Source organism: Mobula birostris, chromosome 11, assembly GCF_030028105.1.
Source record: "Mobula birostris isolate sMobBir1 chromosome 11, sMobBir1.hap1, whole genome shotgun sequence".
In the NCBI taxonomy this organism is placed as follows: domain Eukaryota; kingdom Metazoa; phylum Chordata; class Chondrichthyes; order Myliobatiformes; family Myliobatidae; genus Mobula; species Mobula birostris.
In genome coordinates, this window is record NC_092380.1 from 114,694,637 (window position 1) to 114,830,048 (window position 135,412).

General features: G+C 46.0%; 2 protein-coding genes across 2 annotated transcripts in view; both read left to right on the forward strand.

The window, feature by feature from the left end:
- Positions 1-45,465, forward strand: part of mrvi1 (murine retrovirus integration site 1 homolog) — a 272,971-nt gene extending 227,506 nt beyond the window's left edge. Inside the window, exons 25-33 of the mRNA XM_072271388.1 lie at positions 1-28; positions 1,298-1,429; positions 2,534-2,687; positions 8,875-8,924; positions 10,658-10,759; positions 29,089-29,231; positions 31,808-31,927; positions 36,922-37,050; positions 42,603-45,465. The exon at positions 1-28 is cut by the window's left edge and continues 113 nt beyond it. Coding sequence (XP_072127489.1) covers positions 1-28; positions 1,298-1,429; positions 2,534-2,687; positions 8,875-8,924; positions 10,658-10,759; positions 29,089-29,231; positions 31,808-31,927; positions 36,922-37,050; positions 42,603-42,852 — 1,108 coding nt within the window. The 3' untranslated portion in view covers positions 42,853-45,465. The remainder of the gene's footprint in view (positions 29-1,297; positions 1,430-2,533; positions 2,688-8,874; positions 8,925-10,657; positions 10,760-29,088; positions 29,232-31,807; positions 31,928-36,921; positions 37,051-42,602) is intronic.
- Positions 45,466-76,081: 30,616 nt separating this feature from the next.
- lyve1a (lymphatic vessel endothelial hyaluronic receptor 1a) lies at positions 76,082-119,902 on the forward strand. The gene is made up of 6 exons (XM_072272910.1): positions 76,082-76,274; positions 100,257-100,425; positions 105,764-105,903; positions 112,834-113,103; positions 113,651-113,714; positions 116,474-119,902. Exons 1-6 carry the CDS (start codon positions 76,193-76,195, stop codon positions 116,568-116,570), a joined length of 822 nt encoding a protein of 273 aa, XP_072129011.1. The 5' UTR covers positions 76,082-76,192; the 3' UTR covers positions 116,571-119,902.
- The last annotated feature ends 15,510 nt before the right edge of the window (positions 119,903-135,412 follow it).

Genomic DNA, 135,412 nt, shown 5'->3' on the forward strand with positions numbered 1-135,412 from the left:
ACTTGAGAACTTCAAATCAGAGCTGAAGGTGAGGCTCTCTGTCAGACTCCCAGACTGGGGGTGGGGGGACAGGCAGGCAGTCAGGGGCCACACCGTTCTCCAAGGCCAGGGTAGCTGTGGTCACGTCACCACACAGCCCTTCTCTGGGCAGTCTGCCTCGCTGCCCTGCTGCAGTGAGTGGGAATGGGTGGCCCAACAGCTGGCAGAACTGCCATCTCACAGAGCCAGAGACCTCTGGAGCTCTGTGTGGAGTTTGCACGTTCTCCTTGTGACCACATGGACTTTACCCGGGAGCTTCGGCTTCCTTCCACATCCCAACAACGTGCAGGCTAAACTACAGCACAGAAACAGGCCCTTGGCCCCATCTAGTCCATGCCAGCCTATTATCCTGCCTGGTCCCGTTGACCTGTACCCAGACCATAGTCCTCAATACCCCTCCCATCCACGTACCTATCCAAATATCCCTTAAATGTTGAAATTGAATTTGCATCCACCAGTTCCCCAGCAGCTCATTCCACACTCTCACCACCCTCTCAGTGAAGAAATTCTCCCTCAGGTTCCCCTTAAATATTTTACCTTTCAACTTTAACCCTTAACCTGGAGGGGGAGGACGGGAGCCCATTAGCTAATTTAATTTAAACATAGAACGGTAGAACAAAATGCAGGCCGTTTGGCCCACAGTGTTCTGCTGACCTTTTAACCTACCCCAAGATCAACCTAACTCTCCCCTCCTACATAGCCCTCCATTTTCTATCATCCGTGTGCCTATCTAAGAGTCCCTTAAATGTCCTGAATGTGTCACTGCCCCCAGGCAATGAGCACTCTCTGTGTAACGTCCCGCTATACTTTCCTCCGATCACCTCAAAGTTATGCTCCCTTGTCCTGGGGAGAGAGGTCTCTGGCTTTTCACACGAGGGATCTATGGCACTGGTCATCTTGTACACCCCTATCAAGTCACTGCTCATCGTCCTTCACTCCCAAGAGAAAAGCCCTAGCTCGATCCACCTTTCCTCATAAGACACACTCTCCAATCCAGGCAGCATCCTGGCAAATCCCCTCTGCACCCTTCCTATAATGAGGTGACCAGAGCTGAACACAAGTGGGGTCTAACCAGAGTTTCTGAGCTGTAGCATTACCTCGTGGCTCTGGAACTCAATCCTGTGACTAACGAAGGCCAACGCACCGTACCTGGTGAAGGGAAGGTGAAGTGGTTGCAGGGTGGGATAGAGGGGGATGGTTAGAAGCCAGATCATGATGGGGCGCGGCACAGACAATGAATTCTCGCTCTCTCTTGCAGTCCTCGGCCTCGCTCTGGGCTAACTCCGAACAACGCGAAGCCCAGGAGAGGCTCTTGGAAACCGTGGCTGTCCTCCAGCGCCTGGCCATCAGGCTCTCAGGACGGGCTGAGATGGTGGGGGCAGTCCGGCAGGTGAGTAACTCCCAGGGCCAAGAATATCATCTTTCCGACCTATCACCTTCCAGCTTCTCACTTCATTATCCTCCCCACCCACTCACCTTTCCCCTCACCTATCACCTGCCAGCTTGTCCTCCTTCCCCTCCCCCAATCTTCTTATTCCAGCTCCTTCCCTCTTCCTTTCCAGTCCTGATGAAGGGTCAGCTGTTTATTCTCCTCCACAGATGCTGCCTGACCTGTTCACTTCCCCCAGAACTCTGTGTATGGTGCACAAAACGAAGTGTGACAGTTACAGAGAGAGTGCAGTTAAGGCAGACAGTAAGGTGCGAGGTGATTATGAAGTCAAGTCCATCTTATCGTATAGGGGGAGAATACTCTGTTAACAGTAGAACCCGTCCTTGAGCCTGGTGGGCCTTGCTTTCAGGTTTTTGTGTCTTCTGCTTGATGGGAGGAAGGAAGGAGAGAGAATGTCCCGGGTGGGAGGGGTCTTTGATTACACTGGCTGCTTTACTGATACAGTGAGAAATGTAGACAAAGTCCATGGAGGGGAGGCTGGGTTCTGTGAAGTTCTGAGCTGTGTCCACAGCTCTCTGCAGTTTCTTGCGATCACTGGCAGAATAGTTGCCATGCCAAGCCGCAATGCATCCCGATAGGATGTGTTCACAATGCACACCTTTGGACACAAGATGTTGTGCTGACCTCTTAACCTACTCCCAGATCAATCTAACCCTTCCCTCCCACAGATCAATCTAACCCTTCCCTCCCACAGATCAATCTAACCCTTCCTTCCCACAGATCAATCTAACCCTTCCCTCCCACAGATCAATCTAACCCTTCCCTCCCACAGATCAATCTAACTCTTCCCTCCCACAGATCAATCTAACCCTTCCCTCCCACAGATCAATCTAACCCTTCCCTCCCACAGATCAATCTAACTCTTCCCTCCCACAGATCAATCTAACCCTTCCCTCCCACAGATCAATCTAACCCTTCCCTCCCACAGATCAGTCTAACCCTTCCCTCCCACAGAGCCCTGCGTTTTTCTAACATCTGCATACCTGTGTAAGAGTGTCTGAACAGCCTGCTGTCTGTTTTCTGTGCATCCTCCGTGTGCTGTAGGAGAAGCGAATGTCCAAGGCCACCGAGGTGATGATGCAGTACGTGGAGAACTTGAAGCGCATGTATGAGAAGGACCATGCGGAGCTCACCGAGTTCAAAAAGCTGGCCAATCAGAACTCGAACCGGAATTACAGTCCGTACGGAGACAGCAGTGGTAGGGGATGCATGCTGTCTGGTGTCTGCCACTCGCGCGGTGGGCTGGGGAGGGAGACCCATGGATGACGTTGTGAAGGTGGCCAGTGCGGTCGGGGTGGCTGGGTTACCCACTCTCTGGCAATCTCCAATGGAGTGATGGACACACAGGTTGAGAGTACCCCCATGATGGTCATAAAACGACTGTGTACCCTACAGTGATCCTTGTGATGGGTGTACAGTCATCCCAGTGGTAAAAATCAGCCAAATATCAGTGTCGGTCCTGTCACTATCCCAATTTGCCCTGTTGTTCCTGAAGAAACACACACAGAAGGCTGCAGGAACTCAGCAGGTCAGGCAGCATCTAGGGAAAGAAATAAACAGTTGATGTTTCAGGCCGAGACCCTTCCTCAGATTCCTCCTTCCCTTTCTCCCATGGTCCACTCTCCTCTCCTATCAGAACCCTTCTTCTTCAGCCCTTTGCCTTTTCCACCTATCACCTCCCAGCTTCTTACTTCGTCTCCCCCTCCCCCTTATCACCTTCCAGCTTGACCTCCTCCCCAGTCCCCCACATTCCTGCTCTGGCTTCTCTCTCCTTCCTTTCCAGTTCTGAAGAAGGGTCTCAGTCCAAAACGTCGATTGTTTGTTCCTGTCCGGAGGCGCTTCCTGACCTGCTGGGTTCCTCCAGCATTTTGTGTGTGTTGCTCTGGATTTCCAGCATCTACAGAATCTCCTGTCAATCCTGATGCTCTCTGAATGTCTGTGCCAGGTTTATCTCTGCTGTTAACTTTATCATTGTCCTGAGTAATCCCAGTTTATCCGAAGTGTTAACCCTGTGTGAATCACAGTCTTATCACAGCGCTATTGCTCTCTCCTTAACTCTCTGCCCAGTTGTCTTCGATGGCCCTGCCCTGGTGTGTGAAAGAGACTCCGATCATCTACCCAGTCCGTTCCCTGCTGTACTTCCACTCTCTCACTGATCTTCCATCCACGGCTGTCCGCCAGCAGGGGGCAGGAGTGTCCCACCAGCCCTGACATCAGCTGTTTGGCATGTTATGTAGAAGTTGCACATGACATTGGCGAGGCCTAATTTGGAGTATTGTGTACAGTCTTGGTCACCCTACAGGAAAGATGTAAACAGGATTGAAAGAGTGCAGAAAAAATTACAAGGATGTTGCCAGGACTTGAAAACCTGAGGTATAGGGAAAATTTTAATATTTCCTAGAATTGTTCTCTTGAACGTAGAAAATTAAGGGGAGATTTGATAGAGGTATACAAAATTATGAGGGTATTGATAGGGTAATTGCAAGCAGACACTGACCCCTCTGTGACTCCAGCCCCAGAAATAAACCCTCTATAACCCTGGCCCCTGACTCCGGTCCCAGACACTGACTCTGACCTCTGCCCTGCACTAATTTGGGGTTTGTATCTTGGGGATTGTGATGTTTGACCTCACCCTGCAGGTGGACCCTGCCTAGAGAGTCAAACAGCCGGGCAACAGGCCCTTCAGCCCATCTCATCCATGCTGACCATAACTTCCATCTAAACTAGTTCCGTTTGACTGTGATTGGCCCGTATCCCTCTCAATGTTTCCTATCCATGTACCTGTCCAAGGGTCTTTTAAACGTTGTAATTTTTCCCAGCTCAACCAATTCATGATGATTGGGTGGTTGTTCACAGTTCAGGGGAGGGTAAAGCTAGAGGGCACAGCTTCAGAGTGTGGGTGGGCATGAGGAGCAGGTTGGTGATTATGTGGAATGAGCTGCCAGTGGATTTTATTATGTTACCATGCCATGCTGTGGTAGTAAGAGATGTGAAGATCAGAAGATGGTGAGGAGAGAATTGTTTGACAGCTTTGTCTGGCAGAGGCCAAAAGGGGGAGTGTGGTTTTCAATGTGAATGGATCAAGAGGTTGAGGAGGCACCTCATGGCCACACTGTGCTCAGAGAGAACAAAGTTCAAAGTCGATCTGTTATCGAAGTACATACTATATATGTCACCATATGCCACCCTGAGATCCATTTTCTTGCTGGCATTCACAATAGTTACAATGGAATTAATGAAAAACTACACACAACAAAGATAGACAAAGAACCAGAGTGCAAAAGACAACAAATTCTACAAATACAAAAAGAAAAACAATAAATAATAATTCATTCATAAGTATAAATTGTTAAGTTGTGCAAATAAAGATAAATAATACTGAGAACATATGTTGTACAATCCTTAAAGGTGAGTGTGGAGTCAGTTCCGAGTTGAGGTGAGTGAAGTTATCCACGCTGCTTCAGGAGACTGTTGGTTGAAGGGGAATAACTGTTCCTGAACCTGGAGGTGTGGGACCTAAGATGCACCTCCCTCCCCCTTTCTCGATCTCTCTGTTTCTGTCTCTGGGGACAGTCTATCTACTGATGCCTTTTATAAACACACTGATTCTCACAGCTACCTGGACTATACCTCTTCTCACCCTGTTACTTGTAAAGATGCCATCCCCTTCTCTCAACTCCTCCATCTCCGCCACATCTGCTCTCAGAATGAGATCTTTTACTCCAGAACTAAAGAGATGTCCCCCTTTTTCAAAGAAAGGGGCTCCCTTCCTCCACCATCAACGCTGCCCTCAACTGCATCTCTTCCATTTCACACACATCTACTCTTACCCCACCCTCCTGCCACCCCACCAGGGACAGGGTTCCCCTTGTCCTCACCTCCCACCACCTGCCTCCCACATTTGGCACATAATTCTCCATAACTTCTGCAATCTCCAGCAGGATCCCACCACCAAGCACAACCTTCCCTCCCCTCCCCCACTTTCTGCTTTCCGCAGGATTGCTTCCTATGCGATTTCCTTCTCCACTCCTCCCTCCCCACTAATTTCACTCCTGGTACTTATCCTTGTGAGCGGAACAAGTTCTGCACCCGCCCCTACACCCCCTCCCTCACTACTATTCAGGGCCCCAAACAGTCCTTCCAGGCGGGGTGACACTTCACCTATAAGGCTGTATCCAGTGCTCCGGGTGTGACCTCCTGTATATCAGTGAGACCTGGCATAGATGGGGAGACTGCTTTGCCAAGCACCTACTCCATCCGCCAGAAAAAGCCGCATCTCCCAGAAGCCACCCATTTCAATTCTACTTCCCATCCCCATTCCACTATGTTAATCCACGGCCTCCTCTACTGTCAAGATGAAGCCACACTCAGGTTGGAGGAACAACACCTTATATTCCACCTGGGTAGCCTCCGACCTGATGGCATGAACATAGATTTCCTGAACTTCTGGTAATTCCCTCCCCGACTACTGCCTTCACTGTTCCCCATTCCTGTTTCCCTCTCTCACCTTACCTCCTTAGATACAGGATTGGGAAGCTTTTAAAAACCTACAAAAGGCAACTAAAAGAATCATTAAGAGGGAAAGATGAAATATCGAAGCAAGCTAGCAAACAATATCAAGGAGGATAGAAAAAGCTTTTTCAAGTAAATAAAAAATAAAAGAGAGATGAGAGTGGATATAGGACCGCTAGAAAATGAGGCCAGAGAAATAATAACATGGAACAAGGAGATGACAGATGAACTAGATAAGTATTTTGTATCAGTCTTCACTGTGGAAGACACTAGCAGTGTGCCAGATATTGAAGGGTGTGAGGGGAGAGAAGTGAGTGCAGTTACTATTACAAGGGAGAAGGTGTTCAAAGAGCTGAAAAGGGTACATAGGTCACCTGGACCAGATGAACTGCACCCTCAGGTTCTGAAAGAGGTAACGGTAAAGGTTGTGGAGGTATTAGAAATGATCTTTCAAGAATCATTGGACTCTGGCAAGATTCCAGAGGAATAGAAAATTGCGATAGTCACTCCACTCTTTAAGAAAGGACGGAGGCAGCAGAGAGGAAATTATAGACCAGTTAGCCTGACCTCAGTGGTTGGGAAGATGTTGGAGTCAATTGTTAAGGATGAGGTTTTGGAGCACTTGCTGACACAGGACAAGATAGGACAAAGGCAGCATGGTTTCCTATTGGAAAGATCTTGTGTGAAAAACCTGTTGGAATTTTTTGAGAAGATTACAAGTAGGATAGATCAAGGGGATGCAGTGGATGTTGTATATTTGGACTTTCAGAAGGCTTTTGACAAGGTGCCACACATGAGACTGCTTACCTAGTTAAGAGCTCATGGGATATGGGAAAGTTACTAACATAGTTCGAGCATTGGCTGATTAGTAGGAGGCAGTAAGTAGGAATAAAAGGATTCTTTTCTGGTTGGCTGCCAGTGACTAGTGGTGTTCCGTAGGGGTCGGTGTTGGGGCCACTTCTTTTTATGCTGTATATAAACGATTTAGATGATGGAATAGATGACTTTGTTGCCAAGTTTGTAGGTGAAATGAAGATTGGTGGAGGGACAAGTAGTGTTGTGAAAACAGGAAGGCTGCAGAAGGACTTCAACAGATTAGGATAATGGACAAGAAAGTGGCAAATGAAATATAATGTTGGAAAATGCATAGCCATGCATTTTGGTAGTAGAAATAAATGTGCAGACTATTTTCAAAATGGGGAGAAAATTCAAAAATCTGAGATGCAGAGGGACTTGGGGGTCCTTGTGCAGAACACCCTAAGGTACGGGTCCCCAACCTTCTTTGCGCTGCGGACCGGTTTAATATTGACAATATTCTTACGGACCGGCCAACCGGTGGGGGGGGGGGGTGTTCAAGTAGAGTTAAACTCACCTCAACATGTCTTTTACAGTTAGGGTTGCCAACTTTCTCACTCCTAGATAAGGGACAAAAGTAGCAGTCAAATACGGGATACTTGGGTTTACCCTGAGAAAGACTACCATGACCATGAAGCCTTGCGCGGGCACCTCTGTACGTGACGTGTGCATGCGTGTACGTGCCGATTTTTTTTCCCACAAATCAGTTTTGGCTTCATCTTCCCGACTACACTGTACGTACATTATTTCTACTTTATATAGGCTGTGTATTTATCATATCATTCCTGCTTTTACTACATGTTAGCGTTATTTTAGGTTTTATGTGTTATTTGGTATGATTTGGTAGGTTATTTTTGGGTCTGGGAACACTCAAAAATTTTTCCCATATAAATTAATGGTAATTGCTTCTTCGCTTTACACCATTTCAGCATGAAAGGTTTCATAGGAACGCTTTACCTTAGCAGGGGAAATACGGGAGAAGGGCGGTCCCGTATGGGACAAACCAATTTAGCCCAATATACGGGACAGTTGGCAACCCTATGTTCAAGTCCAACAGTGCGTGACAGGGAATGAGGAAAGGTGCAGCTGACTCATATCGTTTCATCACGGCCTGGTAGCACATGCTTTGCGGCCCAGTGGTTGGGGACCGCTGCCCTAAAGGTTAACTTGCAGATTGAGTTGGTGGTGAGGAAGGCAAATGCAATGTTGGCATTCATTTCAAGAGGTCAAGAATATAAGAGCAGGGATGTGATGCTAAGGCTTTATAAGGCACTGGTGAGGCCTCACCTTGAGTGTTGTGAACAATTTTGGACTCCTCATCTAAGAAAAGATGTGCTGGCATTGGAGAGGAGGTTCACAAGGATGATACTGGGAATGAAAGGGTTATGCAAAGAGCGCTTGATAGCTCTGAGTCTGTACTCACTGGAGTTTAGAAGGATGAGGAAAGGATCTCATTGAAACCTTTTGAATGTTGAAAGGCCTAGACAGAGTGGATGTGGAAAGGATGCTTCCCATGGTGGGGGAGTCCAGGACGGGAAGGCACAGCCTCAGGATAGAGAGGTGTCCAGTTAAAACAGGGATGCAGAGACATTTCTTTAGCCAGAGGGTGGTGAATTTGTTACCACAGGCAGCTGTGGAGGCCAGGTCATTGGGTGTATTTAAGGCAGAGCTTGATATGTTCTTGATTGGCCACGGCTTCAAAGGTTATAGGGAGAAGGTTGGGGAGTGGGGCTGAGGAGGATAAAAAAGAAACAGCCATGATTGAATGGCAGAGCAAAGACTCGATGGGCCAAATGGCCTAATTCTCCTCCTATTTTGTGCATGTTGCTTTCAATTTCCACCATCTGCAGAATTTCTCCTGTTTATCATTGCTTTTAACTAACACCTTTTTTGCCTTTTATTTTCAAGTTTTTTAAATTTTTTATTTGTACTTTTAAACCATTGTAAAGCACTTTGCACCATGTTATTGTATGAAAAGTGCTCCGTAAATAAGTTATCATTATTATCTTTTCTTTCAGATGACGGTGTTCCTCGGACAGCTCGCTCCATGTCACTCACTCTTGGGAAGGTAAGGGCCAGCCACAGGAAACTAAATGATTTTCGAGCTCATCACTGTTTCACCAAACAATTAAACAGGCGGGCCCAACACTGCAGCCGCCAAACCATAAGACAGAAAAGCAGAATGAGTCCATTCAGCCCATCGGGTCTGCTCCACCATGCCATCATGGCTGGTTTATTGCCCATTCCCCAGCCTTCTTTCCGTAGCCTTTGTCACCCTTACTAACCAAGAACCTATCAACCTCTGCCTTACCGTGGGTACCACACTAACAGCGCAATGCTTTTGCAGTGCGCGGTGTCGGAGTTCAGAGTTCAACTCTAACGTAATCTGTACATCCTCCCCATGAAATACATGTGTTTCCTCCGGGTGCTCTGGTTTCCTCCCACAATCCAAAGACATACCGGTTAGTAGGTTAATTGGTCATTGTAAATTGTCCTGTTTCACACTGTATCTCAATTAATAAATAACAAATAAATAATTAAATAAATATACCAATGGCCTGGCCTCCATAGTCGTCCGTGGCAATGAAGGTAGATTCGCTACCCGCTGGCTACAGAAATTCATCTTTATCTCTGTTCTAAATGAACACCCCTCTATTTCGAAGCTGTGTCTCTGGACCTAGACTCCCCCTCTTTACGAAACATCCTCTCTATATCCACTCTATCCAGGTCTTTCAATATTTGATAGGTTTTAGCGAGATCCCCCATCATTCTTCTAAACCCCAAATGAGTACAGGCTCAGAGCCATCAAAAGCTCCTCATACATTAACCCTTTTATTCCTGGGATAATTCTCATAAACCTCCTCTGGACCCTCTCGAGTGCCAGCACATCGTTTCTAAGATGAGGGGCCCAAAACTGCTCACAATACTCCAAGTGAGGCCTCACCAGTGCTTTATAAAGTCTCAACATTACATCCTTGCTTTTATATTCTAGTCCTCTTGAAATGAATGCTAACATTGCACTTGTCTTCCAAATCCTGCACAAGTTTGAATTTTCAAACTTTGAGTTTTGAATTTTCTCCATGTTTAGAAATTAGTCTATGACTTTATTCCTTCTGGCAAGCTGCCTCTAGACCCATACGGTGTCTCAGTGGAATGAATCCTCCTAGCTTTGTGCACAGAGCTCAATATTATTATTAACTGTGTGATTGATACAGAGAGGATGTCATTGCTTGTGGGTTTTGTGGTTTCTCACTTTGCCAGATTTTCGCAGGGAAAGGTCTCCACCAGACACTGGGTGACTTGAATCTCAGTGATGTACGTTGAACCGCTGTGTTGGATTCTGATGGTTTTAATCCAAAGTTCTTTCGGAAGTCAGGAAAAAGACACTAAGCTTGCTGCTTCATGATTGTTTTAATAAGCGTTGATCGAACATAGGGACATTGAAACAGACAGTGAACAAAGGGAGATAGGAGCAAACTGGTCTAAGAATATGGTGTCCAGTGTTGAGCAGTTTTTAATACCCATAGATAAGGAAAATTCCGTAAACATGTGTAGAGGATAGTTAACTAATGATTCAAATAATGCAGAACATAGAAGCTTCCAGAGCTTTCCAGAATTATACTTTGCATTACCACTAGGGGGCAACACTAAGCCTGTTGTGACCACTAGGAATTAGTTACTTGTAATTACATTAAATATGTGAATAATGAATTGTTAAACTGTAAAGGAAATAACAATTAAACAGTCTAATCTAAACATTGAACAATGGGATCCAACAGTGGTGTTGTGTTTTGTCCGCAGAGCGTGCCACGCCGGAGAGTTAGTGTGGCGGTGCTTCCAAAGTTTGTCAACTTTCCGGGACAGCCGGGCGGCGCCTCCGCCGTTCCCGCCGTTGCTGCCGTGGTAGGACACCCACTTAACTGTAAAACTGATGTGAGAAAATTCATGTTAAGATGCAGAAAAATTCTGGGAGATATTTCTGTTCTGTAAAACAGAGATTCTGCAGATGCTGGAAATCCAGAGCAACACACACGCAAAATACTGGAGGAACTCAGCAGGTCAGGCAGCATCTGTGGAGAGGAATAAACTTGACTTTTTGGGCCAAGGTGCTTCGTAAGAACTGGAAGGAAAAGAGAAGAAGCCAGAATAAATAGGTGGGGGGAGGGAAAGAGGACAAGCTTGAAGGTCATGGGTCAAGCCAGGCTGGTGGGAGAGGTAAGGGGCGAGAAGAAAGGAGAGGAGGGTGGGCCGTGGGAGAAGGGGAAGGAGCAGGAGCCCAGGGGAAGGTGATAGGCAGGCAAGGGGAAGAGGTAAAAGGCCAGAGAGGGGAATTGAAGTGGGAAGAGGGTGGTAAAGAAGACGTAGGCAGGTACGTTGATAGGATAGGGGTCATATATAGGCAAATGGGGCTGGCCCTGTCTCACTAATTGGGCAACACAGGAACATTGAGCCAAAAGTCAAAGGGCCTGTTTTCATTTGTGTGCCTGTGACTCTCTGACTCTAATTAAAAATGACTCCACTGACCTGGAGGACTTGTGGCTCCCGGACAATATCCATGTACAGGTCTTGCCACTCAGGGACTTGGGCTAGATTATTACTCTGACTGTATGTTTACTGCTATGGTAATTATATGTGCTATATGTGTCTTGTGCTGTGTGTGATTGTTGTTCTGTGTTTTGCACCTTGGCCCCCGGAGTAACACTGTTTTGTTTGCCTGTATTCATGGGTAGGTTGAAGGACAATTAAATTTGAACTTGAGTGATTAAAGATTAAACACAAAAGATTCTGTAGAGACTGGAAATCCAGATCAAGGCACACAAAATGCTGGAGGAACTCAGCAGGTCAGGCAGTGTTATTCCATCAGACATTGGAGCAGAATTGGGCATTGGGCCCGTCAAGTCTGCTCCATTATTTTATCATGGCTGATCCATTTCCCTTTTAACCCAAATCTCCTGCCTTTTCCCCATAACTTTTCACACCTTGATTCAAGAACTTATCAACTTCTGCTTTAAGTACACCCAATGACCTGGTCACCCAATGAATTCCACAGATTCATCAGCCTCTGGCAAAAGAAATTCCTCCTCATCTCTGTTCTAAATGGACGTCCCCCTTTTCTGAGGTTGTGCCCTCTGGTCTGAGACTCTCCCACCATAGGAAACATCTCCATATCTACTCTATCAAGGCCTTTCAACGTTTGATCGGACTCAATGAGATCCCGCCCCCCCACCACCTCATTTTTCTAAATTCCAGTGGGTACAGGCCTAGAGGCATCAAATGCTCCTCATAGGATAACCCTTTCATTCCCGGATTCATTCTAATGATCCTCCTCTGAAATCTCCAACGTCAGCACATCCTTTTTTAGGTAAGAGGCACAAACCTGTTCACACTACTCGAAGTGAGGCCTCACCTGTGCTTTATAAAGTCACAACATTACATCATTGCTCTTATATTCTAGTCCTCTCAAAATGAATGCTAACATTGCATTTACCTTCCTCACCACAGACTCAACTTGCAAATTAAATTTTAGGGAACCCTGCATGAGGACCCCCAAATTCCTCTACACCTGGGATTTTTGAATTTTCTCCCAGTTTAGAAAATAGTCCTTCTACCTTTTATTTCTTCCACCAAAGTGCATGGCGGTACACTTCCCGACACTGTATTCCATCTGCCACTTCTTTGCCCATTCTCCTAATCTGTCTAAATGCTTCTGCAACTTCTCTGCCTCCTCAACTCTTTCTGCCCTTCCACCTCTCACAATATCATCTGCAAACCTGGCAACAAAGCCATCAATTCTGTCATCCAAATCATTGACATATAATGTGAAAAGAAGCGGTTCCAATCAGAAAAGGCTCCCTTTATTCCCACTCTTTGTCTCTTGCCAATCAGCCACTGCTTTATCTACGCTGGAACCTTTCCTGTAATACCATGGGCTGGTGGCTTGTTAAGCAGCCTCATGTGTGGCAGCTTGTCAAAGGCCTTCTGAAAATTCAAGTACACAACATCATCTGATTCTCCTTTGCCTATCCTGCCTGTGTTTTCCTTACAATATCAGTGAAACATACAGAATCTATGGAGCTGAATGATAAATAACTTCACTTGTCAGACCTACATCGAAACTTTGAGTGAAACATGTCATTTGCGTCAAACCAAATCAGGAAGGATTTTGCTGGGCGGCCTGCAAGTGTTGCTATGGTCCCAGCCCTGAGCTAGCATGCTGACAGCTTACTAACTGGAGCCAATACATCAGCGGACTGTGGGAGGAATCTGGATCACAGAGGGAAACCAACACAGTGATGGGGAGACTGCACAAACTGTGAGGGTCCGGACGCAGAGCGAGAGGTCTGATGCAGCAATGCGTTTGATGAGTCACGTGTGTGCCCTCTGCTCTGCTGCACGAGAAGCCTGTATTGCATTAGCATGCATTTCCCCACTCCCAGCACACCCACCAGCCCCATGATTCACTCAGCAAATTGCTTCCACTTCTAAAAAGCTGTAAAACCACAACTGCTGGAATTCTGAAACACGAACAGAAACTGCTGGAAATCCCCAACAGCTCAAGCAGTGTCTGTGGTGAGAAGAGGAGGAGAAGGAAAGAGACGGGGAAAGAAAGCAGGAAAAAGAATTGGAGGGAGAGAAGGAGAGAAGAGGCAAATGAGGACGAGAGAGGAGAAACAGGGAGAGGGGAGAGGAAAGAGGGAGGAGGAGAGAAGGAGTGAAGGGGCAGAGAGGGAGGGAGAGGGAGTGAGTGAAGGAGAAAGAGGAAGGGAGCAAGAGAGAGGAAGAAAGAAAGAGAGGGAGAGAGGAGGAGAGTGGGGGAATGAGAGAGAGAGAGAGAGAGAGAGAGAGAGAGGGAGTGAAGGAGGGACAGAGGGAAGGAGGAGTGTGAGTTAGCTTTTTGTTTTATTTAGAAGTACAGACTCTTCCAACCCGACGAGCCCGTGCTGCCCAATTACACCCATGTGACTCACTTATAATTAGCAGTTGCCAAGAAACAGCTCAGAACATGAACTGAGAAAACACTGTTGAAACAAAGTATTTAGAAACAGTTGGAGACAAGCATTTGATAAACTCTGCAGTGAAGGGTTGTTGCAGAAAATGAAACCGCAAAGGTTCAGGGTGAAAGGAGAGAGTTTTAAAAGGGGAACTGAGGGGTAAAGATTTTTACATGGAGAGAGAAACTCTCGACCAGAGGAGGTGGTGGAGTCAGATAGCCACTGTGTTTAACAGATGTTTAGACACTGCAGTGAGCAAGGGTGTAGATAGATATGGTGCTAATCTGGGCAAATGGGATTGGTGTCGATGGACAGGAAAGGCATGAGGGGCCAAAAGGCCAGCTTCTGTGCTGTATGACTCCATGACAGGTGGGAGGTGGCCTCGACACAGGTCACAAGTTCAAGTTCGTTCATTGTCATTTCAACCATACCCATGTATACAGCCAAACAAAACAACGTTCTCCTGGACCAGGGTGCACAACACATAGAAACATAGAAAATAGGTGCAGGAGTAGGCCATTCAGCCCTTCGAGCCTGCACCGCCATTCAGTATGATCATGGCTGATCATCCAACTCAGAACCCTGTACCTGCCTTCCCCCCATACCCCCTGATCCCTTTAGCCACAAGGGCCATATCTAACTCCCTCTTAAATATAGCCAATGAACTGGCCTCAACTGTTTCCTGTGGCAGAGAATTCCACAGATTCACCACTCTCTGTGTGAAGAAGTTTTTCCTAATCTCAGTCCTAAAAGGCTTCCCCTTTATTTTCAAACTGTGACCCCTTGTTCTGGACTTCCCCAACATCGGGAACAATCTTCCTGCATCTAGCTTGTCCAATCCCTTTAGGATTTTATACGCTTCAATAAGATCCCCCCTCAATCTTCTAAATTCCAACGAGTATAAGCCTAGTTCATCCAGTCTTTCATCATATGAAAGTCCTGCCATCCCAGGAATCAATCTGGTGAACCTACTTTGTACTCCCTCTATGGCAAGAATGTCTTTCCTCAGATTAGGGGACCAAAACTGCACACAATACTCCAGATGTGGCCTCGCCAAGGCCTTGTACAACTGCAGTAGTACCTCCCTGCTCCTGTACTCGAATCCTCTTGCTATGAATGCCAGCATACCATTCAACTTTTTCACCACCTGCTGTACCTCCATGCCCACTTTCAATGACTGGTGTATAATGACACCCAGGTCTCGTTGCACCTCCCCTTTTCCTAATCGGCCACCATTCATATAATAATCTGTTTTCCTGTTTTAGCCACCAAAGTGGATAACCTCACATCTATCCACATTAAATTGCATCTGCCATGTATTTGCCCACTCACCTAACCTATCCAAGTCACCCTGCATCCTCTTAGCATCCTCCTCACAGCTAACACTGCCGCCCAGCTTCGTGTCATCCGCAAACTTGGAGATGCTGCATTTAATTCCCTCATCCAAGTCATTAATATATATTGTAAACAACTGGGGTCCCAGCACTGAGCCTTGTGGTACCCCACTAGTCACTGCCTGCCATTCTGAAAAGGTCCCGTTTATTCCCACTCTTTGCTTCCTGTCTGCCAACCAATTCTCTATCCGCATCAATACCTTACCCCCAATACCGTGTGCTTTAAGTTTGCACACTAATCTCCTGTGTGGGACCTTGTCAAAAGCCTTTTGAAAATCCAAATATACCACATCCACTGGTTCTTCCCTATCCACTCTACTAGTTACACCCTCAAAAAATTCTTTGAGATTCGTCAGACATGACTTTCCTTTCACAAATCCATGCTGACTTTGTCCGATGATTTCACCGCTTTTCAAATGTGCCGTTATCTCGTCTTTGATAACTGACTCCAGCAGTTTCCCCACCACCGACGTTAGGCTAACTGGTCTATAATTCCCCGGTTTCTCTCTCCCTCCTTTTTTAAAAAGTGGGGTTACATTAGCCACCCTCCAATCCTCAGGAACTAGTCCAGAATCTAAAGAGTTTTGAAAAATTATCACTAATGCATCCACTATTTCTTGGGCTACTTTCTTAAGCACTCTGGGATGCAGACCATCTGGCCCTGGGGATTTATCCGCCTTTAATCCCTTCAATTTACCTAATACCACTTCCCTACTAACATGTATTTCCCTCAGTTCCTCCATCTCACTGGACCCTCTGTCCCCTACTATTTCTGGAAGATTATTTATGTCCTCCTTAGTGAAGACAGAACCAAAGTAGTTATTCAATTGGTCTGCCATGTCCTTGCTCCCCATAAACAATTCACCTGTTTCTGTCTGTAGGGGATCTACATTTGTCTTAACCAATCTTTTTCTTTTCACATATCTATAAAAGCTTTTACAGTCAGTTTTTATGTTCCCTGCCAGTTTTCTCTCATAATCTTTTTTCCCCTTCCTAATTAAGCCCTTTGTCCTCCTCTGCTGAACTCTGAATTTCTCCCAGTCCTCAGGTGTGCCGCTTTTTCTGGCTAATTTGTATGCTTCTTCTTTGGAATTGATACTATCCCTAATTTCCCTTGTCAGCCACGGGTGCACTTCCTTGGTTTATTCTTTTGCCAAACTGGGATGAACAATTGTTGTAGTTCATCCATGCGATCTTTAAATGCTTGCCATTGCATATCCACCGTCAACCCTTTAAGTATCATTTGCCAGTCTATCTTAGCTAATTCACGTCTCATACCTTCAAAGTTACCCTTCTTTAAGTTCAGAACCTTTGTTTCTGAATTAACTATGTCACTCTCCATCTTAATAAAGAATTCCACCATATTATGGTCACTCTTACCTAAGGAGCCTCTCATGACAAGATTGCTAATTAACCCTTCCTCATTGCTCAAAACTTAGTCTAGAATAGCCTGCTCTCTAGTTGGTTCCTCGACATGTTGGTTCAGAAAACCATCCCGCATACATTCCAAGAAATCCTCCTCCTCAGCACCCTTACCAATTTGGTTCACCCAATCTATATGTAGATTGAAGACACCCATTATAACTGCTGTTCCTTTATTGCACACATTTCTAATTTCCTGTTTAATACCATCCCCAACCTCACTACTACTGTTAGGTGGCCTGTACACAACTCCCACCAGCGTTTTCTGCCCCTTAGTGTTACGCAGCTCTACCCATATCGATTCCACATCCTCCCAGCTAATGTCCTTCCTTTCTATTGTGTTAATCTCCTCTCTAACCAGCAATGCCACCCCACCTCCTTTTCTTTCATGTCTATCCTTCCTGAATATTGAATATCCCTGAACGTTGAGCTCCCATCCCTGGTCACCCTGGAGCCATGTCTCTGTGATCCCAACTATATCATAATCATTAATAACAATCTGCACTTTTAATTCATCCACCTTGTTACGAATGCTCCTTGCATTGACACACAAAGTCTTCAGGCGCGCTTTTACAACACTCTTAGCCCTTATACAATTATGTTGAAAAGTGGCCCTTTTTGATTTTTGCCCTGGATTTGTCGGCCTGCCACTTTTACTTTTCACCTTACTACTTTTTGCTTCTACTCTCATTTTACACCCCTCTGTCTCTCTGCACTGGTTCCCATCCCCCTGTTGTGAACCAACCTCCTCTCTCCTAGTCTCTTTAATTTGATTCCCACCCCCCAACCATTCTAATTTAAAGTCACCTCAGTAGGCCTCGCAAATCTCCCCGCCAGGATATTGGTCCCCCTAGGATTCAAGTGTAACCCGTCCTTTTTGTACAGGTCACGCCTGCGCCAAAAGAGGTCCCAATGATCCAAAAACTTGAATCCGTGCCCCCTGCTCCAATCCCTCAGCCACACATTTATCCTCCACTTCATCGCATTCCTACTCTCACTATCGCGTGGCAAAAGCAGTAATCCCGAGATTACTACCTTTATGGTCCTTTTCCTCAACTCCCTTCCTAGCTCCCTATATTCTCCTTTCAGGACCTCTTCCCTTTTCCTACCTATGTCATTGGTACCTATATGTACCACGACCTCTGGCTCCTCACCCTCCCACTTCAGGATATCGTGGACACGATCAGAAATATCCTGGACCCTGGCACCAGGGAGGCAAACTACCATCCGGGTCTCTGGACTGCGTCCACAGAATCGCCTATCTGACCCCCTTACAATCGAGTCCCCTATTACAACTGCCCTCCTCTTCCCTTCCCTACCCTTCTGAGCTACAGGGCCGGACTCTGTGCTGGAGGCATGGCCACTGTCGCTTCCCCCAGGTAAGCTGTCCCCCACAACAGTACTCAAACAAGAGTACCTATTGTCAAGGGGCACAACCACAGGGGTACTCTCTATTACCTGACTCTTCCCCTTCCCCCTCCTAACCGTGACCCACTTGTCTGCCTCCCGTGAAACAAGTTGGAGTTATATGTACACAGTACATATAACTCACATATAACTGTACACATGTATACCACCAAACAAAGCAACGTTCCTGTGGACCAGGGTGCACAACACGGTATACTTAACTCACACACATAACATATAAAGTAATATTACCACAAATAATAAGGTGCATTTACGACACAAGTTGAAAAGTAAACAGTATAATGCTACTGATGCTTCATTCATGATGAGATCTGGGTGGTGGCCGGGAGTTCGGTAGTCTCATGTCCTGGGTGCCCACACAGAGGGGGAGAGAGGGGGAAACACCTTATTGTTTGTAACCATACATGAACATCCATGAATACAGCTGAACAAAACAGACTTACTCCGGGCCCAAGGTACAGAGCTCAGAGCCAACAGTCACATATAACATGTAACAGTGAATTGGACTAGCAGTATTCCACATTAACAATGTCCAGTTGGGTCTATCATCAACCTTCGCTCTAAGGTGGACATGCACATGTACACAACTTTTGCTACTGGCGTCCAAAGGAATTTAAACTGTGCACAACTCTCTATCTCATTGGCATGTTAAGTATATTTCATGATCGTACACAATCACATTTCCTTTTCCAGTTTCTGTTGCTGATGGTGTTGATAATGTGGAGTTGGTGACAATTTGTCTAGAGATTTAGGAACTGGCTTATTTATGCTTTTTTTAAGCAAGGGGCGTGAAGTGCAAGGAGACTGATAGTTCATTTAAAGTCAAATGTCTCAATGACTGATTCAGACAACTTTAATCATGTGAAAGGATTGAGGTTACTACATGCTGCCGTATGAGAAGTAAGACTCATTGCTGCGTATTATTTTATTCTTTTTAAACAATGAACAACGAACTGGACTTGGTAGTTTACTATCCTGAGAAAGGCTTCAGGTCTACTTCCACTTAAAAGCTCATGTTGTCGTCACTGGGCCAACAATTGTACAACACAAGATATTTGTGCACACTGGTCATTACAAATTAGAGGGAACACAATGCTTGTGATGAGATGAAAGTTGGGGTTTCTGAGAAGATGGGAGGGAGGAATGGGGATTGTGATCACATGAAACTTTGAGTTTGTGAGAGGACAGATGTGGACAGGAGGGAGGAATGGGGCTTGTAATGAGATGAAAGTTTGAGTTTGTGAGAAGACGGGTGAGGACAGGAGGGATGAACGGGGCTTGTGATGAGATGAAAGTTGGAGTTTGTGAGAGGACAGATGTGGACAGGAGGGAGGAATGGGGCTTGTAATGAGATGAAAGTTTGAGTTTGTGAGAGGACAGATGTGGACAGGAGGGAGGAATGGGGCTTGTAATGAGGTGAAAGTTTGAGTTTGTGAGAAGACGGGTGAGGACAGGAGAGAGGAACGGGGCTTGTGATGAGATGAAAGTTGGAGTTTGTGAGAGGACAGGTGTGGATGGGAAGAAGGAGCAGGGCTTGTGATGAAATGAAAGTTTGAGTTTGTGAGAGGATTGGTGTGGTTGTTCTGCCGAGCATTGTGGGGATTGTCAGAATGAGTGCTGAGACTTTTGCAGGCTGCCCCCAGGACACCCTTGGGTGTGTTGGTTGTTAATGCAAATGACACATTTCACTGTATGCTTCAACGTTGATGCCCTCCGTTGGTCAGGGTCGACAATGGGCGTTGCGTCCGAGCTGTCTATGTAACACACAAGCCGGGGCAGTACGACATGGAGAGCAAGCTGTTGTCCACACAGCAGGCTCCCTCTTCAAACAGCTGATGAACAACAGACACCGATACAGTTTGGAACCGGCGGCATCACAGGAGTCGTCAGTCAGCGCTGAAGACAATGTAGGATCGCCTCCGGAATTTTCCTCGGAATTTACCTCCGAAGCCTTCCCCATGAGTGGGTTTGGCCACAAGACAATGGAGGTTTGAGATCAAAGCTCTTCTTCTCTTAGATGAGCAGCCACCTGCAGCTGAAGAGACCCATCTACCTGAAGTTTCGATGTGTGCACAGTAAATAAACTTGAATCTTTGTAAGGGCCTACAACAGCTGCAGCCTATGGTTTGTCAGAAAGTATTAGCAAGGTTTGGGCAGTGTGACGGCGTTTATTCCCTTGGGGTCAACTCTCGACAGGAATGTAAAGAATGTGAAATTGATGGTCTGATCTGTCGACAGGAACTCTGTAACAAACAAGCAGGCCGTAGTAATCGCATTCCAGACCTGACGTCACCATGCTGATGTCAGCTCAGTCTCAGATGTCAGCTCTTATTTGTTTCTCCCTGATATTGCTGCCCCCCCCACCCTCTCCTTCCGGCCCTACGGGGCATTAAAGATTGGAAGACAAAGAAGGAGAAATAGGCCTTTCAGCCCATCGAATCTGCTCTGCCATTCCATCATTTGATTAGATTAGATTAGATTCAACTTTATTGTCATTGTACCGAGTACAGATACAAAGCCAATGAAACACAGTTAGCATTTGACCAGAAATGCAAAGAATAGTGTTATTTACAAAATAACTGTGAATAAAAAGTAAGTGCTACAGCACACAAATATAAAAGTACAGCGACAGTACAATACGGATGCAATATTGCTTAGCGCTGTGATGTGAGATTCAGCAGGGTCACAGCCTCAGGGAAGAAGCTCTTCCTGTGCCTGCTGGTGCAGGAGCGGAGGCTCCTGTAGCACCTACCGGATGGGAGGAGAGTAAAAAGTCCATGGTTAGGATGAGATGCATCCCTGATAATGCTTTTCGCCCTGCCCAGGCAGCATTTATGGTAGATGTTCTCAATGGTGGGCAATTGGATGCCGATAATCCGCTGGGCAGTTTTCACCACACGCTGGAGTGCTTTGCGGTATGATACGGGACAATTGCCATACCACACTGAGATGCAGTTGGTGAGTATGCTGTCAATGGTACAGCGGTAAAAGTCTGTCAGTATCCTGGGACGGAGGTGAGCTTTCTTGATGCTCCGCAGGAAATAAAGGCGCTGCTGCGCCTTTTTGATCAGGATGGAGGAGCTCAGGGACCAGGTGAGATCCTTAGAAATGTGGACACCAAGGAATTTGAAGCTTGATGCACGCTCCACTACAGCTCCATTGATGTAGATGGGGACATGAGTGTGGCTCCTAGCATGCCTGAAATCCACAATGATCTCCTTGGTTTTCTGGGTGTTAAGGGCCAGGTTGTTGTCAGCACACCACACGGCCAGGTGCTGGACCTTGTCCCTGTAGGCCGTCTCGTCATCCCCTCTGATCAGGCCAACCACCGTGGTGTCGTCTGCGAACTTGATTATGGAGTTAGAACCATGTACAGGAACGCAGTCATAGGTGAAAAGGGAGTACAGAAGAGGGCTCAGCACACAGCCTTGAGGCACGCCGGTATTCAGGGTGAGAATGGAGGAGGAGAGGTTGTCTAACTTAACTGATTGGGGTCTGTTAGTCAGAAAGTCCAAGGTCCAATTGCAGAGGGATGAGCTGATACCAAGCTGGCGAAGCTTGGCGATCAGCTTGGAGGGGATCACAGTATTGAATGCCGAACTAAAGTCAATGAACAGCATTCTGACATAAGAGTTGGGGCTGTCCAGGTGGGTCAGGGCAGAGTGAAGTGCCGTGGAGATGGTGTCCTCTGTTGACCTGTTGGTGCGATAGGCAAATTGATGGGGATCCAGGGTAGTGGGCCGACAGGATTTCAGATGTGATAGAACCAGTCTCTCAAAGCACTTTGCAATGATGGGGGTGAGTGCAACTGGACAAAAGTCATTCAGGCCTGTGGCGGTGGAATGCTTCAGCACTGGCACGATGGTGGTGATCTTGAAGCTTGTGGGGACAACTGCCTGGGCCAGGGACAGATTAAAAATGTCCGTGAAGACCCCGGCCAACTGCCCTGCACAGACTCTGAGCACACGGCCAGGTATTCCATCCAGACCAGCTGCCTTCCGTACATTCACCCTGCTCAGGGTGGCGCAAACGTCGGAGGTGGAAAGTGAGAGAGGCAGTTCACCAGGTGGGAGATCCACTTTGAGGGTGACCTCCTTGTTCTCTCGGTCAAAGCGAGCATAGAAGTAATTGAGCTCATCAGGGAGGGAAGCAGAGCTGGAAGGGGGCACAGTACTGGGTGGTTTGAAGTCTGTAATGACCTGTATGCCATGCCACATGCGTCGGGGGTCCGAGGAGTTGAAATGCTCCTCGATTCTCTGTTCGTATATGTGTTTAGCCTGAGAGATTCCCCTCCTCAGGTTGGCCCTGGCTGAGCTGTAAGCCTCCTGGTCTCCAGACCTGAAGGCTGAATCTCCGGCTTTGAGCAGGAGGCGAACTTCTCTGTTCATCCATGGTTTCTGACTGGGGAAAACGTTTATTTGTTTTTGTGATGTCACTTGTTGATGTGCTCAAGGACAGAGCTGGTATATAAGTCAATGTTAATCTGAGAGTCTGTGGTGGCATGGACAGCAAACGCACTCCAGTCTGTGTGCTGGAATTGGTGCTGAAGAGCAGAGTCAGCCCCCTCCAGCCAGATCTTAATAGTCTTCATTGTGGGTTTCACACGCTTAATGACCGGGCTCTGCTTGGGAAACAGAAACAATGAAAGATGGTCGGGCTGTCCCAGGTAGGGGAGGGTAGTGGCTTTGTAAGCATCAGTAAATCATGGCTGATTGACTATCACTCTTAATCCAGTTTTCTCCTGCCTTCTGACCATAACCTTTGATGCCCTGACTAATCAAGAACCTATCAACCTCAGCTTTTAATGTACCCAATGACTTTGCCTCCTCAGCTGCCTGTGGCAATGAATTCCATAGATTCACCACCCTCTGGTTGGAGAAATACCTCCTCAACTTTATTCTAAATGGACATCCCTCTGTTCTGAGGCTGTGCATTCTGGCCCTAGACTCTCCTACTGCAGGAAACATCCACTCTATCTAGGCCTTTCAGTATTTGGTAGGTTTCACTGAGGCTTTCCCTCATTCTTCTGAAATCCAGTGACTACAGCCCCAGAGTCTTCACGCTCCTTACACATTAACCCTTTCATTCCTGAGGTCATTCTCATGAACCCCCTTTGGACTATCTCCAATGCCAGTACATTCTTTCTTAGATAAGGGGCCCTAAACTGCTCACAATACTCCACGTGTGGTCTGACCAATGTCTTACTGTATAAAGCCTCAGCGTTACATCCTTGCTTTTAAGTTCTTGTTCTCTCAGCTCTTAATCTGCACAACTTCATGAAAAGTCTAAGCTGAGTTTTAGAGGATTTCAATACAGATGAGTGTGAGTTGATGCATTTTGGAAAGTTAAACCACTGTATAACTTTATACTATGACTGAGGGGGCAGAGGAACTGAGGAATACCACCACATAGTTTATTGAAAGCAGCATCGCTGGTAGAAGGGGTAGTTTAAAAAAGAGGCGTTTAGCACATTGACCTTCATCAACCAGGTGCTGAGTCTAGGATCTAGGACATTATGCTGCTGTTGTACTCGTCACTGATGTGGTTTCACTTGGAGTTTGCACAGTTGTTGTCACCCTGCTGTAGGAAGGATATGGTTAAACTGAAAAGAGCGTAGAGAAGGTTTATGAGGATGTTGCCAGGACTCAAGGGCCTGAGTTACAGGGAGAGGTTGGCCAGGCTAGGGTTAGGGTCTTTATTCCCTGGAACGTGGGAGAATGATGATCAAGAACTTCCAGTCAAGATGACACCTGCATACAACGCTCCTTTGGTCGACATCTCCTGGATAGATCATGGAACCATTTTTTCACTTCTTTCATGTCTTTTACATTTGTTTCTTGTCTTGAATGTGATTCTGAAACTGTTGGACCCCGTGTTTCGCTGTTTGGAGATTGTTTGGGGTGCTTTGCTGCTCTGCAGTCTCAGAAAGGATTCCGGAAGGTAGGGGCTGCATGAGCGAACCTCATGGTGAGAAGTCTGGAGGATGCGAGCCCTTATTTGACCTCATTTCGCTGACTTTAGCTTCCATTGTTTTGCCGATTAAAGCGACCAAGGCAATTGCAACATCAAGCTGAGGGCGGAACTTTGGAGATCGTTTGGGTGTTCCGGCACTGTGCTGTCTCTGAGAGGATTCCCAGAGGCTGAGGCACATGCGTGAACCTCATAGCAGACAGGCTGTAAGACTGATGTGTGGCTCCATATTTCGATGAAAGCGAGGAGGGAGATTGAAGCATCCAAGCAAATGCAGAGAGTGCGCACTGGCTGCCTATCTTTTGATTGGTTGCTCTGTACCGGAGAGGGGAGGCTCTGCTGCTGCAACTGGAGATTGTGCCCAGGTTTTTTCCGCATTCTGGATGTGTACTTGGACTATAAACTCTTTCTTCAGTCATACAGTTTTTATATTCTGTGCTTCTTCGCCTGATCTTCTCAGGTTTTTTTGTGTGGGAGGAGGGATTTGGGGGTCAGTGATCCTGATCCATTTTGTTTGTTTTTTGTGGGAAGGAGGGATTTGGGGGATGATGTGCCTATTCCATTTTTGTTCTGTTTTTGTGGAAGAGAGGGGAAAGATTTAGAGGGGACGTGAGGGGCAATGTTTTCTCACAGAGGGTGATGATTAGACGGAACGATCTGCCAGGGAAAGTGAGTGAGGCAGGTACACTGGTATCACTTAAGAAGCATTTGGATAGCTACATGGAGTGAAGGGGCTTGGAAGGGTATGGCCAAATACAGGACATTGGGACTAGATGGGTCAGACTGGACTGGTCGGGCTGAATAGCCTGTATCTGTGCTCTGTGACACGCACTGACCAGTAGTGTGTTTGAGAGCCAACAATCTGGACACAACGCAATCTGACCCCTCAGTAGGGCCTTAAAGCAGAACTATTCCATGGGGCAGACACGGCTTAAAGAAGGGAGAGAGTGTTGGCCTCCCACGTCCACATTTATCCCTCCACCAGTACAAATTGGACATTGAAATGGACATTGTGACATTATTTATCAGGCATATTCTGTGTGAAGAGATGAACTGTCAATGCTCCAAATCAAAATCCTTTCTGGTTCCCTCTCCACAGCTGCTGGCTGATTCTTGAGAGTCTGCAACATTTTAATTCTTTTTTTCTCCGTATTTGCAGTGTCTGCACTTGTTTTATCTTGCTATCACCTTATAGAGTGCGGGAGCTTGCTGTGCGCGGTTTGTAGAATTGTAGAACACTACAGCATAGAAACAGGCCCTTCAGCCATCTAGTCCGTGCTAAATTGTGTTGTGGGAGGGAACCAGAGGTCCCGGAGGAAATCCATGTGGTCATGGGGAACACATGCAAACTCCACACAGACAGTACCCGATGTAAAGATTGAACCGGGGTTGCCAGAACTGTGAAGCAACAGCTCTACTATCTCCACTATCTGAAAAAATGACCCTTAATGGATTTCCACTACCCTGCCAAAAAGCATCAAAAGGGTGGCAAAACCCATCCGTTTGACCTTTTGTTACTGAACACCACATTGACCAGAAGGTGAACATGAAATTATTTACAGCTGCCTGACCGCAGGGTATCTCTAAGCAATTTTCAGGCAAATAACTGTTTTAGATATAGAAAATATGCAGCCAACTTGTATGCATCAAGATCCCACAGCAGCTGTGATAACGGAGGTTAAAGTAGACACTTTGGTAATCATTTACCAAACTTCTCTACACTCTGGGCAGGTCCCGCCGGATTGGAAGACTGCAAATGTTACGCCACTTTTTAAAAAAGGATGTAGACGAAAGACAGGCAACTATAGGCCAGTTAGCTTAACATCTGTAGTCGAGAAAATACTTAAAGCTGTCATTAAGGAAGAAATAGCGAAACATTTAGAAAAGAGTGGTTCCATTAGAGAGACGCAACGTGGATTCAGAAAGGGCAGGTCCTGTTTGACAAACTTACTGGAGTTCTTTGAGGACATGAGTGCAGTGGATAGAGGGGAACAGGTGGATGTCATATACTTGGATTTCCAGAAGGCATTCGATAAGGTGCCGCACAAGAGACTTAATAAATAAGATACGGTTGCATGGAGTCGGAGGAAGTGTATTGGCATGGAGAGTGGATTGGCTAACCAATAGAAGGCAGAGAGTTGGTATAAATGGGTGTTTCTCCGGTTGGCAGTCAGTGGTGAGTGGGGTGCTGCAGGGGTCGGTGCTGGGCCCGCAGCTGTTTACCATTTACATTGATGATTTGGAAGAGGGGGCTGAGTGTAGCATAGCAAAATTTGCTGATGACACTAAACTGAGTGGAAAAGAAAATTGTACAGAGGATGTGGAGAGTCTGCAGAGGGATATAGATAGGTTAAATGAGTGGGCCAAGGTCTGGCAGATGGAATACAACATTGGTAAATGTGAGATCATCCACTTTGGAAGGAATAATAGAAAAGCAGATTATTATTTAAATGGTGAAAGTTTGCAGCATGCTGTTGTGCAGAGGGACTTGGGAGTGCTTGTTCATGAATCGCAAAAAGTTGGCTTGCAGGTACAACAGGTTATTAAGAAGGCAAACGGTATGTTGGCCTTCATTGCTAGAGGGATTGAGTTCAAGAGCAGGGAGATCATGTTGCAACTATACAGGGTATTGGTGAGGCCGCACCTGGAGTACTGTGTGCAGTTCTGGTCTCCACACTTGATGAAGGATATACTGGCTTTGGAGGCGGTGCAGAGGAGGTTCACAAGGTTGATTCCAGGGATGAAGGGGTTAACCTATGAGGAGAGATTGAGTTGCCTGGGAGTATACTCTCTGGAGTTCAGAAGAATGAGAGGGGATCTTATAGAAACACAACATTTTGAAAGGGATAGATAAGATAGAAGTAGGAAAGTTGTTTCCATTGGTAGGTGAGACTAGAACTGGGGGACATTGCCTCAAGATTCAGGGGAGAAGATTTAGGACGGAGATGAGGAGAAACTGTTTTTCCCAGACAGTGGTGAATCTGTGGAATTCTGTGCCCAAGGAAGCAGCTGAGGCTTCTTCACTAAATATATTTAAGATACAGTTAGATAGATTTTTAATAGTAAGGGAATTAAGGGTTATGGGGAAAAGGCAGGTAGATGAAGATGAGTTTACAGACAGATCAGCCATGATCTTATTGAATGGCGGGGCAGGCTCGATGGGCCGGATGGCCTACTCCTGCTTCTATTTCTTATGTTCTTATGTTCTAAAACATTAATCTACCTAGACCCATCGACCTGCACCCAGACCATAGCCTTCCACAGCCCTGTTATCCATGTACCTATCCAAACTTCTTTTAAATGTTGAAATCGAACCCGCATCCAACAGTTGGTGGGCAACTGATTCCACACTCTCACCACCCTCTGAGAGAAGAAGTCTCCCTCGTGTTCCCCTTAAATGTTCCACCTTTCACCTTTAACCCATGACTTCTAGTTGTAGTTCTAAACCGCAGTGGAAAAAGCATTTACCCTATCAATAGCTCTCACCCTATCTAACCCTAACCCAACCCCTACACCTATCTATATAATTTTGTATACCTCAATAAAATCTCCCACATTCTGCTAATTCCAGGGAATAAGGTCGAACCTTTTCAATTTTTCCCTAAAACTCAAGTCTTCAAGTCCAAACATCATCCTTGTAGATTTTCTCCGCACTCTTTCAATTTATTGATATAAGACCATAAGACAGAGGAGCAGAATTAGGCCATTTGCTCATCGAGTCTGCTCCGCCATTTCATCATGGCTGATCTATTCTTCCTCCCAGCCTCAATCTCCTGCCTTCTCCCCGTACCCCTTCATGTCCTGACTAATCGAGAATCCATCAACCTCTGCCTTAAACAGACATAAAGACTTGACCTGCACAGCTGCCTCTGGCAAGAAATTCCACAGATTCACCACTCCCTGGCTAAAGAAATTCCTCCTTATCTCTGTTCTAAAAGGACTTCACTCTGTTCTGAGGCTGTGTTCTCAGGTCTTAGACTTTCCCACCATAGGAGACATCAATTTCATCCAAATCATTGACATATAATGAAAAAAGAATTGGTCCCAATACAGACCCCTGTGGATCACCACTAGTCACTGGCAGCCAACTAGAAAAGGCTCCCTTGATTCCCACTCTTTGCCTCCTGCCAATCATTCACTGCTTTATCTATGCTAGAATTGTTTGTATAATACCATGGGTTCATTGCTTCATGTGTGGCACCTTGTCAAAGGCCTCCCGAAAATCCAAGTACATAACATCAACTGATTCTCCTTTGTCTATCTTGCTTGTTATTTCTTGAAAGAATTCCAACAGATTTTTCAGGCAAAGATTTTCCCTCGAGGAAACCATGCTGACTACAGCCTATTTTATCACGTGCCTCCAAGTACCCTGAGACCTCATCCTTAATAATCGACTCTAACTCCAACTGGACGATGGCTTCCTTTCTTCTGCCTCTCACTCGTATTGAAGAGTGGAGTGACATTTCCAGTTATCCAGTCTTCCAGAACCATTCTAGAATATAGTGATTCTTGAAAGATCTTTACTAATGCCCCCATGATCTATTCAGCCACCTCTTTCAAAACTCTGGGATGTACACCATCTGGTTCAGGAGACTTATCTACATTCAGACCTTTCAGTTTCCCAAGAACCTCCTCCCTGGTAATGGTAACTTCACACACTTTATGAGCCCTGACACCTGGAACCATTCAGTTAGTCCACTCATTCCTTATCTCCCATTTCTACCCCTCCAGCATCGTTTTCCAGCAGTCCAATATCCACTCACACCTCTCTTTTACACTTTATGTATCTGAAGAAACTTCTGGTATCTTTTTAATATTATTGGCTAGCTTACTTTTGTATTCCATCTTTACCTGCTTAATGACTTTCTTAGTTGCCTTCTGTTGGTATTTGAAAGCTTCCTCTAATATCTTTCCTGTAGGTAGGTGACCAAAAAGGCATATAATAATTGGGCCTCAGTAACCAGTTATACAACTAAGCCTCAATACTTATGTTGTTAATTAACCGTCTCCTCTTGTTCTGTTGTAGATGGAGTCCAACAATAACACTGAAGCCAACACTGCGAGCTCCACCAGCAACAGCAGCAGCTCGGAAACCATCACCAGCACTACCAGCGCGGTTCCCAGCAGCTCCAGCAGAACCAGCCCGATGCTGGCCCCCGTCATGGAAACGTGAGTCCGCTCCAGGCCTCCATTCCTGTCCCTCCCTGCTTGCCCTGTGATGAGTGGCTTTTGGAGCTGCTCGGAGAGGGTCAGATCTGTAACTGTCAATGATTTTGATGACAGAACTGATGGCTTTTTTGCAACTTTTACAGATGATACGGAGATAGGTGGAGGGGCAGGCAATCCTGGGCCCATGTTACAGGAAGGCTGTGACTGTGGAATATTGTGTACAGTCCTGGTCCCATGTTACAGGAAGGCTGTGATTGTGGAATATTGTGTACAGTCCTGGGCCCACGTTACAGGAAGGCTGTGATTGTGGAATATTGCGTTCAGTTCTGGTCTCATGTTACAGGAAGGCTGTGATTTCTGAGAAAGTTCCCAGGACTGGAGGCCTGGAATTATAAGGAAGGACTGGACACGTTGGGGCTGTTTTTGCTGGAGCAAGGGAGGCTAAGGGGAGACCTTGTAGAGCTTTTTCTAAAGTTTTGAGGGGCCTAATAGGGTATTTGGTCACATTCCTTTCCCCTGAGTAGGGGAGTTGAAAACTAGAAGGTGCAGGTTTAAGGTGAGAGGGGAATGATTTAAGGGGTCCTGAGGGTGGTGGGTATATGGAATGAGCTTGCAGAAGAAGTGGTTAAGGTGAAAACAATTACGATATTTAAAAAACACTTGGACAGGTATATGGATGAGAAATGTTTGGAAGGGTAGGGGGCACATGCAGGGAAATAGGACTCCCTCCCTTTCATTTCCAGTCCTTATGAAGGGTCTCTGCCTGAAATGTTGACTCTTTGTTCATTGCCATAGATGCTGCCTGACCTGCTGTGCTCCCCCAGCATTGTGTGTGTGTTGCTGTGGGTCATTTTGACATCTTGACTGGCATGAGCTGGGCTGAAGGACGTGTTTCCCTGCCGTATAAGTCAGTGACTCTATCTGGAACTTAATTCTGTTCCTGGGTAGGATTCTGTTTTCCCAGTAACATTGCCACCTCCGCCACCGTGCTCTCGGCCCACAGCCCACTCCCCACCTCCACTGTCCTCAGAAGGGTTTGATGATGAATGGCAGGATTCCAGAGGCCAGCTCCAGGAATCTCCAGGACACTTGGCAACACTTCTTCCTCCTCTCTGGTGGAGTCTTACGCCAGGGTCAGGGAACTCCAGAGGTTGTGATGACTGCTGGGGCTGGAGTCACAGACGGACTTTTCCGATGTGCCGGCATTGGAAAGTGTCCTGAGGACATTCACGAGAGTGATTCCAGGAATAAAAGAGTTAACGTATGAGGAGCATTTGATAGCTCTGGGCCAGTACTCGCCAAATGGGTGTATCTCATTGAAATCTATTGAAAGGCCTATATAGAGCAGATGTCGAGTGATTATTTCCTATAGTGAATGAGTCCAGGACCAGAGGGCACAGCCTCAGAATAGAGGGACATCCCTTTAGAACAGAATTGAGGAGGAATTTCTTTAGACAGAGTGTGGTGAATCTGCAGAATTCATCGCTACAGATGGCTGCAGAAGCCAAGTCATTGGGTATATTTAAAGCGGAGGCTGAAAGGTTCTTGATTAGTCAGGGGATCTAAAGTTATGGGGGAAAAGGCACCAGAATAGGATTTGAAGTGATAATAAATTAGCCTTGGTGGAATGGTAGAACAGACTTGATGGGCCAAATGGCCTAATTTTGCTCCTGTGCCTTATGGTCTTATGGTCCAGACCAGACTGGTAAAGGATAATCAGTCTCCCAATGAGAGAGGGGCACAGAAGGGATTCACAGGAATCTCCCTAGGAGTGGAATTATAAGGGAAGACTGGACAGGCTGGGATGGTTTTATGACATGTCTTATGAGAATAGGTTGAATGAACTCGGCCTTTTCTTCTTGGGACGACGGAGGATGAGAGGTGACCTGATAGAGGTGTATAAGATGATGAGAAGCATTGATCGTGTGGATAGTCAGAGGTTTTTTCCCAGGGCTGAAATGGCTGCCACAAGAGGGCACAGTTTTAAGGTGCTTGGAAGTAGGTACAGAGGAGATGTCAGGGGTAAGTTTTTTACGCAGAGAGTGGTGATTGCGTGGAATGGGCTGCCAGCAACGGTGGTGGAGGCAGATATGATAGGGTCTTTTAAGAGACTCCTTGATAGGTAAATGGAGCTCAGAAAAATAGAGGGCTATGGGTAACCCTAGGTAATTTCTCAAGTAAGTATATGTTTGGCACAGCTTTGTGGGCCAAAGGGCCTGTTTTTTGCTGTAGGGTTTCTATGTTTCTATGTTTCTTGCATTGAAATCTACAGAGCTCAGATATTAGTCACACCATGCTCAAACATCTGATTCTTGACTTTGTCTGAGGTTTTAACCACATCTATCTGCACAACTTCTCCACTAACTGTTCTGACTCTCTGCTTCCCATTCTCCGGAACTGTAGTTTAACTGTCCCCTCCCCCCGCAGTGTTAGCAAACCTTCCCACTACGATACTCGACTCTCTCCAGCTACTGCGTTTTGCACCTTGGCCCCGGGGTAACGCCATTTTGTTTGGCTGTATTCGTGTATGGTTGAATTATAATTAAACGTGAGTTTGTTTCCCGTGTGCACTGCAGGAAGCAGAATGATGATAAAGAGGTGGCACAGACAGCAGCAGGCACTCTGCGTCCACTCAGCCTTGACCTCACCAGCCTGGAGACCAAGGCTAAGATTGAGGAGGAAGCCTTCAACAAAGGGTAAGACTGCCCTGGCCAGCATCTGCTGTGTGTGCTTGCGCAGAGCGTGTGTGAGATAGTAATGCACTGACAGAATGCTGGCAGAACTCAGCATCTATCGAGGGGAATAAACAGTCGGTGTTTTGGGCTGAGACCCTTCATCAGCACTTGAAAGGAAGGGGAAGGAGAAAAGCTGGCAGGTGACAGGTGAAACCAGGTGAAGGGGAAGGTGGGTGGATGGGGGAGGGGAAGGAGTACAAACTGGCAGGTGACAGGTGAGACCAGGTGAGGGAGAAGGTGAATGGGCGGGGGAGGGGAAGGAGTACAAACTGGCAGGTGACAGGTGAGACCAGGTGAGGGGGGAGGTGGATGGGGGAAAGAGAAAAGCTGGCAGGTGACAGGTGAGACCAGGTGAGGGGGAATGTGGGTGGATGGGGGAGGGGAAGTACAAGCTGGCAGGTGACAGGTGAGACCAGGTGAGGGGGGAGGTGGGTGGGGGAAGGACAAAAGCTGGCAGGTGACAGGTGAGACCAGGTGAGGGGGAAGGTGGGTGGATGGGGGAGGGGAAGGAGTACGAGCTGGCAGGTGACAGGTGAGACCAGGTGAGGGGGAAGGTGGGTGGGGGAAGGAGAAAAGCTGGTAGGTGACAGGTGAGACCAGGTGAGGGGGAAGGTGGGTGGATGGGGGAGGGGAAGGAATACGAGCTGGCAGGTGACAGGTGAGACCAGGTGAGGGGGAAGGTGGGTGGGTGGGTGGGGAAGGGGAATGAAGTAAGAAGCTGGGAGGTGATGTGGAAGAGGTAAAGGGCTGGAGAAGGAATCTGGTGGGACAGGAGAGTGGACCATCAAAGAAAGGGAAGGAGGACAGGCACCAAAGGGAGATGATGGGCAGGTGAGGAAAAGAGAAGAGGTGGGAGAAGAGCCATAATGGGGGATGGAAAAAGAGATGGGGGGGGGAATTACTGGAAGTTTGAAAAATTGATGTTAATAAAAATCAGGGTGGATGGTTGAAAATTCAGAAATCAGAGGTGCAAAGGGACTTGGGAGTCCTCATGCAGGATTTCCTAAAGGTTAACTTGAAGGTTGAGTCTGTGGGGAGGAAGGCAAATGTGATGTTAGCATTCATTTCAAGAGGACTAGAATATAACAGCAAGGATGTGATACTGAGGTTTTATAAGGCATTGGTCGGACCGCACTCGGAGTATTGTGAGCAGTTTTCAGTCCCGTATCTAAGAAAGGATGTGCTGGCATTGGAGAGGGTCCAGAGGAGGTTCACGAGAATGATCCCAGGAACAAAAGGGTTAATGTATGAGGAGTGATTGATGTCTCTGGGTCTCTAGCAAATACTGAAAAGGTCTCGACTGAGTGACTGTGAAGAGAATGCTTCCTGTGGCGTGGGAGTCTCACACCAGAGGGCACAGTCTTGGAATAGAGGGATGTCCATTTAGAACAGAGATGAGAAGGTATTTCTACAGCCAGAGGATAGTGAATCTGTGGAATTCATTGCCATTAATAGCTGTAGAGACCAAGTCATTGGGTATATTTAAAACAGAGGTTTAAAGTATTCTTGGTTAGTCAGGTTGTTAAAGGTTACGGGGGGAAAGGCAGGAGAATGGCAGTGACAGAGATAATAAATCAGCCATGAAAGAAAGGTGGAGCAGATGCAATGGGTCAAGTGACCTAATTCTGCTCCTAATTCTATGGTCTGATGCCTTATAATAAAAAAACAATAAATATTAGTACAAACACATGAAACTCTGCAGACGCTGGAAATCCAGAGCAGCACACACAGACTCCTGGAGGAACTCAGCAGCTCAGGCAGCATCTATGGAAAAGAGTAAATAGTCGACGTATCGGGCCAAGACCCTTCATCAGGACATAGGACAGCTTATACACATAGATTGATTGTATGTCCATAAAGTGACACTAGACTGGACAGCAGGTGACTGACAGGAACTAATAAAGCAGTGGGTGGAGGTGTTGATCAGTCTTACTATAATTGGCCACTCTTCTTACGGTTATTGTGGCTTTGAGCCCTAACGTTCCCCTCCTGACCACTGAGCCAGTGTGAAGCTCCTTGCACCGATTCTGGTCCTAGCCCAGACAGGGTCAGTCCAGCAGAATAGCGGTTAGCTTAATCATTTTACAGTGCCTGCAATCACCGATTGGGGTTCAAATCCTGCCACCATCCGCAGGGAGAAGGTTGAGCTCGTACGTTCTCCCCGTGAGCACGTGGCTTTCCTCCTACGTTCCAACTATGTACGTGACCTGTGGCCCTTCTAGATTGGCATCAGACTGTGTGGTGAACGCAAACGACACAATTCACCGTATGTTTTGACATGTGTGTGACAAATGAAGATAATCTAATCATGTTATTACTTGTGTTCTACAGAACATGGTGGACACACTATGTTGGTAACAGGTTGTTTGGGGACACTTGTGGGCTGCCCCCAGCACAACCTCGGACTGCGTTGGCCATTGACAGAAACAACACATTTCACTGTACTAAATGCTCCGATGTTTCGATGTGATAAATAAACCCAATGACTCTAATCCAGCATGGTGTCATTAACTCTCCGGTGAAGCACAGAGGGTGTCCATAAGACCATAAGAAATAAGAGGAGAATTAGGCCACTTGGCCCATCGAGTCTGCTCCGCCATTTCATCATGGCTGATCCATTTTCCCAGCCTTCTCCCCGTATCCTTCATGCCCTGACTGAGATCATAAGATGTTATAAAAATGTGATAGTTATTGTTTTAAAAAGCAGGATCTTTTGGTGACCAAACATTATAATTCTATTTCCCATTCCTATTCCACCTTAATGGCCTTCTACTACCACAAGGAGTCCACTCTCAGGGTGGAGGAGCAACACCTCATATTCTGTCTTAGTAGCTTCCAACCTGAACACATGAACGTCGATTTCTCAAACTTCCATTAATTTCTCCCACTTCCCCTTCCCCCTTCTGCAATTCCCCACTCTGGCCCCCTTCTTACCTCCTCTCTCCTCCTGCCTATCACTTGCTGCTTCCCTTCCACTCATGGTACACTCTCCTCTCCTGTCAGAATCCTTCTTCAGCACTTCTCCCTTTCCACCTGTCACCTCCCAGCTTCTCACTTCATCCCCCTCCCCCACCCACCTGGTCTCACCCGTCACCTTGTAACGTCCCCCCCACCACCACCCAACTTCATATTCTGGCCTCTTCCCCCTTTCTTTCCAGTCCTGATGAAGGGTCTCAGCCCGAAACATCGACTGTTTATTCATCTCCATAGATGCTGCCTGGCCTGCTGAGTTTCTCCAGCATTGTGTGTGTTGCTCTGGATTTCCAGCATCTGCAGAATCTCTGGTGTTTATAGTTCTCGGTTCTCGGTCATTGGACGTTGTTGGTGAGGGTTTGGTGCCTCTTTAGTAAGACCATATGAGATAGGAGCAGAGGCCATTCAACCCATTGAGACTGTAATACAGAATCAGAGAGGAGCGAATGGGACTCCTTACTGCTCTATGTACAGTAGCTAGCCCCAATTCCCCACCATTTCCCCATCACCCCTCAGTACCTCCCCCACCCCCTTCATTGGATCATCACATCTGACACTGCATTTCTCCCAGCACCAGGACTTTACCCACCCATTCAGTAAAAGGATCTTTTGCCTCTCATTTGGATCTTTAGCCAATCACCTTCACTCTACAAAGGCTAGGTCTTGACCCCTCCACCAATGGGAGCAGTGTTCATTGTGGCTTGGTATGGCAACTGCTCAGCACGTATCCATAAGAAACCATAGGGTTGTGGACACAGCTCAGCTCATCACGGAAACCAGCCTCCCCTCCATATCATTGTGGGCTTGCTATGTTAGTGCTGGAATGTGAGCAACCCTAGTGTACTGGCCCAGCACAACGGTTGTGTTGGCTGTTGATGTGAACAACGCATTTCACTGTATGTTTTGATGTACATTGATAAATAAATGGATCTCCCTGGACTCTGTCTACACGTCTCACTGCCTCGGTGAAGCAGCCAACATAAGCAAAGACCCCACCCATCCTGGACGTTCTCTCTCCTCCCCACCTCCATCGGGCAGCAGATACAAAAACCTGAAAGCAAGTCCCACCAGGCTCAGGGACAGCTTCTAGTCCACTGTTCTAAGACTATCGCTAGTATGATAAAATGGACTCTTGATCTCACAACCTACCTGATCACGACTTCAGCACCTATTTGTCTGCCTGCACTGCACTCTCTCTGTAATTGTACACTTTATTCTGCATTCTGTATTGTTTTCCCTTGTTCTACCTCAATGCACTGTGTAATGATCTGATCTGCATGAAGAGTGTGCAAGGCAAGCTTTTCAGTGTGTCTCCATATACATAACAAACCAGTTCACCTTCTCCTTAAGTCCGTCACCCATACTGGGGCAGAGACCACAGACAGCAGCTTGCCAAAGTCGTCTATACAGGGCTAGTCTTCAGGCTTTCCCTGGTGTAGTCATCTTGGTGCATCATTCCTCTCCCAGGGAGGAAGATTTTGGAGCTCCTGTTGGTGTTTCTGTAGCTCTGGGTATTAATAGGATGAGTTGCAAGCCCCATTCCCAGCCCTGCTCCTTAAACAGTCGGGCTTGGGGAGTTCATACCCAACCCTACTCCTTTCACGGCCGGGTTTGGGACTGTCCATGGGGAGTTCATACTCATTCCTCCTCCTTTCACAGCCGGGTTTGGGACTGTCCATGGGGAGTTCATACCCAACCCTCCTCCTTTCACAGCCGGGTTTGGGACTGTCCATGGGGAGTTCATACCCGTTCCTTCTCCTTTCACAGCCAGGTTTGGGACTGTCCATGGGGAGTTCATACCCGTTCCTCCTCCTTTCACAGCCGGGTTTGGGACTGTCCATGGGGAGTTCATACCCAACCCTGCTTTTATGGCCTGGGTTTGGGACTGTCCATGGGGGAATTAGTCATACACCTGTGATGGATGAAATGCAGCACAACAACCCGTTGGCTAACACTCTTCCTAAAACGTTTCTGTCTCCCAGTTACCAGGAAGGTTTGAAAGCCCAACTCAGCCAGGATCAGAAGGAGCTTCGGCATGAAACTGGGAAAGCGGAAGGAGCCAGCGAGGGACCACCGGCAGAGACCAGCCTCACAGAGGGAAAGAAGGCCAGGTGGGTGCTCACCCTCTGAGGGTGGGAGTTACTTCACCAGCCGTGGGACTGTCTCACACCACAGTTCTGTCGAGAGACCGGTCAATTGAAGAAAATAAATAGAATTATGAGAGGGAAGGAGAAGAATTCACTGTAAACAAAAAAATTAATAATAATAAATAAATAAGCAATAACTATTGAGAACATGAGATGAAGAGTCCATAGGTTGTGGGAACAGTTTAGTGTTGGGGTGAGTGAAGTTGAGTGATGTGATCATCTCTGGTTCAAGAGCCTGATGGTTGAGGGGTAATAATTGTTCCTGAGCCTGGTGGTGTGAGTCCTTTTCGTAATCTCGTAATTTTAAACACTTAATGAGAATCGTCCATTATTCTCCTATGATCCAGGAAATAATGACCTAGCCTGGCCAACATCTGGCAACATCCTCGTAAACCTTCTCTGCATCCTTTCCAGTTTCGACCACAGAGGAGGACCACAAGACCTAGGCCGTTCAACCAGTTGAGTCTGTTCCCCCATTCCATCATGGCTGGTTTATTATCCCCTCTCAATGCAATTCTCCTGCCATCTCTCTGCAGCCTTGGCATCCTGACTAATCAAGAGCCGACCAACCTCTGTATTAGATATACTGAAAGACTTTACCTCCACAGCTGTCTATGGCAATGACTTCCACAGATTCACCACTCTCTGTCTAAAGAAATTCCTTCTCAACTCTGTTTTTAGTGGACGTCCCTCTATTCTGAGGCTGTGCCCCAGGTCTGAATATATCTGTTTAACCATGTCCTATAACAAGGCTTCTTTCAACATTATACGTCAACGATTTGGATGATGGAATTGTGGCTTTGTGGCCAAGCTTGCAGAAGATACAATGATTGTGGAGGGGCAGGTAGTGTTGAGGAAACAGGGACTTAGACAGGTTGGGAGAATAGGCAAAGAAGTGGCAGATGGAACACAGTATTGGGAATTGTATGGTCATGCACTTTGGTAGAATGGGGAGAAAATTCAAAATCTGAGGCACAAAGGGACCTGGGAGTCCTTGTGCGGAATTCCTTAAAGGTTAACTTGCAGGTTGAGTTGGTGGTGAGGAAGGCAAATGCAATGTTGGAATTCATTTCAAGAGGTCTAGAATATAAAAGTAAGGGTGTGATGCTGAGGCAGCACTTGGAGTATTGTGAGCAGCTTTGCACTCCTTATCTAAGAAAAGATGTGCAGGCATTGCAGAGGGCTCAGAGGAGGTCATGAAAATGATTCCAGAAGTGAAAGGGGTAACATTTGAGAAGCTCTGGGCCTGTATTCTCTGGAGTTTAGAAGAATGATTTTGAAATCTATCCAATATTGAAAGGCCTCGATGAAGTGGATGTTTCCTATAAGTTCAAGTTCAAGGTCAATTATCATTCAACATACATGAATACAGCCAAACGAAACCGTGTTACTCTGGGGCCAAGGGGCAAAACACACAACACACGGCACATTTAAGACAGCAGTTAAATACAGCCACACAAAAAAAAATAGTTGAGGAGTCTAGGATCAGAGCCTGAGAATAGAGGGGCATCCTTTTAGAACAGAAATGAGGAAGAATTTCTTTAGCCAGAGAGAGGTGAACCTGTTGACTTCATTGGCTGTGGAGGCCAAGTTATTGAAATATTTAAAGCAGTGGTTGATGGGTTCCTGGTTAGTCAGGATGTCAAACGTTATGAAAAGTAGGCATGAGAATGGTGTAGAAAGAGAAAATAAATTAGCCATAATCAAATGGCCTTATTCTGCTCCAAGATTGTTCACAGTACTCCAAACGCGGCCTCATCAATGGCAGGTACCCTACAGAACATAAAGAGTTATCGGGTGGTAGAGGACAGGCGGGGATGATAATTGAACAAATAGATGGTCTCACATTGATAAGATAAACGGGGGAAGAGGTTGGCTGGTGGTTATCTGAAGTGAGTATTGGAGTTTTGTGGGCAGCTTTGGGCCCCTTATCTAAGAAAAGATGTGCTGACATTGAAGAAGATCCAGAGGAGATTCACATGAATGATTCCAGGAAAGAGAGGGTTAACGTATGAGAAGTGCCTGTCCTCACTGGAGTTTAGAAGTATGGGGGGGGGGGAAGCAGAGGGGGGGGACGTGGAATCTAACCAAAGTCAAGTCAAGTCAAGTCAAATTTATTTATATAGAACATTTAAAAACAACCCAGGTTGACCAAAGTGCTGCACAGATCAGAGCAATCACAAATATAAGAAACACAGACATAACCAACAAGGCAAACAGCTTATAGGCACCAAAGAAACAGCACAAGGGCCTAGGCACAAGCCAAAAATCAGCCACATCAGGAGGATTCAAACACTAGTGAATAAAAGTAAGATTTGAGCCTGGATTTAAAAGAGTCGATGGAGGGGGCAGATCTGATAGGGAGGGAAATGCTGTTCCACAGTCTAGGGGCTACAACAGCAAAGGCACGGTCACCCCTGAGCTTAAGTTTAGATCATGGGACAGCCAGGAGCCCCAAGTCAGCCGACCTGAGGGACCTGGAAGTAGAATAAGGGGTTAGAAGGTCTGTGATATAGGAGGGAGCCAGCCCAGTTAGGGCTTTATAAACAAACAGGAGAATCTTAACATCAATTCTGAACCTTACCGGCAGCCAGTGGAGGGAGGCCAGGATAGGAGTAATATGGTCCCTCTTCCCGGCACCTGTCAGGAGCCTGGCTGCGGCGTTCCAGACCAGTTGCAGGCGGGACAGGGACGACTGACTAATTCCAGTATACGGGGAGTTGGAGTAGTCCAAGCGGGAGGATATAAGGGCGTGGATGACTTTCTCAAGATCTTTGAAAGAGAGAAACTGCTTGATTTTGGCAATACATAGTATAAAGCTGGAAAAAACTGGGTTTTACTACTGCATTAACTTGCTTGTCAAACTTAAAGGTGGAATCAAATATCACACCAAGGGACTTAACATTGGGTTTGACAAGGGTGGACAGGTTACCAAGACTGTTGGTAATCACTTTGATGGAGTCGGGGGGCCAAATAGGACAACTTCAGACTTGCCTTCGTTCAGCTGCAGGAAGTTTTGTGCCATCCAACACTTTATGTCCTCAAGGCAGTTCATGAGGCTGACTAGATTTAACTGGACATTTGGTTTTAGGGGGAGATAAAGCTGTGTGTCGTCAGCATAACTGTGGAAAGAAATGTTGTGTTTTTGAATGATTTGGCTGAGGGGAAGCATGTATATAGAGAAAAGAATGGGACCTAGGATGGAACCTTGTGGGACCCCACAGGAGAGACTAGCTGGGGGAGAAGAAGATTTGCCTATGTTAATGGAGAAGCTTCTACTTTTGAGGTAGGATGTGAACCAGTTCAAGGCAGTGCCATCAACACCAACCCGGTATTGGAGACAGTCTACTAAAATGGCGTGATCCACGGTATCGAACGCTGCGCTGAGGTCAAGAAGAATTAGAATAGCAGAGTCACCCGAGTTGATAGAGGGGAGCAGGTCATTGTACACTTTCAGCAGGGCAGACTCTGTGCTATGATAAGCCTTAAAACCTGACTGAAATCTTCCCAAGATGTTGTTTTGGTGTAAGTAGGGCAGCAATTGACTGAGAATAACCTTTTCGAGAACCTATGACAGGGATGGAAGTTTAGAAATAGGTCTGTAGTTACTAGGTAAGGTAGGGTCTAAGTTGGGTTTTTTCAGGAGGGGCTGGACCATGGCATGCTTGATGCAGGTTGGAACGGTCCCAGTGGCCAGGGAGCTGTAGATAATAGGGAGGTGCTGGGACCAGCTATGTCAAAGACATCCTTCAGGAGGGCAGTGGGGACAATGACAAGGGGGCAGGTTTCAGGTTTCATGGTGGAAACAATCTTTGTAAGGGAGGGAAGCGTGGTGGGTTGGAAGCAGTCCAGTTTAGATGAACAAACCAGTGAGACAGCTAGGTCACTGGTGGGGTGGCGGTGGGGGGAATGTTCATTCTAATGTCCTCAACTTTGCTAATGAAGAATTTTAAAAATTCTTCACATTTAGCAGGGGACACATCTAAGCTGATACTAGGGGCGGGACAAATGACAGAACTTATGGTACTGAATAAGACCTTGGGATTATGAGAGTTGTCAGAAATTAGGTCAGAAAAGTATTACTAAAACTAAAACCTGGTGAATATTGAAAGGCCTTGATAAGTGGATGCAGAGAGGATGTTGGATGTTTCCTTTCGTGGGGGAGTCTAGGACCAGAGGGCACAGCCTCAGAATAGAGGGACGTCCCTTTAGAACAGAGATGAGGAGGAATTTCTTAACCAGATGGTGGTGAATCTGTGGAATTAATTGCCACAGACGGTTGTCGAGACCAAGTCATTTGATATAGTTAGGGCAGAGATTGATAGGTTCTTGATTAGTAAGGGTGTCAAAGGTTACGGGGAGAAGGCAGGAGAATGGGGTTGAGAGGGATATTAAATCAGCCATGATGGAATGGCGGGACAGACTCAATGGCAAATGACCTGATTCAAATGGGATGAAACGGTAGAAATTGGAGGATTGCCGCATGCCAGGCTGAGACTCAGCAGGGCACAGGGGGCACGGGGTTGAGGTTTGCTGGCTGTGGAGGAAGAGACACCAGAACAGCAATCACATCCCACATCCTGCTGAGTAACAGCGTCACCGTCCCCAGCCACACACCGGGCCATCGAGCCCTGCTCCACCCAAACCGCACCTCTCAGATTTCTCCAGAGATGTCGAGGTGTGGGTGGTGTCTGGGTCCTTCAGACACACCCTGCCCCTACTGCTAGGTGAGGAGGCAGGGGTAGGGAACAGTGCGGAGAGAGGAGGTAGGGCACTGATTAAAGAGGGTGGAGTGGGGAATGTGATCAGAGGGACGTGATGTGTTAGGAGGGGAAAATTGGAGGGGGTTGATAGGAGAGGTGATGAGGTTGATTGGGATGCAATTAATAAAATTATCTTTCTTTATTTTCTTCCCTGCATCTGATTTTCTCCATACTCCCCTGTTCCTGTGATTCTCCTACCTGTTCTCACTCTGATTTTCATTTATCTCCCCTCTTTCCATCTCCCCATCTGACCATTTGTTTCTGCCCTGACTCTCTCCCTCTCTTTTCCTCACCCTCTCTCCCTTCCTATCCCCCTCCTTCCCCACTCTCTCTCTGTCTTTCCCCCTATTCCAATATCTCCCTCTCTCTCCACTCCTTTGCTTCCCTCGTCCCATCTGCCTCTCTCTCTCTCTCTGACCCTCTTGTCTACCCCTCCTTCGGCCTCTCTCTCTCTGTATGTCCAAACCTCGGCCTCCCCTCTCTGTGGATCCATTCCTCTGCCTCCACTGTCTACCCTCCCTTCTGCCCCTCCCTCTACATCTCCATCCCTGTACGTCCACCCCTCTGTCCCCGTCCACCCCTCCCTCTCTCTTTCCCTGTACGTTCGTACCCCTGCCTCCCTGTCCATCCCTCCCTCTGTACGTCCGTACCCCTGCCTCCCGGTCCACCCCCCCTCCCTCTGTACGTCCGTACCCCTGCCTCCCTGTCTCCCCCGTCCACCCCTCCCTCTGCCTCTCGTTCCCTTTCCCACAGTAAGTTGGAAGAGGTTACGGAGCTGATCGTCCGGCTGTGCCCGAAGCCAGCGAGGCACCGCAGCGTGATCTGGGTTGTGGCCACCTTTGTCCTCCTCCTGGCCGTTCTCAGCAGCATCTTCGCCTCTCTGCGCAGTCCATGTGACCAGGCCACGGGCTCGCCCAGCACGAAGGGCTCCTGCCTCTCCTCCGGGCACAGTTCCACCTGGCCTTTCTGGCGGCTGTGGCACAGGAACCGGGCGCAGGCATGAGGGAGGGGCAGGGCCCGCAGCGGAGGCTGCTTGCCGGATAATACTGCGGCAGAGTGGGTGTGGAGCGGTGTGAAATTGGGCGTGTGGAGGGGATTGCTGGCCAAGACTGTGAACCTCGTGCCGGCTGCAGTGGCAATGTAGAGCACCAAGAGACTTTGAACTCTGAGACAAGACACAGACATCGGAGCAGAATGAGGCCACTCAGCCCATCGAGACTTTCCCTCCATTCCATCATGGATGATTCATTATCCCTCTCAACCCTGGTCTCATGCCCTCTCCCTGTAACCTTTGATGCCCCGACTAACCAAGAACCAATTAACCTCCACTTTAAATATACCCAACGACTCAGCATCCAAAGCAGTCCATGGCAATGATTTCCACAGATTCACCACCCTCTGGCTAAAGAAATTCCTCCTCATCTCTTTTCTAAATGTATGTCCCTCTATTCTGAGGCTGTGCCCTTTGGTACAAGACACCCCACTATAGGAACATCCTCTCCATATCCAGTCTATCTGGGCCTTTCAACATTCAATAGCTTTCAATGAGATCCCTTTCATTCTTCAATTCCGGCATCCTCCTTAAGAAAGCTTGTACATTCCCCCAGGTGACCACTGACTTTCCTCCCCGTGACTGTGTGTGTTTCCCCCCCGTGACCGTGTGTGTTTCCTCCCCGTGACCGTGTGTGTTCCCTCCCTGTGACGGTGTGTGTTTCCTCCCCATGACCGTGTGCGTTTCCCCCCCCCGTGACCCTGTGTGTTTCCTCTCCGTGACCGTGTGTGTTTACAACCCGTGACCGTGTGTGTTTCCTCCCCGTGACGGTGTGTGTTTCCTCCCCGTGACCGTGTGTGTTTCCTCCCCGTGACAGTGTGTGTTTCCTCCCCGTGACCGTGTGTGTTCCCCCCCTGTGACCCTGTGTGTTTCCTCCCTGTGACCGTGTGTGTTTACAACCCGTGACCGTGTGTCTTTCCTCCCCGTGACCGTGTGTGTTTCCCCCCCCCTGACCCTGTGTGTTTCCTCCCCGTGACCGTGTGTGTTTACAACCCGTGACAGTGTGTGTTTCCTCCCCGTGACCGTGTGTGTTTCCCCCCCCGACCCTGTGTGTTTCCTCCCTGTGACCGTGTGTGTTTACAACCCGTGACCGTGTGTCTTTCCTCCCTGTGACCGTGTGTGTTTACAACCCGTGACCGTGTGTCTTTCCTCCCCGTGACCGTGTGTGTTTGCTCCCCGTGACTGTGTGTTCCCTCCCCGTGACTGTGTGTGTTTCCTCCCCGTGACCGTGTGTGTTTACACCCCGTGACTGGGTGTGTTTTCTCCCCGTGACCACGTGTGTTTCCTCCCCGTGACCGTGTGTGTTTCCTCCCAGTGACCGTGTGTGTTCCCTCCCCGTGACCCTGTGTGTTTCCTCCCCGTGACCATGTGTGTTTCCTCCCCGTGACCATGTGTGTTTCCTCCCCGTGACCGGGTGTGTTTCCTCCCCGTGACCATGTGTGTTTCCCCTCCCGTGACCCTGTGTGTTTCCTCCCCGTGACCCTGTGTGTTTCCTCCCCGTGACCGTGTGTGTTTCCGCTCCGTGACCGTGTGTGTTTCCTCCCCGTGACGGTGTGCGTTTCCTCCCCGTGACTGGGTGTGTTTCTGCTCCGTGACCATGTGTGTTTCCTCCCCGTGACGGTGTGCGTTTCCTCCCCGTGACCGTGTGCGTTTCCGCTCCGTGACCATGTGTGTTTCCTCCCCGTGACGGTGTGCGTTTCCTCCCCATGACTGGGTGTGTTTCCGCTCCGTGACCGTGTGTGTTTCCTCCCTGTGACGGTGTGCGTTTCCTCCCCGTGACTGGGTGTGTTTTCTCCCCGTGACCACGTGTGTTTCCTCCCCGTGACCGTGTGTGTTTCCTCCCAGTGACCGTGTGTGTTCCCTCCCCGTGACCCTGTGTGTTTCCTCCCCGTGACCATGTGTGTTTCCTCCCCGTGACCGGGTGTGTTTCCTCCCCGTGACCCTGTGTGTTTCCTCCCCGTGACTGCGTGTGTTCCCTCCCCGTGACCGTGTGCATTTCCTCCCCGTGACGGTGTGCGTTTCCTCCCCGTGACCGGGTGTGCTCCCCCCCCGTGACCGTGTGTGTTTCCTCCCTGTGATGGTGCGTGTTTCCCCTGGGTGCTCCAGTTCCCTCCCACAGCCCTAAGACGTGCAGGTTAGGTTCATTGGTCATTTTAATTGTCCTATGGTTAGGCAATTGTTAAGTTGGGAGGGTGCTGTCCAGTGCGGTTTGAAGGGTTGGAGGGGCCTATTCTGTACTGTACTGTTTCTCTAACTAAAGAAATAGATTCCCTCAGATGAAGTTAAACTCCATCCACCATCGCAGCCAGGATCTCCCGTAGGCCAGCCATTTTAGTTGCTCTCCCCATCCCACATCACGATGTCTGACCATGGCTTCCTGCACTGGCACGACGAGGACAGGTGCTGGTTCACAGTCAGGTTCGGTATCACTGGCCATGTCATGAAATGTGTTGTTTTGCACAGCAGTACTTTGCAATATATAGTAATAGAAATGAAAAGTCACAATAAGAAATATATCTACAGTACATAATTAAATTAAATAAGTAGTGAGAAAGATAGCAAACAATCAGTGAGGCAGTGTGCACGGGTTCATTGTCCATTCGAAATCTCAGGGTGCAGGGGAAGGAGCTGCTCCTGAAACAGTGAGTGTGTGTCTTCAGGCTCCTGTGCCTCCTCCCTGAGGGTAGGTATGAGAAGAGGGCATGTCTCAGTGATGGGGTCCGTAATGATGGACGCCGACTTTTGAGGCTTCATCTTTTGAAGGTGCCCTCGATGCTGGGGAGGCCGGTGCCCGTGATGGAGCTGGCTGAGTTTACAATCCGCTGCAGCTTTTTCCAGTCCTGTGCAGTGGTCTGTCCGCACCAGGCGCTGATGTAGCCTGTCAGAATGCTCTCCACGGTTCACCTGATATTCCATCTAGGTAGCCTCCTTCACATTCAGATTTATTCACCACACAGACAACAAAACAGACAGTGAAATGTGTCATTTGCATTAACAATCAACACAGCCCAAGGATGTGCTGGGGGCAGCCTGCAAGTGTTGCCACACATTCCAATGCCAACATAGCGTGCCCACAGTGCTTGGCAGAACGACTCAAACAACAACAACAACAGACCAAAACAATAACAGCAAAACAAGCCCCTTTCCTGCCCACACACCCACACACACACCACACACCACTCTCTCACACACACCACACACACACCCCACACACCACACACCACTCTCTCACACACACCACACACACACCCCACACACCACACACCACTCTCTCACACACACCCCACACACACCACACACACACACTCTCTCACTCACACACACCCCCACACACACCACACACACACACTCTCTCACTCACACACACCACACACACACCCCACACACACCACACACACACACTCTCACACACACCACACACACCACACACCACTCTCTCACACACACCACACACACACCCCACACACACCACACACACACACTCTCTCACACTCACACACACCACACACACACACACACCACACACACCACTCTCTCACTCACACACCACACTCTCACACACACACACTCACACACACACACACACCACACTCTCACACAAACACCACACACACCACACTCTCACACACACCACACTCTCACACACACACACACACACCACACACACCACTCTCTCACTCACACACACACACACCACTCTCTCACTCACACACCACACACACCACACTCTCACACACACACACTCACACACACACACACACACACACACACCACACACACCACACTCTCACACACACACACACCACACACACCACTCTCTCACTCACACACACACACACCACTCTCTCACTCACACACCACACACACACACACACACACCACTCTCTCACACATACACACACACACTCTCTCTCACAGACACACACACACACACTCACACAGAGGCCTCCAGCGCCAGGACCAGCCACCTCTGGGCCTCCAGTCCTTTGCCCCAGACTCTCAGTCTCCCAAACTCGCAGACCTCGGTTTTCCAATCTCAAGTCTCTGGCCCAGACTTGTGGACTCAAACTTTGGGTTTTTACCTCTAACAGCATCCATTTCTCTAACTTCTGGTAACCACTTTCCTATGTCTCCTGCCATCATCCTATCGCTTTCCCCCTCCCCTATTCCCTCCATCGGCCCATCTCTCTGCAGCTCCCCACCTCCTTCCCTTTCCTCTCCTAACAGATTCCATCTTCAGCTTTGTCATTTCCCAGCTTCTCACATCATTCCCACAATTCCCCTCCTTCACTTCCCTAATAATCCTCTCATCCTGATCCACTTATCACTTCCCAACTTTGTACACCTCTTGCACACTCCTTCCACTCACCTCACCTAGATCCACCTATCATCTCCCAGCTTAGAAAACACAGAAAAAACATAGAAAACCTATACAGGCCCTTTGGTCCACAGTGCTGTGCTGAACATGTCCCTACCTTAGAAATTATCTAGGGTTACCCATAGCCCTCTACTTTTCTAAGCTCCATGTACCTGTCCAGGAGTCTCTTAAAAGATCCTATCATATCCGCCTCCACCACCATCACTGGCAGCCCATTCCACGCACTCACCACTCTCTGCGTAAAAACTTATCCCTGACATCTCCTCTGTACCTACTTCCAAGCACCTTAAAACTGTGCCTTTTCGTGCTAGCCATTTCAGCCCTGGGAAAAAGCCTCTGACTATCCACACGATCAATGCCTCTCATCATCTTATACATACATGCTTCTTGCATCATTCTCCATCTCCCCCTCCTCAAGTGTCTAACAACCCCCTCACCTGGATCCACCTATCACCTCCCCGCCTTGTACATCACTTTCACTCTCTTTCCAAGCACCTGGATCCACTTATCATTTCCCCACTTCTCATATCATTCCCACTCTCCCCCTCCCTCACATTCTACCAGCCCCTCAACTGGATCCACCAGTCTCATGCCAACTTTTGCTCCCCATCCCCTTCCCCAGCTTTTTATACCAGTTTTCCCCCTTCTTTCCAGTCCTGATGAAGGATCTCGGCCCGAAACATCGACTGTTGATTAATTTCCACAGATACTGCCTGACCTGCTGAGTTCCTCCAGCATTTTGTGTGTGTTTCTTGGATTTCCAGCATCTGCAGATTTTCTCTTGTTTGTGATTGGATTTCTCCAACTTCAGGCAAATTTTCCCCTTGCCCTTCCATCTGCTACAATCCCCACTCTGGCCTCTTACCTCATCTCCTCATTTGCCCATCATCTGCCCCTGATGCCCCTCCTCCTTCCCTTTCTCCCATGGTCCACTCTCCCTCCTATCAGATTCCTTCTTCTCCAGCCCTTTGCCTTTTCCAACTTTCACCTCCCAGCTTCACTTCAGCCTCCCTCGCCTCCCTCCTGGCTTCACCTGTCACCTTCCAGCTTGTCCTGCTCCTACCCCCACCTTCTTATTGGGGCTTCTCTCTAACTTTCCAGTCCTGATGAAGGGTCTCAGCCTGAAATGCCGACTGTTCATTAATTTCCATAGATGCTGCCTGACGTGCTGAGTTCCTCCAGCATTTTATGTGTGTGTGTGTTGCTCTGGAATTCCAGCATCTGCGGGATCTTGTGTGTTTATCACCGGCTGTCAACTGCTTTGGGTAGTTCTGGGGCTGCGGAAGGTGCTACACAAACGCAGCTCTCTCCTTGCTGAACTGGTGAGAGGAAGAGAGCGACCGACGAGACAGTCACATCCAATGAAGACATGCTCTGAACGTCTCCCCGGTTGTTAGTTCGACTGTACAGAAGGAATTGGTATCCATAAGACACGAGAGCAGAATTAGGCCATTCGGCACATCAATGGAGAACTCTCTGATGGGATAGTTCTGTTTTCCACTGACTGCCGACAGCCAGCAGTGAGCTACAATAGTCTCACAGTAAATCGCAACATCACAACAGTTACAGAACTACATGAGAAATCGTCTCTCTCTCTCTCTCTCTCTCTCTCTCTCTCTCTCTCTCTCTCTCTCTCTCTCTCTCTCTCTCTCTCTCTCTCTCTCTCTCTCTCTCTCTCTCTCTCTCTCTCTCTCTCTCTCTCTCTCTCTCTCTCTCTCTCTCTCCCCCCCCCCCCCCCCCCCCCATTGCATGCAGTTAGTTAATTACACAGGCGAGATGCGATCTTTAAAGGCTGCTGCTGCCTGTAGCGTTCCTCCGACCGGTGTTTACAAACTGGAGGCAAGGGTACTGTACCTGGTCCCGGGAGACTGGAAGGTGGCTAGTGAAGGGACACAGGAACAAGACACGGCCAACGTGACTAATAAAGACGAGATTCCGCAGATGCTGGAAATCCAGAGCAACACAGACAGATAAAATGCGGGAGGAACTCAGCAGGACAGGTAGCACCTATAGAAATGAATAAATAGTTGACCTTTCAGGCCAAGACGCTTCTTCAGAACCGGCGAGGATGGGGGGCCATGCCAGGATAAGAAAGTGGGGGGAGGGGGGGGGGAAGGATTCTTCTCCCTCCCTTTCCAGTCCTGATGAAGGGTCTCAGCCTGAAACGTCGACTGTTTATTCATTTCGGTAGAAGCTGCCTGACCTGCTGAGTTCCTCCAGCATTTTGTTCGTGGTGATCTGCCGTCTCTCGTGTCTCTGTCTTTAATCCCTGTTGACGAACTAACCAGACGTGATTGTCCCGAGCAGCCTGATTGGGGCCCTGCAGAAACATTCGCCAAGTAAGGAACCGGTGGCTACTGAGCCTCTGACCATCTGGAGTCATGGTCATAAAGCAGACCCTCCCTGCTGGCCACTAAACTAGCTCCATTTCTCTGTATTTGACACGACTCTCTGAACATGCCCTGCCCATCCACCTGTCCAAGTGTCTTTTAAATGTTGGTTAATGTACCTGCCTCGACCACTTCCTCTGGCAGCTGGTTCCATACACTCACCACCCTCTGGGTGAAGAAATTGATTACGTTCTTATCCCCATTAAATCTTCCACCTCTCACCTTAGACCTATGCCCTCTAGTATTTAGTTCCCCTTCCCTGGAGTAAAAACTGTCTGTTCACTCTATTTATGCTCCTCAGGGTTTTATACACTTCTATAAACAGTATGTAGCCTGTCGGTTAACACATCGCTTTATGACACCAGAGATCGGGGTTCATTTCCTGCCGCTTGCTGTCTGTTAGCAAGTTTACATGTTCTCCCTGTGACCGCGTGGGTTTCCTCCGGGCGCTCCAGTTTCCTCCCACGGTCCAAAGAGGCACCGGTCTGGTTAGTTGGTCACGTGGGTTAGGTTAATTGGTCACGGGTGTAATTGGTCACACGGGTCAGGTTAATTGGTCACGGGGTCAGGTTAATTGGTCACGGGTGTAATTGTGCGGTACGGGCTCATTGAGCCGGAAGGGCCTGTTACCGTGCTGTAGCTCTGAATCAATTAAATTTCTTAGAGAAAGTAGGTCACAGCTCAGTCTCCTAGACTCCAAGCAATAAGACCTCACCTCTTTCCTCTAACAAGGCAGCCAAAATCAGACACACTACTCCAAGGGCAGCTTCATCAACATCTTGTACAACTGCAACGTAACATCCCAATTTCTATACTCAGTGCCCTGAATTACTAAGACACGCATCAAAAGCCTTCTTCACCACCCCACCTACCTGTGAGACCACTGTCAGGGAACCATGCGTCTGTAGTCCCAGGCCCCTCCATTCGACAGCCCTCTCCAGGCCTACTGTTCATTGTGAAAGTCCTACCTGGACTTGAGTCAACAAAGCACCACACCTCACACTTCTGTGAATTAAACTCCAGTTGCCATTCCTCAGCCAAATTATCCAGCTAACTAAGGTCCCCCTGTAATTTTTAATGATTACTTTTTGTTTTTTGTTATTTATTAGAGTTTTTCAAGGAACTCTAAAAATCTGTGGAAACTTCTGCATTTTGGGATCCATGCCGCAAAAATTTTTTTAAAAAGAGGGCAGTCATAAATATAGAGGAACAAGAGCACCTGACTAATCCCAAGTGACTAATCACACCTGACTAATTACATTTGACTAATCTACTGGTCTTCTTTGAGGTAGGATTGAACCACACATCTTGCAAAAGAATTGTAGGATTTCTGACACGTCATGGAAATTCATGTTGAGATCTCTGAGGACCTCAGAGTAGATACGACCCACCCATGAAGGTTGTGTAGCTAACTTCCAGGGTACTTTTGTTCAAAGTTCAAACGTTCCATATACATTTACTATCTAAGTATTTATACCATATACAACCTAGAGATTCATCTTGCAGGCAGCCGCAAAACAGAGAAACACAGTAGAATCCATGAAAAAAACACACACATCAAAGACCATCAAACACCCAATGTGTGAAAAAAGAACAAATCATGCAAAATAAAAGTTTAAAAAAATACACAGGAATTGAACCAGAGTCCCTAAAACTGAGTCTGCAGGGACAGAGTCAGTTCAATACTGAGGAAGTGTCGATGGTCGCAGGCCACACTGCAGAGTCAGTTCAGTGCTGAGGCGAGTAACGCCTCATGGAGCAGTGAGCTGAAAATCGGTTCATTCTTTGCCTTCAGCATCAGTGCCTTAATCTTTTTAATCTGGCTCAGTGCTAAAATCAGCTAAACATTGGCTCATTTACTGCACTCGGGCCCAGACCCACTGCTTCAATCCAGTCCAGAATTTCAACCTGGCCCCAGGTTTGCTCCAGCAATGTTCCCATGCAGAAAGCTGGTGACAAAGGTCAGCCATCGGAGTTGGGAGATTCACCAGGGTGCTGCTGGATTAGAGGGTGTGTGCTGTAATGAGAGACTGGATAAACTTGGGTTGTTTTCTCTGGAGCAGCGGAGGCTGAGAGGAGATCTGATAGAGGTTTATAAGATTATGAGAGGCATAGATAGAGTGGGCAGAATTTCCTCCACCATAGCTGCTGCCTTCACCTGCATCTTCTCCATTTCTGAGACATTTGCACACTCCATCTTCCCACCGCCTTAACACTGGTAGAGTTCCTCTTGCCCTCACCTACCACCCCATGAACCTCTGCATCCAACACATCATTCTCCCGTAATTTCCAACAGGATCCTACACCAAACGTTCCATGCACCCACCACTCTCTGTGTAAAACACTTACCATAACACCTTAAGCGACAGGAGCAGAATTAGGCCATTTGGCCCATCGAGTCTGCTCCAGCATTCCATCATGGCTGATTCTTTGTCCCCTCCTCAGACCCACTCTCCAGCCTTCTCACTTTTGATGCCGTGGCCAATCAAGAATTTATCAATCTCTGCCTTAAATAGACCCAACTACCTGGCCTCCACAGCTGCCTGTGGTAACAAATTTCACAAATTCACTCCTCCGCCATGGGAAACATCCTTGTGTGTGTGTGTGTGTGTGTGGCCTCCAGAAGGTTGGAATGAGAATATAAACAGGCAGATTTACATAAATTTGGTCTTTTTTTCAGCAGCTGGGGTGTGTTGAGTTTGATTGTTGTTGTCAGAACCCGACAGAAGTTTGAATGGGGGGAAGAAGGGGTGGGAGAGAGAGAGGGGGAGAGGGTGAAGGAATGAGAATTATCCAAATATCCTCCCAGCCCCAATCTCCTGCCTTCTGCCCATATCCCTTCACGCCCTGGCCAATCGAGAATCTATCAACCTCTGCCTTAAATATACATAAAGTCTTGGCCTCCACAGCTGCCTGTGGCAAAGAATTCCACAGATTCACCACCCTCTGGTGAAAGAAATTCCTCTTCATCTCCATTCTAAAAGGATGCCCCTCTGTTCTGAGGCTGTGTCCCCTGGTCTTAGACTCTCCCACCATAGGAAACATCCTCTCTACATCCACTCTATCTCCACTCTATCAAGGCCTTTCACCATTCGATAGGTTTCAATGAGGTCACCCTCATTCTTCAGAATTCCAGTGAATTCAGGTGCAGAGCCATCGACACTCTGCATATGACAAGCATTCAATCCTGGAATTATTTTTGTGAGCCTCCTTTGAACCCTCTCCAGTTTCAGCACATCCTTTCTAACATAAGAATCCCAAAACTGCTCACACCAGTGCTTTATAAATTTCAACATCCTTTCTAAGATAAGGGATAAGCTGTCACAATACTCCGAGTGAGGCCTCACCAGTGCTTTATAAAGTCTCAACATTACGTCCTTGCTTTTATATTCTCGTCCTCTTGAAATGAATGCTAACATTGCATTTGCCGTCCTCACCACAGACTCAACTTTCAAATTAACCTTCAGGGAATCCTGCACAAGGACTCCCAAGTCCCCTTACACCTCAATTTTTTGTATTTTCTTTCCATTTAGAAAATAGTCAACCCATTCATTTCTTCTACCAAAGTGCATGACCATACACTTCCCGACACTATATTCCATCTGACACTTATTTGCCCATTCTCCTAACCTGTCTAAGTCCTTCTGTAGTCTCTCTACTTCCTCAGAACTACCTGCCCCTTGACCTAGAGGAGGTGGTATGAAGGGTGCAATCATACCGATGGGATTGTACTACAGACCTTGCAGCAGCCACCAGGACACTGAGGGACAGGTGTGTAATCAGATTAAGGAAATGTGTAAAAATAATAGGGTTGTTGTCATGGGGGATTTTGACTTGAATATAAACTGGGATTTTCTTAGTGCAAGGCGTTTAGATGGGGAAGAATTTGTTAAGTGTATCCAGGAAGGTTTCTTAAATCAATATGTGGAAGATCTAATAAGAGGAGAGCGTATACTGGACCTGGTGGTGCATAATGAGCCTGTCTGGGTGACTGACCTTTCTGTGGGTTAGTGACCACAACTCCTTAACTTTCAGGATAGCGGTAAATGAGGATAGGTATGGTCCTTGCCGGAGAGTTTTAAATTGGAGTAGGGCAAATTACAAGGGAATTAGGTAGGTACCAAGAAGACTTAATTGGAAACACCTTTTATCTGGCAAGTCCACTTTAGACATGTGGAGGGGGTTTAGAGTACAGGAAAGGTATGTTCCTGTTAGAAGGAAGGACGGGGATGGAAAGATATGAGAACCTTGGATGTCCAAAGAGGTGATGAATTTGGTCAAGATGAAAAAGGAAAAGTATATAAAGCTTTAAAAGATAGAATAAAACAAAACACATGATGGGTATAAAGAAGATGAAAAGAACTAAAGAAGGGAATTAGGAAAGCCAGAAGGGACCATGAAAAGTATGGCAAGTATGATTAAAGTGAATCTCAAGGCATTCTATACATACATCAGAGCAAGAAGACAACTAGAGAGAGTGTGGGACCATTCAAGGATAAGGGGGGAACATTTGCTTGACACGGAGAATGTGAGTGAGGTACTTAATGAGGACTCTGCTTCAGTATTGACCAAGGAAAAGGACATGGAGGCTATGGAGATCAGTGAGTGTATAAATATGGAGGACAATCAGGAGGAAGTGTTGGGCCTCCTAATGAGTATTAAGGTGGGTAAGTCCCCAGGCCTGGTAGGATTTACCCCAGGTTATTGATGGAGGCAGGAGATGAGACTGCTGGAGCTTTGACCAGTATCTCTTTGTCCTCTCTAGCCACAAGCGAGGTTCCAGAGGATTGGTGAATGGCTAATGTTGTACCTCTATTTAAGAAGGGAACAAGGGAAAACCATGAGAACATAGACCAGCAGGTCTCTTGTCAATTGCTGGAGAAAATTCTTAGGGGTAGGATATATGAACATATGGAAATCCTTGGTCGAATTAGGGAAAGCCAGTATGGTTTTGTATGGGGCAGGTCGTTCTTATGAACTTGATTGTTCTTCTTTGACAAGGTGATGAGAGAGATTGGTGAGGGTAAGGCAGTGGATGTTGTCTACATGGACCAGTAAGGCTTTTGACTAAGTCCTCATGAGAGACTAACCCAGAAGATTAAGATGCATGAGATCAACAGTGAATTGGCTGTCTGGATTCAGAACTGGCTTGCACATAGAAGGCAGAGGGTAGTGGTTGAAGGGACTTGTTTGAGCTGAATGTCTGTAATTAGTCATGTTCCGCAGGCATCTGTGTTGGGAGCTCTGCTGTTTGCAATGTATATAAATGACCTGGATGAAAATGTAGATAGGTGTGTTAGTAAATTTAGATTTAAATTTAGATTACGAGGACACGCAGTCCTCTTTTGTTGTCATTTAGTAATACATGCATTAAGAAATGATACAGTGTTCCTCCAGAATGGTATCACAGAAACACAAGACAAACAAGACTGAAAAACTGACAAAAACCACATAATTATAACATATAGTTACAACAGTGCAAAGCAATACTGTAACTTGATGAGAACAGACCATGGGCACGGTAAAAAAAAGTCTCAAAGTCTCTCGAAGGTCCCATCATCTCACGCAGATGGAGAAGGAAGAAAAACTCTCCCTGCCATGAGCTTCCAGCGCTGCAAACTTGCCAATGCAGCACCCTGGAAGCACCCGACCACAGCCGACTCTTGAGTCCATCCGAAAACTTCAAGCCTCCGACCAGCCCTCTGACACTGAGCATCGAGCACCATCTCTGCCGAACGCTTCGACCCCGGCCCCGGCAACAGGCAATAGGCAAAGCTGAGGATTTGGGGCCTTCCCCTCCGGAGATTGCTGATCACACAGTAGCAGCGGCAGCGAAGCAGGCATTTCAGAAGTTTCTCCAGATGTTCCTCCGTGCAGATGATACCAAGATTGGTGGAGCTGTGGATAGTGTAGAAGACTGATAAAGAATACAGTGCAGTCTAGATCATTTGCAGATATGGGTTGAGAATTGGCAGATGGAGTTTAACGCAGATAACTGTGAGGTATTGCACCTCAGTAGGGCAAATGCAAAGAGACAGTACACTGTTAAGGGCATGGTCCTCAACAGTGATGCTGAGCAGAAAGATCTTGGGACCCAAGTTCACAGCTCGGTGAAAGTGGCCACACAGGTCGATAGGGTGGTTAAGAAGCTTATGGAATGCTTGTTTTTGTTAGTCAAGGCACTGAGTTCAAAAGTCAGAAGGTTACATTGCAACTTTATAAAACTCTAGTTAGGCCACGTCTGGAGTACACTTCTGTTCACCCCACCTTCAGAAGGATGTTGAGGCTTTGGAGAGGGTACAGAAGTGTTCACCAAGATGCTGCCTGGTTTAGAGGGTCTGTGCTATCATGAGTGACTGGATAAACTTGGGTTGTTTTCTCTGGAGCAGCAGAGGCTGAGGGGAGATCTGATAGAGGTTAATAAGATTATGAGAGGCATAGATAGAGTAAACAGACAGTATCTTTTCCCCAGGGTTGAAATGTCTAATACCAGAGGGCATGCATTGAAGGTGAGGGGGAGGGTGGGTTCAAGGGGGATGTGAGGGGTATGCTTTTTAACTCAGAGAGTGGTGGATCCCTGGAATGTGCTGCCTGGGGTGGTGGTGGAGGCAAGTACATTGGAGGTTTGAAGTGCTGTTTAGATAGGCGTGTGGATGTAATGAAGATGGAGGTGTACGTGCATTGTGTAGGTAGGAGAAATTAGTGTTTGGGTATTTTTGATTTGCTTTTCAGCTGGTTTGACAAAACATTATGGGGCAAGTGACCTGCTCCTGTGTGGTACTGTCTTTGTTCTATATTCTCTGTGTTCTAGAGTCAAGCATTAAAGGGGTTCACTCAATCCCTTCGGAAAACATCATACTCAACGAGAGATTGTGCTGCACCATGCTTCTGCAACATGCCAGAGGAACACACGCAAGGCCAGCCTCTTTACCTCAGACCACAACTGAAACTCAGAACAAAACCCAATGGGATGAGGTTGCCCACAGCAAGAACCAGATTTCCTGCACCTCCTCCAACCCAGTGAAACAGACAACAGGCATTCACACCATCGAACCAAACCTGACTGCATACCACTGCGATTGTCCCCCTTTGCAAAGGAGCTTCGGGATCAAGCTTACCAGCACTGACATACGCCACGAAATTTTAAACACAGAGATTCTGCAGATGCTGGAAATCCACAGTTACGCACACAAAATGCTGGAGGAACTCAGCAGGTCAGGCAGCATCTATGGAAGGGAACAAGCAGTCAACGTTTTGAGCCGAGAACCTTCAGCAATGATAATAAAACCTGATTCTGATCCTGCGGGGACACCTCTGCAAAAACACACCAAATGCTGGAGGAGCTCAGCAGGTCAGGCAGCGCCGATGGAGAGGAATAAACAGTCGGCATTTCACTTCTGGTGGAGGATCTCAGCCCAAAAAATTGACTCTTCGTTCTTCACCACAGATGCTGCCTGACCAGCTGAGTTCCTCCAGATTTGGTGTATGCTGTGAAGTTTGTTGCTTTATGGAAGCTGAACAGTTCAGAAGCTTATTCAATAAACGATGTTCAGAGGAATGTTGTTTCGTTGGGTTGTATATATGTATTGTGGGTGACCGTGGTCCAGAGGAAACAACAGGAATTCTGCAGATGCTGGAAATTCAAGCAAAGCACATCAAAGTTGCTGGTGAACGCAGCAGGCCACGTAGCATCTCTAGGAAGAGGTACAGTCAACGTTTCAGGCCGAGACCCTTCATCAGGACTAACTGATGAAGGGTCTTGGCCTGAAACGTCGACTGTACCTCTTCCTAGAGATGCTGTCTGGCCTGCTGCGTTCACCAGCAACTTTGAGGTGGTCCAGAGGAACCTTGTTTCATTGGGTTGTATATATGTATTGTGGGTGACTGTGGTCCAGAGGAACGTTGTTTCGTTGGGTTGTATATATGTATTGTGGGTGACCGTGGTCCAGAGGAACGTTGTTTCGTCGGGTTGTATGTATGTATTGTGGGTGACCGTGGTCCAGAGGAACGTTGTTTCGTTGGGTTGTATATATGTATTGTGGGTGACGGTGGTCCAGAGGAACGTTGTTTCGTCAGGTTGTATGTATGTATTGTGGGTGACGGTGGTCCAGAGAAACGTTGTTTCGTCGGGTTGTATGTATTTATTGTGAGTGACGGTGGTCCAGAGGAACGTTGTTTCGTCGGGTTGTATATCTGTACTGTGGGTGACCGTGGTCCGGAGGAACGTTGTTTCGTTGGGTTGTATATATGTATTGTGGGTGACGGTGGTCCAGAGGAACGTTGTTTCGTCGGGTTGTATGTATGTATTGTGGGTGACGGTGGTCCAGAGGAACGTTGTTTCGTTGGGTTGTATATATGTATTGTGGGTGACGGTGGTCAGAGGAACGTTGTTTCGTTGGGTTGTATATATGTATTGTGGGTGACCGTGGTCAGAGGAACGTTGTCTCGTTGGGTTGTATGTATGTATTGTGGGTGACGGTGGTCCAGAGGAACGTTGGGTTGTATATATGTATTGTGGGTGACGGTGGTCCGGAGGAACGTTGTTTCGTTGGGTTGTATATATGTATTGTGGGTGACCGTGGTCCAGAGGAACGTTGTCTCGTTGGGTTGTATGTATGTATTGTGGGTGACCGTGGTCCAGAGGAACGTTGTTTAGTTGGGTTGTATATATGTATCGTGGGTGACGGTGGTCCAGAGGAACGTTGATTTGTTGGGTTGTATATCTGTATTGTGGGTGACGGTGGTCAGAGGAACGTTGTTTCGTTGGGTTGTATGTATGTATTGTGGGTGACGGTGGTCCAGAGGAACGTTGGGTTGTATATATGTATTGTGGGTGACGGTGGTCCGGAGGAACGTTGTTTCGTTGCGTTGTATATATGTATTGTAGGTGACCGTGGTCCAGAGGAACGTTGTTTTGTTGGGTTGTATGTATGTATTGTGGGTGACGGTGGTCCAGAGGAACGTTGTTTCGTTGGGTTGTATATATGTATTGTGGGTGACCATGGTCAGAGGAACGTTGTCTCGTTAGGTTGTATGTATGTACTGTGGGTGACCGTGGTCCAGAGGAACATTGTTTCGTTGGGTTGTATATATGTATTGTGGGTGACGGTGGTCAGAGGAACGTTGTTTCGTTGGGTTGTATATATGTATTGTGGGTGACCGTGGTCAGAGGAACGTTGTCTCGTTGGGTTGTATGTATGTATTGTGGGTGACGGTGGTCAGAGGAACGTTGTTTTGTTGGGTTGTATATATGTATTGTGGGTGACGGTGGTCAGAGGAACGTTGTTTCGTTGGGTTGTATATATGTATTGTGGGTGACCGTGGTCAGAGGAACGTTGTCTCGTTGGGTTGTATGTATGTATTGTGGGTGACCGTGGTCCAGAGGAACGTTGTCTCGTTGGGTTGTATGTATGTATTGTGGGTGACCGTGGTCCAGAGGAACGTTGTTTAGTTGGGTTGTATATATGTACTGTGGGTGACGGTGGTCCAGAGGAACGTTGTTTCGTTGGGTTGTATGTACAATTAGATAACCATAAACTTGAACTTGAAGTTTATTAATAGTCAACATGTCTACCACTAGGTGAATCAGTGTTCCTCCAGATGCAATGCATAGAACTCAAACACAACACATAAAGTAATATTACCACAAATAAATGCTCTGGTGCTTCATACATGACGAGACCTGGGCGGTGGCTGGGAGTTCAGTTGTCTCTCGGCCTGGGGGGAGAAGCTGCTTCCTATCCTACCTTTCCTTTTCCTAATGCTGTGGTTCCTCCTGACTGAAGATAGGGGCTGAAGAGTCTGTGGGACAGCTGGGAGGGACTAGTGATAATGCTAAGGGCCCTTCTGTCATGGTGCTCTCTGGCAATGAGTCAAGCCATTCAGCAGACTCTCCACCGTGCAGAGATGAAAACAAGAGATTCCACGTAGCAATACAAAGAGAGCCTTGGTCGCGTGACCAAGCATCGCTGTGGGACAAATCATTCTCAGGGCACAGGGACTCGGTGATCAGCCGTAACAAGAGTCCGAATTAAATAATCATAGAATGCAGAAAATCTGTGCCCGTCACAATGAACTTGACCAGATTGACAGCGAGCATGAGGGTTTAATAATTCTCTTTGAAGGAACACAGGTACTCGAGAAGCCTTGAAGCCCAACGCTCTACACCAAGCTGTAGAGGCCTGTGGGGCTCATGACACCTGAGTACGCAGAACTTCTGATAAATTCTGATAAACTTCTGAGGAGACTGAGGACCTTTAACATCTGCCAGACAATGCTGAGGATGTTCTACGAGTCTGTGGTGGCCAGTGCGATCATGTTTGCTGTTGTGTGCTGGGGCAGCAGGCTGAGGGTAGCAGACACCAACAGAATCAACAAACTCATTCGTAAGGCCAGTGATGTTGTGGGGATGGAACTGGACTCTCTCACGGTGGTGTCTGAAAAGAGGATGCTGTCTAAGTTGCATGCCATCTTGGACAATGTCTCCCATCCACTACATAATGTACTGGGTGGGCACAGGAGTACATTCAGCCAGAGACTCATTCCACCGAGATGCAGCACAGAGCGTCATAGGAAGTCATTCCTGCCTGTGGCCATCAAACTTTACAACTCCTCCCTTGGAGGGTCAGACACCCTGAGCCGATAGGCTGGTCCTGGACTTATTTCCTGGCATAATTTACATATTACTATTTAACTATTTATGGTTTTATATTGCTATATTTATACTCTATTCTTGGTTGGGGCAACTGTAACGAAAACCAATTTCCCTCGGGATCAATAAAGTGTGACTATGACTGTATCTCTGATGGGTGGAAGAGGGACCCTCCCTGATGATCCTCTCAGCATCCTCACAATCGTCAGCAGGGACACAGTCCGATGCCTTGTAATTCCCATACCAGACATTGGTGTAGTTGGTCGGGATACTCTCGATGGTTCTCCTGCAAATATTGGTTAGAATGGCAGGAGGGTCGGGGGAGCCTCACTCACATCAAAATCCTCAGGAAGTGGAGACACTGCTGTGTTTTCTTGACTAAAGGGGTGGTGTTGAGGGACCAGGTGGAAGAGCAGAGAGGGGACGATTGCACAGAGGGTGAGGAAGTGAGCGGGATAGTGAAGGGGGCAGATGGAGAGGCGGGTGAAGGATGGAGCAGAGGGTCTTGAGAAACCTCACCAATTCTCTCCTTACTGCTTTGGGGTGCTGTCTCCCTTCTCAGGACATAGATTTCCTCAACATGACTCTGTGTGTGTGTGTGTGTGTGTGTGTGTCTCTATGTGTATGTATGTTTGTGTGTTTGCATGTGTGTGTAATTGTTTGTGTATGTGTGTGTACATTTGTGTATGCTTGTGTACATGTGTGTGTTTGTGTGTGTACGCATGCTTGTGTGTGTACGTGTGTGTACATGTTTGTATGTACGCATGTTTGCCTGTGTACGTGTGTGTGTTTGTGTGTGTATGTGCTTGTGTGTGTGTTTGTGTGTGTAGGTGTGTTTGCGGGTGTGTGTGTGTGTGTGTGTACCTGTTTTTGTGTGTACGCGTGTTTGCGTGTGTGTGGGTGTGTGTGTACATGTGTTTACATGTGTGTCTATATGTGTATTTGTATTTGGATGTGTGTCTATATGTGTGTGTACGTGTGTTTGCGTGTCTATGTGCATGTCTGTGTGTGTGTACATGTGTTTGCAGGCGTGTGTGTGTGTGTGTGTGCATATGTGTCTATGTGTGTGTATGTGTGTGTGTGTTTGCATGTGTGTGCATGTGTGTCTTTGCGTGTGTATGTGTGTGTACGTATGTTTGTGTGTGTACATGTGTTTGCCTGTGTGCGTGTGTGTGTGCTTGTGTGTGTAGGTATGTTTGTGTGTACATGTATGTATGTGTGTGTATGTGTGTTTGCGTGTGTGTGGGTGTGTGTGTACATGTGTCTATGTGTGTATGTGTGTGTATGTGTATTTGCAGGTGTGTGTCTATATGTGTGTACATGTGTGTATGTTTGTGTGTGTATGTGTGTTTTTGTGTCTGTGTGTGTATGCATGTATATGCGTGTTTGTGCGCATGTGTGTACGTGTTTGTGTGTATATGTGTACGTGTGTGTACGTGTATGTGTGTGTGTGTACGTGTATGTGTGTGTGTGTGTGTGTGTACGTGTATGTGTGTGTGTATGTGTGTGTGTGTATGTGTGTACGTGTATGTGTGTATGTGTGTGTATGTGTATTTGCAGGTGTGTGTCTATATGTGTGTACATGTGTGTATGTTTGTGTGTGTATGTGTGTTTTTGTGTCTGTGTGTGTATGCATGTATATGCGTGTTTGTGCGCATGTGTGTACGTGTTTGTGTGTATATGTGTACTTGTGTGTGTACGTGTATGTGTGTGTGTGTACGTGTATGTGTGTGTGTGTGTGTGTACGTGTATGTGTGTGTGTATGTGTGTGTGTGTATGTGTGTACGTGTATGTGTGTGTGTGTGTGTGTGTGTGTGTGTGTGTGTGTGTGTTCGTTCAGGTGGGGGAATGAATCCTGTCATAGATTTAAGGTTGTAATGCATAAATGTATGAAACATTGAGGAAGCCTTCAGCAGGCGATGACTCAAACAGTGGCGTCCATCGTTCAGGGCGCCCGTCACCCAGGATATGCGTTCGTCCCACTGTTACCATCAGGGAGGAGTTACAGGAGTGTGAAGACCCACACTCAGCGATTCAGAAACAATTTCTTCCCCTCCGCCATCACATTGCTAATGGACATTGAGTCCATGTACTGTATACTACCTCACTCATTTCTTCTTCTTTTTTCTCCTTTTTTGCACTACTTTGTTAATTTTATTATATATATATTTCTTATTTTAATTATAGTATTTTTAATGTATTGCAATGTACTGCTGCCACAAAACAACAAATTTCATGACATATGCCAGTGATATTAAACCTGATTGTAATGTGAATAGCTAACTGCCCAGTGTTCTGTTCCATTCCAGACAATGAAGCAACAGCTCCTGTACACAACACAACCCAGATAACATTGAGACATGAGCTGGTATACTTCAAAGTTCCATGTAAATTTATTATCAGAGTACATGGTTGTCACTATGTACAACCCTGAGTTTCATTTTCCTGTGGGCTTACTCAGTAAATCTTCAGAATAATAACTATAACAGCATCAATGAAAGATCAACCAGAGTGCAGAAGACAACAAACTGTAAATACAAATATAAATAAATAACTAGAACATGAGACAATGAGATAAAGAGTCCTTAAAGTAAGTCTATTGGTTGTGGAAACATTTCAGTGATGGGGCAAGTGAAGTTGAGTGAAGTTCTCTCCTCTGGTTCAAGACCCTGATGGTTGAGGGGTAAGAACTGTTCCTGAACCTGGTGGTGTGAGTCCTGAGGCTCCTGTACCACCTCCCTGATGGCAGCGGTGAGGAGAGAGCACGGCCTGGGTGGCGAGGGTCCTCGATGATGGATGCTACTTTCCTGCAACAGTGTCGCATGTAGATGGGCTGAATGGTGGCGAGAGTTTTCCCTGTGATGGACTGAGCCACACCTTTTTGTAGGATTTTCTGTTCAAGAGCATTGGTGTGTCCATACCAGGCTGTGATGCAGTCAGTTAATAGACTTTCCACCACGTATCTACAGAAGTTTGTCAAAGAATTAGATGTCAAACTTACCTACCTACTTAAGCCCATCCCGCTTACTAGGCCATGGGTTGCCAAATGTAGCCCAGCAGAGTCCTCCTGGGCCAGTATTTCATGTTGTCCCCAGTTGCGACCTATCTTCGTGGTGTATCCTCTCTCTGCCAGGGATGACATCTTTGGAGCTTCTGTTGGCGTGTCATGTAATTTGTCGTTTTGAGCCAGAAATACATTCAAGTATATAATCATAAAAAACTATAAATTACAATAAGAAATACATACAAACGTTAAGTAGGTAGTGCAAAAAGAGCAAAAAAATTAGTGAGGAAGTGTTCATGGGTTCATTGTCCATTCAGAAATCTGATGGTGGTGGGGAAGACACTGTCCTTGAAACGTTGAGTGTGGGTCTTCAAGCTCCTGTACCTCCTCCGTGACGGTAGCAATGATAAGAGGGCAGGTCCTGGGTGATGGGGTCCTTAATGATGGATGCCTCCTTCTATAAGAGTGAAATATTCCACAGTAAGAATCATAGACCACAGAACAGAACTTTTGGCCCAACGTACATTCGGACTGTGTTGCTCAGTGAGCTGGTCCCACCTGTCCACGTTTCGTCAACAGCTCTCAGAGTCTCTACAGGGCCAGATACAGTCAGAGAGTCGGGAAAGGTATCAATTGACAAGGATGTTACCAGGATTTGTGTTACTAGGAAAGGTTGAATAGATGAGGACTTGATTTCCTGGAGAGAGGAGAATGAGAGGAGATTTGATAGAAGTACACAAAATTACGAGGGGTATAGACATGGTAAATACAAGCAGGCTTTTTCCACTGAGGTTGGGTGAGACTACAACTGGAGGTCAAGGGTTAAGGGTGGAAGGTGGAATATTTAAGGAGAACCTGAGGGGAAATTTCTTCACTCAGAGGGTGGAACAAGCAGCCAGCTTAAGTGGCAGATGCAGGTTCATTTCAACGTTTAGAGAAGTTTGGATGGACTAGGCAGAAGGCCATGCTGGCACAGACTAGATGGGCCAAAAGGCCTGTTTGCGTGCCGTAGTGTTCCATGACTCTCTGACTGTATCTGGCCCTGTCCTTTGCTCTAATACATGTCAGGGGGAGCAGCTGTATGGGGAAAGAAGGAGAGAGAGAGAGAGTATTTTGCTGATGTATTTTACATCCTCAGGAAGTGTATGAATCATTTCTTGTGAAGAAGTCGCAGCTGTAATGTATAAAATGTGGGTGGACAGCCGTGCACAGCAAGCTCTCGCACTCTGTAAGGTGATAGCAAAGATAAAATGTGCAGATGCTGCTAGTATGGAATAAAAAATAATTAAAATGTTGCAGATTCAGCAGCTGCGGAGTGGAAACCAGAAAAGATTTTGATTTGAAGCATTGATAATGTGTATCTTCACATAGAATCTGTCTGATAAATGGTGTAATGATGTCTAGTTCATCTGCCTCATTTGTACCGGTCAATAAATATTGGCCCAGGAAGAACGGGATAAACACCCTCGTTCCAAAAGCCAAGCCCACCACGGAGATAGATCTAGTTCAAGGTCCCATTGAGAAGGAAACATCCTGTGTACTGGGGGTCAAAGTTCAAAGAAAATTTATTATCAAAGTACATCTACGTCACCATATATAACGCAGGGATTCATTTTCTTGCAGGCATATTCAGTAGACGCAATAAATACAATAAAATCAATGAAAGACTGCACCCAGGACGACAGACAACCAATGTGTTCCTGAACCTGGTGGTGGGGGTCCTGAGGCTCCTGTACCTCCTCCCTGATGGCAGCAGCGAGCAGACAGCCTGACCTGGATGGCGGGGGTCCCTGATGATGGATGCTGCCTCCCTACGGCAGTGCTTTGTGTAGGTGTGCTCAGTGGCAGGGATGGCTTTAGACTAGTGTTGTGTGTTCAGTCTGTCGGCTCTCAAACCCAAAACTGGTCAGTGCACTATACTTTATACTTCATTGTCGCCAAATAATTGATACTAGAACGTACAATCATCATAGCGATATTTGATTCTGCACTTCCCACTCCCTGGAGTACAAATACTAAATATTAAAAATATAAAAAATAGTAAAAATTAGTAAATATTAAACATTTAAATTATAAATCATAAATAGAAAATGGAAAGTAAGGTAGTGCAAAAAAACCGAGAGGCAGGTCCGGATATATCGCAGTGTATGGATAAAGGCCATTCAGCTTAACCAGTCCATGCTGACCACACCCACCCAGCAGTCTGGCCCATATCCCTCCAGGCCCCCCTCCTCCCCGAACCTGTCCAAGAGCTTCTTCACAAATACCATTGTACTTGCTCAACCACTTCCTCTGGCAGCTCGTTCCGTACGCTCGCCGCTCTCTGTGTGAAACGTTGTCCTTAAAGCCCCTTTAAAATTTTTCCCCTCTCACCTTAAACATATGCTCCATAGTGTTGGACTCCCCTTCCCCAGGAAAAACACTGTTGCCATCCACACTTCCTATGCCTTTTATAACTTAATTATTTCTGATACAGTACATCAACCCTAAATTCTTGGACATTCCAAGGAATAAAGACCGACCTCGCCCTGTAACTCAGGCCCCTGAGTCCTGGCCAAATCCTCGCCAACCTTCTCTGCACCTCTTTCCAGTCTAACCACTTCTTTCCTGCAACAGGGTGACCAAAGGCAAGTGTGTCCTCACCAACCACTTACATAATTTTATTTTATTTAGGATACAGCATGGAACAGGCCTTCCGGCCCTTCGAGGCGTGCCATCCAGCAACGCACTGATGTAACACTGCCCTAATCACAGTACACTTACAATGGCCAATTAACCTACTAACAGTGGGCCTTTACACCGTGGGAGGAAACCCACCCGCCCACAGGAAGGAATGCACAAATTTTATTAGAGGGCGCCAGATTTGAACTTTGACACCTCAAGCTGCAAAAGTGCCATGCTAACTGTTATGTCATCTTGCCAGAACATATTGTACCAACTCTACACCCAATGCCCTGATTCATGAAGGCCAATGTGCTAAGCATCTATTTTCACCAACCTGTCTACCTGTGACACTACTTTCAATGAACTCTGTCCTTGTACTCATTGGTTCCACTGCCCCATTACACACCCTGGTGCCCTACCATTTATAGTATATAGCTATGTGTCAGTGGTGAGGCCACACATGCCTTTGGCTACCCTGTTATATGGCCCTATTAAATCCCTCGCCTCTGATCTTAAGCCTATGTCACCTTGTTTTTAGCACCCATCCCTGGTAAAAAAGATGATGTGCTTTCACCCCATGATCTTACACACTTCTCTCACATCATCCCTCGATCTCCTACTTTCCATAGAATGATGTCCTAATCTTCCTCTACCCCACTGTTCTTTTTAACTCAGGATCCCAGGCCCAGGAAACTTCCTGGTAAATCTTTTCTGCACTCTTTCCAGCTTATTAACATCTTTCCTACAACAGGGTGACCAAATCTGCCGACAGAGCTGAAAGTGGGGCCTCACTGATGACTTCTACAACTGCAGCATTACTTCCCTAACCGGCTACACTGGACCTGACTGATGAAGGTCACTGTGCCGAACACCTCCTTCACTCCTCACTAATCTTCATCCTTCCACACAAATCTTCCTCCCGGCACTTATCTCTGCAGGCGGTCAAAGTGCTACACCTGCCCATTCACCTCCATTAGAGTCCAAACCGTCCATACAGGTGAAGCAACACGTTGCCTGTGAATCTGTTGGGGTTATCTATTGTATCCGGTGCTCCCAATGCGGCTGCCCCTACATTGGTGATACCTGACGTACATTGGGGGTCTGTTTCATTGAGCACCTCTGCTCCATCTGCAAGAAGTAGGAATTCCAAGTGGCTAACCATTTTAATTCCAATCACCATTCCCGATCCGACACCTTGGTCCTCAGGTTGGAAGATCAACACTTCATTTTCCGTCTGGGTAGCCTCCAACCTGATGACATGAACATCAATTTCTCCTTCCAGTAAATTTTTTCCTTCTTCCTTCACTCTTCTTCTTTTCCCCACTCTGACCTCTTATCTCTTCTCTTCGCATGCCTATCACCTCCCCCTGGTGCCCCACTTCCCTTTCTCCGATGATCCACTCTCCTCTCCTATCAGATTCCTTCTTCTCCAGCCCTTTACCTTTCCCACCTACCAGGCCTCATCGATCACCTTCCAGCTACCCTCCTTCCCTCCCCCCATCTTCTTATTCTGGCATCATCAGAGGATGAGGGGGGAGAGGGTTAGTGACTTTAAATACCGAGGTGTCATTATTCTGGAGGATGAGCGGGGAGAGAGGGGAGAGGGTTAGTGGCTTTAAATACCGAGGTGTCATTATTCTGGAGGATGAGCGGGGAGAGAGGGGAGAGGGTTAGTGACTTTAAATACCGAGGTGTCATTATTCTGGAGGATGAGCAGGGAGAGAGGGGAGAGGGTTAGTGGCTTTAAATACCGAGGTGTCATTACTCCGGAGGATGAGGGGAGATGGGGGAGGGTTAGTGACTTTAAATACTGAGGTGTTATTACTCCGGAGGATGAAGGGGGAGAGGGGGGAGAGGGTTAGCGACTTTAAATACCGAGGTGTTATTATTCTGGAGGATGAGAGGAGAGAGGGTTAGCGACTTTAAATACCGAGGTGTCATTATTCTGGAGGACGAGGGGGGAGAGGGGAGAGGGTTAGCGACTTTAAATACCGAGGTGTCATTAGTCCCGAGGGTCTCACTTGGGCCCGGTACCTAAGTGTAAGGATGAAGAAAGCACGCAGCGCCTCTCCTTGCTGAGGAGTTTGCGAAGGTTTAGCATGGCAACATTCAGGGGATTCTATAGTCAGGGGGACAGACTGGCGATTCTGTGGACACAGAAAAGAAACACGGATGGTAGTTTGCCTCCCAGGTGCCAAGATCTCAGATGTTTCTGAACGCATCCACAATATCCTGAAAAGGGAGGGTGAGCAGCCAGAAGTCATGGTACACATTGGTACCAACAACATAGGAAGAAAAAGGGACGAAGTCTTGAAAAAAGAATACAGGGAGTTAGGAAGGAAGCTAAGTAGCAGGACCTCACGGGTAGTAATCTCAGGATTGCTACCTGTGCCACGCGACAGTCAGGATAGGAATAGAATGAGCTGGCAGATAAATGCGTGGCTGAAGAATTGGATCAGAGGGCAGGGATTCACATTTCTGAACAATTGGGACGTCTTCTGGGGCAGGTGTGATCTGTACAAAAGGGATGGATTGTGTTTGAATCTGAGGTAAGTCAATGTCCTTCTGGGCAGATTTACAAGAGCTGCTGGGGGTGGTTTAAACTAATGTAGTGCCCCGCTTCATATTTTTACTGTTACGCTGTATGTATTTCACTTTGTGCTGTTCTGTGAGAGCCACTTGTTTTCAGCTTGTGTTTGGGTTATTGTTGAAGATAAGAGATGAGGAGATATGCCTGCCATCCAATTAGGATGGTCGAATTGAAGGGGAGGGTTCTCTGGTGAGGGACACTAAGGTTGGGCTTGGGGTTTTTTTTGTGTGGTTCAAAAGAGATGAAGAGAGAAGAGGTCGTAGGATTCAACCAGAGCAGGTCCATGATTCAACGAAGCCCGGGTTGAGATCGAAGGAGGATCGGTGACGGGGAAACCATGAGCACCAACTTGTGCACATTAGACTGTGTCATTAAAATGGGCCTCTTCTTTTTTTTTGTTCTTTTCTTTACTAACCCTTTAGTCAAATTAAGAATAATAAAGCTAAATCTTTTAATTGTATGCTTTGCCCTGTCTGTTATTTTGTGGCATTAGGGTAACGAATTACACAGCATCCACACAAACGGGGTTTTGCGGGGGTGGGGGGGCTCGCACCTCAATCTCACACGTTTGGCGGGGCCGGAGACTCTCTTCCCTAGACTTACGCGGACCAGGAAACCAGGGTGTTTCACTAATATGGCAGGGGCACGGGAACCAGGATGATAGAGCTGAGGATGAGCCAGCAGGTTTACAAGTAGATGATGGATGTAACATGAATATAAAGAAGGACGTCAATCATTGGGAACAAAAGGCAGGCAGAGCAAAGAGTTAAATTGTACCACAGAGGCAAAATTCAAAAGGGTGAAGAGTGCAGAACTGAAGATGCTGTATTTAAGTGTGCGGAGCATTCGGAATCAGGTGGACAATTAGGGATTGGTTGGTATGATGCCATGGACCTTACCGAGTTGTGGCTGAAAGAAGGCCATAGTTTGGAGCTTAATATCAAAGGGTATACTTTGTATCGAAGGCATAGGCAGTGGTGTGGCTCTGTTGGAAAGAGATGGAATTACGTCTTTAGAAAGAGGTGGCATAGAGCTGCTGGGAGTGGTTTAAACTAATGTAGTGGCCTGGTTCATATTTTTACTGTCATGCTGTATGCATTTCATTTGTGCTCAGAGAATGCCAGATTTTCATGGGCAGAAGAAACTGCAAGGGTTAAAAAAAAACATTTTTGGGAATCATATATAGGACTCCAAATAGTAGCCAAGGTGTGGGGTTGAGATTGCAAAGGGAGCTGGAAAAGGCATGTAATAAGGGTAATGACACAATTGTAATGGCGAACTTCAATATGCAAGAGGATTGGGAGAATCAGGTTGATGTCAGATCACAAGAGAGGGAATTTGGTGAATGACTATGAGATGGATTTTTAGTGCAACTTGTGCTTGAGGCTACTCGGGAAAAGGCCATCTTAGACTGGGTGTTGTGTAATAACCTTGGTCTTATTAGGGAACTTAATGTAAAGGAACCTTTAGGAGAGAGTGATCATAATATGATTGAATTGATACTGCAATTTGAGAGGGAGAAGCGTAAGTCAGATGTATCAGTATCACAATTGAGTAAAGGGAATTACAGAGGCATGAGAGAGGAGCTTGCCCAGGTGGATTGGAGGGGGATACTGGTCGGGATGACAGCAGAGCAGAGATGGCTGAAGTTTCTGGGAATAGTTCACAAGGTGCAGGATAGATGTGTCCTACAGGAGTATTTCTCAGGGGTAGGCAACTGCGACTGACAAGGGAAGTTATGAACAGCATTAAAGCCAAGGAAAGGGCACGTAAGGTAGCAAAAGTAAGTGAGAGGTTGGGTGATTGGGAAGCTTTTTAAATCAGAAGGCAACTAAAAAAACAATAGCATAGTGACCTATGGGGAAGAAGTAATCTCTCTGACACAGTGGTTCTGCAGGACTCTGCAGAGAATGGTGTGGACAGCCTAGCGCATCTGTAGATGTGAACTTCCCATGATTCAGGACATTTACAAAGACAGGTGTGAAAAAAGGGCCCATAGGATCATTAGGGACCCTAGTCACCCCAACCACAATCTATTCCAGCTGCTACCATCCGGGAAACGGTACCGCAGCATAAAAGCCAGGACCAACAAGCTCCAGGACAGCTTCTTCCACCAGGCCATCAGACTGATTAAATCACACTGACTTGAGTGCACCCTATATTACACTGACTGTCCTATTTATTATAAATTGCTATCATTACACATTGCACATTTAGATGGAGACATAATGTAAAGATTTTCACTCCTCATGTACATGAAGGATGTAAGAAATAAAGTCAATTCAATTCAATCCAAAAGTCATAAGAAGGGAAAAGATGAAATATGAGAGCAAATTAGCCAATAATATAAAGCAGGATACTAAAAGTTTTTTCAGTTATATAAAGAGTAAAAGGGAGGTGAGTTGATGTTGGACCACTGTAAAATGATGCTGGAGAGGTAGTGATGGGGACAAAGAAATGGCAGATGAACTGAAGTACTTTGCATCAGTCTTCACTGTGGAAGACACTAGCAGCATGCCAGAGGTCCGTGAGTGTCAGGGAGCAGGAGTGAGTGTGTGATGGGGTCCTGAATTACCCCTATAAACTGTGCTCGATTACCCCTATGAACTGTGCTTTTGGAAAGAGAGAGAGAGAGTTATTTAACACCGACATCTTGTTTTGAAAAGAGAGAGAAAGACGAAGTCTAACTTTTGGACTGTCACTTTAAGGCACAAGGAGGAACTGGGAGTAACTTTTGGATTTCTGCTGAGTTGGAGAGAGAGAGAGCACCGGGCAGCTCATAAGCCGCTATGGTGACCGAGGGCAGCGTTATTTGATGGACAATCGAGGTTATGGTTTCTCTGGAGGTTGTTTATACTTTCAACAAGGACGTGGCCTGCTAGTGCATTCTTACACAGACAGAGATGGGACGAGTTATTTGAATGACAGTTGGTACTCAGTATGGTGAGGTAAATAGGAGGTCAGATGATAGACCTCAGGCACATGTTTTTGGGCACTGAATGAACTTTGTTGTGACCACAGAAAAAGTGGGTTTTTGGAGGATCGATTGGGCGGATCGATCAGTGGCTCTTGCAATGTGGAAAGGGAATGACCGGCGGGGAGTTGTCCATGTGTCCACCCTTGCCTGGGTTGATGATTCCACCACAGAAAAACGGTCCCCTTTGTTGAAGTCACAGTCGGTGACTTTTAAAGGATTTTGGAGGGCAACGAGAAGATCGACGGTGTCAGCTCACCTGAAGACTCAAATCTCTTCCTTTCTCTCTCTCCATCACTACTCAACTCAATACCACAAACTGAACTGAACTGAACTTTACTCATCATCGTAAGACTTTATCTATTTACCCCTAGACTTGAAGAAGCTTGATTCTCATATATTTCCACACTTACCGATATACTTACTTACATATAATCATTGCTAATCTGTTTGATTTATCTGCATTTATATTACTGTATTGCATAGTTACTAATAAATAATATCAGTTAATAGCAATACTGGACTCCAAAGTGTTTTCCATCTCTGCTGGTTCTTTAACCCGTCACGGAGTACGTGGTAAGTGCCATTACTATTACAAAGGAAAAAGTACTAGGCAAATTGAAAAATCTTAAGGTGATAAATCACCCGGTCCAAACAGACTACATCCCAGAGTCCTGAGAGAGGTTGCTGAAGAGATAATAGATGCATTGGTTATGATTGTTGAAGAATTACTTGGTTCTGGTATGGTTTCGGAGGACTGGAAAATTGCAAATACCGCTCCATTAGTAGGCAGCCATCGATCCCAGGGGATCGTGGGTTTGCGCCTCTGGTGGGCTGTGTCCTCTCCAGAACGCAAGCCTGGGTGGGAAGATTTGAAGAACCAGCTGTTGCCCATGCAGTGGGTCCTCCCTCTCCACGTCACTGATGTAGTTCAAGGGAAGGGCAAGCGCTGATACAGCTTGGCACAGCTGTCAGGATAGCGTTACAGGGAAGATAGCAGAATAGCTGACAGGCGGGAGGCAGCGAGTGGGAATAAAAGGGGCCTTTTCTGGTTGTCTGCCAGTGACTCATGGTGCTCCTCAGGGGTCAGTATTGTGACCTCTACCTTTCGTACTGTTTGTCAGTGATTTAGATCATGGAATTGATGGCTTTGTGGTAAAATTTGCAAATGATACAAAGATAGTTGGAGGGGTAGGTAGTGCTGAGGAAACAAATTGGAAGAATGGGCAAAAAAGTGGCAGATGGAATACAGTGTTGGGAAATGTATGATAATGTACTTTGGCAAAAGGAACAATAGTGCGGACTATTACCTAAACGAAGAGAAAATTCAAACATCAGAGGTGGAGAGGGACTTAGGAGTCATTGCATAAGACTCCCAGAAGGTTAATTTACAGATTGAGTCTATGGTAAAGAAGGCAAATGCAATGTTGGTATTTATTTCAAGGGGAATAGAATATAAAAACAAGGAGGTAATGCTGAGGCTTTATAAGACACTAGTCAGACCGCACTCAGAGTATTGTCAACAGTTTTGGGCCCCATATCTCAGAAAGGATATGTTGTCATTGGAGAGAGTCCAGAGGAGGCCCATAAGGATAATTACAGGAATGACAGGGTTAGCATATGAGGAGTGTTTGGCAGCTTTGGGCCTGTACTCACTGGAATTTAGAAGAATGCGGGAGGATCTCATTGAAACCTACCAAATGTTGATAGGACCAGATAGGGTGGATTTGGAGAGGATGTTTCCTAAGGTGTGGGTATCCAGAACTAGAGGTCAAAGCCTCAAAATTGAGGGGCAACCCTTTAGAACAGAGGTAAGGAGGAATTTTTTTAGCCAGAGAGTAGTAAATCTGTGGAATGCTCCACTACAGACAGCTGTGGAAGCCAAGGCTGTGGATCTATTTAAAGCGAAAATTAATCATTTCCTGTTCAGTCCGGGCATCAAAGAATATGGTGAGAAGGCAGGTGCATGGGGTTGAGTGGGATCTGGGATCAGCCATGATGGAATGGTGGAGCAGACGATGGGCTGAATGACCTAATTCTGCTCCTATATCTTATGGTCTTATAGCATTTAAAACTTTGACAAACTTCTATTGATGTGTTGTCTATAGTCTGTTAACTGGTGCATCACAGCCTGGTACGGAAACACCAACGCCCTTGAACAGAAAATCCAACAAAAAGAAATGGATACAGCCGGTCCGTCACGGGTAAAGCCCTCCCCACCATGGAGCACATCTACACGGCGTGGTGTCGCGGGAAAGCAGTATCCATCATCAGGGACCCCCACCACCCAGCTCATGCTCTCTTCTCGCTGCTGCCATCAGGAAGAAGATTCAAGGTGCATCTATTATCAAAGAATGTATAAATTATACAACCTTGAGATTTGTTTGCTTACAGGCAGCTGCGAAGCAAGGAACTCGAAAGAGCACAATTTTTAAAAAAATTAAAAACCAACCCCCAGTGCCCACAGAGAAAGTGAAAAGCACATGGAAACAATAGGAGTGAGCAACGCCAGCAGAATCCCGAACCAAAATGAGTCCTTAGGTCTAAATTCCCGGAACAGCTCGGAATAGGCCAAAGCCTCGGTGTTCAGTTCATCATATTAGCGGGTCAGGCTCACAGACATGGAGCACAGCAGCTGGGGACAGTCACACAGTCTCAGTGTCACAGAGAGAGGGAGCCCCAGGCTATGTGGGCCAGCGTATAAATCGTCAAAACCTCGCACTAGTAGCCAGGCCCCACCGCCGCAAATCACCTTGGACCCGGATTTCATTCCCAAAGCTGTCTCGACCTCTCCAATTCGGCTTGGTGCCCAGAGCATTCCAACCTCACCTGACTCTCAACCCCCTGCCTTTCCAGTCTGTGTGGGCCGAGTTTAGAGTGTATTGTACAGACGTCAGAAATAGGGCCCTGCCGTAGTGAATCATTCTGGGCCTAGAATACACTGTCCAGTAGCTCATTTCAGATGGATTTCGCTGCTGAAGAAGCTGTTTTCTACCTCCCCAAATCGGCTTGGCACTTAGAGTGATCCACCCTCGCACTTGGATAAGTTGGAAGAGCATCGGAACTCCTCGGTCCTGTCTTCTCTCTCTGAATCTTTCACTCCAACCAACAGGGCTCCACCTCCAAGGACGTTGATTTTGCACTGCACCAGCACGGCACCTCTCTCAACTCGCTTTGCCCTCACTTGCCTCTTCATTGTTTGCAGTGATAGTTTACCACAATTTACTTCAAATATAATGTTTTCAGTCGAATTCCATCATGTTCGAACCACCAGTAAGCTGTCGTTCTGCCTTGGTAGTGCCATCTTAAACTGGCCAAATGTACAGGAGTCTCAGGTCCAACAGCAGCAGCTTCAGAAACAGTTCCTATTCTCCAACCATCACGCTCCTGAAGCAGTGGGAATAACATCACTCAACCCAACACTGAAATAATCTCTTAACTCTTCATCTCATGTTCTGGATATTTGTTGCTTATTTATTCATTCATTCATTTATCTATCTATCTGTTTGTTTATTTATTTACTTTCAGTTTTCTTATTGTATTTGAGTTTGTTGTCTTTTGCACGTTGGTTGTTTGTTCAAACAACACACACAATGTGCTGGAGGAACTCACCAGGTCAGGCAGCATCTGTGGAAAAGAGTAAACAGTCAACATTTCAGGCCGAGACCCTTCATCGGAACTGGAAAAAAGTGAGAAGTTAGAGCAATAAGGTGGGAGGAGGGGAGGGGAGGAAGACATACACGGTGGTCGGTGATGGGTGAAACTGGGAGAGGGGGAGAGGTGAAGTAAAGAGCTATAAAGTTGATTTCTGAAAGAGATACAGATCAGGAGAAGGGGGAATCTGATAGAAGAGAACAGAAGACCATGGAAGGAAGGGAAGGGGGAGGAACACTAGAGGGAGGTGATGGGCAGGTGAGGAGATAATGTAAGAGAGGAAATGGGAGTGGGAATGGTGAAGGGTGGACAATTACCAGAAGTTCGAGAAATCACCTGCCATCTTCTACTTCTTCCTCCCACCTTCTTGCTCTAACTCTTCATCTTTTTTTCCAGTCCTGATGAAGGGTCTCGGCCTGAAACGTCCACTGTTTACTCTTTTCCATAGATGCTGCCTGGCCTGCTGAGTTCCTCCAGCATTTAGTGTGTGTCACTCTGGATTTCCAGCATGTGCAGATTCGCTGGTTGTGGTTGTCAATCTGTCTTGTTGGGTGTGGTTGTTCATTGATTCTATTGTGTACTGTGAATGCCCTCAAGAAAATCAATCTCAGGGTTGTATATGGTGACATACATGTACCTTGATAATAATTTTACTTTGTAAAATACTTTGAAATTCGGCTCCTATCTGTTATGGTCTTTTCTTTTCTCCAAATAAATGCTAATCTTCCTGAGTGTGTGAGATTCTGAAGTGGAACACCTTATCACTAAACTTGCGCTATTGAAACTGCCTTGGATACTTGAGCTAGTGTGACTTCCTGTTTCCTCCCCCCCACCCGCCCCTGCCCCCGCCCACCACTCCATAGGGCGTGACGCCGAGGTTAAAGCGGTTGGGTTTACCCCGGCTCCATTTCATACAGTTACCCTCAGCCCTGAGCGCTGGTTCCCCACCGTGACCTCTCGCAGCAAGGTTTGCGTGGAGACTGCACGATGGCAGGGTGGGCACTGATCTCAGCCATTGCCCTCAGCCAGGCTTTGATAGTGCATCCTCAAACTCCTCTTAATGTTCAAGGTAAGTCAAGTGGTTCCAATGAAGCAGTTAAAGGTTTGAAGAGTTTATCACTCAAGAAGGAAACGCGGTGTTGTTGTTTGACCAGAGTAGATTTATTTTAATTCTTTTGAAAACAGATATTCATTGAAGTTATTCGGTCTGCTTCCAGCTGGAATATTTTGGTGTACATCTGTCAAATAAAGCTAATCTTTAGAATCAGAATCGTGTTTATTATCACCGACAAATGTTGTTCATTTGCTGTTTTGTGGCAGCAGAACAGAGCAAGAGGCAAAATATACTGTAAATTACAAAAAGAAATATTTCAAACATTTGTGCAAAAAGTAAACAAAATAGTTTGGAAATGTTCAGAAATCTGATGGCGGAGGGGAAGAAGCTGTTCCTGAAACGTTGAGTGTCTGTCTTCAGTCTCCTGTACCTCCTCTCTGAAGGTAGCAATGAGAAGAGGGCATGTTCTGGGTGATGGGTCCTTAATGACCTTAAAGCCATCTCCTTGTGAAGTCTCCTGGATTCTGGGGAGGCTGGTGCCCGTGATGGAGCTGGCTGAGTTTACAACTTTCTGCAGTGTTTTCCGATCCTGTGCAGTGGTTTCTCCACCCCAGGCGGTGATGCAACCAGTTAGAATGCTCTATAGAAATTTGCCAGTCTTTGGTGACACCTTTAACATTGAGTTTAAAAATTAAGCTATCAAAGTCAAAGTCAAGAATAATTAAAATTGCGGAAGGCGAAAGTCAGGGAACATGACCTCGAAGGGGGACTCCGAGGGAGTTGAGACAGTGTGATACACCCGGACTCGGCGCTGCTCCCACGCAGGGGTTGATGTGACTGCAGCTTAACGATTCTCTGCAGACGGCGGTTCTCGGTGAGGGAGAGAGAAAATGCACTGAAACCGTGCATCGCTTTCGGCAGCGAGCATGGCTGAGGGGAAGGAGGAGGCTGCATGAACAGATGTGCAGAATGCCACAGCAGAGAACGGCAGCGGGAAAGCACCTGCGCCCGTCAGCCCCCCTCCCCTGTTCAATGCCGACCGCGGCTGCTGTGGGTGCCAGGTCCGGCAGTGAGCCCTCCGGCTTTGACTCGGTTAATTCGCAGCTTGCAGGAGAATTGGGGAGAGGAGGGGAGGGGAAGGGTAGCAGAGTGGAACAGAGAGGAGAGGGGGCGTTAACGGTACGTCAGAGACGATATGTTGCGGGAGTGGCGAACAGCCGGGATCCCGCTGGGCCGAATAGACTACAGTAATTCCGTGCAGTTCTCAGTTTGAAAGGATCAGGAACGCTCATCCCTTTGCCTTGATGTCCCACAGCAACGCTGGTCCTGCAGCGTTTTTCGTGAAACGTTTTTCCAACTGCAGTATTTCTATTCTTTCTCGGCGTGTGAACAACGCCCGCAAGGCCGGCATTTACCACACTCACCAACTGCCCCTTGAGGAGGTGGGGGTGAGTCACGCCCAGCCCGGAGCCGCTGCATTTCGTTGCGGAAGGGGCTGTCACGGGGCTCTGGGGGAATTCCAGATTGGACCCAGTGACGGTGAAGAAACGGGGCCATATTTCCATATTAGGGTGGGGCGCGGTTACAACCATTTGTAACTACCTGGCAGAATGTCCATCTGCTCACAGCGGGAGTGACCCCCGGGCTGCGTGTGCAGACAGTCGGAGAGATCGTAGCGGTGAGCGTCACACTGTTAGCGCTAGAAAGGCGGCATCTATCACTGGGGAACCCCGTCACCCACGGCATTCCCTCTTCCCATCGCTTCCATCGGGGAGGAGGCACAGGAGCCAGGAGCCCACACTCAGCGATTCAGGAACAGATTCCTCCCCTCTGCCATCCGATTTCTGAATGGACACTGAACCCCGACAGAGTCCTGACCAAGGGTCTCGGCCTGAAACCTCTTCCTGGAGATGCTGCCTGGCCTGCTGCGTTCACCAGCATTTTGTGTGTGTTGCTTGAACCCCAACACTACCTCACTTTCTTTATGTTTGCTATCTTTTTGCACTATTTATTTAATGTATGTACTATATATTTTTCTCACTGTAATTTATAGTTTTTATTGTTATGTATCGCAATGTACTGCTGCCACAAAACAAATTTCACGACATAGGCCAGTAATTCTGAACACGAGTTCAATTCCCGCTGCCGCCTGCAAGGAGGTTCCATGTGACTGCGTGGATTTCCTGCCGGTGCCCCGGTGTCCTCACACCCTCCGGTGGGTAGGAGGGTGTAATTAAGCGCCGCCAGCTCGTTGGGCCCAAAGCCGGTACCGTGCTGTAAAGAAAAGACAGGAGCCCGGGAGGCTGAGGGAGGAACTGCAGAGCCTGGCGACCGGGCAGGTGGAGGGTGTGCCGGAGACTTCAGGAAGGAGGTTACCCGCGGTGCCGGACAGGGAGAGACGGGGAGGGGTGGAGGGGTCGGAGGCGGGGAGGGGGTGACAGAGGGGGGAGGGGGTGACAGAGGGGGGAGGGGCCGGAGGGGTGACAGAGAGGGGCCGGAGGGGTGGAGGGGGTGACAGAGAGGGGGAGGGGTCGGAGGCAGAGAGGGGCCGCAGGGGTGACAGAGGGGGGAGGGGCCGGAGGGGTGACAGAGAGGGGGAGGGGTCAGAGGCAGAGAGGGGCTGGAGGGGTGACAGAAGGGGGAGGGGTGGAGGGGGTGACAGAGGGGGGAGGGGTGACAGAGGGGGAGGGGTCGGGGTGGAGGTGAGATGTTGGAGTCAATGGACAGTGTGGGTGGGTGAGCTCTTGGTGGTGTGTGAAGGGACTGAACAGGGATGCTCTTCACACAGTGGTTGACCCTGTTTGCAATTCACTAAATACTTCACTTGTGAGTCTGTTGGGGTCATCTATTGCATCCGGTGCGGCCTCCTCCACATCGGTGAGACCCGACGCAGACTGGGGGATCACTTCGTCGAGCACCTCCACTCCGACCGCCACAACGGACAGGATCTCCCAGTAGCCACTCACTTCAACTCTGCTTCCCACTCCCATTCAGATATGTCCATACATGGCCTCCTGTACTGCCATGATGAGGCTAAACTCAGGTTGGAGGAGCAACACCTCATATACCATCTAGGTAGTCTCCAGGCCTTGGTATGAACATAGAATTCTCCAACTTCCGGTAATTCCCTCTCCCTCCAATCCTCTATTCCTATGTCACTCTGCCCCCTCCCCCAACTGCCTATCACCTCCCTCATGGTTCTGCCTCCTTCTACTACCCATTGTGTTTTCCCCTATTCCTTCTTCCCCTTTCCTGCCTATCACCTCCGTGCTTCCCCTCCCCCAGCCCTTTATCTTTCCCCTTACTGGTTTTTCACCTGGAACCTACCAGCCTTCTCCTTCCCACCCTCCCCCTACCTTCTTTATAGGGCCTCTGCCCCTTCCCTCTACAGTCCTGACGAAGGGTTCCGGCCTGAAACATCGACCCATCTTTTCCACGGATGCTGCCCGACCTGCTGAGTTCCTCCAGCCTGTTGTGACTGTTGCAATTCACTACCCAGCTGCCTTGGCAAATAGTTTGTTTATTTGTTTTGTTTGTCACCTCTCTGGAAACAAATTGTGAAATGCGTCCTTTTGTACCTTACTGAACATCACTGAACTGTTCCCACAACCTACGAGCTCACTTTCAAGGACTCCTCATCTCATGTTCTTGTTATTTATTGCTTATTTATTATTATTATTTTCTGTTTGCACAGTTCGTTGTCTTTTACACGCCGATTAAATGCTGGGTTGGTACAGATCTTCATTGGTTCTGTTGTGGTTACTATTCTGTGAAGTTGCTGAGTATGCCTGCAAGAAAATGAATCTCAGGGTTGTATAAGGTGACAGGTACTTTGATAATACATTTACTTTGAACTTTTACTGACTGGTGACCTGCAGGCCTGAGTCAAAGCCTCCACGGTAACCAAGAAAGCAGAATTCAGTTTGGAATTTGAAAACCAACTCCCCGTTACAAACTCCAAACTGCAGGATTGTCAGGGAAGCCTTGAGGTCACTAATCTCCCCGAGGAGAGATTTGTTGCTCTTGCCTCGATCAAAGTGTAGGTGCTTAGCTGCCCTCTAACCAGGCCCAGCGAGCAGCCCCATTTCTGGGTAAATAGGGGTGAGCAATAACTCTCACTTCCTGAGAGTGATGGAGTGAACTACATTCAGTTTGTACAGCCTCTCTCACCTCCTTAGAACATTGACACTTACTTCATCTTCTGTGGCTCTGTCATCTAGCAGTTCACTGTTCTGAGGAAAATATTGCTGTGGTTAGAGATGTCACCTGCTGATAAACTGGAGATCATAACCTCTACCAAAACCTCTGGTTTATTTATAAGTTTGTGTCAGACAGAAAGTTGGAGTCTGCTGCAAATTCGCTAATCCTGCCCTGACCTCACCCACGCTCTCCTGTCACCCAGCCACACTGTTCTCCCAAATATATACAGGTAATCTTTTTGCTTACAAAAAGTACAAAAGTTTATTCACACGAAATACGAACATCAAGTATTTATACAGTGAACAAATGCAAATATGATTACTGTCAATAAAACACAAACAACAGGAATTCTGCAGATGCTGGAAATTCAAGCAACATACATCAAAGTTGCTGGTGAACGCAGCAGGCCAGGCAGCATCTCTAGGAAGAGGTACAGTCGACGTTTCGGGCCGAGACCCTTCGTCAGGAACGTCTCGGCCCGAAACGTCGACTGTACCTGTTCCTACAGATGCTGCCTGGCCTGCTGCGTTCACCAGCAACTTTGATGTGTGTTACTGTCAATAAAACAGTCAGTTCCCCCGGTGGGGAGCCAACCACTCCCAGAAATCCCCCACTGTACCCATTGTGACCGCTTGCTCCCTCTCCAAGGCCACTCGGGTACAAAGCTATCCCCAGAAGAGGGGCGGGCAGTCGGCCCTTGTCAGCCTGCCTCCTGGACTTGTGAATGACCATCTCGGCCAGGCCCAGAAGAGGGGCGGGCAGTCGGCCCTTGTCAGCCTGCCTCCTGGACTTGTGAATGACCATCTCGGCCAGGCCCAGAAGAGGGGCGGGCAGTCGGCCCTTGTCAGCCTGCCTCCTGGACTTGTGAATGACCATCTCGGCCAGGCCCAGAAGAGGGGCGGGCAGTCGGCCCTTGTCAGCCTGCCTCCTGGACTTGTGAATGACCATCTCGGCCAGGCCCAGAAGAGGGGCGGGCAGTCGGCCCTTGTCAGCCTGCCTCCTGGACTTGTGAATGACCATCTCGGCCAGGCCCAGAAGAGGGGCGGGCAGTCGGCCCTTGTCAGCCTGCCTCCTGGACTTGTGAATGACCATCTCGGCCAGGCCCAGAAGAGGGGCGGGCAGTCGGCCCTTGTCAGCCTGCCTCCTGGACTTGTGAATGACCATCTCGGCCAGGCCCAGAAGAGGGGCGGGCAGTCGGCCCTTGTCAGCCTGCCTCCTGGACTTGTGAATGACCATCTCGGCCAGGCCCAGAAGAGGGGCGGGCAGTCGGCCCTTGTCAGCCTGCCTCCTGGACTTGTGAATGACCATCTCGGCCAGGCCCAGAAGAGGGGCGGGCAGTCGGCCCTTGTCAGCCTGCCTCCTGGACTTGTGAATGACCATCTCGGCCAGGCCCAGAAGAGGGGCGGGCAGTCGGCCCTTGTCAGCCTGCCTCCTGGACTTGTGAATGACCATCTCGGCCAGGCCCAGAAGAGGGGCGGGCAGTCGGCCCTTGTCAGCCTGCCTCCTGGACTTGTGAATGACCATCTCGGCCAGGCCCAGAAGAGGGGCGGGCAGTCGGCCCTTGTCAGCCTGCCTCCTGGACTTGTGAATGACCATCTCGGCCAGGCCCAGAAGAGGGGCGGGCAGTCGGCCCTTGTCAGCCTGCCTCCTGGACTTGTGAATGACCATCTCGGCCAGGCCCAGAAGAGGGGCGGGCAGTCGGCCCTTGTCAGCCTGCCTCCTGGACTTGTGAATGACCATCTCGGCCAGGCCCAGAAGAGGGGCGGGCAGTCGGCCCTTGTCAGCCTGCCTCCTGGACTTGTGAATGACCATCTCGGCCAGGCCCAGAAGAGGGGCGGGCAGTCGGCCCTTGTCAGCCTGCCTCCTGGACTTGTGAATGACCATCTCGGCCAGGCCCAGAAGAGGGGCGGGCAGTCGGCCCTTGTCAGCCTGCCTCCTGGACTTGTGAATGACCATCTCGGCCAGGCCCAGAAGAGGGGCGGGCAGTCGGCCCTTGTCAGCCTGCCTCCTGGACTTGTGAATGACCATCTCGGCCAGGCCCAGAAGCGAGCCCTCCAATAGATCCCCTAAATGACCCCCCCCCCCACTGTACTGGGTGCCCCTATGTGAGGAGTGCGGGGCTGAAGTGTAACCAGAACCTGAGCAGAAGCCCCTTCAGACACTCAGACAGGGGCTGCAGCCTCTCACACTTCGTATAATTGTGGTAGACTGACTCCCCTTGGGCACAGGATGGACAGCTGGACGGGGCGTCAGTGAACCAAATTAAAAGCCTTTACTCTCTATGTGGCCACACACCTGTCTCAGCAACAGCCTCCAGCCCCAACCACTAGCATCTTTAGTCATTTTCCAAGAGGGAGGTGAACACTGGTGCCAGAGTAGCGAAGTGGTGAGCGCCACCACCATTGCAGCTTGGAGCACTGGGGTTCAGAGTTCAATTCCGGCATCCTCTGTTAGTGAGTTTGTTCCCTCGTGCATGTGGGTTTGCTCCGGGTGCTCCGGTTTCCTCCGAAAGTCCAAAGACGTACCGGTTGGTGGGTTAATTGGTCATTGTAAATTGTCCTGTGATTAGGCTAGGGTTAAACAGGTGTGTCTGTAAGGACTAGAAGGCCCCGTCCCACACTGCATCTCTAACTAAATCCCGAGGCAGGGTCTGGACCTGGTATGTTGATGCTGCCTGACCTGACCTGCGGAGTATTTCGATCATAACTGTTCCTGAACCTACCATCAGTCACCATGCATAGATGCATTTTATCCCTTCAGATCGGTGATACGGTGTGGGGGGAGGTCAGGCCCTGCACCATCAGTCACCTTACTAGAAAATCCCCGGGTCCCTGTCAAAGCCCCAGTCACACTCACTGCCTTTTTGACATGCAACCAAACCTCTCTGGGTGCTATCTTCTACCCAATCGCTGGTCCTGGTTGAGGCAGGTACATTGACAACTTTGGACAGTTGGGCAGGCACATGGATTAGAAAGGTTTGGAAGGTTATGGGCAAATGGGAGTGATTCAGATGGGGCATCTTGATCAGCATGGACCAGCTAGGCCAGGCCTGATCCCCTGTCATCACTGTCTGTGATGAATGGAAGCAGAGTTAAGGAGAGTGGGAACTGGAGGAAGGTAGAAGGGGGATAGTTTTCAGTGCAGAGAGAGAGAGAAAAGAGAAGAATGTGACTGACTAGCTAAACAGCAGCATCAGGTTTGGCAAAAGGGAGAGGGAGGGGGCGAGGGTGAAGGTGAGGCAGCGGTGAGGAAGGTTGAGAAGTGAGGAAGAGGGAGAATGCTAGGGAGAGGGGAAGGTGAAGGAAAGGGGTGAGAGAGAGGAAGAGAGGGAGGTGTCATGTATTGAAATGGTAATATAGTTCATCACTTATCAGGTATGGTGATGATGTCATCAGTCTGCGACAGAGCAACACGTGATGTGAGGGATCATGGAAGCGAGAATGAGAAATAAAGTCGTCAGAGCACAGAGTGTCGAGTCGTGATATATGCACCATCTAATTAAGTACTAAGATAGGTTATAAATACACAACAGTGACAACGAGGATACGGAGTTTGAAAGTAAGTTTAACGTTAGTTGATGAGAAAGGAGAAATCTGGGATCCACCACTTCCAATGTTTTACGGAGCCAGCAACGCTCGGTCCGAGACGGACATAGCGGCCCAACTCATTTGAACTTCACATCGACTGATAGTGGGTGATGACACAGCAGATAATACAAAACAGAGACGGAGAGTACTACTCGTACACTTTACAGGACCTGATGTGCAGGACATATTCTCAACGTTACCAAACACAGAAAAGTCACAGATTACACAGCAGCGGTGGATGTGCTGAATGCTTACTCCATTGCCCAGGTTAACACTACGTTTGGCTGGCAGCATTTTCATCAGCTTGCCCAAAAACAAGGTGAGACGGTTCAGCAGTTCTCTCACACTCTGTGCTACAGATGTGGAAACTCAGATCACCTGGGCAGTGCCCAGCTCGTGGACAGATGCACAGAAAATGCACAAGAAAGGACCGCTTTGCAAAACTGTGCCGGACAAAAGGATTAGGGACACAAAAAGTGAACAATGTTGAGGACGAACAGAAGGAATTTGCATGTGTTGTTAGTGAGACTGAGTCATCTGAAATAATTACTTTTTGTGTAGGTGGTGTGAATCTGTACAACTTAAAGGAGGCTGTTGAGAAAAACATTGAACAGCTAATAAAATGGATATTATTGAGAAAGTTGAAGGCCCAACTCCTTGGGTTAACCCAGTATTAATTTTACAAGAACCCGACAAGGACTTCAGAATGTGCCTAGACCTGAGAGGGGCAAATGAAGCAACTTCAACTGTAGATGAGATGCTACAGGGTATGAATGGAGCCATGGTGTTTGGCAAACTAGATGTGAAATGGGGCTATCACCAGCTAGAACTAACTTGGGGGGTGGGGAGGGATAGACACAACACTCTGTTCCCCCAGTGTGCCATAGGCCAGCCTATCTGGTGGTTTCCTGACTCTTTGAACCTCTTTATTTCATCTTCTGCTCCTCCAGCTTCAACTACCCCTTGTGACCCTTCCTGTCTACCAGGGGGTGTCTTCCCCTGTCCATCACCGTGTCTGCCAGTGGCTCAGGTTCCCCTACTCCGTGACTGAACTTAACTTCTTTCAGTTTAAGTAGGTGCTGCCAAACATCTTCAACCTCTGCTGGTGCTAACCGGCAAGACCTCTCTCGGAAAGGGGTGTCCTCAGTCACTCTAATAGTATGGCAAGTACTCCTGGAGTAACCAACATCGGATTCATCAGTAGAAAACACATCTTCATGTCCCAACATCTTCTCAGTTAATGTTCTTTTCCATTCTGTCAAATTCTGGGGTTCCTGTCACTTCAGCTACTCCTCCAGGATGAAACATAACAAGTTTAGACAGGGTGTAGTTTAGCCAGTTCCCCGTTTCTGCTCGTCATCCTGCTTAGGAGGAACTCGTAGCTTCTCAGAAGCAGCTCTGAACACAGGGTGGATGGACAAGGTTTTCAGAAAATTTTGTCCATTTCTCTTCTTGCATGCTCCCATGAGCCTTCTCACAATGGCAGTGTTTGTTCCCACAAGAATGGAAGCTCCACCCTTTGTAACCGGATCCGGGTAGACCAACACTGGTGTGTCAATAGTCTCAGTCACTCCAGCATCTGCTTCTGAAAACTCCAGCTTCAGCAACAAGTAACCATTGTATGGGTACTCTTCAGTACTGAGCCCCTGAATCTCAAAAGCACTGAGTGGCATCAATGGTAAATGCGTCAAATACCGATTGTAAAAGGATCTATAAAGCAAAGTAACTTGAGAACCTGTGTCACATACGGCTGTAGCATAAACACCTTCAATCCGTTCGGATACGACAGAGCTTGGTCCCACTAAACCTAAAGGAATAGTGTTTTGTACTTCAGTTCTTCCCTTGGTACACTGATAGGAATGTATACTCTGAAATGCCAGCCCATTCCTTTACTGGGTCCCTCTGTAGTTTTTACCCCTTTTCTTCTCTATTTGATTAACTGCTGTTTTACTTTCCAAAGATTTTCCTGTCCTTCATACTCCCGCTTGAAATGTCCATCTTCTCCACAGTTGTAACAGAAAATACCGGTCACTTCTCTGGTCAAGGGACCCCGCTCGGTAGCAGCCCTTGCCTTGGTATGGCCTACCAGTGGGGCCAGCTTCCTGTCAGCCTTGTCACGCTTGGTGGCAGCACCAGCCAATATCTCTGAGATACCTTGGCCCTCAGATCTTTCGCGACATCCTGCAAAACCCCTTTTGTGTGGCGTCAGGGGTTGCTTTAGTAACAGAGGCTGCTACCGAGGACTTTGCCCTGCTCCCCCACCGCGTTTTCCACCCCTCTAACTTCTCTGAGTAACTCGGTAAAAGATGGAGGAGGGGGCATCCTGTGGGTCATTCGAATATGTAGAGCAATCACGTCATGTGACAGCCTGCCCTTCACAGCTTGCTCCATCCTCAAACAATTCCTCTCAGACTGTTGAATGCCCCTTTTGTGGTACAAACGGAGCAGCAGCTTCTCCAGACTGAAAATGTAGGCAGACAACTTCTCTCCTTCCTCCTGAAATGTGTGCCTAAACCTCATCCTACGATCGGCTGCACTTCCAGCGGTGTTAAAGGCATCTTCCAGAGCTTTCAGATAATTAGCTGACGTGGCTAATGGATTTTCTGCCTTGAGGGACCTCACTATATCAGCCACCGGGCCCCTTAAGCTCTCTACCAGTCTCAGATTTTTCACATTATAATTCATCCAGTAACTGAGACCTCCACTCAGCCCAAGCCTCATATTCTTCATCCCGTCGGGTCTGGGCTTGACCCCAGAGAACACTCCCAGCCTACAATAACTTTGGCTCCCCGCAGATATAACTCTGCATTTGTCAACCAGTGATGTTATCGCCAAAATGAACTCAGAATTTAAGTCACCAGCTGAAGGACCTTTCATATCAGACAACTCCTTCCCCTCACTTTGCAGAAAAGAGAGCAACTTGATTTTAAAGTCTCCACCCTCAGCTACGGGAAACTTGTCTCCCAATTCTTCACCCTTTGCTACACTCCTCACTTCTATAAAAGTCTGGACAGCCCATGTCCCTGCCTCCCCAGGCACCCCATGGACATATTCCGAGGAGTACGTCAGGTTCGTAGGTGTGAGGCTTCACCTCAAGTCCTGACAAATAGTCATAGTCATACTTTATTGATCCCGGGGGAAATTGGCTTTCGTTACAGTTGCACCATAAATAATTAAATAGTCATAAAACCATAAATAATTAGATAGTAATATGTAAATTATGCCAGGAAATAAGTCCAGGACCAGCCTATTGGCTCAGGGTGTCTGACCCTCCAAGGGAGGAGTTGTAAAGTTTGATGGCCACAGGCAGGAATGACTTCCTATGATGCTCTGTGCTGCATCCCGGTGGAATGAGTCTCTGGCTGAATGTACTCCTGTGCCCACCCAGTACATTATGTAGTGGATGGGAGACATTGTCTAAGATGGCATGCAACTTAGACAGCATCCTCTTTTCAGACACCACCGTGAGAGAGTCCAGTTCCATCCCTACAACATCACTGGCCTAACGAATGAGTTTGTTGATTCTGTTGGTGTCTGCTACCCTCAGCCTGCTGCCCCAGCACACAACAGCAAACATGATAGCACTGGCCGCCACAGACTCGTAGAACATCCTCAGCATCGTCCGGCAGATGTTAAAGGACCTCAGACGGCTCTGACCCTTCTTGTAGACAGCCTCAGTGTTCTTTGACCAGTCCAGTTTATTGTCAATTCGTATCCCCAGGTATTTGTAATCCTCCACCATGTCCACACTGACCCCCTGGATGGAAACAGGGGTCACCGGTACCTTAGCTCTCCTCAGGTCTACCACCAGCTCCTTAGTCTTTTTCACATTAAGCTGCAGATAATTCTGCTCACATCATGTGACAAAGTTTCCTACCGTAGCCCTGTACTCAGCCTCATCTCCCTCGCTGATGCATCCGACAATGGCAGAGTCATCCGAAAACTTGTGAAGATGACAAGACTCTGTGCAGTAGTTGAAGTCCGAGGTGTAAATGGTGAAGAGAAAGGGAGACAAGACAGTCCCCTGTGGAGCCCCAGTGCTGCTGATCACTCTGTTGGATGGGAGATGAGGGAGCCTGGGCCACGGATCCAAGCTGCAGGAAGTGCGTAAAGCCATCATGAATTGGCACTTTGAGAACTGTAGGCGTAAGCGCCCATTGCAAATGGGCCGTGTGTAGTGGGTCACCTTATCCTCAGAGGGCATGGACTGTGTTACCTAAAGCCTTGCACACACGAGCACTCACTCCAGCTCATGAAGGACACGTGGGAACAGTTGGTACAGAACAGCATCTCAGTCCAAGGTTTGGTGGCCTGGTATGGATAAAGCAGCTGAAAGATACTGGAAATCTTGTCACGGCTGTCCAACTGTATCTAGACCCGACCCTCCAGAACCACTAAAACTCTCACCATTACCGGACGGTCCTTGGCAGGAGGTAGCTGTGATTTGCTTGGACCCTTACCAACGACCATTCCATTCTAGTAGTAGTTGATTACAACAGCCAATTTTACAAATATGACATTCTGACTTCTACAACTGCAGAGAAGAGTTATTGACAGTTTACAGAACATTTCCAGCAGACATGGACTGCCTTATCTATCAAATCAGATAATGGACCCCAATTTAGATCTGAACAGATCAAGGACTGTTGTGAGGGTAATGAAATCAAACACCTGAAAACAATGCCAAAGTCGGCTCAGGCAAATAGTGAAGTGCATCACTGTTGAAAAGGATTAGTATTGCTCAGGCAGAAGGATTTGACTGGAAATGTGAACTGAGAAAGTCTGTGACTGTACAGATGTGTGGAACATGCCACTACAGGGAAAAGTCCTGCTAAAACTCCCTACCATCGCAAAATGAGGGGGAAGTTACCAGACTTCAAGGAAATACACACAGCAGAACTGGGAGTACGAGGTCGGGATGCAGAACTGAAAGGGCAGTACAAGCTGTGTGCAGACAATCCCAGAGGAGCACAGGAGTCTACTGTAAAAGTTGGGGACACTGTGCTTATCCAGCAAGAAAACGTGGACAAATTCACCACACTTTTCAACACAGCACCACACAGGGTGGTGAGGAAAACGGGAAATCAAATGGTACTTGAGTCTCCAAATGGAGTACCAATCTCCAAGGAACACCACACATGTAAATAAAAAGTTCAACGCAAGAAACTTCTGACAAACAGAAGGATACTCAAGGGTTTGACAATGAGGTACTGGAACAGAAGGACAATATGATGAACAGTTATGGACAAGCTCAGGTTCACAGTGAGCAAAAGCCATTGGCAGACATTGAAAGCAAAGAGAAACCAGTAGGGAGAGCTCAAAGGGTTGGAAAACAACCTCTGAATTTAACAATTTTTTATTGAAGAAGCTTTAAATTGTGCGTTTTGAAATAATGAAAACTGTTGTAAGTTGAAAATGAAGTTTTCAGTTCCAGAGTTATCATTATGTTAAAACAGAAAATGTGTTGGTTACAGACGTGCATATCAGAGAACATGTGTTGAATTGAAATGGTTAAATCTGATTTGAATGTGTTCTAAAACATCGAAGCTCATTTCTTAGGAAAGGAGAGATGTCACGTATTGAAATGGTAAGGTCAGTTCATGGAGTTTGACACTTGTGATGATGTCATCAGTCTGGGACAAAACAACACGCAATGTGAGGGAGCATGGAAGCAAGATACGCTTGGAGCTTGAAGTGTCCTGTCATGATAGATGCACAACAGGAGAGGGGGAGAGTGGGAATGAGGGAGAAGGTGAGAGTCTGGGGATGGAGTGAGGGAGGGTTGAAGGTGAGGGAGAGTATCCACTAATTGCACAACCTCAGAGTCAGCATAAATTCAACAGGCTGACGGCTTGCACGTACAATTCAGTAACTGGCAGTCTCTTCCAAAGAATCAGCAGAGCTCAGATGGGCTGAATGGCTACCTCCTGAAGCAGGATTTTGTACATGTTGGTGACTAGTTGGGCGGTTGAAAGAGAAAGGAATGTGGTAAATTCAAAGAGGAAGAACAGTGAGACTGAGTCACCGTCACCCTAAGTGGTTCAAACAGACCTCGAGGAGGGTATTACCCAAGGATGAGGCATATCGATTCTGTAGCAACCAAAGAAAAGAAAAGGGGAATTAACCCAGAGGCTGAGTGATATTTTTAGACAGCTTAATGATATCAGAATGGTAACCAAGGGAAATGATTGGTAAACTAGTGCTCATACAATGGACTGCACATGAACCCACAAGAGAAAAAACACACAAATTCACTTCCTCTCTCCCCATTGTTTCTTTAATCTCCAAGGATGTGTGAGATAACGGGTAAACACAAGAGATTTTGCAGACGCTGGAAATCCAGAGCAACACACACAAAATGCTGGAGGAACTCGGCAGGTCAGGCAGCGTCTATGGAAATAGATGATGTTTCAGCCCGAAAGGAAGCTCAACAGTCAAAGTAAATTTATTTTCAAAGTACATATATACCACCTCATATAACTTTCAGGTTCACTTTCTCGCAGACATTTACAGAAAAATAAAGAAATCCAATACGATATAATTTATGAGAAACTCTCCATGAATAAAGACTGACAAACAACCCAGGAGATCAGCAGTTTCTCAGATACTCAAAGTGTCTTCTCTGGCACCAACAAACAATCCATGGTCAAAGTCACTTGGAACACATTTGTTTCCCATTCTGATGCTTGGCCTGAACAGCACCTGACCCTCGACCACATCTGCATGCTTTTATGCATTGAGTTGTTGGTACATGATTGGTTGATTAAATATTTGCAGGTGTACCTAGTAAAGTGGTCGCTCGGTGTAAATTTGTCATCAAAGTTCGCATATGTTTCCAGATACAACCTTGAGATTTATTTTCTTGCAGACATTTACAGGAAAAATAAAGAAATACTGTAGAATTTATGAAAAATTATGCAGTTACAAAGAAAGCAAAGAGTGGTGGGGGAGGTAAAGATATGTTTGGTGGTAGGATCACGTTAAGGATGGAGGAAGTTGCAGAGAAGGATGTACTGGATACAAATGCCCGTGGGGTGGTAGCTGAGGACAAGGGAGACTCTATACCTGTTATTGCAGTGGGAACGTGGGGTGAGCGCAGATGTTTGGGAAATGAAGGAGATACAGCTGAGGGAAGCATCAATTTTGGAGGAAGGGAAGCCCTGTTCTTTGAAGAAGGAATACATCTCAGATGTTTTGGATGGGAAAGCCTCAGCCTGAGAGCAGATGTGGTGGAGATGGTGGAACTGAAAAAAGGGAATGGCATTTGTCCCCTTTGGTTCAAATGCTCTTGAACTCTTCAACAACTTTCAGTTCCCTGGCCCTGATTACTTCATTTTCACTGTGGACGTCAGTCCCAATACACTTCCATCCTCTACCAAGAAGACCTTAAAGCTCTCTACTTCTTTTTGACAACGGATCTATCCAGTTCCCCTCCAGCACCACCCTCCTCCATCTGGTACTCACAATAAACGATTTCTGTTCCTGCTCCTCCCACCTTATCCAAAGCCATGGGCACCCACCTGGACTATGCCTGATTTTTTGTCAGCAGTGTTGAACAGTCCATGCTCCAAGCCTTCACTGGTAGTGCTCCCCATTTCTTTCTGCGTTATATTGATGACTGCAGTGGTGCTGGTTCATGCACCCATGCAGAGCCCATCAATTTCATCAACTTTGCCTCCAACATCTACCCTGCCCTTAACTTCACCTGGTCCATTTCTGACACCTCCCTCCCCTTTCTCGATCTCTTGGTCTCCATCTCTGGGGACAAACTGTCTGATGACATCTTTTTGTAAGTCTACCAATTCCCACAGATGACTTCATCTTTTCTCACCCTGTCCCTTATAAAACTGCCATTCCCTTTTCTCAGTTCCTCTATCTCCTCTACATCTGCCCTCGGGATGAGCCCTTCCTTTCCAGGACAGTAGAAATTACTTCCTCCTTCAAATAATGTGGTTTCCCCTCCTCCACCATTGATGCTGCCCCCACCCGCATCACCCTGGACGTTCACCCTGTCACCAGTTTCCCTTGCCCTTACCTACTGACCCACGAGCATCCGTATTCAGAGCATCATTCCCTGTAACTTGCATCTTCAATGCGACCCCACCACCAAATACGCCTGCCTTCTCCCCCACTCCCACCCTCAGCTCTCCGCTTTCTGCAGAGATCACTCCCTCCATGAATCCCTTGTCCATTCTTCCTCCTGGCAAGTGTAAGAAGTGCTACAGCCCCTCCCTCTCCTCCACTCAGGGTCCCAAACAGTCCATCCAGATGAGGCAACACTTCACCTTATGCTCATTCGTGGTCACTAACCCTATCCAGTGCTCCTGGTGCAGCCTCATCTACATCGGGCTTTTGTCGAGCACCTTCGCTGCATTTACCACAACAGGTGGGATTTTCCAGTGGCAGCCCTCTTTAATTGCCATCCCCATTCCCATTCTGACATGCTGGCCCAGGGTCTCTTCCACAGCCACAATGAGGCAGCACTTGGTTAGGGAAGCAACGCTTCATATCCTGTCTGGAAAGCCTCCTGAGGACGTGAAAAATTATTTCTCTAACTTCCACTAATTTCTTCCTCTCCCATTCTCTCTTTTTCCATTTCCTATTCTGGCTGCCCTCTCACTTCTTCTCTTCTCCTTACCTGCCCACCACCTCCCTCCGGTGTCCTTCCTCCTTACCTTTCTTCCATGGTCTACTCTTCCCTCCTATCAGATTCCTTCTTCTCCAGCTCTTTACCAGTCGCCTCCCAGCTTCTTACATCATGCTCCCCACCCAACCTGGTCTCATTATCACCCCCCTGCTTGTATTCCTCACCCTCCCCCCATCTTCCCTTCCTTTCCAGTCTTGATGAAGGGTTCCGACCTGAAATATGCCAACTGTTTATTCAATTGGATAGATGCTGCCTGAATGGTTGATTTGATCTGGATTTCCAACATCTGCAGAATCTCTTGTGTGTATGATATTTTATTTTTACTTTTTAAAAAATGTATTATTATTTTTCCCTCTCCCCCCTTCCCCCAGTTGCGTAGGTATATGGATGCGGGGGTGTGGAGGTGTATGGGCTGGAGCAGATCGAGGGGGGTAAGCAGTTTAGCTGGTTTCAGCACGCATGAGAAGGGCAGAAGGACTGTGCTTCTTTATGACTCTGTAACTCTAAAATTAATCTCAGGGTTGTATGTGGTGACATGTATGTACTTTGATCATTTACATTGAACTTTCTTTTTTTTTCTTTTCAAATCTTTTTATTGTATATATAGGAAAAATAACATGAGTACATTGAAGTAACAATACTTACAATGCCTCAAAAAAAACCATCATCTTAAAGATTGGAAACAAAATTTTGTGATAACAGAAAAAAACCTACTGAGCAGAAAAGTGAGGGAAAAAAAAAGAGAACCCATTAGGTGTACAACCCCGGAGCCATGCGTCATACAAAAAGCTTCTAAAAATAAACATCAAACCACCAGCAAGGAAAAAAAAATATACTAAAAAAATTTACAATTAGATCATGGAAAAATTATATCAATTAACTCAAATGATAATAACGAGCAAATGAGCCCCATCTTTTCTCAAAATCAAATAAAGGTTCAAAGGTTCGACTTCTAATTTTCTCCAAACTAAGACATAGCATCACTTGAGAGAACCATTGTGACAAAGTGGGAGCTGATGTATCCTTCCACTTCGACATAATGGCCCTCCTAGCTATCAATGTAACAAATGCAATAACATGTTGGTCAGACACAGAGATACCATGAGTATTTTGAGGAACTATTCCACAAAGCACAGTTAATTTATTAGGTTGTAAATTAATTTTAAGTGCTTTAGAAATTGTTGAGAAAACCGACTTCCAGAACTGCTCCAATATAGAATAAGACCAAAACATATGTGTCAGTGTAGCTATCTCAGTTTTACATCTATCACAATGACTATCAGCATTAGGAAAGATTTTAGAAAGTCTCTCCTTTGTCAAATGATAACAATGTACAATTTTAAATTGAATCAATGAATGGCTAGAACAAATTGAAGAAGAGTTAACCGACTTCAATATCCGCATCCAATCCTGCATCATAGAAGTCAAATTAAGTTCCTTTTCCCAATCCTGTTTAATCTTAGACAAAGGACACTTATCCCATTGTAATAATAAATTATAAATTCTTCCAATAGAACCCTTAATCAAAGGATTCATACTCATAATAGTATCTAACAGGTCAGCCTCCAATATGTAAGGGAAATTACTTAAATAATTTTGTAAAAAATGTCTAGCTTGAAGGTATTGCAGAAAGTGTGAGTATGAAAGAGAATATTTATCAATTAATTGTTCAAAGAACATCAATCTATCTTCTTTAAATAAATCCAAAAAAGAATTAATACCTTTATTTTTCCAAAGTAGAAAAATTGGATCACTCAAAGAAGGCTTAAAAAAGTAATTTCGGTAAATTAAACTACAAAGTTTAAATTTTTTAAGATTAAAAAAATTGCGGAACTGGAGCCAAATTTGTAAAGAATACTTAATCACAGGATATAAGTTTAAATTAACAACTTTACCTAATTGCACAGGTAAAGGAGCCCCCAATAACAAGGTTAAATAAAACTGTTTTACAAATTTTAGTTCCAGGTCTACCCAAATTGGCCAATCACTCTTATCAACCCAGTATAACCAAAAAGGCATATATCGCAGATTAACAGCCTAATAATACATTCTTAGATTAGGCAAAGCGAGACCACCATCCTTTTTCAATTTTTGTAAATGACATTTACTAATTCTTGGTCTTTTATTATTCCAAATAAAAGATAAAATAATAGAATCAATCCGATCAAAAAACTTCCTAGTCAAAGAAACAGGAATATTCTGAAATAAATATAAAAATTTCGGTAGAATCGTCATTTTAACTATATGAATACGACCAACAAGTGAGAATGTAAGTGGACTCCATCTACTAAATAAATACTTCATAGAGTCTACTAAAGGAACAAAATTAGCTTTATAAAGATCCTTATATTTTTTAGTAATTACAATACCTAAATATCTAAAAGAGTCTGAAACTTTAAAGGGAGTATTATCATATATAGAAACAGAATCATTTAAAGGAAACAATTCACTTTTACTAAAATTAATTTTATATCCTGAGAAACCTCCGAATTCATTAAATAATTTTAACAGGGCAGGAATGGATTCGTCAGGGTTAGATATATAAACCAATGAATCATCAGCATAAAGAGAGACCTTATGCATGGTCTCATTCACAAGTATCCCATGGATATTTTTAGCCTCACGAAGAGCAATAGCAAGGGGTTCTAATATTAAATTAAACAACAAAGGACTTAATGGACAGCCTTGCCTTGTCCCCTGTGAAAGCTGAAAAAAAGGAGACCTACAATTGTTAGTAACAACAGTAGCAATAGGAGTTTTATATATCATTTTAATCCAATTATTAAAATAAACACCAAAGCCAAATTTCTCTAAAACATTGAAAAAATATTTCCATTCGACTCGGTCGAACGCTTTTTCAGCATCCAAAGATACAACACATTGTGGAGTTTTAAAAGAGGACAAATATATAATGTTAAATAGTCTCCCAACATTTGAAAAGGAATAGCAACCCTTTATAAAGCCTGTTTGATCTTTACAAATAATTTTACCCAAAATATTCTCCAACCGATTGGCCATTATCTTTGACAAAATCTTAGTGTCAACATTCAGTAATGAAATAGGTCTATATGAAGCACAGTCAGTGGGATCTTTATCTTTTTTAAGAATTGAAGAAATAGAGGCCTCAAAAAAAGTAGAGGGGGTAAGTCACCTTTCACAAAAGAGTCCTTAAACATTTCCAACATATACGGAGAAAGCAACTTTCCAAATTTTTTATAAAATTCTACGGGATAGCCATCAGGTCCTGGGGACTTACCAGATTGCATTGAAAAAATAGCTTTATGAATTTCGGCTTCAGTGATTTGAGCATCAAGAGTTTTTTGATCCTCAGCCAAGATTTTAGGAAAAACAATCTTTCGTAAAAAAGCATTCATTTTAGAGGAATCTAACGGACATTGAGATTTATACAGCTCAGCATAAAAGTCTTGAAAAATCTTATAAATTTCCTCATATTCCTGAGCCAAGGTACCATCTTTCCTAAGAATTTTCATGATTTGCCTTTTGGCTGCAGCCATTTTTAATTGAGGTGCGAACAGTTTATTATTTTTATCTCCAAACATATAAAATTGGCTCTTTAACTTAAGCAAATAACCTTCAATGGGATGAGTTAATAATAGGTTATATTGTGAGTGAAGTTCCAACCTTTGTTTAAATAAATCAGTATTGGGGGAAATTGCATAAATATTATCTAAATCTTTAATTTGTTTTGAAATTCTATTTAATTTTGCTTTAGTTTGTTTTTTAAGTTTAGCTGAATAAGAAATAATCTGACCGCGTAAAAATGCTTTAAATATATCCCATATAACTAATTTAGACATACCCCCTATATCATTAAAAAGGAAAAATTCTTTTATCTGGGTTTCAATGAAAGTGACAAAGTCAGAGTTTTGCAAAAATGTCTGAGACATGCGCCATGGTGGGTGGGCAAGAGTGACATCATCAAATTCAAAAGACGAACTCAGAGGCGCATGATCAGATATAGCAATAGCGTCATATTCACAGGTTTTAACACTAGGCAAGAAGCGGGGATCGATTATAATATAATTTAAAATTTTAAAATTATTAACAGATTCCAAACTGATATAATATTTGCTCAAGAGACACATATCAGGGTGGGAGATCAAAATAGATTTTTTAGATGGTGGAATGGTTTGCAATTCCACTCTACTTCTCAGAGTAAAACAAAAGGCGTGTCTATTTTCATTAAACCTAATATATTTATTCAAGAGGATATTGAATCAGATTCTAATGGTAGATTTTTAATTGTTAAAGGAACAATCTGTAATAGAAAAGTTGTTTTGGTTAATTTGTATGGTCCTAACTTAGATGATCCTTCTTTTTTAAAAAAGGTATTCACTTTACTGCCTGACTTCAATGAATATATGCTCATAATGGGTGGAGATTTTAATTGTTGTTTAAATCCTATGATTGATAAGAGCTCAACCGATCAGCAACTTCCAAATCAATCCGCGTCATTCATTAATTCTTTTTTGATTGATTTGTGGAGGTATCTTCATCCCGACAATAGAGAATATTCTTTCTTCTTACATTGAACTTCAAGAAAGTGCAAGGTACACGATGAGGTAGATTGGACGATCAAGAGTTCATCTTTAGATTCGGATTGTTTAATGTCATTTCCAGTACACAAGTGTAAAGGAGAACAAAATAATTGTAACTCTGGATACAATGCAGCACAAAGCACACTATATATATATATATATACACACACACATACATAGACTGATTGTCTGTCCATAAAGTGATGCTGGGCACAGGAGTGTCTGTACGTAAGGTGACTCTGACAGGAAATGATAAAGTAGCAGTGTTTGGGGGTGTGGAGGGTGGGTTAGTGGGTGGAGGTGTCAATCAGCCTTACTGCTTGGGGAGGTAACTGTTTTTGAGTCTGGTGGTCCTGGTGTGGATGCCAAGTGACCTCCTCCCTGATGGGAGTGGGACAAAGAGTCCACGAGCAGGGTGGGTGGGATCCTTCACGATGTCACTAGCCCTTTTCTGGCACCTTTCTGTATACAGTGCATATAAGAAGTATTCTCCCCCTTTGGAAGTTTTCATGTTTTATTGTTTTACAACATTGAATCACAATGGATTTAATTTAACTTTTTTGACACTGATCAACAGAAAAGTGAAAACAAATTTCTACTAATTGATCTAAATTTATTACAATTATTAAACACAACAACTGATTGCATAATTACTCGCACCCTTCGAGTCAGTATTTAGTAGATGTACCTTTGGCAGCAATTACAGCCTTGAGTTTGTGTGGATCGGTCTCTATCGGGTTTGCACATCTGGACACAGTAATTTTCCCCCATTCTTCTTTACAAAACTGCTCAAGCTCTGTCAGATTGCATGGGGATCATGAGTGAACAGTCCTTTTCAAGTTTAGTTACAAATTCTCAATTGGATTGTGGTCTGGACTCTGACTTGGCCACTCCAGGACACTAACTTTGTTGTTTTTAAGCCATTCCTCTGCAGCTTTGGCTTTTTGTTTGGGGTCATTGTCTTGCTGGAAAACAAATCTTCTCCCAAGTCGCAGTTCTCTTGCAGACTGCATCAGGTTTTCCTCTAGGATTTCCCTGTATGCTGCAGTATTCACTTTACCCTCTACCTGCACAAGCCTTCCAGGGCCTGCTATAGAGAAGCATCCCACAGTAGGGATGGTGTGTTTTTGATCATGTACAGGGTTTGGCTTATGCCAAACATAGCATTTAGTCTGATGGCCAGAAAGCTCAATTTTGGTTTCATCAGACCATAGAACCTCTACTAGCTGACTTCAGAGTCTCCCACATGCCTTCTGGCAAACTCGAACCAAGATTTCACGTGAGTTTTTTTTGACAGTGGCTTTCTCTTTGCCACTATCCCATAAAGCTGTGACTGGTGGAGCACCTGGGCAACAGTAGTTGTATGCCCAGTCTCTCCCATCTCAGTCATAGTCATAGTCATAGTCTTACTTTATTGATCACGGGGGAAATTGGTTTTGTTACAGTTGCACCATAAATAATAAATATTAATAAAGCCATAAATAGTTAAATAGTAATATGTAAATTATGCCAGGAAATAAGTCCAGGACCGGCCTATCGGCTCAGGGTGTCTGACCCTCCAAGGGAGGAGTTGTAAAGTTTGATGGCCACAGGCAGGAATGACTTCCTATGGCGCTCTGTGCTGCATCTCGGTGGAATGAGTCTCTGGCTGAATGTACTCCTGTGCCCACCCAGTACATTATGTAGTGGATGGGGAACATTGACCAAGATGGCATGCAACTTGGACAGCATCCTCTTTTCAGACACCACCGTCAGAGAGTCCAGTTCCATCCCCACAACATCACTGGCCTTACGAATGAGTTTGTTGATTCTGTTGGTGTCTGCTACCCTCAGCCTGCTGCCCCAGCACACAACAGCAAACATGATCGCACTGGCCACCACAGACCCGTAGAACATCCTCAGCATTGTCCGGCAGATGTTAAAGGACCTCAGTCTCCTCAGGAAATAGAGATGGCTGTGACCTTTCTTGTAGACAGCCTCAGTGTTCTCTGAAGCTTTAACTCCTCCAGAGATATCATAGGTCACTTGGTGGCCTCCCTCACTAGTCCGCTTCTTGCACGGTCACTCAGTTTTTGAGGACGGCCTGCTCTGGGCAGGTTTACACCTGTGCCATATTCTTTCCATTTTGTGTTCTCAAAGGGATATTCAGGTGACTTGGAAGTTTTCCTGTATCCATCTCCTGACATGCTTTTCAATAACATTTTCGTGGAGTTGCTTGGAGTGTCCTTTTGTCTTCATGGTGTAGTTTTTGCCAGGATACTGGCTCACCAGCAGTTGGACCTTCCGGAAACAGATGTATTTTTATGACAATCAATTGAAACACCTTAACTGCACACAGATGATCTCCATTTTACTAAATATGTGACTTCTAAAACCAATTGGCTGCACCAGTGATGATTTGGTGTGTCATTTTAAAGGCGAAGGGGGTGAATACTTATGCAATCAATTATTTGTGTTTTATATTTGTAATTAATTTAGATCACTTTGTAGAGATCAGTTTTCACTCTGACCCAAAAGATCAGTGTCAAAAAAGTCATATTAAATCCATTATGATTCAATGTTGTAAAACAATAAAACATGAGAACTTTCAAGGGGGGGTGAATACTTTTCATAGGCACTGTATATGTCCTCAGTGGTGGGTAGGAGGTGTTGGTGGTGCTTTGGGCAGTTCTGACTACCTGCTGTAGAGCCTTCTTGTCTGCCACAGAGTGGTCTGGTACCACACAGTGACGCAGTTTGTCGGGTTGCTCTGGACTGTACATCTGTAGAATGACCTGAGTATGAATGTGCATAGTCCAGCTCTCTTCAGTCTCCCAGAGAGCAGAGATGATGGTAAGATTTCCTGATCGTGTAGCATGCGTTCTGGGACTATAAGAGGTTACGCAAGACGTATGCTCCTAGGAGTTTGAAACTCCTGGGAGTGCACAACTCCCCAGTTTGGATTGGTACGTGTGTGTCTTGGGACAGATCCAGATTTACCTATGACACTCGTCTCCCGTTGCAGATCTTAGTTACAGTGACTGCCGAACCTCGGGTGTTTTCCACATCAGCCTGAGGAATGATTACAATCTGAACCTGCAACAAGCAAGGAGAGCTTGCCAACTCTTCGACACAGTGCTGGCGACAAAGGACCAGGTAGAACAAGCATATTTGCAGGGATTTGAAAAGTGCAGGTAAGTGCAGTCTCCTTGCACCGGAGAGTCTTGGGCAATGGGATGCAGGCTAACAGGCACATTGGATTCTCTGTGCACTGACATAACCTGGGCAATAAGACAATTCACAACATTTAAGTAATCTGTAGACTCCACCATGGATTGTGCCAAGCCTGGCTGAGGAAGGAGTGTTGGACACGGGACTAGCAATACCATCTTTTTAAAAACCCGGAGCTTTAGAAACGCCAACAGAAGCTCCAAAAACCTTATCCCTGGGAGAGGAAGGGGATCCACCTGGAGTGGCGTGGTAGTGTAGTGGTTAGCACAACCCTTTTCAGTGCCAGCGACAGGGGGTCAATTCCCACTGCTGCCTGTAAGGAGTTTGTACGTTCTCCCCAGTTCCTCCCCACAGTCCAAAGATGTACCAATTGGTAGGTTAGTTGGCCATTGTAAATTGTCCCATGATTAGGCTCGGATTAAATCGGGGGATTGCTGGGTGGCCCAGCTCAAAGGGCCTGTTCCACACTGTATCTCAATCAATCCTGAAAAAGCAGGGAATTTTGATTGGATAATCTGGGATAAACAGAAACATGAGAAACACTGTACTGTTTTCCATAGAAGCTGCCTTGCCTGCTGAGTTTCTCCAGTATTTTATCTGGGATAACAGACAGTCTCAGTAATGCTGTCAAGGAAAGCAGTGGACTCTCCTCCCCAGTCCTCCAAATTTCCCACCCTGATCTCTCACCCCTTAACTTCTCCTCAGCTATCCATCATCTTCCACTGGTGCCCCTCCTCCTTCTCTTTCTCTCATGGTCCACTCTCCTCCCCTATCAGATTCCCTCTTCGCCAGTAATGTCATCAGCCCTGTGGGCCTGTGTACCTGGATTTGCTAATTGACGTCTTATGAGTCATTAAGCCCTTAAACTTTCTGTTTAATCTTGTTGAGTTTATTTTGACTGGCACGGGATTCCAAGTGGGGTCTGACCAGGGTCCTATATAGCTGTAACATAAGGCCAATATACATATGCCTTCTTAACCACACAGCCAACCTGCACAGCAGTTTTGAGTATCCTATGGACTTGGACCCCAAGATCCCTCCCATCCTCTACACTGCCAAGAGTCTTACCATTAATACTATATTCTGCCATCATAATTGACCTGCCAAAATGAACCATCTCACACTTATCTGGGTTGAACTCCATCTGCCACTTCTCAGCCCAGTTTTGTATCCTATTGATGTCCCACTGTAACCTCTGACAGCCCTCCACACTATCCACAATACCCCCAACCTTTGTGTAATTAGCAAATTTACTAACCCATCTAGACCATTTATAAAAATCACGAAGAGAAGGGGTCCCAGAACAGATCCCTGAGGCACACCACTGGTGACCAACCTCCATGCAGAATATGACCCATCTACAACCACTCTTTGCCTTCTGTGGGCAAGCCAGTTCTGAATCCACAAAGCAATGTCCCCTTGGATCCCATGTGTCCCTACTTTCTCAATCCAATGCCTTGCTGAAATCCATATACACTACATACATAACACTTGACACCAACATCTTCTCAACCACTGAGGTCAGACAAACTGCCTCTTTCCCTTCTTGAAGAGTGGAGTGACATTTGTAATTTTCCAGTCTTCCAGAACCATTCCAGGATCTAGTGATTCTTGAAAGGTCATTTCTAACGCTTCCACAATCTCTTCAGCCACCTCTTTCAGAACTCTGCGGTGTACACCACCTGATCCAGGTGACTTAGCTACCTTCAGACCTTTCAGTTTCCCAAGTACATTCTCCCTAGTAGTGGCAACCGCTCACTTCATGCCCCCTGACACTCTCAAACTTCCAGCATAATGCTAGTGTCTTCCATAGTGATGACTCATGCAAAATACTTATTCAGTTTGTCTGCCATTTCCTTGTCCCCATTGCTACCTCTCCAGCATTCTGATATCTACTCTTGCCTCTCTTTTACACTTAATATTTCTGAAGAAACTTGTGGTATTGGCTAGCTTACTTTCGCATTCCATCTTTTCCTTCATTATGACATTTTTAGTTGCCTTCTGTTGTTTGTTAAAAGTTTCCCAGTCTTCCAACTTCCCACTAGGCTTTGCTCTATCATATGCCCTCTCTTTTGCTTTTATGTTGCCTTTGACTCGCCTTGTCAGCCATGGTTGCATTTATCCCGCCTTTAGAATACTGGTTCTTCTTTGGGATGTATATATCCTGTGCCTTCCAAATTGCTCCCAGCAACTCGAGCCATTGCTGCTAGCCACCATCCCTGCTAGTGTCCCCATCCAATCAATTTTGGCCAGCTTCTCTCTCATTTCTCTGTAATTCCCTTTACTCCACTGCAGTACTGATACATCTGACTTTAGCTTCTCCTCAGTTTTCAGGGTGAACTCTATCATATTCTGATCACTGGCTCTTAAGGGTTCCTTTACCTTAAACTGTCTATTCAGAAACAAAGGTTCTGAACTTAAAGAAGGGTAACCTTGAAGGTATGAGACGTGAATTAGCTAAGATAGACTGGCAAATGATACTTAAAGGGTTGACGGTGGATATGCAATGGCAAGCATTTAAAGATCGCATGGATGAACTACAACAATTGTCCATCCCAGTTTGGCAAAAGAATAAACCAGGGAAGGTAGTGCACCCGTGGCTGACAAGGGAAATTAGGGATAGTATCAATTCCAAAGAAGAAGCATACAAATTAGCCAGAAAAAGTGACTCACCTGAGGACTGGGAGAAATTCAGAGTTCAGCAGAGGAGGACAAAGGGCTTAATTAGGAAGGGGAAAAAAGATTATGAGAGAAAACTGGCAGGGAACATAAAAACTGACTGTAAAAGCTTTTATAGATATGTGAAAAGAAAAAGATTGGTTAAGACAAATGTAGGTCCCCTACAGACAGAAACAGGTGAATTGATTATGGGGAGCAAGGACATGGCAGACCAATTGAATAATTACTTTGGTTATGTCTTCACTAAGGAGGACATAAATAATCTTCCAGAAATAGTAGGGGACAGAGGGTCCAGTGAGATGGAGGAACTGAGCGAAATACATGTTAGTAGGGAAGTGGTGTTAGGTAAATTGAAGGGATTAAAGGCGGATAAATCCCCAGGGCCAGATGGTCTGCATCCCAGAGTGCTTAAGGAAGTAGCCCAAGAAATAGTGGATGCATTAGTGATAATTTTTCAAAACTCTTTAGATTCTAGACTAGTTCCTTAGGATTGGAGGGTGGCTAATGTAACCCCACTTTTTAAAAAAGGAGGGAGAGAGAAACCGGGGAATTATAGACTGGTTAGCCTAATGTCGGTGGTGGGGAAACTGCTAGAGTCAGTTATCAGGGATGTGATAACAGCACATTTGGAAAGCGGTGAAATCATCGGACAAAGCCAGCATGGATTTGTGAAAGGAAAATCATGTCTGACGAATCTCATAGAATTTTTTGAGGATGTAACTAGTAGAGTGGATAGGGAAGAACCAGTGGATGTGGTGTATTTGGATTTTCAAAAGCCTTTTGACAAGGCCCCACACAGGAGATTAGTGTGCAAACTTAAAGCACACAGTATTGGGAGTAAGGTATTGATGTGGATAGAGAATTGGTTGGCAGACAGGAAGCAAAGAATGGGAATAAACGGGACCTTTTCAGAATGGCAGGCAGTGACTAGTGGGGTACCGCAAGGCTCAGTGCTGGGACCCCAGTTGTTTACAATATATATTAATGACTTGGATGAGGGAATTAAATGCAGCATCTCCAAGTTTGCGGATGACACGAAGCTGGGCAACAGTGTTAGCTGTGAGGAGGATGCTAAGAGGATGCAGGGTGACTTGGATAGGTTGGGTGAGTGGGCAAATACATGGCAGATGCAATTTAATGTGGAAAAATGTGAAGTTATCCACTTTGGTGGCAAAAACAGGAAAACAGATTATTATCTGAATGGTGGCCGATTAGGAAAAGGGGAGGTGCAACGAGACCTGGGTGTCATTATACACCAGTCATTGAAAGTGGGCATGCAGGTATAGTAGGCGGTGAAAAAGGCGAATGGTATGCTGGCATTTATAGCAAGAGGATTCGAGTACAGGAGCAGGGAGATACTACTGCAGTTGTACAAGGCCTTGGTGAGACCACACCTGGAGTATTGTGTGCAGTTTTGGTCCCCTAATCTGAGGAAAGACATCCTTACCATAGAGGGAGTACAAAGAAGGTTCACCAGATTGATTCCTGGGATGGCAGGACTTTCATATGATGAAAGACTGGATGAACTAGGTTTATACTCATTGGAATTTAGAAGATTGAGGGGGGATCTGATTGAAACATATAAAATTCTAAAGGGATTGGACAGGCTAGATGCAGGAAGATTGTTCCCGATGTTGGGGAAGTCCAGAACGAGGGGCCACAGTTTGAGGATAGAGGGGAAGCCTTTTAGGCCCAAGATGAGGAAAAACTTCTTCACACAGAGAGTGGTGAATCTGTGGAATTCTCTGCCACAGGAAACAGTTGAGGTCAGTTCATTGGCTATATTTAAGAGGGAGTTAGATACGGCCCTTGTGGCTAAAGGGATCAGGGGGTATGGAGGGAAGGCAGGTACAGGGTTCTGAGTTGGATGATCAGTCATGATCATACTGAATGGCGGTGCAGGCTCAAAGGGCCGAATGGCCTACTCCTGCACCTATTTTCTATGTTTCTGTGTTTCTATTCAATTCCGTTTCATTGCACAATACCCAGTCCAGAATAGCTGATCCCCTAGTGGGCTTAACCACATCAATTTCTTGAGGACTTTCACGACAATTACAAATTAACAAAATGGAATCGGGGAAAGACTGCACCAACAAGACTGGTGAAACAGCGGTGTGCAAAAGGCAACTGTGCAAATACAAAAACAACAATAACTATTGAGAACAAGAGACAGAATGGCTGAAAGTGAACTCACTGGTGGTGGGAAGAGCTCAGATGTGGAGCGAGTGAAGTTGAGTAAAGCTAGTCGAGAGCTTGATAGACGACATCTCATCAACGTTCCTAAAGCTGGTGCCATGGCTCCCGAAGCTCCGACACCTCCTTCCTGATGGCAGCAGTGAGAACAGAGCCTGGCCTAGAGGGGCCGCTCTGCATGCCTCTGCCTTATTTTATTTGGCCTTTCTAATGAATCCCACGGTCACCCGGCCCACCCCAGGGAACTGGCCTCCCCGTGGCTGGTTGAGGATGCTGGTCAATTCCTCTGGAGTCCAGCCTCCGTGTGGACCTTCAGCCCATCGAGTCTGCTCCACCTTTCCACCATGGCCGATTTATTATCCCTCTCAACCCCATTCTCCCGCCTTCTCCCCGTGTCAACTGGGCACTAACCATTACATCTCTGTCTAGGTACGGCTGGGTGGAAGATGGATTTGTTGTTATTCCGAGAGTCACTCCAAGGGAACTGTGCGGACAGAATAGAACGGGCGTAGTGATATGGCCTCAAGACCAGACCTTCAAGTTCGATGCTTACTGCTTCCGAGAGAACGGTAACTGGAGCCAGCTGCACACTCAGAACGGGTTATGCTGGGGAGGTTCCCTGCTCGCATGGCGAGGCTCGGGCAGGGAGGGTGGCCGAGCCATACTTAACGCCACTTCACAGATGATACCATCCATTGGAGAGATCAGAATCACAATCAGGTTTAATATCATTGGCACATGTCATAAAATGTGTTGTTTTGCACAGCAGTACATTGCAAAACATAATTATAAAAACTGGAAATTACAATAAGAAACGTTTCCTGAATAGTGGGAAGTTCACATCTACAGATGTGCTGGGCTGTCCACACCACTCTCTGCAGAGTCCTGTGATTGAGGGAAGTACAGTTCCCATACCAGGCAGTGATGCAGCCAGTCAAGATGCTCTCAATTGTGCCCCTGTAGAAAGTTCTTAGAATTTGGGGGGCCCATACCAAACTTCCTCAACCGTCTGAGGTGAAAGAGATGCTGTTGTGCCTTTTTCACCACACAGCTGGTGTGTACAGACCGCGTGAGATCCTTGGTGATATGGATGCCAAGTAACTTAAAATTGGTGCTGAGTCCCAAGAGAGAGAATTTATAGAATGCCTACAAGATGGCTATTTTGAGTAGCTTGTGGTTGATCCCACGAGAGGAATGGCAAATCAGGTTTGAGTGTTGTTTAGTGAACGAGATTTGATTAGGAAGTTTATGATAAAGGAATCCCTTCAGAGAAAGTGATCACAATATGATTGAATTCATCCTGTAGCTTGAGAGGGAGAAGATAAAGTCAGATGTATCAGTATTATAGTGGAATAAAGGGAATTACAGAGGCATGAGAGGACAAAGTTGATTGGAAGGGGACGCTAGCAGGAATGATGGGAGAACAGCAATGGCTGGAGTTTCTGGTGCAGTCCAGAAGGTGCAGGATAAATACATTCCAAAGAAGTATTCTAAAGGGAGGATGGAGCAACTGTGACTGACAGGGGAATTCAAAGACAGCATAAAAGCAAAAGAGAGAGCATATAATGTAGCAAAAATTAATTGGAAGTAGAGGATTGGGAAGCTTTTAAAAACTAACAAGGCAACTAAAAAACGCCATAAGACAATAAGGAGAGAAGAGATGAAATATGAATGTAAACTATCCAATAATAGAGGATACCAAAAGTTTTTTCAGAAATATAAAGATTAAAAGAGAGGCAAAAACTGATATCAGACCACTGATAAATGATGTTGGAGAGGTAGTAATGGGGACAAGGAAACAGCACATGAACTGAATAAGTACTGTATTTTGCATCCATCTTCACTGTGGAAGACACTAGCAGTATGCTGGAAGTTGGAGAGTGTCAGGGGCTGAAGTGAGTAAAGTTGCTATGACTAGGGAGAAGGTACTTGGGAAGCTGAAAGTTCTGATGGTAGATAAGTCATTGGACCAGATGGACTGTACCCCAGGGTTCTGAAAGACCTAGTTGAAGAAATTGTGGAGTCATTAGTAATAATCTTTCAAAAAGGTATGGTTCCAGAGGCCCGGGAAATTGCAAATGTCACTCCACTCTTTAAGAAGGGAGGGAAGCAGAAGAAAGGAAAATATAGGCCAGTTAGCCAGACATCAGTGGTTGGAGAGATGTTGGAGTCTATTATTAAGGATGAGGTTTCGAGGTATTTGGAGGCACATGATATAATAGGCCAAAGTCAGCACAGTTTCCTTAAGGGGAAATCTTGCCTGACAAATCTGATAGAATTTTTTGAGGAAATAACAGACAGGATAGACAAAGGAGAGTCAATGAATGTTGATAACTTGGATTTTTAGAAGGCCTTTGACAAAGTGCTGCACAAGGCTGGTAAACAAGATAAGAGCCCATAGTATTACAGGAAAGATGCTAGCATGGATAGAAGATTGGCTGAACGGTAGGGGGCAAAGAGTTGGAATAAGTGGGTGTCTTTTCTGGTTGCCTGCTGGTTGGTGTGGGGACTGCTCCTTTTCACATTATATGTCAATGATTTGGATGATGGAATTGATGCTTTGTGGCCAAGTTTGCAGATGATACAAAGATAGGTGGAGGGGCAGATAGTGTTGAGGAAGCAGGGAGTCTGCAGAAGGAGTTAGACAGATTTGGAGAAGGGAAGAGGCAGATGGAATACAGTGTAGAGAGGTGTACGGTCATGCACTTTGGTCACAGGAATAAAGGCGTGGACTATTTTCTAAATCGATTATATGGTTATAAGAGTATGTCTTGCTTGCCTTTATTAATCAAGAAAGTTATGTTGCAGCTTATAAAATTCTAGTTGGACCTCATCTGGAGTATTGCATATGGTTCTAGTTGTACCAATATAGGAAGGATGTGGAGACTTTAGAGAAGGTGCAGAAGAGATTTACTGGGATGACGCCTGGATTAGAAAGCAAGTGCTTGAACAAGAGGCTGAACAAACTTGGGTTGTTTTCTCAGGAGCGGCGCAGGGTGAGTGGAGATCTGACAGAGGTTTTTAAGATTATGAGAGGCAGAGATAGAGTAGACAGACAGTATCTTTTCCCAGGGTTGAAATGTTTAATACCAGAGGGCATGCATTTAATACAAGGGGGAGAAAGTTCAAAGGAGATGTGAGGGGTAAGTTTTTTTACACAGAGTGGTGGGTGGCTGGCGGGGGTGGTGGTGGAGGCAGATACGATGGAGGTGTTTAAGAGCATCTTAGTTCTACAAAGAATAGAGGGATGTGGATGTGGACAGCGTGTAGACAGAAGGGATTAGTTTAGTTCAATATTGAATTACTAGTTTAATGAGGCTGGCACAGCTTGCTGGGCTGAAACATCTGTACCTGTGCTCTGTTGTTCAGTGAAAGAGTTTGTCAGACAGTGACAGGACAGAAAAGCTGGTGAGTGCTGTTTGTCATTGTTAAAACATAGAACAGGAACAGGCCATTTGGCCCCTAATGTTGTGCCAAACCAAATACATTGGTAAACTTTGTTATTTATAGTTTTTTAAAATAAATTTTGTTGTATTTCTTTATTTTTCTATAAATGCCTGGAAGGAAATGAATCTTAGGATAGTCAAAGTGAAGGATAATCCAAAGAGCTTTTACAGGTATATTAAGAGTAAAATGATTGTCAGGGATAAAATTGGTCCTCTTGAAGATCAGAGTGGTCGGCTATGTGCGGAACCAAAGGAAGTGGGGGAGATCTTAAATAGGTTTTTTGCGTCTGTATTTACTAAGGAAACTGGCATGAAGTCTATGGAATTAAGGGAAACAAGTAGTGAGATTATGGAAACTGTACAGATTGAAAAGGAGGAGGTGCTTGCTATCTTGAGGCAAATTAAAGTGGATAAATCCCCGGGACCTGACAGAGTGTTCCCTCGGACCTTGAAGGAGACTAGTGTTGAAATTGCAGGGGCCCTGGCTGAAATATTTAAAATGTCGCTGTCTACAGGTGAGGTGCCGGAGGATTGGAGAGTGGCTCATGTTGTTCCGTTGTTTAAAAAAGGATCGATAAGTAATCCGGGAAATTATAGGCCGGTAAATTTGACATCGGTAGTGGGTAAGTTATTGGAGGGAGTACTAAGAGACAGAATCTACAAGCATTTGGATAGACAGGGACTTATTAGGAAGAGTCAACATGGCTTTGTGCGTGGTAGGTCATGTTTGACCAATCTGTTGAAGTTTTTCGAGGAGGTTACCAGGAAAGTGGATGAAGGGAAGGCAGTGGATATTGTCTACATGGACTTCAGTAAGGCCTTTGACAAGGTCCCGCATGGGAGGTTAGTTAGGAAAATTCAGTCGCTAGGTATACATGGAGAGGTGGTAAATTGGATTGGACATTGGCTCGATGGAAGAAGCCAAAGAGTAGTAGTAGAGAATTGCTTCTCTGAGTGGAGGCCTGTGACTAGTGGTGTGCCACAGGGATCAGTGCTGGGTCCATTGTTATTTGTCATCTATATCAATGATCTGGATGATAATGTGGTAAATTGGGTCAGCAAATTTGCTGATGACACAAAGATTGGAGGTGTAGTGGACAGTGAAGAAGGTTTTCAGAGCCTGCAGAGGGACTTGGACCAGCTGGAAAAATGGGCTGAAAAATGGCAGTTGGAATTTAATACAGACAAGTGTGGAGTATTGCACATTGGAAGGACAAACCAAGGCAGAACATACAGGGTTAATGGTAAGGCACTGAGGAGTGCAGTAGAACAGAGGGATCTGGGAATACAGATACAAAATTCCCTAAAAGTGGTGTCACAGGTAGATAGGGTCGTAAAGAGAGCTTTTGGTACATTGGCCTTTATTACTCAAAGTATTGAGTATAAGAGCTGGAATGTTATGATGAGGTTGTATAAGGCATTGGTGAGGCCGAATCTGGAGTATTGTGTTCAGTTTTGGTCACCAAATTACAGGAAGGATATAAATAAGGTTGAAAGAGTGCAGAGAAGGTTTACAAGGATGTTGCCGGGACTTGAGAAACTCAGTTACAGAGAAAGGTTGAATAGGTTAGGACTTTATTCCCTGGAGCGTAGAAGAATGAGGGGAGATTTGATGGAGGTATATAAAATTATGATGGGTATAGATAGGGTGAATGCAAGCAGGCTTTTTCCACTGAGGCAAGGGGAGGAAAAAACCAGAGGACATGGGTTAAGGGTAGGGGGGGGGGAAGTTTAAAGGAAACATTAGCGGGGGCTTCTTCACACAGAGAGTGGTGGGAGTATGGAATGAGCTGCCAGACGAGGTGGTAAATGCGGGTTCTTTTTTAACATTTAAGAATAAATTGGACAGATACATGGATGGGAGGTGTATGGAGGGATATGGTCCGTGTGCAGGTCAGTGGGACTAGGCAGAAAATAGTTCGGCACAGCCAAGAAGGGCCAAAAGGCCTGTTTCTGTGCTGTAGTTTTTCTATGGTTTCTATATGGTGACATTTATGTTGTCATCTTTCTTTAAACCCATCACTTTTGCTGGAGCATAGGCTGCCGAATGCAGCTCATCAGACTCCTCTGTCCTGTGCCAGCCTTTCAAGTTGTCCCCAGGTGTAGCCCGTCTTCTCGGTGTCAAATCCAGGGACGATGTCTCTGGAGCTTCTGTTAGTGTTTCCGTAGCCCTGTTATTCGCGGGATGTTGTCACTAGCCACGTGCCCAGCAGTCAGCCAGGCATGGGACCGTTCATGGCAGAGACTGTCAGAACACGGTGGGGCGGAAAAGCTGGTGAGTGGTGGCAGGAAACTGAACACAGTTTTATCTGAATCAGCAACAAACAGGAAGCAAGCGAAGTGAGGCACGTTGAACAACAATAAGAGTGAAATGCAGAGTGATCAGGATGTTGTAAGAAGCAGGAAGGATCTGCTGTCAACAAACTCACTCAAAAATCCATCAGAAATTCTTTGTGACACCCATCCCAGTTCAGGAAAGATAAATCAGCTGAATTCATGGTTTATCTCAAACACTACGCTTCAAGAAATTGACACATCCCATTTCTACAGTGGTGCTAGAAAGTTTGTGAACCCCCATAGAATTTTCTCTATTTCTGCATAAATATGACTTAAAATGTGATCAGATATTCACATAAGTCCTAAAACTAGATAAAGAGAATCCACCTATTTAACCCTAACCTAATCACAGGACAATTTACAATGACCATTTAACCTGCTAATCAGTTTGTTTTGGACTGTGGGAGGAAACCCACATGCACATGGAAAGGAACGTGCAAACTTGCTTAGAGGATGCCAGATTTGAACTCCGAACTCCAATGCCCCGAGCTGTAACAGCATCTCAGAAACCCCTACGCTACCATGGTGCCCTTTAGAGGGTGTTCTACAAGGAGATGCTGGACAAACTAGTTGTCCTGAACAGTGGTCTCAGCCGGAACCGTCAACTGTTTAGTCCCTCCATAGATGGTTGTCTGACCTGCTGAGTTCCTCCAGCATTGTGTGTTTGGTTGTTCAAGCTTTCCAGCGTCTACAGAGTCTCTTGTATTTGTGAGTGTTTTGTCTGAGTGTCAGACCAGGGTGAAGTTTATTAAATTAGGAGAGTCACAGGGTGAGTAGACAGACAGTATATTTCCCAGGGTTGAAATATCTAATAACAGGGGGCAGGCATTTAATATGAGAGGGGTACTTCCAAAGGAAATGTGAGGGGCAAGTTGTTTTACAAAAAGAGTGGTGGGAGCCTGGATTGTGCTGCCTGAGGTGGTACCAGAGGGACATATGATAGAGGGGTTTAAGAGACTCGTAGTTCTACAAAGAATGGAGGGATATGCACATTGTGTAGGCAGAAGAGATTAGTTTAGTTGGCCATTTGAGTACTAATTTAATGGACTCAACTCAACATTATGGGCTGAAAGGTCTGTTCCTGTGCTGTACTGTTCTTATAGAGCAATACAGTCATGGAGCAGTGTAATACAGTCGTGCAGCAGTGTAATACAGTCGTGCAGCAGTGTAATACAGTCGTGCAGCAGTGTAATACAGTCATGGAGCATTACAGTCATGGAACAGTGTAATACAGTCATGGAGCAGTGCAATACAGTCATGGAGCAGTGCAATACAGTCATGGAGCGGTGTAATACAGTCGTGGACCGGTGTAATACAGTCGTGGAGCGGTGTAATACAGTCGTGGAGCGGTGTAATCAGTCGTGGAGCAGTGTAATCAGTCATGGAGCAGTGTAATACAGTCATGCAGCAGTGTAATACAGTCATGCAGCAGTGTAATACAGTCGTGGAGCAGTGTAATACAGTTGTGGAGCAGTGTAATACAGTCATGGAGCATTACAGTCATGGAGCAGTGTAATACAGCTGTGGAGCATTACAGCACAGAAGCAGGCTCTGCAGCCCATCTAAATAATGCCAAACTACTGTTCTTCCCAGTTCCATCGACCTGCACCCAAACCTTAGTCCTTCATACCTCTCCCATCCATGTACCTATCCAAACCTCTGAAACGTTGAAAATGTTCTATGTTGTATCTAAAGTCAATTTCGTCCGTCTCCCAGATTCCAAGAGAGTGAATGCCTGTGAGCCGTTAGAAATTCTGCCCACGGCCTCTGTGACAGTGTTGACATCGGTGGATACAGATACGAGGACAGTCCCTGCGTTCAGCTCTGAAACAATGACCCACTCGGACCCCAGGGTGGTCACCCTGACTCAGGACTCGAGGAGCACTATGCTCACCCTGACTCAAGTGTCGATGTCAACACGAGTTAATGAGATAACAGACCCAAAGAGGGACAGAACATTACTGGGCAATAGGATTATCTACTGCGGTAAGTGGTTAACAGTGAAAGTGGGGCTTCACGTGGTCCCCTTGTTAAATCAGGCCTGTTTGCATAAGCTTTACGGTCAGTCCTCATGGAACAGAGACCAATACATTCTCCCTTCCTCCAGTTCCTATTTTCAACTCCCCCCACCTCCCGGGTGCCATGCCATGACTTACCTCTACCTGCCATTGTCCCGCAGTGTGCCTCCGTGAACTCCCAGCTGCCTCCAGGTTTTGACTGAGACACAAGGCAGTAGTTGGGTGACTGTATTCCGGTGTGAAGATGAAGTGCAGCTCTCTCCTCACCCTTTCCTCCCTCATCTCCCTCACAGAGAAGCACGGCCTCTGCAGATCCTGAGCAATGACCGACAGCAGAGATTCAGCAGATGCTGGAAATCCAGAGCAACATGCACAAGGTGCTCAGCAGCTCAGGCAGCACCTATGGAAATGAATAAACAATTTGACTTTTCAGACCGAGATCCTTCTTCAGGTCTTGCGTAATCACCGGCTTTACTTTGCAACGCAATTGACCCCGTTTCCTTTCTTACCCGCAGTGCTGGTCGTGGTGCTCGTTCTCCTTCTGGCCCTCGTGATTATCCTGATTTGCTTCCTGAAAAAGTAAGAGCCTCCTTGGGTTGTGGCTGAATGGGGGGAGGTTACCAAAATGCATATCAGATCGGAAATGGAGCTTCCTATTGTGGAGATGTGTGAGAATGGGGGGGATCTCACTGAAACATACTGAATATTGAAAGGCCCAGATAGATGGGATGTAGAGAGGATGTTTCCTGCAATGGGGGTGTCTAGGACCAGAGGACACAGCCTCAGAATAGAGGGACATCCATTTAAAACAGAAATGAGGAGAAATCTCTTTAACCTGAGGGTGGTGAGACTGGGGAATTCATTGCCGCAGACGGCTGAGGAGGCCAAATCATTTGGTATATTTAAAATGGAGATCAATAGATTCTTGATTAGTCAGGGCGTCAAAGGTTATGGGGAGAAGACAGGAGAATGAGATTGAGAGGGATAATAAATCGGCCATGCTGGATTGGGGAAGCAGGCTTGATGGGCCAGACGGTGCAATTCTACTCCTAAATCTTATGATTCCGAAGACCATAATACATAGATTTGTGGGATAGCAGGTCAAGTGGACTCCAGTGTAGATAGGCAAGAGGAAAATTTGAACAGAGGATGAATATCAGAGTGAAAGACATGGTACAGCGGGATTGCTGGAAAGGCCAACTGTGACTGAGGCCCATCACTGACTACAGAGGGCACATGGTGCACTTGGTGAAACACTCATCCCCAGCAGTAATAGTGACTAGGTCTGAACCAGAGCTGCTACAAGGAGCTGTCTCATATCGAGGCAGCAGCAACAACCTGCACAGGTGTGCTGATGGTGGAGGCCACCATCTTTAATTGGATAATTGAGTTAATTAGCTTTTGGTTGGTCTAGGGAGAGGGGCTTAGCAGTTATAAGCTTCAGGTTACCAAGGCTTTGGAGTTAGTTTTCTTTTGTGTTTAGAGTCATAGAGCACTTCAGCACAGAAACAGGCCCTTCAGCCCATCTAGTCTGTGGTGAAGTATTATTCTGCCTAGTCCCATCAGCCACCATAGCTCTCCACGCCCCTCTCATCCACGTACCTATCCAAGTTTCTCTCAAGTGTTGACATTGATCCTGAATTCACCACTTGTGCCAGCAGCTCCTTCCACACACTCACCACCCTCTCAGTGAAGAGGTTCACGCTCCCGTTTCCCTTAACCTTTTCATCTTTCACCCTTAACCCATGTCCTCTAGTTGTAGTCCCACCCGACCTCAATGGGAAAAGCCCTGCTTGCATTTACCCTATTAATACCCCTCATAATTCTGTATCAAGTCTCCTCTCAATCTTCTATGTTCCAAGGAATAAAGTCCTAACCTGTTCAACCTCTCCCGATAACTCAGGCCCTCAAATCCCGGCAACATCCTTGTAAATTTTTTTCTGTACTCTTTCAATGTTATTTACATCTTTGCTGTAGATAGGGGACCAAAATTGCACACAATACTCCAGATTAGGCCTCACCAGCATCTTGTACAACTTCATCAATAACATCCCATTTATACCCATCGATACCAAAGGTCAAAGCCCAAAGGGTGATTGGAGGACTGGAAGCCGAAGCCCAATGCCGGAAGCCATTACTGAGTCTGAAGTCCAATGGAAACCCATTGTCCATGAGTCCTCTGGAGTCCGGCAGTCCTGCCCTAGGGTTGGAGGATTGTTTGTGTGGGTGGTTTGGAAGTAGAAAAGGGGGTTGTTTTGCTGTGTTGTTCTGACAAGCATTATGGGTGTACTATGTTGGTGCGTTGACACCCGCAGGCCACCCCGGCTCATCCCTGGGCTGTGTTGGTTGTCACCGTATGTTTCTATGTCCATAAAAATAGATCTGATAGAGGTTTATAACATTATGAGAGGCGTAGGTAGAGTAGACAGACAGTATCTGTTCACATGGTTGAAATGTAATACCGGAGGGCATGTATTTAAGGTGATGGTAGTAATTTCAAAGGAGGTGTGTGGGACAAGTTTTTAGACGGAGAGTGGTGGGTGCCTGGATTGCCCTGCCTGGGGTGGTGGTGGAGGCACAAACATTAGAGACCTTTAGGAAATGTTCAGGGAGGCACATGACTGTGAGGAAAGTGGAGGGATTTGGGCATTGTGTAGGTAGCAGGGATTAGTTTAGTTGGCCATTTGATTATCAATTTATAAGACCATAAGATATAGGAGCAAAAGTAGGCGATCCAACCCATTGAGTCTGCTCCGCCTTTCATTCATGGGCTGATCCAATTCATCCAGTCATCCCCACTCCCCTGCCTTCTCCCCATACCCTTTGATGCCCTGGCTAATCAAGAACCTATCTATCTCTGCCTTAAAAACACCCTGTGACTTGGCCTCCACAGCCACTCATGGCAACAAATTCCACAGATTTACCACCCTCTGACTAAAGTAATTTCTCCGCATCTCAGTTCTGAATGGACGTCCTTCAATCCAGAAGTTGTGCCCTCTTGTCCTAGACTCCCCTACCATGGGAAATAACTTTGCCATATCCAGTCTCTTCAGGCCAATTTAATTGGTTCGGTATAACATTGTGGGTTGATGAACTGTTCCTGTGCTCTACTGTTCTGAGTCTGAATTATTATTATCACTGAATCTGAATGATAATAATAATGACAGATTTTTCACTCTTGTCAGCCATGTAAGTCCCGGGTAGAGATTCTGGAATGCCGTCGCTCTCAGATATAGACGGATTCTTCATTGCTGTTTCTGTAACAAAATCTGAATTATTAGTGACCCAGTATATCAGGTGATTGTATCTGTTGTAACAGTTATGTTTGTAACCCTTAGACGCAGGAGCTACTCCTACTCGAGCACTAGGCAGCCAAAGGAGAACATTGAAACAGAAGTGTGGAGCCTGAATGTGAATGGCACCAGCTCGTCATGAGGTCCCACGGAGAAGGAAGCAAAGCCTGAGGTCACAGCTTCCAACTCAACCAAGGAGCCACCGCAGCCAGCCAACCAATGTCCAGGATCCAATTTGGGGTTAGAGTCAGCAGGCATGGTCTTACCTAGAACTATACTGAATGCCGACTGCTCGGACAGGGCGTTCTGGAGTCACACAAGCCTTCTCCTATCCTCCCTTACCACCTTACAGATTACTACTTCTTCTTCTGATAGCCATCGCCCCCACCCCACCGCAGTATTCTCTCCTGGCCCAGTCCTTCATGTTGTCTGCAGGTGTAGCCCATCTTCCAACGGCTAGACAGAGATCCTCCCTCTCCCAGGAATGATGTCTCTGGGGCTTCTGTTGGCATTTCTGCAGCTCTGGGTTTTTACGGGATGTGGCCGCTAGCCCTGTGGCCGAACCCTCCTCCTCACACAGCCGGGATCGGGACTGTCCTCGGTGCAGTTTACAGATCGCCTGAACCTTGTGAATTGTCTTATTGTCCAGGTTCTGTTAGTGCACACAGAATCCAATGTGTTCATTACTTAAGACCCCAATGAACTGTCAGTTAACAAACGGCACTGTCTGTTTCAAAGGTTTTGTGGACGGGGATGGTGTTGGGGGATAAAGATGCTTCATCAAACAGCACAATGTCTATTGCTTTAACCCGTCAGCAGAACATCAGAGGGTGGTGCTGGGTCACCATGCGCTGTGTGGGGTGATGTGTGTGTGTGTGTGTGTGTGTGTGAGACTATGTGTGAGTGTGACTGTGTTAGTCCATGTGTGTGTGATGTGTGTGACTGTGTGTATGTGTGTGTGTTTGTGTGTGTGTGATGTGTGAGTGTGTGTGACTGTGTGTGTGACTACGTGTGAGTGTGACTGTGTGTTAGTCCGTGTGTGTGTGTGTGTGTGTGTGTGAGACTATGTGTGAGTGTGACTGTGTTAGTCCATGTGTGTGTGATGTGTGTGACTGTGTGTATGTGTGTGTGTTTGTGTGTGTGTGATGTGTGAGTGTGTGTGACTGTGTGTGTGACTACGTGTGAGTGTGTGTGTGTGTGACTACGTGTGAGTGTGACTGTGTGTTAGTCCGTGTGTGTGTGTGTGTGGACAGGGGAATAGAAGGAGAGGGTTTGAGGGAAGTGAAGGGAAGAATGAGGGAGGCAGGAATCTGAATGAGAGTGAATCAGAAGAGGGGAGAGAGTGCGGAGTGCGTCAGAAAGTAAAAAAGACTGAGGAGGAAATAGGAGAGGGGAGAAATGTGGTAAGAAGGGAGGGAAGAGTGAATGACTGGGGAGGGAAAAGGAAGTGTGTGAAGGGAGTGAGGGTGTGAGCGGGACTGGAGGGTAAAAGTGGGAGGAGATGGTGGCTGCAGACAGTGAGAGTGAGGGGGCAGTAAGAAGGGGAGGGGAAGTAGGGCAAAGTGAACAGGGTAGGAAGGTGAGGGCTGGCTGAGGGAGGACGACCTCCTTCTCCATTGTACGTCCAATTCCTGTGTTCAAAAAGATTGCCTCTGCCTGGAACTTTATGCACAGTATTACAAGGGATGATACAGACCCATTCAGAGCATTTGGGCCATTAGAACAAAATGGGTCATAGAACAGGACAGGACAGCACAGGCAGGCGATGTGGCCTATAATATTGTGCCAAATATGATGCCAATTTATACGAGAGTAATACACACACAAAATGCTGGAGGAATGTTTTGACAGTTTTCATTTCAACCTGGCTTCACCTTCTAGCATGTCCTCTTTCCCCTCCCCCTCCTCCTCCTCCTCCTACCTTTCTATTTGGGCTTCTTCCCCCATCCTTTCCAGACCTGAAGAAGGGTCTTGACCCGAAACATCGACTGTTTATTTCTGTCCATAGATTCTGCCTGACCTGCTGAGTTCCTCTAGCATTTTGTGTGTGTTGCTCTGGATTTCCAGCATCTGCAGAATTTCTTGTGCCAATTCATACCAAATATCCTTTTTCTGTGTATCATCCCTATCTCTCCATTCCCTTCAGACGTGTGTCTGTCTAAAGGCCTCTTAAACTCCACCACATTCCTGCATCCACAACTACCCCCGATAACCCTTTCCAGGCATCGGCCCTGTCTGTATAAAAAAAACTTTCCCCTCACGACACCTTTAAGCATCCCTCCTCTGTCCTGAGAAGCATATTCTCTGCTGTTTGACGTTTCCACCCCGGGGAGCAGATCCTAACTGTCTAGCCTGTCTATATTTTGATCCCATTTGAGCCCTCTAAGCCTCACCAGTACGACCCTCTGTTTCATACCCCCTGTTGTGTGTGTGACTGGACTCCCATCTTCCCCCGTTCACCCCAGCCCCTCCCTGTGGGAGGAAATCCCACTGTCTCACTATTCTTTGGGTAAATCCTCTCAATTCCTCAATGGATTTCTTGGTGATGGCCTCTCATTCTGCTTTTCTGCAGAACTTGAAATGGTCTCGCCACATCCACGCTCTCGAAACCTCTCAAAATTTCAGGCACCTCGAGCAGGTTATAGTGTGGACTAATGCGCCCTAAGTCACTTACATCCATTTCCTGTCAAAACAGGGAATTCGCTCCTTCAGAGTGAACCAGATGGGCCTTTTTCTCCGTGCTGTATGACTCTTTGTTTATTCCGGTTTAAGCTTCTCAAGAAAGTTTGTGGCTAGTTTGTATTAGAGTTCTTGTTATGGATTTGGAATCTGAAATTGATTTTACGTGGGATCCAGATGTGTCATGGTCATATTGCAGTTAGTTTAATGCTGTTACAATTGGGGTAGCCACGTTTACAGTTCAATTCTGACATCCTCGATAAGAAAGTTTGTGGGTCCTTCCTGTGTACGTGTGGGTTTCCTCCCACAATCCAAAGACATGATAGTTAGTAGGTGAATTGGTCATTGTAAATTGTCCAGTGATTAGCCTAGGGTTAAATCGGGAGTTACTGATTGACTCAGAGGACTGGAGGGGCCTGTTCGGCTCTGTATCTCAAAAAATAAGCAAATCAAATGACACATTTTAATCTGCTGTAGAAGACCAAGATGATCTTAATAAATAAGATGCTCCTTAAGTCCATATATGACGAGAAAGATTGCAAAACTGTGTTCTCCTGAAACTAACCCTCAGTTTTTGTAAAATATGTACACGTCTTTGTTTCCTTTCCAAGGGTAATTGGTTTAATGTTCTGAATGCACTGTGTAACTTAGCAAGAGTTTAAAATGTAATGAAATGTACTTGTAATATTCAGTGTTGTTTGAGCAAGAGCCCTTATAAGGACAAAATTATCTTAAATGTCTCTTTACCAAACACTTATTTTCAGATCTAAGACTATATTAATAAAAACTAACTATAATCTATGCATTGACTTACAGTTATTTGGTAAATACTCGGTGTAGAACAACACACACAATGCTGGAGGAACTCAGTAGGTCAGGCAGCATCTATGGAAATCAATAGAAAGTTGATGTTTCAGGCCAAGACCCTTCATCAGGACTGGAGAAGAAGTGGGCAGAAGCCAGAATAAGCCCCTTCCCCTTTCCTCACCTGCTTATTCTGCCTTCTTACTCTTTCTTTTCCGGTTCTGATGGAAAGTCTTGGCCCAAAACATTGACAGTTTATTCCCCTCCGCAGATGCTGCCTGACTTGCTGAGTTTCTCCAGCAACTCGTGTGTGTTGCTCTGGATTTCCAGCATCTGCAGAATCTCTTGTGTTGGATTAGAACAAGTGGTTGTGTTTCATGTGATGAACTGCTTCCTCCACCCAATACATGGTTGTAAATGCTTCAATCAAAGTTAACATCAGAGTGTTCACTGTGGCTTTTACAAATAAGACAGCTGGGTTTCTTTTCTGTCTCTTGGCCAATTATTGTCAGATCTGCTCCTTTGTTGAATACATTGGGTTTTATGTGAAACTCTGCTCCACGAGGCGAGGGAAGAGATTGCTGAGCCTCTGGCTAGGATCTTTATGTCCTCGTTGTCCACGGGAATGGTACCGGAGGATTGGAGGGGGGGCAAATGTTGTCCCCTTGTCCAAAAAAGGTAGTAGGGATAGTCTGGGTAATTATAGACCAGTGAGCCTTACGTCTGTGGTGGGAAAGCTGTTGGAAAAGATTCTTAGAGATAGGATCTCTGGGCATTTAGAGAATCATGGTCCGATCAGGGACAGTCAGCATGGCTTTGTGAAGGGCGGATCGTGTCTAACAAGCCTGATAGAGTTCTTTGAGGTGACCAGGCATATAGATGAGGGTAGTGCAGTGGATGTGATCTATATGGATTTTAGTAAGGCATTTGACAAGGTTCCACATGGTGGGCTTATTCAGAAAGTCAGAAGGCATGGGATCCAGGGAAGTTTGGCCAGGTGGGTTCAGGATTGGCTTGCCTGCACAAGGCAGAGGGTCGTGGTGGAGGGAGTACATTCGGATTGGAGGGTTGTGACTAGCAGTGTCCCACAAGGATCTGTTCTGGGACCTCTACTTTTCGTGAATTTTATTAACGACCTGGATGTGGACATAATCCACATCATTTACTTTAGATTTAATCTTATAAGGACCATGGAATTTGGCTTGTAATGGGTTCGTTTGCACTGGGAAAAGAACCAACACCTTATCTTCAGGCTTAAATGACCTCATCCTAGCTTCCTTATCAAACCATGTCTTCATCTTCTCTTGAGCTAACTTTAAATTTTCCTTGGCAAAGCTACAAGCTTTGTACAATCTTTCTTTAAATTTCAAAACATAATCTAAAAAACTAGTGTGTACTTCTTTATCAATCCACTGTTCCTCAACAAAGCCAAAGGTCCTCGAACTCTATGTCCAAACACAAGTTCAAAAACCTAATAATTCCTGCACTGCCTCTCTTACTGCAAAAAGTAGTAAATGCATACCTTCATCCCAGTCCTTTTCATTTTCTACACAATATGTCCTAATCATAGTTTTTAGTGTAGAATGAAATCTCTCCAAGGCTCCTTGCGATTCTGGATGATAGGCTGATGAGATAATCTGTTTTGCTCCCAGTTTATAAACTATCTGCTGAAACAATCCCAACATAAAATTACTACTTTGATCCGATTGTATTTCCTTAGGCAACCCAAAATAAGTAAGGAATTTTATAAAATCCTTTGTCATAGTTTGGCTGTTATATTCCTAAGAGATACTGCCTCTGGAAACCTAGATGCTGTGCACAAAATAGTTAATAAATATTGATGTCCTGTTTTAGTTTTTGGCAAAGGACCCACGCAGGCTACAATGATTTTTGAAAACGGCTCACCAGATACAGGAATTGGTTGCAGTGGAGCCACTGGAGTAACCTGATTAGGTTTACTCACAATTTGACATGTATGACACGTCCTACAAAATGTCGCCACATCTTGTCTTAAACTAGGCCAATAAAAATGTTTAGAAACTTTGTTCATAGTTTTCTTTACACCTTGATGGCCATCCAAAGGAATACTATGAGCCATAGTCAAAATCTCATTCGGTAAATTTTAGGAACAACAACCTGATGATTAACTTCCCATTCCTCACTAGCAGGAATTCTAGGCGATCTCCACTTTCTCATTAATACCCCCTTTTCAAAATAATACCCTACTGGCACTTTTTCAATCTCACTATCTGGAAGGGCTTGTTTTTTTAATTTAACTATCTCAGGATCTCTACCCTGCTCTGCTATCATCTCCTTTCAAGATAAAGACAAACCTTCCTGGTCAGACTTACCACCAAAATCCTGATCAAATAAGGTAGGCAAGAAAGTTTCTGATACATCCTCAAAATTGGAATCTTGATTTGAACTGTCATGGGTGACAACCTCATCCTTTACATCAGTCTTTTTAGCCATAGCTCTTGTTACAACACAGGAAGAATCTGTGTTAGAATCCCTCTGTGGTTCCTGAGAATTTGAATTTATTGTCAAATGCACTTCATGAAAAACTTGTCCACCTGCTAAATCATTCCCTAACAAAAGAGAAACATCATTCACAGGTAAACTGGATTGTAGCCCTACTTTAACAACCCCTGTAACTAATCTTGATCTTAAATTTACTCTATGTAAATGTACTGGCATAAGGGCACTCCCTACTCCTCATACAATTTACCTCAGCAATGTCAGACTCATCACTAAACCTTAGCACACTGTCTAAAATTAGTGATTGTGAAGCTCCAGTATCTCTAAGTATTCTTATCGGTACTGCATTGGATCCATCTTTCAAGAATGCAAATCCTTCTGTTATAAAAGCCTTATATCCCTTCTTAACTTGGTCAGACTCTGACTCATCTTCATTAATATTTTCTAAACTGTGTAGCTTTACAGGTTTTTCAATATGCTGCACACAAGCATCTGGGACCACTTCTTTCTCTTTCCGTTTCAATCGGAAGCAATTAGCCACTACATGTCCAGGTTTCTTAAAATAATTACAAATAATACCAAAGTGTCTTTCCGTTACATGTCTCCCTTCATCCTTACTTTCCTCACTAACTTCAGGTTTAATTTCTGGTTTACCTTGACTCTCTGTGCTGTTTCCTTTTAAAAATTCTACCTGGAGAAAAATTATTCTTGTGAATTAAAACATACTCATCAGCCAATTTAGCGGTCTCCTGCAATGTAGCAGTGTCCCGTTCATTTAAGTATGTTCTCACTTCAACAGGAATGCTTCTTTTAAATTCCTCCTGCAAAATCAGCTCTTTCAATTTATTATACTCCCCATTCACATTTTTAGAGGAAACCCATCTCTCAAAACACACAGATTTCTCATAGGCAAATTCCACACAAGTTTTTTCCACCGATTTCTTCAAATTTCTAAATCTTTCTCTATAAGCTTCCGGAACCATCTCGTAGTGCCTTTAATATATGCTGTTTAACAATATCATAATCCAGTGCTTGATCAGCATTTAAAGCTGTATAAACTTGTTGTGCCTTGCCCTTAATTACACTTTGTAACATCACTAGCCATTGGTCCTTCTGCCACTTTAAACTCAGAGCAACTGTTTCGAAATGTTGGAAATATTTGTCCACATCAGCTTCTTTAAATGGAGGAGCCAAAATAACCTCATGACTAGCAAGAAACTGTTTCGTAGAACCAGAAGACTGACTCCCGAACTTTAATTTCAGCATCTCTAGCTCGAATTTCCTCTGGTTATCAGCTTCTCTTTCTGCAAATTCCCTTTTTTTATTAGCCTCTCCTTCGACCATTTCCACTTTAAATCTTTCAAACTTTAACTGTTCAAGATGCAACTGCATTTCCAGATGACTCTTTGGAAACTTCTCTAACACCTCAGCATCAAACAATTCTAAATGAATATAATGTTCAGCAATTTTTCTTTGTATGAAAGCCTTGGTGGAATTTTTCGTAATTCCTTTAGTATCCAACTTCCTAGCAATCCCCAATACCTCAGGTTTTCTTGCATTCTCTAAAGATCCCGAGTCAGGCATCTTCAAAAACCCGTCAATATCCATTGTTGCCAAATACAACACACACACCAATCAAACCAAAAAAAAAATTGGGTATTTCCCTTTTCCAAATCAAAGTGGCAATTACCAGCAGTTAAACTCAAAATCGGAACATTTCCTGGCCGAGCCCCCACTGTTTATGTTACGTAACCGGCAACAATAAATATCAATCGAGACAGGTTATATAAAAACAAGCAAACATTTATTAAACATGGATAAACCATAAGAAAAAAAACAAACGAAAACTTTAACCAGAAGTTAACAGATATGCAGCCGTTTTCCAACTCGCCACTCAGCTCTGGTTCTTAAGGCATTAAAGGCGAAAACAGTTCTTAAAGCGATACAGTCAGATGTAGTTCTTAAAGCGATAACTTCTAAAATCCAACAGATTTACACTTTCAATTGGGAGCGACTTCTCTGGAGAAGGATTTCTTCACAGATGCAACTTTACTGCTGGTTCTGTCCACAGGATTCACGATGCCGAAAAATAAACAGTTTAAATCGACTGACCTTAATTCCTTTAGAGAGAGAGCACCTTTTTGCATGAACTCCTTGCTCTTTTTGGCAAGAGTTATCTCGATGCAGGTAGCTACTCCTCCAACGAAGACTCAATAAGGTCGATCCTTTGTTAAACTGCCAAATGATGCCAACTTCCCTCGATCCTTCGATCCTGTACTTCAATAAATTCGTCACTCTCCCTTCTACTGTTTAAATTGGGTAAATCAACACATCTAGCAAAAATTTGCAGTCCAAATAATAATGGTATCTTGCAACAGAATGCACACTCCATTTTTAAAGTGAAACTGCGCCACAAAAACAAACACGTGACAGAAACGGAGATACAGCACGTTCTACCTGGAAATCTACAAACTCAAAAACCAACCGCATCACCTAGGTTGACCTTTATATAGTCACGGGGCACAAGTCATCACGTGACCTCACATCGGTGGGAGAATCACATCAGGTGACCTCCAAAAGACCATTACATCATTCTCACAAAAAAACACATCTCCTTGAGCATGTAACAGCTGTTAGTATTCATTTCGAGAGGACTAGAATATAAAAGCAAAGATGTAATGTTAAAGCTTTTTAAGGACTGGTGAGGCCTCACTTGGAGTATTATGAGCAGTTTTGGGCCCCTTATCTTAGAAAGGATGTGCTGAAATTGGAGAGGGTTCAAAGGAGGTTCACGAAAATGATTCCAAGATTGAATGGTTTGTCATATGAATGAGGGGTGACCTCATTGAAACCTATTGAATGGTGAAAGGCCTTGATAGAGTGGATGTGGAGAGGATGCTTCCTGTCAACACACACAAAATGCTGGAGGAACTCAGCAGACCAGGCAGCATCTATGGAAAAGAGTACAGCTGACATTTTGGGCCAAAATCCTTTGGCAGGACTAGAGAAAAAAAGCTGAGGAGTAGGTTTAAAAGGTGGGGGAGGGGAGGGAGAAACACCAGGCGATAGGTGAAACCTGGAGGGGGAGGGATGAGGTAAAGAGCTAGGAAATTGATTAGTGAAAGAGACAGAAGGCCATGGAAGAAAGAAAAGGATGGGGAAGCACCAGAGGGAGGTGATGGGCAGGCCAGGAGAGAAGGTGAGAGGGAAAAGGGGATGGGGAATGGGTGGGCATAACTGGAAGTGAGAAATCGATGTTCATGCCATCAGGTTGGAGGCTACCCAGACGGAATATAAGGTGTTGCTCCTCCAACCTGAGTGTGGCCTCATCACGACAGTGGAGGAGGCCATGGATGGACATATCATAATAGAAATGGGAAGTGGAATTAAAATGGGTGGCCACTGGGAGATCCTGCTTTTTCTGGTGGATGGAACATAGATGCTCGGCAGAGTGGTCCCACCGATATACAGGAGGCCACATTGAGAGCACCGGACACAGTATATGACGCCAAAAGACTCACAAGTGAAGTGTCCCCTCACCTGGAAGCACTGTTTGGGGCCCTGGGTGGTGGTGTGGAAAGAGGTGTAGGGGCAGATGTAGCACCTGTTTCCCATCCCCTTTCCCCTCTCTCACCATATCTCCTTGCCTGCCCATTGCCCCCTCTGGTGCTCCTCCCCTTTTTGTTCCTCCATGGCCTTCTATCTCGTTCACCGATCAACTTCCCAGCTCCATACTTCGCCCCTCCCTCTCCCGGTTTCACCTACCACCTGATGTTTCTCTCCTCTCCCCCACCTTTCAAATCTACTCTCAGCTTTTTTTCTCCAGTCCTGCTGAAGGGTCTCGGCCTGAAACATCAACTGTACTTTTTTGCATAGATGTTGCCTGGCCTGCTGAGTTCCTCCAGCGTTTTGTGTGTGTTGCTCGGATTTCCAGCATCTGCAGATTTTTTCTTGTTTGTGAGGATTTTTCCTGTGGTGGGAGAGTCTAAGACCAGAGGACACAGCCTCAGAATAGAGGGGCGTTCTTTTAGAAAGGAGATGAGGAGGAATTTCTTTAGCCAGAGAGTGATAAATCTGTGGAATTCTTTGCCGCAGGCAGCTGTGAAAGTCAAGTCTTTGTGTATATTTAAGGCAGAGGTTGATAGATTCTTGATTGGTCAAGACATGAAAGAATATGGGGAGAAGATAGGAGATTGGGGCTGAGAGGGAGGTGGATCAGACATGATGAAATAGTGCAGCAGACTTGATGGGCCAAATGGCCTAATTCTGCTCCTGTATCTTATGGTCTTGTCAATGTTTTGGGTTGAAACCCTGCATCTGTGTCTCATTAGAAATCTATTTCTTCTTACTAATAGAACCATTCTTTGGCTTCAGACTAAAATCCCTGTAGTGATATCATTTTATTTTCACTCACAGACATCTTTCGAGCATCTCCAAAGCTGAATACTCAAAACTGCGGTGAGCAAAACTATTCCGAATTGTCTTACTGCTTATTTCTCACCAGCTATCAGAGAGAAAAGTGACTGCCTTTTAAGCACAAACTCATGTAACTGACACTATTTAAAAACTATTCTCTCTAAGCCTGGTGTAGTGTCTAATGGCCATGCAAGTGTACGTGACTGTCGCTAGTTAGAAACTAGTCTCCTGTCCTATTGACGTGGCATAGTGTCCCAAATAAGCAAAGGGAATCTTGACTCTTTAACGCTTGTCCCGAGTCAAGAATCTTGACTCTCTAACGCTTGTAAGAGGCTGTCCTGATTAACCGATGGCACAGTTAATCAGAATCCACTGTATTTTATTCAGGTATTCTGTTGCCAAAACTAAAATTTATTCAAAGTGGTCACTATGAACTGGGATGTCCTAAACACTCATTTGTTGGTCTTCAGTAACTTGGTCTAGTGCATCCAGGGGTTGCTATGGCCAGAAACCTTGTCTGCAGAAGTCCTAAGACTAAGTTGCTGAAGACCTTCAATAAAAACCTTCCCTGGAAGACAAGCTGGATTTCCTGCAGCTGACTCAGCACAAGACAAGCTGATTTCCTTTCATCTACTAAACCAGCATGAAATGAGGAGCTACTGCGTACTTGTTCTTATGGAAACGTGGCTCCAGGACAACACCCATGCACCATTAATCTACAGGCGGTGACACTCAGGGACTTGTGATAATATTATTTTTTGTGACTGTATGTGCCATTTTAACTATGTGTGCTGTGTGCTGTATTTTTCACCTTGGGCCTGGAGGATCACTCTTTCATTTAGCTGTGTATATGTGTGTGGGTGAATGACAATTAATCTTGAACTTGAAAACAATCTTTGGTTTATTATTGTCACATGACCCGAGGATTCGCAGGTCATCCATTTCAAAACTTAAATACATGGACGTAGAACAAGGGCGAACATAACAGAATGCAGAATAAAGTGTAACAGCTACAGAGAAAGTGCAGCACAGGTAAACGGTAAGGTGTAAGGTCATAACCAGATAGATTGAGAGGTCAGAAGTCTACTTTACCATTCAAGGGAACCATTCAGCAGTCTTATAACAGCAGGATAGAAGCTGTCCTTGAGTCGAGTGGACATGCTTTTAGGCTTTTGTATGCTCAGTCTGGTGGGAGATGGGAGAAGAGAGAGTGTACTGAATTGATGAGGTCTTTCATTATGCTGGCTGCATTACAGAGGCAGTGAGAAGTGTAGAGAGAGTCCATGGAGGGGAGGCTCGTTTCCGTGATGAGCTGAGCTCTGTCCACACTCTTTGCAGTTGCCTGTGGTCAGACACAGAGCAGTTGCCGTACCAAGCTGTGGTAGAATGCTTTCTATGCTGCATCAATAAAAACCGCTGAGGATCAACAGGGGCGTGCCTCCTGAGGAGGTACAGGAATTAGATCAGATTAGACTGAGGACACGCAGTCCTCTTTTATTGTCATCTAGTAATGCATGCATTAAGAAATGATACAATATTTCTCCGGTGTGATATCACAGAAACACAGGACAGACCAAGACTGAAAAACTAACAAAAACCACATAATTATAACATACAGTTACAACAGTGCAACAATACCATAACTTGATGAAGAACAGTCCATGGCACAGTAAAAAAGTTCAAAGTCTCTTGAAAGTTCCACATCTCATGCAGACGGGAGAAGGAAGAAAACTCTCCCTGCCATGCCCGACCACAGTCCGACTCTGAGTCGTCCGAAAACTTCGAGCCTCCGATCAGCCGTCCGACACCGAGTACCGAGCATCATCTCTGCCGAACGCTTCGACCTCAGCCCTGACCACCAGCAGCAGGCAAAGCGTGGATTTTGCGTCCTTCCTTCCGGAGATTCTCGATCGCACAGTAGCAGCAGCAGCAAACCGGGTATTTCAGAAATTTCTCCAGATGTTCCTCTGCTTCTCACGTCTGTCTCCATCATATCAGAATTGTGCACGGCGTCCTATTTACAAATACCTATGTCATTTCACCGGAGAGCTGCGCGCGCTGCGTCGTGCTGCCATCTTCTCCTCCTGCCAATTTTGGCGGGAATTAGTGAGGTTTCTTGGCCATAGTGTCTACACAAGGCTTAGGCTGCTAAAATGTTACATCTGGTCAATCTTGCTGTATGCTTCCGAAACATGGAGTATAACACCAGAACTCCAAAGAAACTTAGAAGCACCAGAAATGTGGTTTCTTAGAAGAATGCTGAAAATATCATATAGAGATAGGGTAACTAATGAGACAGTACTCCAACGTGCCCATACAAAAAGATCTTTAATGAGAATATTAAATGAAAGGAACCGTAAATTCCTGGGCCACATCATCAGAAAGGGAGAAATAGAATGCCTTACATTACAAGGCTGTATGCCTGGGAAATGCAAAAGAGGAAGGCAAAGAAGAAAATATATGGACACTGTGAAAGAACTAACAGATCTAAATGTGCAAGATATCATTGATGCTGCGAGGGATCACTCGATGTGGAGAGCCATGATCACCCAAGTGTGTAACGTGCAAGGCACATGAAGCAGTGTCTACATGGCTCGACCACAACAGGCTATTGGTAGTTCACTCCTAGGAACTTGTAGCAATTAACCCTCCCAACCTCAACAATGTTGATGTAAACAGGAGCATGTGTTCTGTCCCCTTTTTCCTGAAGTCACTGACCAGCTCTTTTGTTTTACTGACACTGAGGGAAGGATTGGAGTCATGGCAACATGTCACTAAGCTCTCTGTCTCCTTCCTGGACTCCCATCTCACTGTTATTTGAAATATGACCACTATGGTGGTATCATCTTGTAGGTGGAATTAGAGCAGAATTTGACCACACTCCCTGAGGGTGGGGAGAATAGAGTCGGGGCTGAGGGTGCAGTCATGTGTGGCACCAGTGTTCAGAATAATCACGATGGAGCTGTTGTGTCCTAATCTTACCGGTTTTGGTTTGTTGGTCAGAAAGTCAGTTACAAAAGGAGGCGTTGACTTTGTTGGATTGACTGTTTTATTGTTATTTTCGTTACAGTTTAACAATTAATTTCTTGTTTGTATTTAATATAACTACTTATATACATGTAACTGTTCATACGTTTTCCAGTGGTCACAGTGTGTATATGCAATTGTTCAGTGTGCCCCCTAGTGGTCACAGTGTGTATATGCAATTGTTCAGTCTGTCCCCTAGTGGTCACAGTGTGTATATGCAATTGTTCAGTCTGTCCCCTAGTGGTCACAGTATGTATATGCAATTGTTCAGTCTGTCCCCTAGTGGTCACAGTGTGTATATGCAGTTGTTCAGTGTGTCCCCTAGTGGTCACAGTGTGTATATGCAGTTGTTCAGTGTGTCCCCTAGTGGTCACACTGTGTATATGCAATTGTTCAGTGTGTCCCCTAGTGGTGATAGTGTGTATATGCACTTGTTCAGTGTGTCCCCTAGTGGTCACAGTGTGTATATGCAGTTGTTCAGTGTGTCTCCAGTAGTCACAGTTCTTTGTGTTGTCCAGGAAAGTATTGGAAACTTCTCTGGTGTTGCATTATTTGACTAGGGGCTATCTGATTGGCTATCACTTATCTAAGAATTTGAATGGAATGTTTCTTATCTGTGGGGTATAAGAAAGGTGGAACACACAGCCGCACCATCTTTAGCCTTTCTGTTCTTAGCTTCCAGACTTCTGCAATTCTACATTTATAATTTTGAATTTTTTAGTTTTCTTTTCATCGGTGTTCAAAGAGGCGGGACTGCGCAGGCATGTGACGTCGGGGAGTGAAGCGCGGAAGGTTTAAAAGGAACACAGCCTTATACAGCGGGCAGCGTTGTTTGTGGGCGGCAGTGTGAGCCGGGAGCAGAGTGAAGGCTTAAGGGCTTCGGCTCAACGGGCTTAGGCGGAAACGGGCGAGGCGAGGAAGGTTTGGTATCCATTTTTTCTTGTTATTTGAGGAGAAGGGCAGTATGAGTGTGAGGGCAGCTTGTTGTTCTCGGTGCCAGATGTGGGAGGTCGTGGAGTCTCCCAGCCTCCCGGATGTCCACATCTGCACCAGGTGAGCCGAGATGCAGCTCCTAAGGGACCGCGTTAGGGAACTGGAGCTGCAGCTCAATGACCTTCATCTGGTCAGGGAGAGTGAGAAGTTGATAGAGGGGAGTTACAGGCAGGTGGTCACACCGGGGCCACGGGAGGCAGACAAGTGGGTCACGGTTAGGAGGGAGAAGGGGAAGAGTCAGGTAATAGAGAGTACCCCGGTGGCTGTGCCCCTTGACAATAGGTACTCCTGTTTGAGTACTGTTGGGGGGGACAGCTTACCCGGGGGAAGCGACAGTGGCTGTGCGTCCGGCACAGGGTCCGGCCCTGTAGCTCAGAAGGGTAGGGCAAGGAAGAGGAGGGCAGTAGTAATAGGGGACTCGATAGTAAGGGGGTCAGATAGGCGATTCTGTGGACGCAGTCCAGCGACCCAGATGGTAGTTTTCCTCCCTGGTGCCAGGATCCGGGATATTTCTGATCGCGTCGAAGATATCCTGAAGTGGGAGGGTGAGGAGCCAGAGGTCGTGGTACATATAGGTACCAATGACATAGGTAGGAAAAGGGAAGATGTCCTGAAAGGAGAATATAGGGAGTTGAGAAAAAGGACTGCAAAGGTAGTAATCTCGGGATTACTCCCTGTGCCACGCGACAGTGAGAGTAGGAATGCGATGAGGTGGAGGATAAATGCGTGGCTGAGGGATTGGAGCAGGGGGCAGGGATTCAAGTCTTTGGAGCATTGGGATCTCTTTTGGTGCAGGTGTGACCTGTACAAAAAGGACGGGTTACACTTGAATCCTAGGGGGACCAATATCCTGGCGGGGAGATTTGCGAGGGCTACTGAGGTGACTTTAAACTAGAATAGTTGGGGGGTGGGAATCAAATTAAAGAGACTAGGAGAGAGGAGGTTAGTTCACAAATAGAGAAAGCTAGCAGACAGTGTGTGAGGGAGGATAGGCAGGGGACAGAGATCAGGAGCACTCAGACCGAAGATGTAGGAGACAAGGAAGAAAAAGATAACAAAGTTGTTTGCTCCATTAAGGATAAACAGAGAGTAAGAGGTGAAGAGTTTCTTAAGTGCATCTATTTTAAAGCTAGGAGCATTGTAAGAAAGGTGGATGAGCTTAGAGTATGGATTGATACCTGGAAATATGATGTTGTAGCTATTAGTGAAATGTGGTCGCAGGAGGGGTGTGATTGGCAACTAAATATTCCAGGATTTCATTGCTTCAGGTGTGATAGAATAGGAGGGGCAAGAGGGGGAGGTGTTGCATTGCTTGTCAGAGAAAATATAACAGCGGTGCTCTGGCAGGATAGATTAGTGAACTTGTCTAGGGAGGCTATTTGGGTGGAATTGAGGAATAGGAAAGGTGTTGTGACGCTTATAGGGGTGTATTATAGACCACTTAATGGGGACCAGGAACTGGAGGAGCGAACTTGTAAGGAGATAGCAGATATTTGCAGTAAGCACAAGGTTGTGATTGTGGAAGATTTTAAGTTTCCACACATAGACTGGGAAGCCCATTCTGTAAAAGGGCTGAATGGTTTGGAGTTTGTCAAATGTATGCAGGATAGTTTTTTGCAGCAATACATAGAGGTACCAACTAAAGAAGGGGCAGTGTTGGATCTCCTGTTAGGGAATGAGATAGGGCAGGTGACAGAGGTATGTGTTGGGGAGCACTTCGGGTCCAGTGATCACAATGCCATTAGTTTCAATATAATTATGGAGAAGGATAGGTCTGGACCCAGGGTTGAGATTTTTGATTGGAGAAAGGCTATCTTTGAGGAGATGCGAAAGGATTAAGAAGAAGTGGATTGGGACAATTTGTTTTATGGGAAGGATGTAATAGAGAAATGGAGGACATTTAAAGGTGAAATTTTGAGGGTAATTTTGGTTTGAAAAAACAGAGGGATCTTCAATAAATATAGGCAGCTTGGAGTTAATGAGGTGCTCGAGGAGTATAAAGAATGTAAAAAGAACCTTAAGAAAGAAATTAGAAAAGCTAAAAGAAGATACGAGGCTGCTTTGGCAAGTAAGGTGAAAATAAATCCAAAGGGTTTCTACAGTTATATTAATAGCAAAAGGATAGTGAGGGATGAAATTGGTCCCCTAGAGAATCAGAGTGGACGGCTATGTGCGGAGCCAAAAGAGATGGGGAGATTTTGAACAATTTCTTTTCTTTGGTATTCACTAAGGAGATGGATATTGAATTGTGTAAGGTAAGGGAAACAGGTAGGGAAGTTATGGAAAGTATGATTAAAGAAGAGGAAGTACTGGCGCTTTTAAGGAATACAAAAGTGGATAGGTCTCCGGGTCCGGACAAGATATTCCCTAGGACCTTGAGGGAAGTTAGTGTGGAAATAGCAGGGGCTCTGACAGAAATATTTCAAATGTCATTAGAAACGGGGATGGTGCCGGCGGATTGGAGTATTGCTCGTGTGGTTCCATTGTTTAAAAAGCGTTCTAAGAGTAAACCTAGCAATTATCGGCCTGTGAGTTTGACGTCAGTGGTGGGTAAATTGATGGAAAGTATTCTTAGAGATGGTATATATAATTATCTGGATAGACAGGGTCTGATTAGGAACATTCAACATGGATTTGTGCGTGGAAGGTCATGTTTGACAAATCTTATTGAATTTTTTGAAGAGGTTACTAGGAAAGTTGACGAGGGTAAAGCGGTGGAGGTTGTCTATATGGACTTCAGTAAGGCCTTTGACAAGGTTCCACACGTTAGGTTAGTTAGGAAGGTTCAATCGTTAGGTATTAATATTGAAGTAGTAAAATGGATTCAGCAGTGGCTGGATGGGAGACGCCAGAGAGGAGTGGTGGATAACTGTTTGTCAGACTGGAGGCCGGTGACTAGTGGTTTGCCTCAGGGATCTGTACTGGGTCCAATGTTGTTTGTCATATACATTACTGATCTGGATGATGGGGTGGTAAATTGGATTAGTAAGTATGCAGATGATACTAAGATAGGTGGCGTTGTGGATAATGAAGTGGGTTTTCAAAGCTTGCAGAGAGATTTAGACCAGTTAGAAGAGTGGGCTGAAAGATGGCAGATGGAGTTTAATGCTGATGAATGTGAGGTGCTACATTTTGGTAGGGCTAATCAAAATAGGACATACATGGTAAATGGTAGGGCATTGAAGAATGCAGTAGAACAGGGGGATCTAGGAATAATGGTGCATAGTTCCCTGAAGGTGGAATCTCATGTGGATAGGGTGGTGAAGAAAGCTTTTGGTATGCTGGCCTTTATAAATCAGAGCATTGAGTATAGGAGTTGGGATGTAATGTTGAAATTGTATAAGGCATTGGTAAGGCCAAATTTGGAGTATTGTGTACAGTTCTGGTCACCGAATTATAGGAAAGATGTCAATAAAATTGAGAGAGTACAGAGGAGGTTTACTAAAATGTTACCTGGGTTTCATCACCTATGTTACAGAGAAAGGTTGAACAAGTTAGGTCTTTATTCTTTGGAGCGTAGAAGGTTGAGGGGGGACTTGATAGAGGTGTTTAAAATTATGAGGGGGATAGATAGAGTTGATGTGGATAGGCTTTTTCCATTGAGAGTGGGGGAGATTCAAACAAGAGGACATGAGTTGAGAGTTTGGGGGCAAAAGTTTAGGAGTAACATGAGGGGGAACTTCTTTACTCAGAGAGTGGTAGCTGTGTGGAACGAGCTTCCAGCAGAAGTGGTTCAGGCAGGTTCGATGTTGTCGTTTAAAGTAAAATTGGACAGCTATATGGACAGGAAAGGAATGGAGGGTTATGGGCTGAATGCAGGTCGGTGGGACTAGGTGAGAGTAAGAGCTTGGCACGGACTAGAAGGGTCGAGGTGGCCTGTTTCCGTGCTGTATTTGTTGTATGGTTAATTGTCTTTGTTCTTTTGCAATTAATAAAACAATCATGAAGCAACAAGTTTCATGTCACTTTTCTGACTTCTGAATGAACCTTGGATCTAAAACACCTGAGTCAACATTTCCCAGGATTCAGACTTTGGTGATAAGACTGCAGCAGAATCAGTTCTTGATTCCTTGCCTCCTACAGATACTCTGCTTGACCTGTTGTGTCACGATCAGAGCAGATACTGTACTAAGCTGTCATGGGCAGAGCAGTTACCGTACTAAGCCATGTTGCTTCCGTATAGGATGTTTTCCATTAATTGAGAGATAAGTGATGATGTGTTTTGAGAGGCTGGTGTTGAAGCCTATCAGCTCCTGTCTGAGCGGTGACTTGGATCTGCTCCAATTCACCTCCCAAAGCAACAGAGCTACAGGAGGTGCTATCTCATTGGCTCTTCACACAACACTGGAACCTCAGGACAGCAAAGATGCATAAGGGAGCTAGGGCTTTACTCTCCAAAGATAGAAGGATACAAGATAATAAGAGGAATAGATAGAGTGGATAACCAGCGCCTCTTCCCCAGGGCACCACTGCTCAATACAAGAGGACATGGCTTTAAGGTAAGGGGTGGGAAGTTCAAGGGGGATATTAGAGGAAGGTTTTTTACTCAGAGAGTGGTTGGTGCGTGGAATGCACTGCCTGAGTCAG

Excerpts from the sequence above, each read along its gene's own strand:
- lyve1a (XM_072272910.1), top strand. The coding sequence starts at position 76,193 with ATGGCAGGGTGGGCACTGATCTCAGCCATTGCCCTCAGCCAGGCTTTG. Across the intron at positions 100,426-105,763 it reads CAGGGATTTGAAAAGTGCAG|GTACGGCTGGGTGGAAGATG; the intron begins GTAAGTGCAGTC and ends ATCTCTGTCTAG. Across the intron at positions 113,715-116,473 it reads CTGATTTGCTTCCTGAAAAA|ACGCAGGAGCTACTCCTACT; the intron begins GTAAGAGCCTCC and ends TGTAACCCTTAG.